The following is a 144,179-nucleotide window of genomic DNA, read 5'->3' as shown; positions in this document are numbered from 1 at the left end:
AGACATGGATTAAAAATATTGCAGAAACCATAGCCTACTACTATGTTTACTATTAATAGTAAGTATGGTATGGTTTCCCCTATATATATTTAAAAGGATGCCAATAAAGTGATGGCAATAACCAAACACCCTCAGATGACAAAAGAATACACACCATCATTTATGTAACTTACACATTGAACATTATACTAACCTACACACCAAACATTATACATGTCGCCAAGCAGATGAATCATTTTCTCACGTGCAGAAATAAATTTGTATCAAGCTTCACTGAGAAGCTTGCAATAAACGAGACATATTAAGCATGTGCTAAACTTGAAGTGAACAGCTTGAAATAAGCTTGAGGTGACTAGCCTGTAGCAAGCATTATGCACCAAGTTTGAAATAGACTTGAGATAACAAACCTGGAGCAAGCATTATGTACCAAGTTTCAAATAAATTTGAGGTAACAAGCCTGTAGCAAGCATTATGTCCCAAGTTTGAAATAGACTTGAGGTAACAAGCCTGGAGCAAGCATTACGTACCAAGTTTGAAATAAACTTGAGGTAACCAGCCTATAGCATGCTTTATATAACAAGTTTGCAATAAGCTTGAAGTGACAAGCTTGAAACAATCTTGCAGTATAAGCCTACAATATGCTTGTCGCCTGTCAACTTCGTCGCTTGAATCAGCCTTGATATACGCTTACAGACTTGTCGTAACAAGCTTGGGACAAGCTTATATCCTTGTCACGACAAGCTTATATCATGCTTGTGGCAAGCTGTTTCTGCTATCAGGGTTGGGTTCATAATCTTATTACATTTCTGTGATTGTTATTACTTCCATGTTATAATATAACAAGGAAGTAGCGGTACTGTATTACAGTCAAAATGTCTAATGTAAATCCAGATACTACCACATTTGGATGAAGACCTATTATTTCCGTATGGGTGTCTGTATGTATATACGTTCAGAGAATATTTCATCAACGATAAATTACGTAAATCTCATCAACGATAAATCACGGGGCCCAACAAAACTTTCTATTCGGTTCAATGTTCGTGAAGTGCCTGACATTTAACATGCAATCCCTTCCAAACGGTACAAGCTACGGTAAAACTCACTACACAAATGAATGTCCGTGAAAATTGTACATAAATTTGATGTATCACTTGCAACTATTCCCATTTGAAAAAAAAAAAAAAAAAAAAAAGAGTTGAATCCAATAAGATGGATCCAAAATGCTGGCCGGGTTGGGTAACATGTGTCAGAGAAGCAGTACTTGATTCAATTGGTTTTGCGTATGCCCACATTCATGTTCAATTGCATCTAAAGAAATTAAAAGCAATTTTGTGTCCGAGTGTTATAGTAACATATCATTGAATTTTGGATATACGAAGGTCCATAAACATGCAAATTACCGGTATGGGCCGCTAAATTAGAACAATACATATTAGGCCGCGGATAACTTTGCATTTGAATCAATTTTACACGAATCCCGAGGGAACACTTCGTGAATATACCCTGTGAAGGACATCGTTCACAAAGTTCCGGGTTTATGTTCCGGAGGAGGGTGATGGTGGGCATGGAGTCATACGTTGATAGAATCCACCAAATAAATTGCCCTAGGACATAAAATATATTCCCATGGGCGTGCACTCCTTGGCATCTCTTCACCTAGAAGCTAGTAGACCTCGGATCAGCTTAATTTCCTGCGTAATGATTGAAAACAGTATAATATGATACAATGACAATTCTAGCACCTTTTCTCTTTCTAACTATTCACTCTCACTTATCCTAATAGCTTAGATAGCAGAATACACTTAAAATAACAGAACGTTTTATTGTTTAAAGAGATCTAATGTCATGCGGATTGTTGTTCTTCATTCCCCTCCCCTCCTTCCACAATACGCACTGGCTGAAATTTTACCAACAAGCATTCAAAAGACTGATAGGTCTAGATCATGACAAATCTACACGTAGACAGATTTCTTAGCGTAAGACAGTTGGATGTTACCTTTTAATTTGAGAACTATAACACTGGTCTAAAAAAAAAATGTCACAAGAACAAGTGTTCCTAAGTCTAAATGTACTTGTCCTGTTAAATTGAAAAATGAATTCAGAATTTCCCCCATCAGGCACGGTTTTCTTGTGACAGTCATTTGTTTTTTCACGTTTGCAGTCGAAAGGGACCATATTTTCTTAAAACATCCTTGCGTTTGTAGTGGCATAGCTCAGCTGTTTATTAACATAAGCTTATAATGTTGATATCAGTGGAAAGACAAAGGTCATATATATAAAGTTTCTTGTTATCGAGGGTGTCATTAAATTTTATAAAATATGGAAATTGTATATTCCCATTGCTCATTTTAACAATAGATTGGCAAAGTAAAGGGAACATCTTATTTTGCCGTTTTCGTCCTTGTTGTACATTAAAGAAAACACAAATACGACTGCAGTATAAATATCACTTCTCCTTTCCTAAGAAGTTGTAGGCCTGAATGATGATTTTCGGCTGTATTTAGTTTCCGGGATGTCTCTCTTCAATGTCCAGCAGTAATCGGCTAGCATTCTGGGACTCGATTTGCCCTGATACTTCTCCATTGTAAAAATTTGCTGGTGGAATTGCTCGCCATGTTCATCACATACTGAACCAAGATTTTGTGGAAAAAAATCTAAATGAGAGTCTAAAAAGTGAATTTTTAAAGACATATTGCATCCCATAGCTTGGCACGAATTCATGAGACCATTCAATATTTCACGATAGTTTTCTGCTTTATGTTTTCCAAGGAAACACGAAAGGCTTTCCATACTTTGTTTTCTAGGAGATTCAACAGCTCTGAAAACTTTTCGTCATCCAGTAATGATGTGATTTGCGGCCCAACAAATATTCCTTCTTTCAGTTTTGCGTCGCTGACTGGGAAATTTAGATTACAAATACATGAATGCAGGAGAATTTTTGTAAGTGCTTTTACAAAATTCTTTTTAAGGCCCAATTTGATATGCAGCGGTGGTAAGTACACTCGTTCGGGATTCACCAATGGGGTGTAACACACATTTTTGCTCTCAGGAGTAAGACTTTCATGTTTAGGCCATTGCTTCTTAACGTAGTGCGACTTCCTATCTCTGCTGTCCCATTCACATAAGAAACAGCAAAATTTTGTGTATCCCGGTTGCAAGCCAAGAAGTAAAGCTATGACTTTAAATCATCTCCGAAGATATTGCAGGTATATTTTGTGTACTGGAGTTTATCTAACAACAATTTCATATTCTGATGTCTCTTTCATGTCAACTGTACTACAGGTATTGATGGTAATTCATTTCCATTATGCAAAAGCACCGCCTTCAAACTGATTTTCAAGGAGTCTATGAAGAATCGCCATTCATGTGGCTGGTGTTTATGTCCAAGAGCCTCCATAATTGCACTAACATTATTACAGAACACGATACCATCTTCTGTTTAAAAATATTCCTTGAAATTATTATCGCGACTACGATATACGCATATCCTTGTTTCTTTGTGTAATAGATTCCAACCTTTGAGAATCGAAGCTAGAAGCTCGGCTTGTTGTTTCGACAACTGTAAATCCCGAATGAGATAATTGAAGTCTGCTTGAGTTAGTAGGTGGGGTTCTGATGTAGAAGCCTTGAACGTAGGATCACTTCTATAATGAGTTTCTTCCTCAGTTTGCACAGCCTCGGAGTTAGAGTCTTCACTTACGGTCACAAAATCTGGACACTTCGGCACAGGATACTCGTCACTATGTAATATAGGCCTCATGGCAGATTGCAAATTTGGATATTTATTTTTTGTAATTCCTTTTATGTTTGTTAATCAAAAGTAGTAGTCACTGGAATGGTCTTTTTGTTCCCTCCAAATCATGAAAATTGCAAAAGGCATATGATGTGTGCTCTTTTTCCATCCTGTGAGAAGCCGCACACATGTCACACAACATATATTCGGAGCCCATGGTTTATCAAAATCACCCACTTTGCAACCAAAGTAAAGCTCGTAACACTTTTTTTACAAGTGGCGTAAAATTTCGCCTCTGAGATTTAAACGTTAGTTCGCCACAAATGTAGCAGAAATTGTCCGGATGATTCAAACATTTTCTTGGCATTATGCAAAAGTTCCTTTTAACAACATGGCTTTTTAACAACAACATGGCTATTGTCCTAAAAGATCAACAGCATCAAACTTAGCAACGTTTACGCACTTTGTATCTAATGCAATTAATAGCGGGAATTTAGTTGATGTAATTTCAACAGATTTCGCTAAAGTTTTAACAAACTTGATCACTCTGTCCTGATCAAAATTGGCTATGTATGGTTTTCCTGATAATTTGTTGAATTATCCTATGTATCATGATCATATCCTATGTATCAGGTCGAAAGCAGTATGTTTCCTATTGTCAGACAGATTCAATATGGTATGAAGTTTTATCAGGTATACAACGATACTTGTATTTCAACATCTTTATTATATGTTCCATTTGTATCTGCGGGCAAAATGTTCTTTTAAATTATGCACAAGCTGTTCAAGAAAGGAAGAAGAAGATTATGAAAAGACAAATAGATGTAATTTCTTTTCTGGTTGTTATGCGACTATATTTTGTTACGATAGTGATTCGACGATGTGAATTAGTTGTCATAGCAACGAGAAAATAAATAATGCGTAAGAAAGGATCCATCTCGTGAAATATATATGTACCATTTTTAAAGAGTGTACTTGTTTAACTTGTTACGTACTACAATAAAAGGTAATATCTTGATGTAGTGTGAAAGATGGATTTTGATATATCAGTAGCTTTATAGTTATATAAAAATATATATACGTTATAGGTGTTCCACAAGGTTCCAATTTAGGACCATTGTTTTATATGTTAATTACAATAAAAGGTAATATCTTGACGCAGTGTGAAAGATGGATTTTGATATATTAGTAGCCTTGTAGTTATATAAATATACAAAGTAAGAACCTTTGAGTTATATATAAATATATATGAACTGTGGTCGTTATATTTAAATTGGTGGTTTACTGCTTCAGGATTTAGGAGATTTTGTGTGAAGTTAAGTAAACAATCTCCTAGATAATAAACTCCAGGATTGCAGATTGATTTTAAGGTTACGTAGTGATTTTGTTAAAAATATCAAAACGGAGTATACTTTATTAAGGAGTGGCAGAAAAATTTTCAGAAATATCAAAATGAGTCTTACTGGTATTGAAAATACAACTAAATCAAATGGTAATAGAAGGATGAACTCCCCTGACCTAGCCGACCACATTAAACAGCAGATTGGACAACTTGGTGAGCGAATGAATCAACAAATGGAACAATTAAAGCAAGATTTTGGTGAAATGAATCAACAGATGGAAATAATGAAATGAAATCTGTGAGTTTTACGTCCCAAGGTAATGCCGGTTAGGCTAAAGGAGACGGGAATCAACAGATGGGAGTGACCTTAAAATGGAACAACTACTACGTAGATTCACTGAAGAAATGTCATCACAGGTTAACATGAATGTTTTTAACGAACCTGAACCTTCCATAGAAATAACAGAAAATGCAGATCCTGAGTTTGCATTGGTGAAAAATACTGAGCTATTGCAGAAGATAATGTCGTATTGGTTGGATCAGATTATCCCAACTTCTCTCTTCATTCTAATGTTTTTGATTGTCTTATTGATACTGCGTATAATGAAGATTTTAGTATGTATCAATGTGCGAAAAGTTACAGTTATCTTCGTCTGGTGAATGCTATTGACTGCTTGTATTCACGATATATTCAACATGCTATTAATCATGAAGAAGTAATGGTAATAGAACCGTTAATGATATGTACACGACATGTAGCAGGAAGAAAGTGATTCCAGTATTCGTGAAATTCAGAAAGAGAACGTGTGTTCTCACCAACGTTTGTAGTGACTGGTTGAGTGAGTTGGAGCTGTTGAATTGTTCATTCAACGAAAAGACCAAAATGATAATAATGAACAATACGATGATGTTTTACCGAGTGTGATGCAATGCGTTGATTTCAATCATCTAGATATGACATTGCAACATTTTGAAAATCTATCAATGGTGCAATACAGTTCTAACCTGAACCAAACTAACCTTAATCAAAAGCGTGGTAGGAAAAATTACCGTGAATATTGTGTAAGGAACAAGTACAGCTCTATTAGGAGACACATTTCTCCACCAGTAAAACGAATGAGAACTGAAACTAATTTTACCGGTAATGTAACCAAATCTAATCTCAGTAGTAACAGTAATAGTAATCGCGTAACCGAACCTAATCCTAGTGGCAATAGCAATAGCAATCGTACTACACTTAAGAAGCATGTAATCATTAAATCTAAGTTCCATCGAATTGAATTTCGTAACGGTTATATAGATGGCAAAAATTCTCAAAATAGGAAACAAAGAACTGTAGAGGTAAATAACACGCAATACTGTATTCCGGTTTGACTTTCAATGCCACTTGAATGAATTTGTTGGTCACGTAACTTAAGTTAAACTTACGGTGTCCTAGAAAACCGTATTCAATTGATTTTTGTTGTACTTCACTGTAAATACGATATGATTTTGTTTGTTGTTTGCATCTTATTTGAATTCTATGAAGATACTTCAATGAATCAACAAATGGAACAATTCGTACATTCATGATTTTGATAAGAACTTCTTTTCTTCAAACCGTAACACTAATTTTAGTTGTGAAGTTAATTATCGTGTTTTGTTCTGGTTATTGTCGACATTTCAATCTTAATTTGTATTTTGTTTGAATATATCACGTATTTGATCCTTTTTTGTTTAAAAGGACAATTATATAAATGTCATAATGATATCCTTTTTACAATCTTTCTAGTTTTGCCCGATATAATAATATAGATTTTGTTAACCTTCAACTTATAACACCTATCAATGGCAACAAAAGGACCTAAAATTAAAACAACTTCTATGCCGTTATTTGAATGTACCTTTTATCGACGTGGAAGTGCATAAATATTTGAAATGAGATTAATTGAGGATTAGGTTAAAATATGAAAATAATATTGATATAAAAGTGAAATATGATATATGATTGTATGAATTGTAACTTTTACGAGGGTCATTCAGAAGCTTAAGTAATTAGTATATAATAGTTAACGGTCCAGAACTTCCCTTTTTTTATTTTTAGAAAAAAAGGTCCTATTGTTCAGATACTTGTATTTCAATATCTTTATTTGTATCTGTGGGCAAAATGTTCTTTTAAATTATGCACAAGCTGTTCAAGAAAGGAAGAAGAAGAACATGAAAAGAGAAATAGATGTAATTTCTTTTCTGGTTGTTGTGCGATTATATTTTGTTACGATAGTGATTCCACGATGTGAATTAGTTGTCATAGCAACGAAAAAATAAATAATGCATAAGAAAGGATCCATTTTGTGAAATATATATGTACCATTTTTAAAGAGTGTACTTGTTTAACTTGTTACGTACTACAATAAAAGGTAATATCTTAATGCAGTGTGAAAGATGGATTTTGATATACCAGTAGCTTTGTAGTTATATATAAATATATACGTTATAGGTGTTCCACAAGGTTCCAATTTAGGACCATTGTTTTTTATGTTATTTATAAATGATTTGCCACAAAGAATTAAGTCATCTCATTATTTGATGTTTGCAGATGAACTTAAAATATATAGAGTAGTCTACAAAATGAACGATGCTTTAGATTTGCAGACTGACTTACGTATATGTGGAGCATAGAAAACGGACTGTTTTTCAATGTAAAGAAATGTCATGTCATTTCATTTTCTAGAAAGTTAGGTACTCCCATGCGCAAAAAATATTGCGCGTATACTGTAACTCACAATTTTTCGCAATTATTCCATTTTCCATATGTTTATTGGTAAAATTCAGTTATTAGTAGGTGGAGATAATAGAAAGCAATCCATCTAAGGAGATATTTCCAAAAAATATAATAAAATAATAAAAATATAAGCAAAAAACAAAATTATGTTCGGTTTTGTGTATACTGGCAATAATGTTTTCGAGGGAATTTTTGGAGTAGCACAGCACGATTGCAGAGGGAATAACAAGATTAGTAGGAGAACAGCTGAATCAAGGAACTAGATATTGGAGCAAAATATTGCATTTATTGGCTTAAATCTAGGGTGTAAATTGTCTGCCAAATATAAATTAGCTTCTGTAAGCAAGATGTTATACGGAAAATATAAACAAAGAGAAAAACTGTTGTCTTAAGTTTGGAAGTGACATGCTCTATAGCCATGAGCATTTATTTCTTAAGAAAAAGATAGGCACCACAAGAAAATCTGTGTGGCCAAGTGGGTAGAGTGACGGACTAGTAATTCTTATACTGTTTTGGCAGCAGATCGAATCCCATCCGGTCCGGTTCATTTTTTTTCTTTACAAAACATTGTAGAAAGTGTATAATTTTTATGTTAATAAGAAACGAAATAATATAATAATGAAATAACTTTTTGTTTTTCTGATGACGTATTAATTCAGAATTAGCTTACTATTTATTACTAATAGCGATTGTTTTTAGTTTATGGTATGGTATGCTTAACCGTTCCCTCTCCGTTTTTACACAGCTTCAACTCACTGCGAGTGTCTGTGAGTCAGGAACAGGAAAAAACAAAACAAGAGCAACCTGCAGCTTTACACACAGCGTGAGGAACACAGTCACAGCTATAGCTCGTTGTCATGAAGAAAAAAACTGTTCTAGTGTGTCTGTGTGTGTGTTTCTTTTTAAAGTATTGACTCTCTCTCTCTCTCCTTTTGTTTCATATCCACAAGTGCAACAAATGCAAGTCTCTGTGAGAAAAAAATCATGAGTGCATTCTTTAAACAAAACTAAATTTTACAGCTCTCTTTGTGAGGAACGCGAATGCTTCCAAAAGATCCCATGAATATTAACTATAATCGTACGGAATTATACAGTAGCGTGAAAAACTTATAATAAAATGATGTAACATGCATAAGCTTTTTTTTTAGAGTAACCACACATTAAACATAACAAATTAAATTTTTGGGATTACAAATTATCACATTACGTGTCGGTGTAGGCCTATTCGTTTTCACATTCGAGCGACGAAAAAAGAAAGTGTGGTGATAGTTATAAAAACCGAATACCAGATTTCAATAAATTCAAGTTACATGGCTCCTACATAGAGAAAAAAAAATGATTTTTCGATGTCTGTCCATCTATTTGTCTCTCGGTTCGTCACGCTTTTACACGCACTCAAATAGAGGCCATACTGTTCAACATATCTGCACCGAATTCTAGACATAACGTTTTAGTAACATAATATCTTTCGAATTTTATGTCCTTCGACACCTAAAAGCAAGGGTAATTTACTGAAGGATTAAAATTTAAAATAATTCAATTTTCTCAAATAAAAAAAAAAGCTGTGACGATTTTATTTACTTTTGATAAATATATATTTTATTAACAAATCTCCACCACATATGAATAATTTTTCTGAAAAAATATATATGGTGTAATTTACTGTATGGTATGCGTTGTTTTTGCACAATTTTCTCAACCACATTTCATAAATAAACGTATCATTAATTACCTAACAATATGTCAACTCGTTGGAAGGTGTAGCTTAATCTTAGGGTGAGCTTTCCCCCGATGGTTTTCCCATTAACGCCTCAGGCAATTTTGTTCATATTTCGTAAAGAAATTTTTTCATTAATAAACTAACATAGATCATAAATAGTTTATTCCGATAACATACAGAAGAAGTGGTTTTCTCAAGGGTTGATTTTTTTTGGACAATTGTCTCAGTTATTACTGAAATTTCTATTTTTACGGAAATTTGTTCTAATTTCAGTAAAAATATTTTCTGTAATAATCTTACAATATGGTATAACTCGCTTGTTCCGAAAAGAAAAATCCAAAAGAGATAGTTTACTTTGACAGTGAAATTTTTCCCGACGATTTGCTTAAAAATTACTCGATATACTGTCAAAATTACAGATAGAAGAGTTTACCTTTGGGGGTAAGCTTTTGCCGATGACCTTCCTAAAAACAACTCAGGAGATGTTTGTTGTTCATATTTTATAAATACGTATTACATAAATAACCTAGCTATATGGTATAATTCCCTCATCCGGAAAATCTAGAAATGGTATATTACTTTTGACAGTAAGTTTTACCCTGCGATTTTCTCAAGAACGACTCAGGCGATTGTGTTCGTATTTCATAAATAAATGTTTTATGAAAACACTAACAATATAGCATAGCTCGTTTATACTGAAAAGATCCACAAGGGATAATTTATTCTTGGGGGTGACTTTTTGCATAATTTTCTCAGAAATTATATCCTTTATAATTCTAATATATGGATAAAGTTATTTCTAACGGAAATATGACCAATGGGTACTTTACTTTTGGGCCTGAAGTTTCTTCTAGCAAAGTTTTCCAAAACATTATTTTATTCGCAATTTCCCAAATAAATGTATCAATAACAGTTGCAGCCTAACATAAGTCAGTGTAAAATATTCGAGCGAGAAAGTACAGTGCGTTTACTCCGTACCCTTTCTTAAATATATTTTTAAATGTTACACCTAATCACAATTTTCCGAACAAAATCGAAACTTCTTTTTAAATGTGCCTTGTTGTGGTCAAATGGTTCAAGTGCATTGGTTCTGGATTAGATTTCCAGTGAGAGCTAGTGTATCTTCATCCAAGAGATGTGACACGTCGGTGCAAAGAAGAAAGTGTTTAAATAAGCCTAACCAAGCTAATCAACAAAAGAAATAATTTAATGTTACGAAATTATCGTAGAAACGTTGTTAATATTAGGTAGGTTCGACTGGAATGTCCAAACAATTGTCAATTCCAAAGGTCTTTGTTTTCGTCCGGCGGGAGCTCATGTGGTTCGGATTTCACGTTAATCAGTAGGTCCACGTCTCATATAGCCTCGCTGCTGAAAGGGACGATAAACTCAAAATCACATCACACATCTTTGTTTTCGCCTTTGTTTTAGCTCATAAATGTCTCTGTTCATAAGCACCTTAGTGGTTAGCGTACGCGCCTTTGGCGTGGAAGACCCGGCTTCGATTCCCGGCGAGAGCTCACGTAGTTCGGAGTCCACGTTAATCAGTAGTCCGACGTCTCATATAGCTTCGTTGCTGAACGAGACGTTAAACTCAAACTCAATGTCTTTATTCATAAATGTCTTTGTGTATGGTTTTTCATATACGTGGCATGGACATTAAATTTTGATTTCTACGCCATATGTATCTAATTACATACACACCTATAGAACGAACACAACAAACTTGGAATATCTATCTTGGAATATCTGTTTGCGTATGGAAAATAATCACGCTCTACTGTACAGGACAGCCGTGTGTATGGAATTCTATACACATGGCAATCAACGTATTAAGAAATGTATAATAAGAAGAATTATTATTATTATTATTATTATTATTATTATTATTATTATTAATAATAATAATAATAATAATAATAATAAACAGAAAACGATACGATCACTTATATAATTTATAAATATAAGTTAACATTTAATAAGCATATAACTTCAATGGAATTAAGTTGTTTTTCTCTCTCCCTGAACGCTACAGCCCTTATTGTTAGGTCCGTTAACTTGGAGTTCGTCAGAAACCGATTCAAACAAAACTTATACCAAAATTTTGTGCACATTTTGTGCAGTTTTGTGCACCACATCTCGAGTTTTGTGCACCTTAAGAAACCTAAAATTTTTCATATTTAAATTTTTCAACGGTATGCCAGGCCTGAGTTCGTCCAACCGGAAAATCAGAAAAACATATATAAATTAATAGACCGAGTTTTGTGCAGTTTTGTGCACCACTTCCCGAGTTTTGTGCACCTCAAATAATAGAGATAGAGCTCCTTAAAAATAGTGCGTATGCCAGGCCTGGAGCTCGTCTAACACCGATTCCGGCAAAAGTTACATCAATCGTTAGCATTTATTTTGTGCAATTTTGTGCACCACTCCCCGAGTTTTGTGCACCTTACATAACCGAGATATACCCTCTTAAAAATAGTGCGTATGCCAGGTGTGGAGTTCGTCTAACACCGATTCCGGCAAAAGTTAAATCAATCGTTAGCACTTATTTTGTGCAATTTTGTGCACCACTTCCCGAGTTTTGTGCACTTTACATAAAGGAGATATAGCTCCTTAAAAATAGTGCGTATGCCAGGTGTGGAATTCGTCTAACACCGATTCCGGCAAAAGTTACATCAATCGTTAGCATTTATCTAGTAAAATTTTATGTACCACTTCCCGAGTTTTGTGCACCTCACATAACCAGGATATAGCCTCTTGAAAATAGTGCGTATGCCAGGTGTGGAGTTCGGATAACACCGATTCCGGCAAAAGATACATCATTCGTTAGCATTTATTTTGTGCAATTTTGTGCACCACTTCCCAAATTTTGTGCACTTTAAATAACAGGTATATAACCACTTGAAAATAGTGCGTATACCAATATTCCAAGTGTGTACAGTGCCAACCAAACCTTTCACTATGTCAAATGTTAGTACTTCTTTTGTAGAGTTTTGTGCACCATGTCCCGAGTTTTGTGCACCTCAGATACCCGAAATATAAACACTTGAAAGTAGTGCGTATACCAATATCTCAAGTGCGTATAACGCCGATCAAATATCTTACTATGTCATATTTTAGTACTTTTTCTGTAGAGTTTTGTGCACCATGTCCCGCGTTTTGTGCACCTCAGATACCCGACATATAGCCACTTGAAAATAGTGCGTATATCAATATCTCATGTGCGTATAACGTCGACCAAATCTCTTACTATGTCTCATTTTAGTACTCCTTGTGTAGAGTTTTGTGCACCATGTCCCGAGTTTTGTGAACTTAAGATCCCCGGAATATAACCACTTGAAAATAGTGCGTATACTAATATGTGAAGTGCGTATAACGCCGACAAAATCTCTTACTATGTCATATTTTAGTACTCCTTGTGTAGAGTTTTGTGCACCATGTTCCGAGTTTTGTGCAACTCAGATACCCGGAGTATAACCATTTGAAAATAGTGCGTATACCAATATCTCAAGTGCGTATAACGCCGACCAAATCTCTTTCTATGTCATATTTTAGTACTCCTTCTGTAGAGTTTTGTGTACCATGTCTCGAGTTTTGTTCACCTCAGATACCCGACATATAGCCACTTGAAAATAGTGCGTATACCAATATGTGAAGTGCGTATAACGCCGACCAATTCTTTTACTATGTTATATTTTAGTACTTCTTGTGCAGAGTTTTATGCACCATGTCCCGAGTTTTCTGCAACTCAGACAAAGAAATATAACCACTTGAAAATAGTGCGTATGCAAATAGAACAAGTGCGTACAGCGACGACCAAATCTATTTGTATGTCAAATGCTAGTACTCCTTGTGTAGAGTTTTATGCACCATGTCCCGAGTTTTGTGCAACTCAGATTCCCGGAATATAACCACTTGAAAATAGTGCGTATAGCAATATCTCAAGTGAGTATAACGCCGACCCAATCTTTTACTATGTCAAATGTAAGTACTCCTTCTGTAGAGTTTTTTGCACCATGTCCCAAGTTTTGTGCACCATGTCCCAAGTTTTGTGCACCTAAGATCCCCGGAACATAACCACTTGAAAATAGTGCGTATACCAATATCTCAAGTGCGTATAACGCCGACCAAATCTCTTACTATGTCATATTTTAGTACTCATTCTGTAGAGTTTTGTGCACCATGTTCCGAGTTTTGTGCAACTCAGATACACGAAATATAACCACTTGAAAATAGTGCGTATACCATTATCTCAAGTGCGTATAACGCCGACCAAATCTCTTACTATGTCATATATTATTACTCCTTCTGTAGAGTTTTATGCACCATGTCCCGAGTTTTGTGCAACTCAGATACCCGAAATATAACCACTTGAAAATAGTGCGTATACTAATAGCCCAAGTGCGTATCGCGCCAACCAAATCTTTTACTAGGTCAAATGTTAGTACTCCTTCTGTAGAGTTTTTTGCACCATGTCCCGAGTTTTGTGCACCTATGATCCCCGGAATATAATCACTTGAAAATAGTGCGTATACCAATATGTGAAGTGTGTATAACGCCGACCAAATCTCCTAATATGTCATATTTTAATACTCCTTCTGTAGAGTTTTGTGCACCATGTCCCGAGTTTTGTGCAACTCAGATACCCGGAGTATAACCATTTGAAAATAGTGCGTATACCAATATCTCAAGTGCGTATAACGCCGACCAAATCTCTTTCTATGTCATATTTTAGTACTCCTTCTGTAGAGTTTTGTGTACCATGTCTCGAGTTTTGTTCACCTCAGATACCCGACATATAGCCACTTGAAAATAGTGCGTATACCAATATGTGAAGTGCGTATAACGCCGACCAATTCTTTTACTATGTTATATTTTAGTACTTCTTGTGCAGAGTTTTATGCACCATGTCCCGAGTTTTCTGCAACTCAGACAAAGAAATATAACCACTTGAAAATAGTGCGTATGCAAATAGAACAAGTGCGTACAGCGACGACCAAATCTATTTGTATGTCAAATGCTAGTACTCCTTGTGTAGAGTTTTATGCACCATGTCCCGAGTTTTGTGCAACTCAGATTCCCGGAATATAACCACTTGAAAATAGTGCGTATAGCAATATCTCAAGTGAGTATAACGCCGACCCAATCTTTTACTATGTCAAATGTAAGTACTCCTTCTGTAGAGTTTTTTGCACCATGTCCCAAGTTTTGTGCACCATGTCCCAAGTTTTGTGCACCTAAGATCCCCGGAATATAACCACTTGAAAATAGTGCGTATACCAATATCTCAAGTGCGTATAACGCCGACCAAATCTCTTACTATGTCATATTTTAGTACTCATTCTGTAGAGTTTTGTGCACCATGTTCCGAGTTTTGTGCAACTGAGATACACGAAATATAACCACTTGAAAATAGTGCGTATACCAATATCTCAAGTGCGTATAACGCCGACCAAATCTCTTACTATGTCATATATTATTACTCATTCTGTAGAGTTTTATGCACCATGTCCCGAGTTTTGTGCACCTATGATCCCCGGAATATAATCACTTGAAAATAGTGCGTATACCAATATCTCAAGTGCGTATAACGCCGACCAAATCTCTTACTATGTCATATTTTAGTACTCATTCTGTAGAGTTTTATGCACCATGTCCCGAGTTTTGTGCAACTCAGATACCCGAAATATAACCACTTGAAAATAGTGCGTATACTAATAGCCCAAGTGCGTATCACGCCAACCAAATCTTTTACTAGGTCAAATGTTAGTACTCCTTCTGTAGAGTTTTTTGCACCATGTCCCGAGTTTTGTGCACCTATGATCCCCGGAATATAATCACTTGAAAATAGTGCGTATACCAATATGTGAAGTGCGTATAACGCCGACCAAATCTCCTAATATGTCATATTTTAATACTCCTTCTGTAGAGTTTTGTGCACCATGTCCCGAGTTTTGTGCAACTCAGATACCCGAAATATAAGGACTTGAAAATAGTTCATATACCAGTAGCCCAAGTGCGTACCGCGCCAACCAAATCTTTTACTAAGTCAAATGTTAGTACTTCTTCTGTAGACATTTTTGCACCACGTCACAAGTTTTGGGTACCTAAGATCCCAGGAATATAACCACTTGAAAATAGTGCGTATACCAATATCTGAAGTGCGTATAACGCCGACCAAATCTCTTACTATGTCATATTTTAGTACTCATTCTGTAGAGTTTTATGCACCACTCCAGAGTTTTGTGCAACTCCGATACCGAAATATAACGACTTGAAAATAGTGCGTATACCAATATCTCACGTGCGTACAGCGCCGACCAAATCTCTTAGTATGTCATATTTTAGTACTCCTCTGTAGAGTTATGTGCACCATGTCCCGAGTTTTATGCACCTCAGATACCCGAAATATAATCCCTTAAAAATAATGCGTATACCAATACATATGTGAAGTGCGTATAACGTCGATCAAATCTCTTACTATGTCATATTTTAGTACTCCTTGTGTAGAGTTTTATGCACCATGTCCCGAGTTTTGTGCAACTCAGATACCCGAAATATAACCACTTGAAAATAGTGCGTATGCGAATTGCTCCAGTGTGTTTAATGCCAACGACGGTAATTGTTTCAATGTTGCATTTTTGTGCACTATCTCCCGTTTATTGTGTAGCTCAGGTAAGAGAGATATGGACTTTTGAAATCTATTATCAAGTTGAGTTGAGTTGATTTTAAGTTTAACGTACCTTTCAACAGGAAGGCTATATGAGAGTGGACCTACTGATTAACGTGAAATCCGAACCACATGAGCTCCCGATGGGAATCGAACCCGGGTCTTCCGCTCCAAAGGCGCGTACGCTAACTGCTTAGCCACGAAGGAGCTCTGAATTCTATTACCAAGTTTTTGTTAAAATGACTAATTTGATTCTTATGCCAAACATCTTTTCTTACGATTTTGTGCAGTTATTCCAGTTTTGTAGTCCTCTTTTGAACTTTTTTTGAAGTTGTCCCACCTCCCGCATGCAAAACAAACGATTGACTTTGATTTCGAGTCGAAATTTATAAGTCAAGGGGGAGGGGCAACTTCAGACAGGTGCACAGTGAGTGTTACGTCAAATTTCAATATATTGTTTCTTCAGTGAAATATAACACAGTGAAAATTGTGTGTGTGAAATTACGAAGATTGGATATATAGCTTATCACTTCGCTTATTACCTTAAATATTTTAAGGAAACTATTATTGCTTATTTTTAAATACTTTTATCTAATATTTAAGCCTACTCGTTTGATATATACAGTGTGGTCCGGAAGTGGCGTACCCCTAATTGGTGTTTTCTGACGGTTTTAGGTTTTACCCACATTTGTTTAGTAACATTGCTTGGCATTGTCTTGTAACATTGCTTGGCACAGTAAGATGATACAGCAGGATGGAGCACCAGTGCACTTCGCGATTCATGTGCGCCATTACCTGAATCAGACGTTTCCTGACCACTGGACTGGAAGAGGTTGTGTATCTTTTCCAGCTCCCTTTGTCTGGCCTCCAATAAGTCCCAATCTGACTACTCCAGACAATGCTCTCTGGGGTTTCATAAAGCAACAAGTAAGAAACACTCGACATAACACAACGCAGAAATTACGAGCAACTGTGGAACACGCCTTCATCCTCTTGACTCCGGAGTATCTCCGCAAAACATCTGCTAGAACTTGGCGCAGAATTCAACCGTGTTACGACATGATTAGTAATCATACCGATGTTTATGACTCTTAAGGCTTCAAGGTAACTGTGTACAGACATTCTACCATAATTAACACTATACTGTTGAAACTAAAGGGGTTGTACGCCCACTTCCGGACCACCCTGTACATTTTTTTCTCTGTGCCGAGTACAAGTATGTTTGTTCCCTACTAATTATTTGATTTGTCAGTGTTATTTAATATTTAAGTACATTTTAACTAAATCTTTTCTTTATAGTATATTCGGTTTTGTGGTTTTCGTTTTGATATAGTGGTAAGTTTTATTCAACTTGAGTGGTTATTTCTTTCCAAAAGAATAACACCTGTATGTTGCGCTGACATTCCTATAACTAAATTATTCCAACAGATGCTTGAATCCCATAATCTTTATTATTATCCACTTAAAAATGGAGCTGCGATTCAGGCATTTGTTCAGGTTTTATTTTTGTCTCTGCTTTAGACTGGGTCCATTTAGTTGTAGTGCAACATCTTCAAATTCGAAATTTAACTACAATTTTATTCAATTTTTGTCGATTCAAGAAAAATTTTGTACCATTAAAATAAACGAGGAAGGGCAACTTTCAAATTTGTTCAATTTGATCACCTGTAGTGCGACATCTTCATATTCGAATTTGAACTAGCTCAGGATTTTGTCTAATTTTTGTCCATTTTTGTCCTTCCAAGAAAACATTTTGTACCATTAAAATAAACGAAGAAGGGTAACTTTCAAATTTGGCTACTTCGGTCATCTGTAGTGCGACATTTTCAAATTCGAATTTTAACTAGCTCAGAACATTGTACATTTGTAGTCAATTTTTGTCCAATCAAGAAAAAAATGTACCACTCAAATTAGAAAGGAGGGTCATTTCAAAAGTTTCCACTTTGGTCACCAGCAGTGTGACATCTTTAATTCGAATTTTAACTAGCTTAGCATTTCCCCATATTTTGCAGAGTTTTGTGCCACCAAGCCAGTTAAAATTCTAATTTGAAGATGTCTCACTACAGGTGATCGAAGTGCCAAATTTTGAAATAACGTCCCTGTTTATTTGAATGGTACAAAATTCTTACTTGGTAGTACAAAAATGTACAAAAATTGGACAAAAATTCTAAGCATGTAAAAATTAAAATTTGAAGATGCCGAACTGCAAGTGATTGATGTGGCCAAAATTTCAAATGGCCCTCCCTCGTTTATTTAGATAGTACAAAATTTTTCTTGGTGGTACAAAAATGTAAAAAATCGGACAAAATTATGAGGTAATTAAAATTCGAATTTGAAGATATCGCCCTATAGGCGATTGAAGTGGCCAAATTTTGAAACTGTCCTCTATTCAGAAACGGACAAAATTCTAAGCTAGTTAAAATTCCAATTTGAAGATGTCGCACTGCAGATGATCAAAGTGGTCAAATATTGAAATGACACTCGCTCGTTTATTTGCGTGGATCAATTGTTTTCTTGATTGGGCAAAATGGGACAAAAATTGTAAAAAATCTGAGCTAGTTAAAGTTCGAATTTGAAGATGTAGCACTACATGTGATCGAAGTTGTCAAATTTTGACATAAGCCTCCCTCGCTTATTCTAATGGTACAATTTCTTTGGTTGGACAGAAGTAGACAAAAGTTGGGAAAAATTCTGTGCTAGTTATATTTCGAATTTGGATGAAGCGGCAAAATTTTGAAATTGGTACAAATATTTTTCTTGCTTGGATAAAATTTTACAAAATTTTCAGCTAGTTAAATTTTGAATTTGAAGATGTCGTACGACAACTAAATGAATCGCTTGAAACTAGCTTCAAAACTCTTCATTGTTGTCGGGTTTATTTCTAACATTTGGCTCTGAAATGAGAATTTGAAGTATTGTTGCACTGAGTTTATTTAAGAAGAAAATATTAAACTTCAGTTAGTTCTCAATAGTTTTTAGGAATTAGAGAAAGAATCGTTATTTTATCAAGTGGATTGTATGGACAAACTTACACTGATATTAATTATTTTAATTAACTTCTGACTAAAGAAGAAATGAATGAACTTTATTTAAATGAATAAACACGAATTTTATTTAAATTTAAGGATTTATATTTCTGTTATCTAAGATCCACAAAACTCGCGATTTGATGCACAAAATTCCACAAATTCACTACTAACATTTAGCGTAAATATCGCTTTGCTCTGCATTGGATACACAGGTACATTTCACATACGAACTATTTTCCACTAAGTGAGGTGATCACATAAACTAAATAAAATTAGTATTAAGGTATTTAAGATAATTTTCTTGGTCGGAATTTTACGCACAGAGTAATACACATATCCCCTTTTTCCCTGTGGGTATATGTCTGTTATCTCAGATCCACTAAACTCGGGACATGATGCACAAAAATTCACAAAATGAGTATTAATATTTGACACATAAATCGTTTGGCCGGTGTTGTACAGCCACGGGTATTTCAAAGTAGTTATATCGCAGTTATCTGAGGTGCACAAAAATGGGGACATGGTACACAAAACAAGGCAAATTAAGTACTAATATTTGAGAAAAATTGCTTTGGCCGGTATTGTACTAACTTTTCTGGTGGGGATATACACTATTTTCTAGTGGAAATATTTCAGATATCAATCGTGCACAAACCTTGGGACATGGAGCAGAAAATTTTACAGGATGAACACTACAATTTGACGTACCTCTAGCTTTGGCCACCACTGTACGCACTTGGGCTATTGTTATACGCACTATTTTCAAGTGTTTATATTTCGTGCATCCGAGTTGCACAAAATTCGAGATATGGTGCACAAAACTCACCCTAAGCAGTACTATCATTGGATATACTAAAAGGTTTGGTTGGCGCTCTACGCACTTGCTCTATTTGTACACGCACTATTATTAGTCATATTTCCGGTATCTCAGATGCACAAAACTCGGGACATGGTGCACAAAACTCTACAGAAAAACAACTAACATTTGACATATTAAAACATTAGGTCCGCGTTGTACGCACTTGGGTTATTGGTATACGCACTATTTTCAAGAGGTTATCTCTCGGGTATTTGATTGCACAAAACTCGGGAAATGGTGCACGAAACTCTACAAAGGGAGTACTAACATTTGACATAGTAGAAAATTCGGTTGACGCTGTACGCACTTGAGGAATTGGTATACGCACTATTTTCAAGTGGTTATATTTCCGGTGTTTGAGTTCCACAAAACTCGGGACATTGTGCACAAAACTCTAGAGAAGGAGTACTAACATTTGACTTACTAAGAGATTTGGTCGGCGCTGTACGCACTTGTTCTATTTACATACGCACTATTTTCAAGTAGTTATATTTCCGGTATCTGAGGTGCAAAAAACTCGGGAAATGGTGCACAAAACTCTACAGAAGGAGTACTAACATTTGACTTACAAATAGATTTGGCCGGCGATGTACGCACTCCCGTTATTGGTATACGCACTATTTTCAAGTGGTTATATTTCGGGTATCTGAGGTGCACAAAACTCGAGACATTGTGCACAAAATTCTACAGAAGGAGAACTAGCATTTGCCTTACTAAGAGATTTGGTCGGCGCTGTACGCACTTCCGATATTAGTATACGCACTATTTTCAAGTGTTTATACTTCTGGTGTCTGAGGCGCACAAAACACGGAACATGGTGCACAAAACTCTAGAGAACGAGTACTAACATTTGACTTACTAAGAGGTTGGGTTGGCGCTGTACCCACTTGGGCTATTGGTATACGCACTATTTTCAGGTTGTTATATTTCCTGTATCTGAGTTGCACAAAATTCGTGACATGGTGCACAAAACTCTAGAGAAGGAGTAATAACATTTGACTTAATAAGAAATTTGGTCGGCACTGTACGGACTTCCCATATTGGTATACGCACTATTTTCCAGTGCTTATATTTCCGGTATTTGAGGTGCACACAACTCGGTACGTGGTGCACAAAATTCTAGAGAAGAAGTGCTAACATTTGACATAATAAAAGATTTTGTTGCCGCTGTACGCACTTGGTCTACTGGTATAGCACTATTTTCAAGTGGTAACATTTCTGGTACCTGAGGTGCACAAAACTCGGGACATGGTGCACAAAACTCTACGCAAGTAATAGTGACATTTGACACACTAAGAGATTTTGTTGGAGCTGTTTGCACTTGGGCTATTGGTATACGCACTATTTTCAAGTAGTTATATTTCTCTTATCTGAGGTTCACGAAACTCGGGACATGGTGCATAAAATTGCACAAAATAAATGCTAACGATTGATTTAACTTTTGCCGCAATCGGTGTTATCCGAACTCCACACCTGGCATACGCACTATTTTTAAGGAGCTATATCTCTGGTATTTGAGGTGCACAAAACTCGGGCAGTGGTGCACAAAATTGCACAAAATAAATGCTAACGATTTGTGTAACTTTTGCCGGAATCGCTGTTATCGGAACTCCACACCTGGCATACGCACTATTTTAAGGAGCTATATCTCATTTGTGTGAGGTGCACAAAACTCGGGAAGTGGTGCACAAAATAAATGTTAACGACTGATGTAACTTTTGCCGGAATCGGTGTTAGGCGAACTCCACACCTGGCATACGCACTATTTTCAAGAGGCTATATCTATGTTATGTGAGGTGCACAAAACTCGGGAAGTGGTGCACAAAATTGCACAAAATAAATGCTAACGATTTGTGTAACTTTTGCCGGAATCGGTGTTATCGGAACTCCACACCTGGCATACACACTTTTCTCAAGGAGCTACATCTCTGTTATTTGAGGTGCAAAAAACTCGGGATATGATGCACAAAATTGCACAAAATAAATGTTAACGACTGATGTAACTTTTGCCGGAATCGGTGTTATCGGAACTCCACACCTGGCATACGCACTATTTTAAGGAGCTATATCTCATTTGTGTGAGGTGCACAAAACTCGGGAAGTGGTGCACAAAATTGTACAAAATAAATGCTAACGATTGATGTAACTTTTGCCGGAATCGGTGTTACGCGAACTTCAGGCCTGGTATACGCACTATTTTAAAGAGGCTATATCTATGTTATGTGAGGTGCACAAAACTCGGGAAGGGGTGCACAAAATTGCACAAAATAAATACTACTGATTGATGTAACTTTTGCCGGAATCGGCGTTAGACGAACTCCACACCTGGCATACGCACTATTTTCAAGAGGCTATATCTTGGTTATGTGAGGTGCACAAAACTCGGGAAGTGGTACATAAAATTTTACTAGATAAATGCTAACGATTGATGTAACTCTTGCCGGAATCGGTGTTAGACGAATTCCACACCTAGCATACGCACTATTTTTAAGGAGATATATCTCCTTTATGTGAGGTGCACAAAACTCCGGGAGTGGTGCACAAAATTGCACAAAATAAATGTTAACGACTGATGTAACTTTTGCTGGAATCGGTGTTAGACGAACTCCACACCTGGCATACGCACTATTTTCAAGAGGCTATATCTATGTTATGTGAGGTGCACAAAACTCGGGAAGTGGTGTACAAAATTGCACAAAATAAATGCTAACGATTTGTGTAACTTTTGCCGGAATCGGTGTTATCGGAGCTCCACACCTGGCATACGCACCATTTTAAGGAGCTATATCTCATTTGTGTGAGGTGCACAAAACTCGGGATGTGGTGCACAAAATTGCACAAAATAAATACTACCGATTGATGTAACTTTTGCCGGAATCGGCGTTAGACGAACTCCACACCTGGCATACGCACTATTTTCAAGAGGCTATATCTTGGTTATGTGAGGTGCACAAAACTCGGGAAGTGGTACATAAAATTTTACTAGATAAACGCTAACGATTGATGTAACTCTTGCCGGAATCGGTGTTAGACGAATTCCACACCTGGCATACGCACTATTTTTAGGGAGCTATATCTCCTTTATGTGAGGTGCACAAAACTCCGGGATTGGTGCACAAAATTGCACAAAATAAATGCTAACGATTGATGTAACTTTTGCCGAAATCGGTGTTAGGCGAACTCCAGGCCTGTCATACGCACTATTTTTAAGAGGGTATATCTCGGTTATGTAAGGTGCACAGAATTCGGGGAGTGGTGCACAAAATTGCACAAAATAAATGCTAACGATTGATGTAACTCTTGCCGGAATCGGTGTTATCGGAACTTCACATCTGGTATACGCACTATTTTTAAGGAGCTATATCTCCTTTATGTGAGGTGCACAAAACTCGGGAAGGGGTGCACAAAATTGCACAAAATAAGTGCTAACGATTGATTTTACTTTTGCCGGAATCGGTGTTAGACGAACTCCACACCTGGCATACGCACTATTTTCAAGAGGCTATATCTTGGTTATGTGAGGTGCACAAAAGTCCGGAGATGGTGCACAAAATTGCACAAAATAAATGCTAACGACTGATGTCACTTTTGCCGGAATCGGTGTTAACCGAACTCCACCCCTGGCATACGCATTATTTTAGAGAAGCAATATCTATGTTAAGTGAGGTGCACACAACTCGGCATGTTGTGCACAAAATTGCACAAAATGAATGCTAACAATTGATGTAACTTTTGCCGGAATCGGTGTTATCCGAACTTCACACCTGGCATACGCACTCTTTTTAAGGAGTAATTTTTTATTTGAGGTGCACAAAACTCGGGAGGTGGTGCACAAAATTCCACAAAATAAATACTAACGATTGATGTAACTTTTGCCGGAATCGGTGTTATCCGAACTTTACACCTGGCATACGCACTTTTTTCAAGGAGCTACATCTCTGTTATTTGAGGTGCAAAAAAGTCGGGATATGGTGCACAAAATTGCACAAAATAAATGTTAACGACTGATGTAACTTTTGCTGGAATCGGTGTTAGACGAACTTCACATCTGACATACGCACTATTTTCAAGAGGCTATATCTTGGTTATGTGAGGTACACAAAACTCGGGAAGTGGTGCACAAAATTGCACAAAATAAATGCTAACGGTTTGTGTAACTTTTGCCGGAATCGGTGTTATCGGAACTCCACACCTGGCATACGCACTATTTTAAGGAGCTATATCTCATTTGTGTGAGGTGCACAAAACTCGGGAAGTGGTGCACAAAATTGTAGAAAATAAATGCTAACGATTGATGTAACTTTTGCCGGAATCGGTGTTAGGCGAACTCCAGGCCTGGCATACGCACTATTTTCAAGAGGCTATATCTATGCTATGTGAGGTGCACAAAACTCGGGAAGGGGTGCACAAAATTGCACAAAATAAATACTACCGATTGATGTAACTTTTGCCGGAATCGGTGTTAGACGAACTCCACACCTGGCATACGCACTATTTTCAAGAGGCTATATCTTGGTTATGTGAGGTGCTCAAAACTCGGGAAGTGGTACATAAAATTTTACTAGATAAATGCTAACGATTGATGTAACTCTTGCCGGAATCGGTGTTAGACGAATTCCACACCTGGCATACGCACTATTTTTAAGGAGCTATATCTCCTTTATGTGAGGTGCACAAAACTCCGGGAGTGGTGCACAAAATTGCACAAAATAAATGCTAACGATTGATGTAACTTTTGCCGAAATCGGTGTTAGGCGAACTCCAGTTCCTGGCATACTCAATATTTTCTAGGGGCTATATCTTTGTTATTTGAGGTGCACAAAACTCGGGAAGTGGTGCACAAAACTGCACAAAACTCGGTCTATTAATTTATATATGTTTTTCTGATTTTCCTGTTGGACGAACTCAGGCCTGGCATACCGTTGAAAAATTTAAATATGAAAAATTTTAGGTTTCTTAAGGTGCACAAAACTCGAGACGTGGTGCACAAAACTGCACAAAATTTTGGTATAAGTTTTGTTTGAATCGGTTTCTGACGAACTCCAAGTTAACGGACCTCTTATTGTTCTAACGCGTAGAAGAGAACTTGTGACACCCACGATTTGGGGCGGTGTGTGGTCACAACTTGGTATCCCTTTGTTGTTAGTCCTAGCTTTCTAGACGGATGCAGTTATTACCGGTAGAATATACAAACAAATTGACTTTTGTATTACTATTAAAGTAAATAATTACACTCATTCCTTCAATGTGATACTTGTGGTTGCTTAACCGTATACAGACAGTTGATCCATGGAAAAATCGTTAATAATAATAATAATAATAATAATAATAATAATAATAATAATAATAATAATAATAATAATAATAATAATAATAATAAATAACAGGAACTCGACAAATATTCTTGTAAATAATAGGAAAAAGTTTGCGACACACTGTTCACTTTGCTGGACACACCAGTGTGGCGCGTTATACCGATTGTGGCACACTGGAATATAGGGTATGTTTTTTTTTTTTTTTTTTCCAACTATTCCAACTGCTTCAATTGAAATGGATCTATAATAATAAGAGAATGAATTTAGTCTTCTTACCCTTCAATTTAGAAATAAGGTTCGCGAGAATTTCATAAAAGAATAATATACTCAGAATTGTATATAGTAGTTTGTTTTATTTGAAATTACATACTTCCTGCAACTGTTTTTTGATTGAAATGATTTGAAAAGAAATTTTTAAGTTTTATGTCCCACGATTATGCCGGATAGGCTAAAGGAGACAGTGATGATAAGAAATGAATGAAATGGTGGAATGAAAAAAGTGGGATAAAACGGGAGAACCTCGAGAAAACCCACACACACAGTGTTTGTCCAGCACAAGGTTCACTTGGCGCGAGCATAGATCGAACCAAGGACTCCATGCACCAAAGGTGAACGCTCTACCGCTGAAACACCGTGGTCTCTGAAATTACTTATGGAACTACCGAGAACTATGCTGTAATATTTGAATGTGCTTCAAGTTTACAATAATTAGTTTAGTTAAATTCATTATTAACAATTAAATAATTGCATTCATTATTAACAGATAAATGCTGCTGATGCAAAGACTTAAATCTAGCGATACCGCGAGCGTAAGTATTAAACAGAGGGATTTTAAAGGGCCCCCTGAACTGGGGGCCCTGGGCTCCATTGGCTCCGCCCTTAATCCGCTAATGCCTATAGATTATAAATTAAAGGGAACGGGCCGGGTCCGTTCTAAAAATTCCGGCCCGTGCAGACCTCTAGCTCCTGTGTATAAGCTATCTGAAAATACAGTAGAGTTTCGCTTATCCGACATAAAACAGGCAGGCAGAACGCCGGATAATATGGATGTGTTAAGGAAAGACCTATAAAAAGTCAAACTATGATATAACTTTACACATTACGCGTCTAATTATCATCTTTGAAAGAAACAAATATAATGCAGTGACTCAGTGACGTATCCAGCGTGAGGTCCTGGAAGCTGTCCCTTACCAAACCTCAAACACTTTTTAATAAACCTACTTTTTCCCTTTTGAGGTTTTTTATGTCAGATTACTTTGAGTCAGTGTCCAAACTGTGGACAATGCGTTGTTGTTATAATTCTAACAAGTAACACTTCCCAAGTGTAACACTCCGATTTTGATAAAATTTGGCAGGTAGATACTATACATAAAATAAACAAATAAGTGCTTTTTTATTTTGTTTGCTGAAAAACGGTTTTAGGGGGCAAAAGCCCTCACCCAAAATTTGAAAGTTGACGCTCGAAAGGCAAAAACAAGTGGACCAAAGTGAACGAAATTGTGAACAGATATTGCGGACATAAAATTAGGGAATACGTGTTTTGTATTTTCCTGGAAGAAAACGGTTAGGTGGGGCACAGATCCCTCCAAACCTTTGATCATGAAATATCAAAAGTGCTAATAACAGTATGTCAGAAGTGCCTAAATTTACATGAAGAATTGGAACAAAACTTTGTTAAGACAATAAGCAAAAAAATAAACAAATTCGGCTTTTTTATTTCCTGCGAAAAAACGGTTTTAGAGGACAAAAGGTCCCCCGCATGAATTTTGAAATTTGACGCAAGAAAGGCAAGAAAAAATGTACCGAACTGAATGAAATTGTTCACAAATGTTGTAGAGGTAAGATGAGGAAATACGTGCTTCGTATTTTCCTGAAAAGAGAAAAACATCTTTTGAGTGGACCGAGGCGTTGAGTGTCGGAAGGATTGGACCGAAGCGAATGAAATTGTCTGTAGATATTGGATATGAAAAATAAAGCCTCTCGTGTTTCACAAGTGTCTCCATCAGATTTCTTCAAATTTGGCAGATCAACATCAAGCACAAACAGTATGGCGTATTTTGTAGTATTTCACGAGGCAACTTTAACCCTTACAATGTTTTTCCGCATAAACAAAAACACGTGCCGATGAATTTCCTGTTTGCTGTTGATGTGCCAAAATTGATAGGGACATCTTTAAAACACGAAAGTCCTTATTTTACATACAGTCTATACAATATCTACACACAATTTCATTTGCTTCGGTCCACTCCTTCCTGCACTTTTACGGTAATATTAACTTTTTTTTGGAGGGGCTCTAGGCCCCAACACTGTTTTTTCATACAAATTAAAATGCATTTCATTTATTGTTTTGCAAATTGTCCCTATACGAAGTTTCGTTGCAATTCTCCATACTCTTTAGGAACTTCTGACGTATACATACTTATTTGCACTTTTGATATTTCCTAATCAACAGCTTAGAAGGTCCGTGCCCCACTCAATCGCTTTTCTTTCAGGAAAATAAAATACGAAACACAATTACCTCAATTTACGTCTAGAATATCTGTGCACGATTTCAAAATTTTGGGTGGGGAATTCTGCCCCCTAAAACCAATTTTTCGCAGAAAATAAACCCGTTTTTTTTTTTATTGCGTATTGTCCCTACACAATGTGTCGTTCCAATTCTTCATGTCCTTTAAGCACTTCTGACATACTGTTATTAGCACTTTTGATATTTCACGATCAAAGTTTTGGAGGAGTCTGTGTCCCACCGAAACGTTTTTTTTTTTTTTTTTTTTTTCCAGGAAAATACGGAACCCATATTCCCTCATTTTTCGTCTACAATATCTGTGCACAATTTCATTCATTTCGGTTCACTTCTTCTTGCCTTTCGGGCGTCAACTTTCATCATTTTGGATGGGGGATTTTGTCCCTTAAAACAGGCATTCGTTTAGTTTTTGCGTATTGTCCATACACAAAGTGTCATCGGAATTCTTCGTCCTTTACACACATCAGACATATTGTTACTAGCACTTTTGATATTTCATGATCAAAGGTTTGGAGTTGTCTGAGTCCCACCTAACCGTTTTTTCCAGGAAAATACAAAACAGGTATTCCTTCATTTTACGTCTGCCATATCTGTGCACAATTTCGTACACTTTGGTCCACTTGTTTTTGTCTTTCGGGCGTCAACTTTCAAAATTTTGGGTGAGTGCTTTTGCCCCCGTAAAACAGTTTTTCCGCAGAAAATAAAAAACATGTATTCGTTTATTTTATGTGTAGTATCTGCCTGTCAAATTTTATCAAAATCGGAGTGTTACACTTGGGAAGTGTTACTTGTAAGAATATACCGTAATGCCATTGATACCAGGTGGAATTAAAGAACACTTTTAAATGGGATTACAATTTCGTTTCCGGTCTGTTTATAACATTACTTTATTAGAACGATACACTCATTGCCATTTGCTATTTTTGTTATGTGATATACGTAGCAGACAGTTCCTTACATGTCTCTAGAAAATATTTTTTTGATTTCGTGTGAGTTAGAATTAAGTTTGACCGGTTCATAAATGACAAGTAAGAAACGTTTAAGAGAAATACAGAACTGTTGCATTATTATTATTATTATTATTATTATTATTATTATTATTATTGATATTTTTGAAACATTAGAATTACGTGCTTACGAGGATTCGTGTCGGGTCCCCTCCGAAAAGAAAAGCTGGATATGTGCCTGCACTGAATGATAGACGTATGAGTCAAGGTATAGACGAGCGTGCTAGGCGATCGAGTCCGGAGCATCAGAAACAGACTAAGAGCACAACTTGCAGTTCTTCTTGCCGATTGATGCTGCTTTTTATCTGCTATGATATGTCGGATAATAATGTGAAATAAACGAAGGTCAAGACCATGGCGTATTGGTGTTTCATGCACCTAAACCTGTAAAATATTTGTGCCGAAAACATCTTTCACTCACTAGCTAAATTTGAGGGTATGATCGCTCATCTTGCCTTATAAAGTATAGTCTTATAAAGAATGTATATAGCATAATAAAAAAATTAAGACCAAATTCAATGATTTTCTATAGTTTTATTTTTTAATAACGGGAAACTTGATTATTTCATCACGATAAATCATGTTTGATACTAAGATGTCTGTTTCTGACTATATATATTTTTCATACTTTATTGGAGACAATTTTTTTTTTCAAGAAAAGAGGATGATAAAGGAAGCTATACAACACCATAAACTGAAAGCAATCGGTATTACTAATAGTACACTAATTCTAAATAAATACGTCATCAGGGTAAACAAAAAGTTATTTCCTAATTGTATTGTTTCAGTTTTATTAACATAAAAATTATACACTTTCTACAATGTTTTGTAAAGAAAAAAAATGAACAGGACCGGATGGGATTCGATCTGGTGTCAAAACAGTACAAGAATTACTAGTCCGTCACTCTACCCACTTGCCCACACAGATTTTCTTGTAGTGCCTATCTTTTTCTTAAGAAATAAATGCTCATGGCTATAGAGCATGTCACTTCCAAACTTATAACAACAGTTTTTCTCTTTGTTTATATTTTCCGTATAACATCTTGCTTACAGAAGCTAATTTATATTTGGCAGACAATTTACACCCTAGATTTAAGCCAATAAATGCAATATTTTGCTCCAATTTCTAGTTCCTTGATTCAGCTGTTCTCCTACTAATCTTGTTATTCCCTCTGCAATCGTGCTGTGCTACTCCAAAAATTCCCTCGAAAACATTATTGCCAGTATACACAAAACCGAACATAATTTTGTTTTTTGCTTATATTTTTATTATTTTATTATATTTTTTGGAAATATCTCCTTAGATGGATTGCTTTCTATTATCTCCACCTACTAATAACTGAATTTTACCAATAAACATATGGAAAATGGAATAATTGCGAAAAATTGTGAGTTACAGTATACGCGCAATATTTTTTGCGCATGGGAGTACATATAAATACGAATACAAAATGAATGTCGAAATACTACGATATAAAGTACGAGGATAAAGTAAAAGATTTAGGTGTAACAATAAGTAGCCGTCTTACGTATGAATATTATATTGAATCAGTTATTAATGCTGCATTTAAAGCATTGGGATTTGTAAACAGAAATACGGTTGATTTCAGTAACTTAAATGCAATATGTAGTCTGTATAATAGCTTTGTAAGGAGTAAGTTAGAATATGGATGTATAGTGTGGGCACCTTGCTATCAATATTATATAAAAAGGATTGAATGGGTACAAAATAAATTTTTAAGATATCTGTTCTATAAAAAGTATAGATCATCATATCAAGAGAGAATATCTTATAAAACCCCTATTAACGGAATTTAATTTTGATAGCTCGTGTGATAGGAGGGAATTAATTGATCACATGTTCTTATACAAAATAGTTAATGCTTTGGTTGATAGCCAGGATTTCTTATATTCATTAAATTTTAATATTAGGAAGCATAGTCTAAGCGTACGTTTACCTTTCCAATGTTCTAAGTCGAACACTCTTGTACAACTGTGAGTAAAATAAATGTCGCGTCTCTTTATTTTGAACTTTTTGAAAATATCTCCGTTTTCTTGATATGTGCGAAATTTCGGAAGGTTTCCCCAGCAGGAAAGGTTAATAACAAATCCGTTCTTAATATTTGTGTTAGATATGAGCTTAAAATAAATAAATTAGAAGCAAAAATCATTAAATAGACTGAAATCACAAAAATTACCAACTCTGCTAAGGTGGAAAATTTTCAAGGCGGCGAGAGAATTCTGCAGTTCAACACGATGCAGTGACATCTATGTCAATGAGAGAAATGTGGATTAAATCTACAAACAAAACACTTCTAATATGTCTTATTACGTGCATTATCTGCAAACTCCAAATATAAGAATCTGTGCCAAGTATTAACGTATAGATAGAGCAAATAGTGGAAATTACCTATGGAAAAGGACGAGTTGGTAGCATGATAGTAATGAAAAATCGTCTTTACCGTAAAATAGGTTGTTTAAGTAAGAAAACAAATAGCTCACTTAGTTAAAGCAACGAGTCTGTATGCCGGAGGTAGTTGGTTCGAACCCCATAGAAGTGAAATTGAAATTTTTATTACTATGGTTATTTTATTTATTTTTATGTGGTAAAGAATCAAATTGTAACATATGTGTAAAACTCATGAAGATAAAAAAATGTCTTTGTCGCACTTGCATTAGTGTCCCTAATTTTGTTTGAAAACAGTTTTCATTTCCTCTATGTTACTAGTTAACATTTCCTCTATGTTCACTGCTCACTATATGCTCGCTGCTGCTTAACGAATGCAACGAATATTTTCCAGTAAATGTTAACTCTAATTTGGAGAATTTTCTACAGTTTCAATGTTTATCACTAGATAGTCTACTATCTACTTTTTTGGACACTTTGATAAAACATTTACCTACTAAATGTTTAATTTCCTCTCTCTTTCTCTCTCTCTCTCTCTCTCTCTCTCTCTCTCTCTCTCTATATATATATATATATATATATATATATATATATACACTACCCCCGAAAAGTTTCCGGACAAACACGAAATAAAGAAATTTTCAAAATGTAACATAAGAATGCATTATAATTTGCTCACAAATAAAAGGTGAAACATTTAAGAATCCGACGGGAGAAAAGGTCTTGGCCTGTCGTTGATGAATTAAGAAAAATAAACTTAAATATCGCGCCGCTCTGGTGGTGCATTACGTACGCGTGCGATACAAAACGGCCATTACACTGCAAATCGAAGGTCGAACACACAATAAATGCCTCATAGGTGTCTCTTAAGCTGCTCTGTATATTTCTCTCTCAGATCTCACTGTTGGGAGTTGTCTACTGCACGCTAGTTGTTGTGTGTGTGTGTGTTGAAGCGAGGTGTAAAGTGTTCCCTATTAGTCAGCATAATGCCCCGTACGAAAAGGGAATTGGGCATTGAAACGAGAGCAAAAATAGTTACTTTACGTGAAGAAGGCTATACAATACGGGAAATAGCCGCAAAAGTGAAAATACCCCATACTACAGTGCATGATATATTAAAACGATTTGCTGAAACAAGGGAAAATGGGGAAAATCGCTCTCGAGCAAGATTTGGAAGGCCTAGAGCTACTATTGCAAGGGAGCACAAGTACATTATAGTGACAAGCAAACGCGACAGGTTGAAAACAGTGCGCCAAATACAAGCTGAAGTGAACGAAATTCGCGAAAACCCGATCAGCTATGAAACTGTCCGGACGCGGTTAGTTAATGCGGGACTAAACGGTCGTGTGGCAACTAGGAAACCGCTCTTGAGCCCTCAAAATAAAAAGAAGAGATGGCTGTGGGCAAGGAAATTTGTAAGCTGGGGGCAGAGCAGTGGAACAAGTGCTTATTTACTGACGAATCAAAGTTTGAGCTCTTCAGTCATAGACGCAGGGTTTTCGTGCGTCGCTCCAAGGGCGAAAGGCTGCTTCCGTCGTGTATTTTGCCAACGGTAAAGCACGGGGTTGGTTCTGTGATGGTGTGGGGTTTCTTTGGTAACAATCAAGTGGGGGATTTAGTGCAAATACAGGGTACAATGCAGAAAGAACAGTACCATCAGATTTTGATCAGACACGCAGTGCCATCTGGGAAGAGCCTCATTGGTAATGGGTTCATCATACAGCAAGACAATGACCCAAAACACACATCCCGACTTTGTAGAGGGTATTTGTCAGCAAAAGAGCAACAGGGAGATCTCAAGAATATGGTGTGGCCTCCACAATCACCGGATTGTAATCCAATTGAGTTACTGTGGGATGAGCTTAATAGGGCAGTTCGAAAGATGCGCCCTCTAGCAAGAAACACTTATTTGAGTGTCTTCGGAAAGCCTGGATAGCAATCAAGCTTGAAACTCTACAGAAACTGATAGGGCGAATGCCCAAAGTCTGTAAAGCTGTTATCACAGCACATGGAGGCTACTTTGATGAATCAAAGATTTAAATTTTTGACAAAACAATGGTCCATTTCTGTTAAATTTCTGTATATTCCTCTCAAATACGTATTGTAGGTTCCAGATAAAATTAAATTCCATTGATATGTCTTTGTTGTTTCTCGAATACACGTAAAGTGTACATAAACCTACTTTGTACGGAAACTTTTCGGGGGTAGTATATATATATATATCCATAATTCATGTAATTTTCTACAGCATTGGGAGATGAAGTTTTCATGCTACTAATGTAAAACTTGGCACTCTTATTAAAAAATATCTGATTTTTTTTGAATTTCTACAGGAAATAAAAGAAAATTGCTGTTTAGCCTCCCTTTTACGGGTGTAAACACGAAAGTTCATTTTCCTTATGGGAGATTCAATGTTAATTTTTGGAAGCAGTTTTCTCCAATAATTATTTGTGAAGATTTTGGGGCAAATGAGTTGTATTTGTTACAAAATGCAAAAACACTCATTCACAAAGCTAGTAAAGCCGTCTCAAAAATTATTTTGGGAAGACCCCCATCTTGGGGGGCAAGGGGTTTAAAAAGGTGGTGGATGATGTGTTACCAAAATCCCAAAATCTATTTTCGGAATGCCGGTAAGTGTCAGATTAATCACAAATGTCACAGAATTAAAGCTCCAAAGCTCCTTACTTGTAAGAGTGACTGATAATGGGGCTGCAGCCCCCTTTCAAATATTAAAAAAATATAAATATTCTTAGTAGGGACATACGAGAAGAAAGTATTTTTTTTTTTTGTCAATTAATGTGAAATTTGGCGTCATTGCAGCAAAAACGTATGCGTTTTTCAAACCTGGAATGTTATTTTGATAACGCACCGCCTTAGGGGAGCACAGGAGGCGAAGCATTAGTTGATGGATCTTTATAAAAATTCAAAATGTTGTTCCGAAAATGCCAGTGAGCATCAGATTTTCACAACTGTCACAGAATTAATATTCTAATGCTCCTTGCATGGTCAATGACTTATATGGGACAACTACAATTCCCTTCCCAAAAAAAAAAAAAAAAAAAAAAAAAAAACGTTAATGTCTTTATTGGGACATACGAGAAGGTATTTTTTAATTAATGTGAAATTTGGCATCATTGTAGCAAAAGAGTATGGGTTTTTCAAATCTGGAATGTTATTTTGGTAACCATCGCCTTAAGGGGGCACAGGGGGCAAAGCCTAATTTGGTGGATCTTTATAAAACTTTCAAATTTTATTTTGGAAATTCTAGGGAGCGTTAGATTAATCGCAAATGATACAAAATTAATATTTGGATATTCCTTGCATGTGCCAGTGACTGATATTGGGCTATAGCCACCCTTCCAAAATTCATATAATTTACGATAAATATCCTTAGCAGGGGCGTACGGGAAGAAGGTAAATATGCTTTACATTTAATGTGGAATTTGTCATTATTGTAGAAGAATGTTTTGATTTTTTAGTGTAAATGAATATCGTCTGTCAGTGTATCAGATTAAGGATATACCTTCGTTGTTTTGGCATCACTGGAATATAATCAAAGAATTTTGCGTTTTTAAAAACCAAATTGGACTCTTCATATAGCATAAAATCACACATACAAGTCACCTGTATATTTTCTACACACTTAAGCAAACCAGCTCGAAATAGAACACAAAATGACAATAAAAAAAATCATGAACGAAAAATCGTGTTGAAAGTAATATTTTAAAAATTAGAAGTCTAATAGGTGACCTTTAAGTTTTAATATTGTTTTCTTTATTCATAAAAAAAGAAAGTAACTTTTCCCTAATTCTTACACAATAACTGTCTGATCCTACTTTCCACGCAGAAGCTTACTTGTATACTGCACATGTAAGCAAGTCAGGAAATCGTAATACTATGGAAAAATTGTTGTAGTGAAAACAAATGTTTGGCGAATAATAAGGATCAAGTTGAGTAAGGCTATACCATAAACCCAAGAAAATATATTATTCCTTCTTAAAAACATTTTTTTTTTTTTGGCTCAATTGTCATTAAATAAATTGTTTAAAGATTTCATTAATCTACGAGTAAGACAGATAAAATGACCTTACTTTTATTCAGCACGCCCTTGTGAACGAGCAAGAATGAATTAATGCGATTTACTAAAGCCATTGTGAACACCTTCTCCACATATCTGCAGTGATCATCTCTACGCTCTGGATAATTCTTTGTTTTATGTCATCTACATTGTTCCATGATTTTTGATAGAATTTTTTTATGGAATCTCCACAAGAAAAATATTGCATGGAGGAAGATCTGGATTACTTGGTGGCCATTCGACACTTCACCTCATAGAAATAAGTCATTCCCCAAACTTCTCTTTTAAAAGATTTATAGTCGTAGTCGTACAAGAAGATGGTATGGATATTTGTTGTTGTTTTCAAAGTGGTTTTGGGACCGGAAAGGGGAAGTTGTAGCTCCACAACGACCAACGGCACATGGAAGTAGCTTATGAGCGTAAATTCTGTGATATTAGTAATTATTTTTACGCTCACGCCAATAACGAAAAGTTTGAATTTTTCTTGCCGTTACTGTTGCCCAATTAGAAGGAATGGCCATAATAAAATTCCAGACGCATGCACCGTCATAGGTAGAAGCAAAAGAGTGTTATTGTATTTTCTAACTAAAATTGCAGATTTACCGCAAAATTCTTACAAATAATTAGAGAATACTGCTTTCAAAATTTCACATTGACACTCTCATTAGACAAAAGAAATTCTGAGTGTATGTCCCTAAAAGAAATCTACACATGGGTATTATCTTATATCACTTAAGAATTCTTTTTAAACAAACTTTTTTTTCTAAAATAATGCCAAATTTCACATTAATTGTAAAAAAAGAAAAATGCTTCTGCCAGTAATCTTTGGGTAAGAACAATCATATTGATTTTATGATGTTTTTCAAAGAGAGCTGTAGTCAAATATTAGTCACTGGTACATAAAAGTAGTATGGAGCATTAATTCTGTGCATCTTGCAACTAGTTTGACACTCATAAGCACTCTCAAAATAAAATGTGGAATTTCCATCAATCCTCCCCCTATGACCCCCCAAAGGTACCAAATTATCCACCGTGCCCTGTGTCTCCTGTTACCAAAATAATATTCCAGATTTTTACTATCATAATATCAAATTTCACATTACTTGAAAAAATATAGCTTTTTCCGTATGTCCCTGCTAAGGATATTTATCGTGAATTTTTAATGTGATTTTTGGAAGGGGGCTGCAGCTCAAGAACAGTCACTGGCATATGTAAGGAATATCCAAATACTAATTTTGTATTATTTGTGATCAATCTGACACTGGATATTCAAAACTAAAATTTAATTTTTTTATAAAGATACACCAACTTATGCTACACCCCCTGTGCCTCCTAAGGCGGTACATTACAAAAATAATATTCCAGATTTGATAAACGTGTAACTTTTTGTTAACCCGACGCCAAGTTTCATATTAACTGAGAAACAATTCATTCTTCTCGTATATCTATACTAAGGATATTTATGGTGATTTTTTTTTAATTTTTGAAAGGGGGCTATAGCCCCATATAAGTCACTGGCCATGCAAGGAGCATTGGAATATTAATTCTGTAACATTTGTGAATAATCTGACGCTCACTGGCATTTCCGGAAGAAAATTTTGAATTTTTATAAAGATCAATCATCTGATTCTTCCCCTTGTGCCCCTAAGGCCGTGGTTACCAAAATAACATTCCAGATTTGAAAAACGCATACTTTTTTCCTACAACGACGACAAATTTCACATTAATTAACAAAAAATACCTTTTGGTATATCCCTACCAAGAATATTTATATTTTTTTTAATTTTTGAAAGGGGGCTGTAGCCCCATTATCAGTCACTCTTACAAGTAAGGAGCTTTGGAGCACTAATTCTGTGACATTTGTGATTAATCTGACGCTTATCGGCATTCCGGTTTTGGTAACACATCACCCACCACCTTTCTACGCCCCTTGCCCCCCCAAGATGGGGGTCTTCCTAAAATAACTTTTCAGACGGCTTTACTACCTTTGTGAATGAGTGTTTTTGCATTTTGTAACAAATACAACTCATTTGCCCAAAATCTTAACAAATAATTATTGGAGAAAACTGCTTCCAAAATTTAACATTGAATCTCCCATAAGGAAAATGAACTTTCGTGATTACAAACCCAAAAAGGGGGGCTAAACAGCAGTTCTCTTTTATTTTCTGTACAAATTCAAAAAATTCAGATATTTCTCAATAAGAGTGCCAAGTTTTACATTAATAGCGTGAAAACTTCATCTTCTTCCAATGTTGTAGAAAATTACACGAATTATGGAACAGTCTGTATATATATATATATATATATATATATATATATATATATATATATATATAATTACGGAAAAGTTTTACAATATATTTGTCTTCAATTGAAATTGTTTTGAATTTACCACATGAGGTAATTTACCACGTCTGACCCTCGTATATATAAAATGTCCCTTTCCTCTTTAAAACAGGAATATTTAAAACCGCTGGACATATGTCCGCTTATTTCTAGTGAGGAATTTATATACCGAGTTCTATTTTCCTAACTTGACTAGCTTGTGAGATACTCTTTTCTAATATATATTTTGACTCCCATACGCCCCTTAGGATACGCATTTTAGCCAAAGTGGCATGATAAAAACTTAGTTTCAGGTATATGAGAATTATATATAAAAATAATTTTACATGACTTAGTTGATTTTCCACTTTGCGATCACAAACATTCCTTTTATGTATATAGATCCTGATTAATAGAGAAGAAAAAAGTCAACAGTTTCTCTTGGTTCTTAAACTTTCATTATTTTGACTGAATGAATCTTTTGTTCCTAATGCAGCCGAAAGATTTCAACTACTTTTAACTCTGATGAAGAGGACGTTAGGTCCTTGAAACTGTAACACATTGTAAGTATAGTTTTTAATATATTTCTATCTTCTCTGGTCAGAACTGTGTTTTATTTGTTACTTTTAATTACGGCGCTATTTAACAACGTTGATATTTCACCACTTGCTTTATTCTATCACAGACTATGCATCTTGCAAATAGTTTGTATAGAATGCGGATGTTATTAGGGTTCAACTCTAAAATTGAGTAACTATTCATACAATAGAAAGCCGAAAGGCAATTCATTTGCCATTAACAAGGCCAGACATTACGGCTGGGAAGATCTATTTATTCGTTTCTAGAATTGTACCAATCAGCTACTCTATCTGTTTCAGCATTATACATACAAATTTCGCCATTTACAAAGAAGAATGCAGCACGCCTTCGGAAAATGGCCTTTGGGTAGTACAGGAAGATGCTAACATTAAACAAGATTAGTTATATTGTAAACTACTGGTTCTGGAGAATATCGTGCAGTGCAGAAATTTTGATTCTGTAACGAAGAATGCTCATGATTCATTCACAACCTACACTGCGACAAAATAAAACAGCAACTTTTGAAACAGATTTTGTGGAGAAAACGAGTTAAAAAGTTTTTAATAAATATTCTGTTATTCTAAAAGTGCTTATTCTCGAAACATGGATCAAGAAAAGTATATTTAAAACACTTCTTCTTGTCGAATACTTTGCCAAGTTATATTTCATTTTTTGCTAACATAGTTGGAGATATTTGCAATACAGCTAGACAAGACAGTTACGACAACTTTAATTTGGCCAAACGATAAGATCATATACAGATTATGATGCAATTTGACGAGATATCCAAACTCGGGAGCTCGGTTCTCAGACTCAATCAATCTCTAGAATACCTCCGAGCGAAGAGAACCCCAACGTGTATAGTGAACGCAAATGTGATCCCCATTAGTAAAGAACCTAAGCCCTTGGCAAACGCGAACACTGTGGTAAATGGGCGAAACATCGGGCAATTGAGGATAGCGAATCCGAACTCTGGTGAGTATGAATATGAGCCTCTGAAAACGAGCTCCCTTAACGATAATAAGCCTGAACCAAAAGGCAATATAAAACATTCAAGAAATTAAGTACATATTTTGTGAGCGTACAGTCACTCAATCATGTCTTTGTGCTATCAGTTTCTCCCGAACACAAGTATACATTAAAACACTAACGATATTAAAACATATTATATTACTAAACTAGGTACCTTCCTTTCTAGTAATATTATTAATAAAATGTTGAAATGAAAGGACTAAGTAGTTACTTCCGGCTTTGCTATCTTCACAAGTCTCTATGGCTCAGCGGTAAAACATGGGCCAGCTGTTCTTGGGGTCCCAGGCTTCGCTAACTTTTATTTATTTATTTATTTCTGGTTTATTTTTGTTTCCATGTGTAATTACATTATGTAATCGTTAATTTGTGAAACAAAATTGGTCCTCCTCCCAAAACAAATTTCTATGCATGTCTGACCAGGCGTCCGAAAATATCTAAAAAGAGTGAATAAGTGTCACCTAAGATTGTTCAGAGCGTCGGTAATGTGTATAGTGTTCTATGTTCAAAAGTCGTATACTCATTGAACGCATCAGAAGTGCATTTTGAAGACCTAGAGCAGTTTCTATTAACGCTGTAAGAATGAAACTTTTTTTTTTTTCTCAGTGACTCAGGACTTTAGGCATTTTTTGCTATGTTAAACACTGCTCAAAAATACTTTCTAACGAGTGTCAAAACATCAATATTTTTGTAGTATAGTTATTTATTAAAGGCAAGTGAATGATACAATACTTGCTGAGGAATATAGCAATTGTAGACATGTTATCTATGATTCACAGAAAAGGCATGCAAGATGGAAAACGCATAATGAGATACATTCTAAAATAGTCATAGGCAGTAGCATATTTAAGATTTAATTTCCGAGGGGCTTCGCTAACTTTAGTCCTAGAAATGTGAAAATTCTGCAAGATATTCCATTTACTTTAATATAGTAAATAAAATTTGGGAGGCTTAAGCCCGAAAGCCCCCCTCAAATATGTCACTGGTCATAGGTATAAAGAGGATAAGTTAGAATATATGCGTTTTTAACTATATGCTGCATAGTCTTGACGTGTTCTATAATATTCGCAAATTAAAACACGCATGCACTTTATTTATTGTTTTGCTATTTCTTATGATTGTCCTCTACACGACAATTATATATTTGTTCAGCGGAAATGCGTAATACTTTTAGATGATCTACTCCTCGTACATACTGGGGCCGCGGTGGCTCAGTGGTAGAGCGTTCACTTCTGGTGCATGGGTTTTCTCGAGATTCTCCCGTATCCTCCCACTTCCTTTATTTCACTATTTCACTCATTTCTCATCATCATCGTCTCCTTTGACCTAACCGGCATAATCATGGGACGTAAAACTTAAAAAGAAGAAAGATGATGTATGTAAACTGTTGCAGTCTGTTTATTACGATTAGAAATTATTAACATCGAAAGTATCGAATAGGAGCATAACAGTTATTGTGTTTACCGTATCAGTATTACACACTGTATATTTAATACTAATAATAAAAAGCGTATATTGCATTAAGATGTGCATACCTTACAAAAGAAAGGGACAAGAATCGAATGTACTAAGTCTTACTTATATAATGGTCACACTGGAGCTACTGTTAAGGAAGAAAAGGGAAAAATTCATATTTCATTATTTTTCTGAGGCCCAAGCAAACTTTGATGGGCCCAGGCCCTATAGCACCAGAGGATCTATACCAATGTGCCACGTCGTTTCTTACCTTATTCCAAACGCTATAACGGAGAAGGAAAAAACATATCCTATACATTTTCTGTATATTTTCATAAACAGTAGTCAACTAGAAGAATATTGAGGCACGTAGATCTAGGTTACTGACGTTTTTTTAAAAAATTTCACTTACATCAATCGTATTTAACTCTTCCTTCCAGTTGCCAGGGTACTATTATTTAACCATATGTAAGTGTTGTTTTAACGATATGAAAACTTAGTATTATGCTTGAATTGAAAAAAATAAATACATAAAAATACATGGTTCTTCTCACAAAAGTAGGGCTGCTAGAAATTTGGCTTAAAATGGTTTGCTTAAACTATGACGTACACAAAGGGAAGTTTCTGAGTTTTAACCTCCCCCTTGAACAAGGATCATGAAAAAAATAATCATTTACCATATTAAGATATGTATTTAAAAATACATGAACTTGGGAGCTTGAAACCACCTTGATATTCTGTGTATTGAAATAGCAATTTAAATTACTCCTCGATCCTAATTTGAAAATCTGAGTAGTACACAAATCAAAAATAATAGATCCATCATTTGAAGATTTCTCCATATCGGTGCTTACATGCTTATTTCCAATATAAATTACAGATTTACTTGCAGCTTGACATCTCGAAAAATACTTGACTTCACTTACAACATTCCAATGTAACAGAAAATAACTTCTTAGACGCTTTTCTGAAAAAGAATTGTTTTAAGATCCCAGCTTTAAAAAAAAACACTGTATTCGCAGCAAAACGTATAAAACGCATATCGGAGTTTGAATTATTGTTTATCTTCTGCTCTATTAATTTTATAGTTTTGTGGGGACTCTCGAGTGGCATGAGATTGGATATTCGTCGAAGCTTATTTGTGGTTATGATGTTTCTTCCATGTCTTTTTTTAAATTGTCTTAGATTTAAAATATAAATCGGATGTCAAATTTGCGACTTCAAAATTAAAGTAATTTCCTGGACGATAAATATGTTTCGATCGTACATAGTATAAGTTCCGAAATTCAGTATGCATTCCAGAGTAATTACATTGATCAACAAGGTTTTTGTCACAAGAAATCTGAATAGTGTTTTAAACTAAGTTGAGGGTGCTAAATTCGATCAGTTTTTGTCTATCGGGCTCAGATTTTTTTGTGACATGCTACCTCCGCCTTATTAAAATCCTTGGAAATTGGTAAAAACGCTGCATGTGGTTTATTCTTCCACGGCTGAATTTAACTAACCTGCAGATTTAGTGATTGAAATAAAGTTGAGAGAAAGTGAGATAAAATCGAGAAAAATGCAAGGAATTCCGATGCATGCCCCTGAGGTTAAGGAACATACTCCAGGAAATGTGTGACGCTTGGCAACATTGCCGATAAGCCATGTTTAATCACATAGAATTGCGTTGTGATCCTTGCCATTGTGTCGGAGCATTGTGAGTTCTGATAGCGTGGGATGTGGTTGCATGTTATTCTAGATTAGTGAAATTTGAGTGTTGTGGTCATTCAGAAGAAGAAAATGCCTCGTACTTGGGTCAATGGAGCAAATTCTTTCTGTTATATTGTGGAGAGGAGACTCTCAAGTCGGAAAAAAAAAAAAGAGCACGCTCGTAAAGAAGTGCTACGAGCTTTATTTCGGGTGTAAGGTGGCGACCAAGGCAATAAATGAGCCCTCATATATCCTGATTGACGCGTGTTAGACTCCTGGCAAGCTGGAGAAAAGGTTCACGACATATGTCGTTCGCTGTTCCCATGATTTGGCGGAAACCAACAAAACACACAACGGACTGTTATTTTTGTCTAACAAAAATAGCTGGAATCACGCCGAAAACAAAGAAGAGTGTGCAATACCCGAATTTACCATCTGTTATGAGACCTGTATGCCACGGTGAGGAATTACCGGTACCAGCGCCTCCAAAAAATGTGATAGTGAGTGACGATGAATCTGGTAACGAGCATGAAGGTTCCGAAGATGGGGGATCCATTCATGCCGACCCAACATTGGAATTGTCATGTGAATCAAATATCCCACACATTTTGACACAAGGTGATCTCAACGATCTTGTTCACAATTTAAATTAGCCTAAGCAGCAATCTGAGTTTTTAGCTTCGCGATTGGAAGGATGGAATCTTCTTTCTCCGATGCAAAAGTGCGTGTTTTTCGTGACCGCCATGCTGTTCTTTTTCTGAATATTTCTCGAAAGAAGTTTTTTTTTTTTTTTTTTTTTTTTTAAATAAAATATCGAATTTGTTATGGAGACTCTTGGCCATGCATACCGTGTAAATGAGTGGTGTCTGTTCATAGATTCTAGTAAATTGAGTCTCAAAGCAGTTCTTATCCACAACGGGAACAAATTTCTTCCTGTTCCGCCTGCTCACGCACTTAACCTTAAGGAGACTAATGAGACTTTAAAATGCTTCTCACTCTTATCCAATACGACAAATACAAATGTAATATCTGTAGAGATGTAAAGGAAATTGCTACTCTGCTTGACATGCAGCCGGGGTACACAACGTTCTGCTGCTTTCTATGCTTGTTGGACAGCAGGGACAGAAAAAATCACTATTGTGGAAAAAATAAAATGCCTGCTCAGAATGAAATGCTGCCTGGACATAAAAGTGTGGCGAACACTCCTCTTGTGGACCCTAAAAATGTGTATTTACCTCCAGTGCACATTAAATTGGGACTTATCAAAAACTTTGTGAAAGGTATGGACCAAACATCACGTGCATTCATGCACTTGCGACAGAAGTTCCCAAAGATCAGTGATACTAAAAAAAAGGAAGGAATATTTGTAGTACCACAAATTAGGGAATTAATGAATGATGAGGACTTCGTTGACTTGTTGAGTGATGTTGAGAAAATGGTATGGCTGTCCTTTTGTAAGTGTGTGTAAGAACTTTTTAAGCAACCATAAGGCAGAGAATTATGGAGATATTTTACATGAACTAGTGAGATCATATCACCGTATGGTGTCACTTAAACACTTATAACATGTCACTTAAACTGCATTCCCTGAACGACCGTTTGGGCTTCTTCCCAGATATCCTTAGTGACAAATATGGTGAACGCATTCACCAGGATGTTTCTCAAATAGAAAAGCGTTTTCCAGGAAGTGAAGTGTAGTAATGTTGTCTGACTATTGCTGGATTTTACGATGGGACTTTCCTGAAGCATAGCTTCGCAGAAAATTGGGTAGAAAACATTTTAAGGTAAGTTTCTTAATTTTTACTTAATTCTATACTGCTTATTCCTTTGTGTACAAATACCGATTTTTAAAGGAATTATTGTTGCGACACCATATCTTTATGACAAATACATATAATACGTAAGCTGTCATAGGCATGCACAAAAACCACTTTCACATGAAAACTGAGGCCGATGGAGAAAATTTGCAATTTGGCCTGTATTCAGGGCCAAATTTTCTTCCAGAAACAGTTTGTTTTGTTCTTGTGACCGAAATTTATATATATATATATATATATATATATATATATATATATATATATATATATACACCAGTGCTATATCACACTTACAACCCTATTTGTGAAAATGCAAAGAAGATTAATCAAACCTAAGAGATTTTGTAAGGATCTAGTATCATCTTTTTGGAGTAAGTCTCTGGAAGGTAATATATTGGCTTTTGAGATCTAAAGTGTTGAATGGTACTAAAGCACCTGAATAGTAACGTGTTTCATCTGTGCCTTCATAGTTTACATCTAGAATTTAAACATCGATTAGATTCTCGATTGATGTGTGATTTTAACAGATTCTGTAGTCGCCAAAGACTGTAAGATTACTCTTTCTGCAAACATTTATTTAACGAATCAACGACTTCCTGTTATGTCATTACCAATTTAGACTACAGCTAGTCTTTACAAATGAAATCAAATGTGAATATATTTTTACAAAAAAAAAGAGAGAAAATAAAGAAGAAATGATTTATGTGTCTCGAACCAACATTTTAAAGTGACGTTACCCTTTCTTTGTTCTGTCAATATTTCTTTATTATTATTATTATTTGAAACAAAATATTTTTCGATACAAAATAATCAGTAATGAACGATTTAAATGTTTTGAAACTACATTTTACTTTGAGCGGAACAGTGTGAAGCTATAACATAGTGTCTACTAAACTCATATATTTATTTTCCCTGACTACATTACGATTTTCCATAATTCTGTTGCTAGAAAAATAACGTATATTTGAAAAGTACCGTAGGTTTTCACCGTTGTTAATATAATTTTGCACAATGCAAACTTATAAACTAATTTATTCACTCATCTTCATTTATGGCTACTTTAGTGCCTCCATTTACTCTTACAGCAGGAGTAAAAGTGAGGAAGAACACGAAGGGATGCCGTTCCTCCACGTCCAGAAAATATCTTTGACGTTCCTCAATTTTCTAAAAAAAATTACAATGGGCAAAGTTAGGCATGGGGGACGACGTGACGTCATGTGTACCCCTACCTTTTCTGATCCATTTAAACCCCTGCCTCACAGCCATCCTTTCCACCCCTATTTATTATTAATTCATTTTATATTTTATTTCTTTAAGTCACCACAACGTCAGACAATTTAATGAAAAGCCTAAAAAACATCGCGTACACTAAGAACTCAACTCACATTTTCACAGTTTTTTATACCAGTATTTGGATTTTTCCCACACAATGACAGTTTTAGTTAAACAAATGATTAGCTGAGACCATCATCGCGGACATTTATACAATTGATCACACAGATATACAACTTCTACTGAGTAATATTACACGTTCACTAACAAGCTCCATAATGTTTTCATATTGTCTTACGCAAATATTTAAAAATGGATTTCACTATACAGTATTATATTGTGACTTAGGTTACAAACATAACCTACCGAGAGCATTATCACAGACGTGCAAGAATATTCACAGAGATAATTTGTACAAAAATACAACACACCAGCCGACATATCAAAGACAATGTACGACTTAATAAACGACGTATTTGGGTGTCTTTCACAAAGTTGATCCGACTCTTTACAATTTCTGTAACATTTCTATCTGGTTGTCTACTTTGGCTATTTATTGGTCAGTGTTTTCGTGAAGTTTGACTTTCTTAGCTTCAAATTCTTTGACTTTTTGCTAATGCTTCCTTTCTATTTTTGTGATGCACTTCCCTCATAATGTATCATGGGCTTTGTAACTTCGATGTTCACAATAGTTCCAATTTTAGAACATTATCACACACTAGGCGCTGTGCACTGTGATATTTAGTGAGATTACGTAAATTGCGAACCCAGACTCAACGGAGAGTTCCCATGAGATATAATAAGACAATTTTTCACACAATGAAAAAAGAAAGTTGCCACTATACCTACTGGCAGGATATCAATACAGAAACAAGAATATTTTAAAATCTGGGAGGAAATTAATAGACGTGAATGATGATGGCACTGGAATTACTATTTTTTTAAGCTTTCGCTATAGGTCTTTTAGTAGTGTAATAATAATAATAATAATAATAATAATAATAATAATAATAATAATAATAATAATAATAATAATAATACCCAAAGCTGTGTGTGCATATACATCCAGTGACATTCTTACTTGCAACACAGATTTGATATTATGATGATAATACAAATTTAAACACAACATGTATTTCTGAAGTTAGTTTCTCTCTCTTGGTAACTGTGTCATGTTATTCAATGTAAAAACACTAGTACCAATATCACTCACGTCCACAGATATTTAGACAGTCAAACGTTGGCGTTCATTTCACTCATTCCGATATACATGGAGGAAATTTCCAATAGTTTTTTTTTTTTTTTTTTTTTTTTTTTTTTATGTTGTCAGCATGTACGGTCTTTAGCTAGGACTCTGTATTCCAACCTTACGAGCAGGAAAATTCCACCAACACAACAGTACAAAAATAAAAAAGAAACAACATTCAAATCACAATTTTAAGACACTTAAGTTAAGGCACTTAAATTAAGGATATCGGACGATAAGACCTGCTACAAAATCATTATTAATATTCACAATATAAAAGTTCTCGCTAAAGATTTTTTCCTGAAACATAATGAAATTCACTGACTATATAAATCATTTGACTTTCCCTGATCTCTCAAATTAATCCTGGTACAACCTTGGTACAACGTTGTAGACACCTTGGGTACAACGGTTTATGTTTGAAACCAGATTTTACATTGAGTATGACAGCGTGAAGTTGTATGATCAGTAACAAATGAGACTATCGATGAACAATGAAAAACAAAAGAATTATTTCTCTCTCGAACTCTTATCAGACAGAGTGAAGTTGTGCCTCTCTGTTTGATTTGTAAATACTTTTTGTTTTAGAAAACAAATTATTTTTATTTCGAGGTACACAAAAATTAACAATTTAAATCTCGAGTCCGTATTTTAACTTGCAAAAGAGTGGGAACATTTCTTCCCTATCCAAGTGAAGTTGCCCTTCCAGGTTTGTTTTTCTTTCTCGTTTTCTTTTCTGCTTTTTAATGCTTAAAACAATTTTAAAAAAGAATTTATTTGTGAAACTCTTTCCACTCCTTCGCCCCTCCCCCCGTTTGTTTTATATAAATTTCTATATGTGTTTCAAATTATTTTTAATACCTCAAAACAATCAACTTATTTATGTATCGAACTCTACTTTTACTTGAGGAAACCACTGTTAATTTAGCCTTCCCAGGTCTATTATCTAAATATTTTACAGGCTTCCTGAAACAATAGGTTTTTATTTCAAACCAATGTATAAAAAAAATAAGTAAATTAAAAAAAAAAAGCACTTTCGCTCGGAAAGAACTTCACGAAATCATAGATCATGAAGATAATAAAACATATCTTAGAAACTTTTCTCCCCTGCCTTCTTGGAAAAGACCAAACGCGAAAGCCAACTCCTACTTAAGAAAGGAAAATAAATAAATAAATAAATAAGCACTAACTTCGTATCCCAAAAGAATACTATGCTATATTAAGTGATTTCAACTCTGTCTGGGGTCTTCATCAGTAACTTTCCTCCCGCCGTTGTACTTATTCTTTATTATTAATTTACACGGGAATCATTCTCGAATCACTAAATTAAGACCGTGAAGAAAATACCATAAACTGTTATTTAGTTTGTAAACTCTTCACTTTTCGCCTTCCATTTTTGAAGAAAGAACTATAGGCATTTAAATGGTTTATACTAATGTTGAAAAACGTAGTTTCTACCAATGATACTAAAAAGTTCTCTTTACAGAAGTATTTTTGAAAGTGCAATCTGAATCGAAAATAGGATGAATTGTAGGTAAATACAGCAAATTATAAAAATTACAAGTCTAAAATATTAACAAAAATTTTACTTTTTATCTATAAGAATACAATACATTCATATCAAAAATGTTTTCTCTCTTTACATATATAAAGGGTGTCCCATAAAGTACGCAACTTTCGAAATGTCCGCTATTTCACTTTTAGTAAGTCGACAGCACTGAACGTTATACGATTTTCATCTGTTGTCTTTATCGTTAGTATTCACAGAGCATCGAATAACGCATGATCGTTAATCTGTTTTCCGTACGGGTAGGAATGGAGAGTGGTTCCCTGGTTGCTTGATTTCTAGCAACGGTGATGTGATTAGTCATCCAGATCTTATGATTTGGACACCATGTGATTTCTTTCTGTGGGGTAAACCACGGTCCCTTTCAGAGCTCAAGACCGAGAATCAGCGTGTAATTTTGGAATCAGAGGTTGAACTGTGCCGAAAAGTTATCGAAAGAATGATTTTACCTGCAGAATCGTGGAGAACATTTTACTGATATCATGTTTCATACATAATCAGAGTTAGCACACACTGCAAAAATATGTAAATTACTTAATTTCATCAATAAATTTGTCCCTGATTCTTCATTTTTCTGTTTTTTCTTTTTAACACAGACTACTGAAACAGCAGAACAGTTGATAATTCATAATTTTGCTAAAGAGCATGGAAACTTTTAATTTTCCATTAATTAACAAAGGATAGTATATACAAAATTTCACAGCGAAGTTCATAATTCTGCAAGAAGATTCTGAGAGTGGAAGATTGTATATGTAAACAGAACTAGTTTGGCGAAGTATCGTTGGAAGAACTTCTGTGTTTCAAAACTTACAAATGTTTTCTACCGTTATTAGTGACATACTTTGTAAATATTATTTATACGATTTAAATATTTATAGGTCTTTTTTTTTTAAAAAAAAAAAAGAAGGCAAGGTCAAAACCAATGATTTGTGAGGGTCTACAAACTAGACATATTTATGGCTTTTCCTTCACAGTCCTAATTTGGTGGTTCAATAATGTCCCATACCTAGATTAAATAATCAAGAATAAGTATAGCGGCGGGAGAAGGGTTCCTAAAGACACCACTTAGTAATATGTAGTAAAGGAAAAGAAAAAAAACACTTGTGCTGAAAATGGTTATATTTGTAATCGTTTTCATTGCTTCGTCCTTAAAGACATTTACAATTGTGAACTCTGAACGGTTATGTATTACTATTTGTTTTATACCTTCAGAAATATGAAAATTTAACTGAATCGTTGAAAGTATATTTTTTCATAATATTACATAGCAATTATGTAAACACAAAAGGATCTTTCTTAAAATAAACTCAAATAATAATTTGAATATTACCCACAATTTCTATGAACAATGATTTACATAAACAAAGTATCTTATATACAAAAGTATATTTTGATTTCCAAATTGATATTGCTCTTAATAATATAACAGATATAAATATTTAATTTTACTCCCATGATATTGAACACGATACTATCTATTATATTGAAACAAATTTAGTAGTGTTCAGAACTGGAAAAGCGTAAAACATAAACGAGGCCGACTTTCCTTGTTTTTGACAAAAATTAAATAAGAATAATTCAGTATTTCAAACAATAACATCAAAGTTATATAAATAAAACTATAATATTTCTTGGCAAAACTTTTTAAATATAGGCCAGGGTTCTTTAATATCAATATGATTTAAAAGAAAAAAAAATATGAATATATTCTTGTGAAAATTCTGGGGAAAGATTATTCAAGGGCATGTAAATTAACATATCAAAGTTGATATTCTTATACTGCGTGGTAGCAATTAACAAAAAATGAAACCGTATCACAGATGAGTAAACCATTAACTTATTTTCTTTCTGTTCTTTTCAATTTTTTCCTGTCCACCTTATTGAGAATGAATCGGATTATGTACTCACATGGCAAAACGTTTCCTCCTACCCATAATTAATTAATATTCTTAATTTACATCCTTGAAAATGCAACATCTTTGAAAATAATTTACAATGTATAATGGGAATTCCGAAGTGCTTCATAGCTTTCTATACATAGTTAACTCAACGAAGTTATTTCCTGATGTAAAAGAACAGGAATGTTTTGACAAAAGATAAAGAGAACAAAACGAAGAAGAACGAGAACATGAATTTAATAAATCATATGTTTAGGTAAGATAACTTTTTAACAAAAATATTATTATTATTTTTAACTAAGACACCACCGTATTGCATTAAAGAAGAAAAATGTATGCATTAACCATAATTACAGGTTATTAATGGATCTTCATTCTGCTACACGCTACTCTACTTCTTCTTACTCTTTCCAAAAACATTTCTTTGCCCTCCATATCATAAGGCAAATCTATTCACTTCCATATTGTATGGTACTCGTTTCCAATCTTCATAATTTCTGAATGAAGTCTTACCTGCATCATTTTCATTTTCTTCTTCCATGGTCCTTCGACCTTGAAAGGAGGATAAGTTGAAATGAGGCGAAGCCACTCGAAACAAATTTATTCTACTGCCTTAGAACTTACAATACCATTAATAATAGCAGAAAGTTCAGATTCGTCACAACTATCATCTTCAAAAGTAGTATCAAGGCCTAACTCATCAAACAGCCTACTTAAATCATCTATACTTCCTGCTGAAACTGGAGAAATTTTCTTAACTAAAAACTGGCATATATGATTCCCATGGCTCACCTGTGTTTGGCTTTCAGTTGAACAACTGCAGGTCTCACAAGTCTTTTTCAGTTTCCCCTTTTCCCTTTTTCCTGAAGGAAAAAAAAAAAAAAAAAAAAAAAGATAATTTGTATTGATTTCAATTTTGATGCAAACTGGTTATTACGAAATGCACATTTATGTTGTTATACAGAAAAATTGATTTCTTAAATTAATTCAGAAATTCTAGTTAGAAAACAGTTCACATTTATCTTTTCATGTTGTACTCCATGATATTGGTTGAGAGTAGGATGAATTTCTCTATACTTCCAAGTTTATATCAAATTAACGATCCTACTGTATATTTCTCGAGCATTGATTTTTTAATGTTTGTAGTAATATTGCAAACCACAACGCATTTCTATATGATACTTCCTTTAAACCTACGGTACCTTCTATACGAAATGCAGAACCCAAGAGTAATGAAGGGAGTACTGCGATGATATTAGAAGAAAGAAAAGCAAGTTGCTGCAGAAAATCCGAAGATTGCATAGACTAGTTAATACTCGCAATTTACAACATTTGTGCCAATGATTCAAGAAATAGGCACATGCCTTGAGACAAGGTCTACACAGGATGTTCACTTGTATTGACTAATAAAGCTAACGCATAAAAGAATATCCTAAGAAATCTATGTAATATTTGGTACAAAGATAAGATCTTCCAGGTCAACAGAATTCGAAATCTTCTGTAGTTTTGCTTTATGAATCCACAATTCACGAAAACTCATCTGTTCTCGCGTCAACACGCTTAATGTGGATGAACATTCATGGAAAGCTCTCTACATATGAAGTTTTGGCAATAAAATATCACCAGATATGAAAAGTTGATTCACTTTCGAGGCGGTAATACGAAGAAAATCAATGGCTGCAATTACACAATGACCTGTACTAATCATTTGAAAGTAACAGGAATGTTTTGACAAAAGATAAAGAGAACAAAACGAAGAAGAACGAGAACATGAATTTAATAAATCATATGTTTAGGTAAGATAACTTTTTAACAAAAATATTATTATTATTTTTAACTAAGACACCACCGTACTGTCAAAACTAAGACAGTAGAGTTCATATAGGAAAACCGCAAATGACCACCGTACCGGAATATCCTCTGAGTCTGTTACCAATGAAAACCTGTGAATTCAGCACATGAAATGTGTATGTATTTTGTGCAACAGGTGGTCTTGGCTTGCTACGAAGGGTGTTTTTTTTTTTTTTTCAATTAAACAATTCTCTATTAACAAATCTAGAAAAGTTAAGTACAAAATCTCTGAGCTGCTGCGATTAGAAACGGTTATTCTCCATAAACTATGACCTTATGTCCTTCGTCCAGTTGGCCTGTTCGCGTACTGCACAAATTACACAAAACAATCCTGTTGTATTTCGTGTTGAGAGATGCAGTAAGAGAATGCCTGAACTCTCACTCAGCAAAATACTTGATAATTTTATTTTTGACGCACACTATCTGCTCTTTGGGCTAAAGGAGATGATGAGAAATGAAAGAAGAATATACAACAGGAGAAAGGAGAATGGATTTCCAGAGCGAATTTCGAACCTACGAAAGACAGATACTGCTATCGTCAGCCTTGTCTTAACACCACTCAACCATGACAGTCAGTAAAATCAGAAGAATAGTACCGTACCGAATGCAGAATAGTACCGTACTTCTATCTACAGAAGTTGGTTGCCAGGTGGTGAGAAACCACAAATAAAAATTAATTCAACTTTGCAGACACAAATAAATCTATCACCATGTATTCTCTCATGTATGATCTCCATTGTTTCTTAGTCTTGTCTCATTACCTTCCCAGTAATTAAAATTTAGGCTTGGAATGGAATGAAAACAAATCACAAGAAAAAGTCTTAAAAATATTAATTTAAAATCCACAGTATTAAATCTACTGCTACTTAAACAACTATGTTTGCTTATTACTCATATTTTTGTTTGACACTTCATGACTCTTCCTATACAATAAAAGAGAAAATGAAATACAACTGACAATAGCGAAATAAATGGTGAAACAATAAATTTAGGGGGGGGGGGAGAGCATGGACAATAAATAATTACCATTGGACTTTCCACCCTAATTTTCACGATTAATGTTCTGCCGGGTCCACTATAGTGTGAACCACAGAAGAAATCAGACTAAAAGAATTCCCTTTAGACATGGATCAAATCCATTTTTAAAATCCATCCACACTTGGGTTTCACTTAGGTATACGATTAAATCGGATGTGTATTTGTGTATCACCATCGAAGCTAGAGAGATGAGACATATTGCTTGGAGTGAAATTGGAACAATTATTTTTCTTTCACCTAAGGCTTAGCACCATTAGCTGGGATCGAGTCCAGAACCACACGCATAAAAAACACGTATCAGTCACTTGATCATTAAAGGACACTAAGGAAAATTGGCTGATCTCTTTTCTTTTCACAATTATTTTGAACAAAACGAAGCGTTGATATTCGTTATTTTTTTGGGGGGGAGGGGGGTATTCATTTTTTATTCATATTGAATTTACGGACGACTTCAGAAAGCGAATTAAAGCTAGAACATATTCTAACTTCAATGAATATTTATTTTCTGCTTTCTGCTTCGTTATTAGAATTGTTTTGTGAACTTGTGCATCCGCTTTTCCATGAGCGTTCCTTTCTTCTTTAGTTAACATGCGTATGAAATATCGAAATATGTGGACTTCCCTCGGGGTTAAGCACTTAGTGTACGCACTTTTGGCGTGGGAAACCCAAGTTCGAATCTCGGTGGAAGCTAATGTGGTTCGAATCTCATGTTAAGCTATAGGCCCACGTCTTACATAGCTTCGCTGCTGAAAGGGACGTTAAACTCAAAATCAAATCAAATCAAATACAGTGTGGATTTGGTCAGTTGGAGCTGTTTTCGTGTATTATTCCCCTTTTGCTTGGTTGTGACGTCATACTGAGAATGCGCAAGAGACCAAAATCAATGCTCGTAACCATGCTACCAATGCTATTTTAGTATTCGAGAAGATATTTTGGGGTGAAATTATACACTAAATACTCCTCTGATTATGTACCTTTATTTATTTCTTTTTATTGTGATATGATAACTAATTACGATACAATAAAATAATGTAATAATCTTGGTAAGTGTAGATGTAATCACAATTAAGCCTAAATCTAATATAAATAAAATAAAGAGTTTGTGTGTGTGTTTATGTGTCTGTCTGTGTGCAGCCTGGGGACCAGAAGAGTGGACCAAGAGTTACCAAATTTGGGCCACGGGTATCTTGGTCCAGGCCCCAGAGCAAAACAAAGAGTTTGTTTTTCAAATTTCGAACCAGGGGGTCTCGGGGGGGGGGGGGGGCGTTTACCGGGACATGTAAAAGTAGTAGAAAATGACCGATATTAGTAACAAATTCATAGTTTTCGAGGTCACTGAGATCAATGGTAAAACTCCGATCGCATTAACTTCCAAATTCAGTCCTTCGATTGCGGGCCGAGGATCACCGGGGGTGGAGGATACCGAGAAACGTAAAAATAATCCAAAATGACCAATATTACCCTAGTCTCAAATCCATAGTTTTCGCGGTTGAGGAGATCAATGGTGACACTTCCATTAGCGATGACTCTCAAATTCAACTAACATTGTATGCCGGCCGGAGGTCACGGGGGAGGGGCATACCGAGACGTAAAAATAATCCAAAATAGCCGGTATTAGTGCTAAATCCATTGTTTTCGCAGTCGCTGTGATCAATGGTGACACTTCCATTAGCGATGACTTCCAAACGGAGCAATCACTGAATGTGGGTCGGGAGTCAACTGCGAGGGCGGGGTACCGAGACAGGTAAAAATCGAAAATTACCGATATTTGTGTGAAATCCATAGTTTTGTCTAGCGTCGTGTTTTTTTTTTTTTGTGTGTTTTTTTGTTTTTGTTTTTGTTTTTGTTTAGTAAGAGATGGTTTTATTGTGGTTAAAAACAGGTTACTTAATGGTTGTATTAAGTATAAATCGTGTTTACTATGAAAGTCATCCCAACAAAATACATCCCTTTTTAGAAATGTTTTTTTTTTTTTTCATTGTTCAGTTTGTTTACATAGATATTTTATCTGACCTATGCGAACAACGGGCGTAACAGCTAGTAAAATATATGTTAACGAATATTGGTAGATTTTGATTCTTGCTCGAGTTTCTGACATGTACATCAGTAAGAACAGGTCACAGTCACATGTTACTGGTTACTGGGAATTATTGAGTTGAAATTTGTGAGTATGTTTCTTTGAAGCAAACAGCCTCAGAACACCAGTGTACGGCTATTGTTCTCGAAACTGAAGCAGCCAAAGCCACAACTTTGCCTCGTCCAGGAAAGTTTTGTAGACTGTATTCTGGGACGTATCAGGTGTGCTACTGATCGATTATTCAGAACAGCGAAAAAACCGTGAAGGCTGGAAGATATTGCAAGATACTTCTGGAGCAGCGAGATGTCATCAGACGAACACGTCCTGATTTCCTATGCTGTGGTATAATTGTTCTGGAGGATAATGCGAGACCCAATTCAGCACCCAATATATATATATAATCAAATCATATCAAATAAATAAATTTCAAACGTTGCACGTATTCAGCGCTTATGCTGGGAACAACTAGAGCACCTCCCTAACGTTGTGACAAGTGCTTTAACAGAAAAGTGATCACATCGAGAACTAGTGTTGAGTGCCCTTTACCATCAGATGTGTTGATCTTCCTCCTATGTCTTACACATAAGCCATACTAAGCTTTGTAAGCTTTTTTTCCGATCATACCTCATACTAGTAATGCAGTGATTGTAGACCTGAACGACTTTTTCTTCTTTTCTAATTTGACATTTACAGCGCCTTACCGTTTACCAACAGTCACCCCCAGCGATACCAGTAATTCTTGACCTTAAAAGTAAACACATTCTCTGCTTCTCGGACCCCAGAAGTAGACTTCTTGATATTATAATATTATAATAATAATAATGTAAGTTACCCTGAAACATGAACTTAACGTCAATCATAATCAACATATCTCTTGGGAAGCTTGAAAGATCGTATAAAGAATTTTCACGAAAATCTAGTATTTTTAATGAAACAATATTATTGAAGCGCTTTCATAAAATGGAATAAATGCAATGTCTTCCCATGAGTAATTTCAAACTCAAACTATTGCAGAAAAGCTTTCAATCCCAAATAATTTTAAACAAAACAGATTACTGTCCATAAAATTCTGACCTTTTCGCAATTTTTTTGCGAACACGATTTCTAAATCCAGGGCAGGTTTAAATGCACTCTTATTATTGATCCTTTTCAACTGCATTTTAAGTAGTGGAGATGATGGCGAAATTAGACAAAAATACACCATAGTACATCAAAATTGATCTTTCTTTTACCAAACATATTGTGAAACATATTTTTATGGGTGTGAGGAGCAAGTTTGTCCCTCGTTTTTGATTAATTTAAATCCCAAGCAGTAAAAATTGTGGAAAAGACAAAAAACATATACCATTTAGTACAATCTAACAATTTTTACGATCCTTACAGTGAACTTAAATTTAAATTCGAAGGAGAGGAACTTCCCTCTCTCATACTTGACAAACACAAACAATGGTGGTGATTGTGAAGCCATAAAAATAGTATACAACATATTGCACAAAAATCTAATATATATATATATATATATATATATATATATGTGTGTGTGTGTGTGTGTGTAATTTTAAAAAAAATTACTATAGAACTTACCTTTAACATGGGGGAGGGGGATGCAGTAATTCAATCATAATTAGGGTTACTATTAAAGCAATGGTGCTAATTCTAGCAAGGGAAGGTCACGAAGTGTCTCCGCTGAGATCCGAACGAGACAATTGTGTTCGCATTTAATATGTTCCAACTAGACGAATCCCAAAGTTGTACGTGCCACCGGGCGGGATATCGTGAGTTACAACATATTTTGTAATGTAAAAGCTACAAAAATTACCAGGCAGAATCGTTTGAACAGGGTCATTTGTTCGAAAACAGTTGGGTAAATGGATAGGTTGGCGAACACATATCTATCATTTTCAAAGGCACACTTTTGGGGACACATTTCAAAGTTTGTCCCAGGTCCCCCGCATGGTCCCATCTGGGGTCCAACTGAAAAGATTCAAATGGCAAGGCGGGTTAAGTAGAACATCGTTTGAAAGCTGTTGTGAAATGAAAGAAGATGGAGCAAGTCTCGACTCTCTACGCTAATCCTGTGCAAAGCGGTGGCTTATCAAAGTGTAAACACAAACTTAATTGAAAAGTCTATGGCCGCCTTGAATCCAAGATGGCCGCTTAAAATCTATGTCATTTATAACAGTACAAATCTAAACCTGTATTATGTATTTAGACACAATAGGCAGACTAAAGAACAATTGAATTTCGATTTACTTCAACTATTAGTTCATTCCGTAACACACACATGATTTTTTTTTATATATATATAAAATGACACATATCAAGTTTGTCAGAAACGAAATTAACAAGAATATAGTGTTTTCTACGAGTAGATACACATTATGTGAGATATCTACACCTGTCAAGCTGCTGCATACACTTGGTTTATTAGAAGTAAATAGACGTCTTTGAAGAAACTATACTATAGGTTTTCTTATTTTTTATAAAACTTTGTTTTTCTAACATGTGTTGATTTACAAAAAAAAAAAAAGTTCCTAATGCACGTTCGTCACGGTTCTCTCGATATAATTTACGAGAGAGTCGAATAACCGTTTACGAATATAACGAATATCCGATGAACACAACACTTTGACTTCCTATTCATACTGCTAAACAAAAGCTAAATACCTTCGGGATTTTCTAATTTTATCATACATAGTTGATACATAAAGCACTTGCTGCACCAGTCAGGTTGGGGGCTCTAGTGTAACGTATTTGTCATGGTTAGTGATGGGTAAATTCCCGGGAAGATTCCCAAAATAGGAATTTATCCGGGAATTTATGTACAATCAGAAAGAAAATTGCATTCTATTACTATATTATGATTTCAAAGTTGAATTAATTTTTATATCACAGCATATTATTACTGTTGTCCACAGAGGATTCTTTAAAATCTATATATTCTGAACGGTACTATGTTACTTTATTAACACTTTATTATATTTAGAGAGTACGCATAAATGTATATTTATTTATAATATGTTCTATCAATTAAATATGTGTGAAAAATTATATAGTAATAGTTTAAATTTATATGTAAGTGGATTTGCTCAACTTGACTCTATTACTGATATTATAAACACATTAAATTTATAAATTTTATAAACCAATTAGATTGGGTAAATGCTAGACGATACATGTCTCACCAATTTATCAACATTTGCGCATACATGTGTATGTTCACAAAATTTGCAAGATACTTATTTATCTTTATATTTTAGCACGCAACATTGCCATACACGACCTTTCATTCTACCTACGTCTGGAAATTCGATACGTTAATTCACATGTAAAAGAAGTCCGAGTACCTCTTCAGAAATTCGAGTCAGACCGACGTCTATTACTACTGGTGGTTCTGGGTTTATTAATAGTACTTCATCTCTATTTCTACATAATTCTAAATTACTTTACAAAATGATTCTTTCCATCATTTGTAAATTAGTACTTTGCTAATTTTGGCTGTTCTTTAGCATTGGGGGCCAGCTTTTGCACCTACTTTTTTGCGATATTCTATTCCGATGCGGTTGTTTTATGGTTTCATACGTTCAATTACGTTACCAACAATAAATTCAGATAGCATTGCAGAGCGAGAGTTAGCGAATGAAGGCGGGTTAGAGCCCCGCATGGCACGTTGTTTCCTATCTTCGTTACCAACAATTCACTTTCTTTTTTTACATAAATCACTTCCACTTATCTTTTCGTTTTGTATAAATCCCCTACTGCCTTAAAAAAAAAAAAATGTTCGATACTTTCTTGACTATTTGAACATCACTATCAACTCATTTCTTCCGTAAATCATCCTACTTTTTGCTAGTTTTGGCCTCCAATACTAAACAATTACTCTACTTTTTAGTGCAAATGGAAATGGAACTTAAAAAATCATATTATTAGTTATATAAAGTACTGTCAAATAATTTTAAACTTTTTAACCTCCAAAATCTTTAAAACCTAGAAGTAAATCATAATATATTAAAAGAAAGTAATTAGTCATATGGTTCTTACAATTTGGAAAATAAAGTAAAGAAATGGAAATAAATTCCTTCCCGGGAATTTATAGGCCAGGGAATATTCCCATTTTTTAAATTCCTTCCCACCGGGAATATTCCCACTGCACATCACTAGTCAATGGTTACATTTATATGCCATTCGTTGGTTTGATCACAATATTTCAAGCAACACCAAATATACAAAAAACATTCATTTACAAGATTGAAGAGCACTTCTAAACTACGTGTAAATCATTGCAGTACATCGAGCTGCGCAAACTTGGTTGGTTTGACACAATACTCCAAGAAATAGCGTATTTATATACAAACTCATTTTTCAGGCTGGCAGCCATATTGGATTACAGATGATACATCTTTGATATTTTGTGGATATCTACTATTGACCATAAAAGCAAATACCACATTTTGCTTCTCCAATTCCAGTAGTTTGAACTGGACATGAATTCGATACATGTCCGGCATTCGATACATGTCCGTGCGGCATTTTGAACTCAAGATGTCGCGTTTTTGAACATTTCGTATCTTTTCGTTACCTACTAATCAAAATTAATGCCAAATTTGGTTTTCCTAGCTTCAGCAGTTTGGTATGCCTATCCTTTCGACATAGGTTTTAAACGACCATCTTCGATTCAAGGTGGCCATAGAATTCTCAATTGAGCTTTTGTTTACATTTCAACTCGCCGCCATTTTGCATAGGGTTGTCGTAGAGTCGAGACTTGCTTCATCCTCTTTCATTTACATCGGCTTTCGAACGATGTGCTACTCAGCCCCCTCCTCCCACCTTGCTATTTGAAACTTCTCAGATAGACTCCAGCTGGGACCCTGGAACAAGACGTTTTAACTTAAATCGTTGTACTTTGAAAATAATGCCACACGTCCTTTCCCGTTTTCACATTTGTGCCACCGTTTCCGATTTATAGGGGTGGCCAATGACTTTTCAATTAAGTTTTTGCTTACATTTTGACCCGCTGCCATTTTGCACAGGGCGTCAAGACTTGCTTAATTTTCTTTCATTTCATAATAGCTTTCAATGTGCCACTTTACCAAGCTTTCATTTTAAACTTTTGAATTGGACCCCAGCTGAGACCCTGGGACACTTTTCTACCCCATAGTGTGCATTTGAAAATAATGGATACGTGTTTGCCTAGTTTTTCATTTTCTCAACCGTTTCCGAACAAGTGACTCGGTTCAAACTATTCTGCCTGGTAATTGTTTGCAGCTTTTAGAAAATTTGTTGTAACGCACGATATCCCGCCCGGTGGCACCTATAACTTCGGGATTCGTGTAGTTATAACATATCAAATGCAAACAAAATTGTCTCGTTCGGATCTCAACGGAGCCACTTCGTGATCCTCAGTTGTAAGAGAACAAGAATGCCACTATTATAGTATATCTACAAATACATTATTTACTATTAACTTACTACTTTGCTTTGTTTCCTTCTTGCGCTTGCTTTGGAATTCGTTAACAACTTCTGGGTATACTTTCTCGAACAAACACTGGGGTTCAACACTCACAAATTTCTTTATTGCTACTGGAAAGTTTTCTGGTATACTCCATTCAACTTCATAACTTGCCACACCTTTCACTATTCTCGTTTTTATAATTAGCTGAGGTTCAAGTGATAGTATTCTAGATGAATTGTTAGTTCTAGAATCTTTCGTCACAATCTGCCATCTAGTGAGAAGGGGTAAAAACTTTTCCAAGCTGTTTTCTTCTGTCCAACTCAAATACTTTTCAGAGTATTTCTTAAATAAAAAGAAAAGAAATACAGAAAAAGATAAATAAATATATATTGCTTGAACAATATACTGAAGAGGAATTTAATTTCTGACGAAACTTCATAGCAACGTTAACATGGTGGACACAAAAATTACGAGAAAGAATTCCCTGACGTTTCGTAGTTTTCCAGAACATTTTCTTAAAATTTTCTCTGATATATAATTAGCCATACAAACTTTCCCATTCTGAAGGAAAAATAGGACCAATAAAACATACAATGATGGTACACAAGTAATATATTTTTCCCTAATCAACTAGGAAAATGAATGATATAAAAGCAAATAAAATGTAGTTTATTATAAAATTACAAAACATTTACATAATAAAAATTCCTGCAAAAAAATAAACATCTTCACTGAATTTTTTTACATGATGAAAGTTTCGTCACATATGAAATTAAAAGTTATAATGAATAACTCATTTCTATAATCCTGAATTTTTATAATTGCAAGCTTTCGACTCTCCCCTGGAGTCTTGGTCAGGGAGCTTAAAAATAGCAAGAAAAAGAATAGAAACATCAAGGAATAAAAAGGACCGGACTTGCCAATAGAAAAGCTGTGTTGTGTAAAAAAAAAAAAAAAAAAAAAAAAAAAAAAAAAAAAAAAAAAAAAAGTTGTCCAGTGTGTCAACGAAATTTCAGCCAAATGTCTTAGCATGGGCACGATATTGCAAAAGGTATCTTCAGATTTCTCGTCGAAACGCGGAAAGCAGCAGCTGTGAACACAGACGTGTATATTCTAAATTGCCTGCCAAAGCTACGCGTGTTTGTTAACGAACATAATCACTACAATAAAATCATATTTTGACCGGATCTTTCACCTTTCATTATGACAGAAAACTTGAATTTGTTAGTGGCTAACAATATACTGGTTGTGCTAAAGCATGTCAATCCAAACAATGTGTCGCAAGATCATCCAGTTGAGAGGAGACGGGCATATTATCGTGATTCAGTGTATCACAAAGTTAGGAAGCAACGTTAGCCGAAAAGTTATGACAGACGCTCTACTGTGAAGAAAGAAAGAAAGAAATAAAAAAAGCTTTCTCCAAAGCATAATGACCGGTATTCGTAAGAAGCTGCAGCAAATTGAGACAAAAGTTCATTTTCCAATGTAATTCTGTGCCATTTGCGCACTAAAGTATGTGCATAATGTAAGAACTAAGGCATGGCCCCTATCCTTACTCACAATAATGGAACGCTCTTTGTGCTACTATTTCTGATACTCACCTTATTATATACATCACATAAAGTTGAGTGACTTTTGGTTAAGTATTAGTCTTTAATATCCCTAAACCGCATTGTTTCAATACCTTAAATATTCGAAATCTACTTATTGATAGATTTCATAGCATTTTCTAAGTTCCACCTAACATGTTATTGAATTACGTTGAATAAATAAATAAATAAATACAGTGATAAGACTTTCTTGTGAATGTTCCATAACCTGGGCAAATAATTCACGAATTACTTATTCTAATTATTTCTTCTTATGTGCGTAATTAGTAAATGTGAGACCTTATTTATGATCAAAGTAATCTATAAGATCTATATATAAAGCTAATAAGATAGTTAGCTAATAATAATAATAATAAATACATCTTACGTAAACACATTCGAATTGCATTTTATCCGTGAAAGATTGGCTTTTGCACGTTGTTTCATTTCAGATATCCTGAACGCTATCCTGAAATCGTTTAATATGTTCGTGGATTCTATAACAAATAAATAACCATATTTTACAGCAGAATCAAAGCAACTTCACTTCAGTTTGTTGGTTCTGGAACTAGATCTCCGAACACGTCTTAACATAAAGGTAAAAGACCGCTTAATTTAGAACGATTTGTTTCTTTATTTATTGAGGTTCAGTGTTCCTCTTTAGCACCGAGCTACGAGACATGGACCTACAGTTTAAGGTAGAATCCCAACCAACGTAATGCGTTTGAATTTTAATGCTTCCCCACCAGAAATAGAACCTTTGACTACGTGGACGAAGGGGTGCACCAGCCACTAGATCAGCGAGCAGATCAGTTTAGCATAGTATATCCACGAGATAGCGTTAAAATCTTCACTGAAAACTTTCCCAATTCTCGAGGAAAATCTAGAATTGACATATTCGAGGAACTAGAAAGATTTTCCACATTGCATTTTCTTCATCTGTTCAAGGTTTACCAGTTAACACTCTAATCCTATGGATCATTACTTTAACTCTCGCAAGGCCAAGTGGGGTACCTAAGATCCTCCAGATTATTTTTTGAAATCACTTTGTGTCTTATTTTCTTAGAGCATTGTTTCTTTAGCTATGTGAATATTTTCGAAGTATGTGTATGTTCATGTGAAGGTCATTCCCAATAAGCTCTTGGTTTATTTGTTATAAGCGTTGGGAGACCTAAGGTCCCCCAACCACCACTATATACCTTCACGCCATCTAAAATGTTGTATTCACTTTTGGTTATAATGGGGGACCCAAGGTACCCCATGAATATTAATGATCCTTATGGAGACTTAAAAAAGCAAGCGGAACAAGCTCTTCTGATAGATACCACAAATGTCGGAGAAACTTTTTCATCACACACTTTGAAATTTCCTCATTCACACCTTCATATTCCTTTAAATTTTTTCAAAAGTTGCAAGTTATTTCTGGGGGCAGTGCAAGCAGATGGTGCTTGAAGCCAGCTGTTAACGTAAACATTCACAACAAATGAGCAAATATTACGAATTCCTGTTTCTTCTTATTTGGAAAGTTTTAACTGCTTTCTATATAAGTATATCTTTAGCGAGTAAACTGCCTTTGCTATCCAAATGGATCGATGCACTCTCCCTGGAGCTCTAAAAGTTCTTTTTTATCTTCTTGTGGTTGAAACTTTTTTTTAAGCCAACTCAATGATATTGGATGCACTGTTCATAACATTTTTATAAATTAAACTATCAGATGTGGCGGGTTTGAAATTACTGTGGCCAATCAAGTTCCACAAACCCTTAATTCACTTAAACAGAAAGACGCCAGGCCTCGAAACTCCAATTGACTTATTAACAACTTCCCCAAGCATAATTTCGAGGATATGATGTCGGAATGCCAAATAAAGCATTTTTTTTTTCATCTTTTGCCCTAGGACACATGCTCCACTACGTAACCCAGTATTTGCAGATGATGTATCAAACACATATATTTCACTTGGTCTGTAACTCTCCAGGATTACAATGTTTCATGAACAGCACAAGCTATTGTTTCCCTGTTCCTGATTGAAATTTTGGAACAGGTAGTAACTGCTCAGTGCCGTTTCCTGAAACAATAATTGCTAATCTATCAACCGTATCTTCTAAGAGTTTTCTGTCCCAGCGAACAATCAAACGCACACTAGCTGAAAATTCACTCTTTACATCTTGAGCTCTCTTTTCTCTGCTTTTGACTGTAAGACGGCGAATAGAAGATTTGTTCACATTATACTCGGAAGGGTCGTATCCCACACTGTTTAATGTACTAGTGAAAACAACAACTGCTTTTCTGTCACTTAACTTTGCTCATCAAGGCTTAAAGCTACGTTACGGTGTAAAACATTTTTTCTACCTCTTTTCTTTTGGAGGTGGATCACAAGATGAAAACACTTCTTTATGTATCGAACTACTTTCACTTTCAGTTGAACTGTTTTGTTCACATGCATCTGGAGGAATTGATGTTCGTTCAAACAGTAATCTTTTATTTTCTTCTTCACAATCTTTAATTTTCTCCAAACGTGCTTTTTTCCCCTCTTGAATTTGCTTCTTTCTTTACAAATTTCATATCAACATTTCCCATTTTACAGGGTCGTCGCCATTTTGTCTCTGAGCGATCAGAAAACCTTTCTTCTATTTTCATCATATTGAGAGTATTAGCGTGGGCAATATCAAAAAGATCTTTCAGAGTCGTCTTCCAATCATCATCATCAACTTCCTGAACGCTTGGCTTTGTTTTCTTTGTTCTTTTTAAGCTTTTGCCACTCTTTGAACAGATTTTCAATTTTATCAACCACATCCTTTTCTTTCTTTCTAAAAAAAAAAAAAAAAAAAAAAAAAAAAAAAAAAAAAAAAAAATTGAAGGAATATTAGCTTTTTTCCAAATCTGAATCACATCACTAGCAGCTCCCTTATATATAAGTTTAATTCCTTTTAGTAATGAAAGAAAACACTAAGAACTTCCTTTTTAGACGGTAACTTTGTAACATTATTGATGTGGAGATTTGACCAACAAGCCAAATATTTGTAGATGTTCTCGTTGCAATAGTCTTCTTACTACTACTTCCATTCTTAAATATCTCAAAGTCCAAACACCAAACAGCATGAAGTAATGCCAAACTCACTTACTTAACAAGAGAGTCAATGCACTTTTGTCCTCAAGCATACAACTCTCTTGGGCTGATAACTTATCTTTTGATAAACTTCCGTGCACTAAACTAGGCTAAAGTAATAAGATAAAGCAGACTTTAACAAGTTACTGTAAACTAGAATAATATGTTTCTGCAAACAATTTAATATATTGTCTGTAGGAATAACGTAGAAGAGAACATTATTCTTAAAAAACACACACATAACTGCACAAACACTCTTAATCAAAGTACAATAGCTAATAGGAAACTGAGCTCTGAAGTCGGGCCTCAGGGTTCCCATTCTCTTTCCAAAAAAAAAAAAAAAAAAAAAAAAAAAATCCAGGACGTTACAAGGACAAATCACCAATTTTCCAGGACTTCGACACAGGAAGGTATAACGTAATGTGTTCTTTTTTTCTTTCCTTCAATTCCCATTTTAGCCACCGATCGACCAACATACAGCACATGTATTTTCATTCTTTCTACATGACCTTTTAATTGTACACTGAACAAATTTACGAACAACAAAAATCTACTTTTGTACATGGCATCTTCATTGCGTGACAGTGACACAGATATAATTAAGGGAAAAAAGTATTACAAGTTTTATATTACAAAGTATATTACAAGTTTTTCAACTGAGTATGGAGTCGTGTGATTTCCTCATTATAGACATAATATTATATGAAATTTTACTGAAGAAATAAAATAAAATGAAATGAAATCTTAGGTCCCACGGATATGCCGGTTAGGCTAAAGGAGAGAGTGATGATAAGAGATGAGTGAAATGGTGGAATGAAGAAAATGAGAGGATACGGGAGAACCCCGAGGAAACCCACGAGCACGGTGTTTGTCCACCACGAAGTTCACATAGCGTGAGCTGGGATCGAACCAGGGACCCCAAGCACCGGATGTGAACGCTGTACTACTGAGCCATCGCACCCCCTAAAATTTTACTGAAGAGTGTGTACTGTTGTGAGCATACACTGATTAAGGAGGATTGATACTGGTACAAACCACAGTTTCTGGAGGATAATGCTAGTGAAGAAAGCATCCAAAAATGGGTTGACAGACTAGCGGATAAAAGAAGATAGTAGTTCCTCCCGACAACTACTCTGTTGAGAGAAAGAAAGCCCACCAACCATTCACACATGCAGAATCATGACAAATTCTTTTTCAGCACAAAATCAAAATAGCAAACAAAAACAGCAATCAATTAAAATCTTCATTATAATTATAAAAAACCTGACATTCAGTATTTCTGTAAATTTCAAGGACAGAAACGCATTTTCAAAAAGATTTCCAGGATGTTTCCAGGACAAAATCAATTCAAGGACATTTCCAGGATGAGTGGGAACCCTGCCAGCCTGTATAGTACTGCGAAGCGGGGCAAGTCTGGGCATGAAACACTTCTGTCTCAACATGAACGCTGGTGTGACTATCCAATCATTCCCAACGTTAATAATAACTTCTTTGTAGAGTGGTGAGTTTATTGTTATTAACCTTTGTTGACAATACTGAAAATTTGCCATTGTTTAAAACAAGAACGCCAACGTTAAACTTTTGAAGGAAAATTTTCCTTGTGTCACAAGGAGCACAATACTGCGTATACATTTTCATTCGTCTGTGCCTTACTACCTCAGTGTTCTTGTATGGCTTTAATTTAAGCAGAATTACAGAGCAAAAGTATACTGAAACAGAATTAAAGGTTACGTTCGAATTATTGCAAGCTGTAAAGTATTACAAAACTAACGTGTCTACATGCATTTTGCACCCGTGCGTACTTACGTTTTTGCGTCCTGGACTTATGTAAATAACAAAATATTCGTTAATAACGTTAGTAAGTGCTATTTTGATGTTTACGTCATTACTTTGCACCCCACCCCCGTATGCATGCGACCTGTATGGTCCATGGGTGACTGCTGATTGGTTAAGATGAAAGTAGAGGGCAATGTACTGTCCTATTTTAGTAATTTTATTGATAATCAATGTCATTTTCGTGTTTACCAGTATGATTAATTTTAACAAAAATTTCATTATTTTAAAAAAAAAGAAAAAAAACTCGATTATGCTGAAATTTTAAAACATGGCAGTGATCCTTAAAACATTTTTTTAAAAATCTGAAAATTTTATGGAAGTCTTTTCCTAAATAGTAGATCAAAATAAGAGGGTGCGCCAGGTAAATTTTAAAAGTTAGTTTTTAAGGACCACTCATATATATATATATGTAGGGTGCGTCAAAAAATGTATACATACTTTGAACAGTCATAAAAATCGTATTTCCAAGGTTGAATTTCTGGGAGAAAGTAATGTTACCTTTCTTCAATAGGTGGCAGCAGAAATGTTGCTCTAGCTACTCAACCCAGTTAGTGGCAAGGAAGTAACTGCAAGATGGCGGACGTACGTTTGAACTTTGAAAGCGCAGAAGCAGGTAATTAAGTGGTACTGAAAGTTTGAGAATGTTGCTGCGATTCAAAAATGAAGGATAAGGGGAAAAAACAAGGATTGTCCATGTATGTGCTTTTTCGGGTGCTTTGTCCTATCTGTTGGTGACTCTTGGTACTATTTGACTATATATGCCATGCATACGTAGATGTAAAAATGTCCATGTAAAAAGGGGCAAAAGATGTAACTAATCCTATTCTTCTTGCGCGGTTTTCAATATTAAATCACAGTTTTCTCGACAATGCAGTTTTGTGACATTCCTTCTTTTTTCCGCTTACCCTTCAAATGAGGTGTACAAACGTAAACCACGTGACTTAGACACACTTTGGAAAGAGATTCAAGTGGTTGCGCAGAAATCCCACTGGACACGTTGGTACGATGTACGGAATCAGTGGTGAATCGTACTCAGAAAGGTATTGATGCTGAAGGCCGCCATTTTGAACAGTAATCACATTTGCGTGAGAAAGTGCATTTGTGCTTTAAATTGGACTTTAAGCTTTCTATTTCCAGCAATTGAACCTTGTAGAACGGAAATTAAATTTTCTATGACGGTTCAAAGTGTGTATACACATCTAGATATAGATGTATGTATATAAGGTAGGTAGGTACATATATACCCGAGAACACAACAGACTTGTAATGTCTTGTTAGAAAAATAAAAACATTCAGATAGAACGAAGAAAGTATTGCGTTCCGCACTAAACGTTTTCCTCTCCAATGCAAGTTTTAACTCCTCTTCCTCCGTCCCTCCAACACCACATTTACAAAAGTGTCTAGAAACATTTAAAACCATGTTAGAAATGTACATAAACATTGTTTCAAACAATCTCAAAACTAAATTAATGTGCTTGTTTTAAACAACGCTACCTTGATAGACGGGCTAGAAAACATTGTTTTCAACAAATTTGTTTAAAGGTACTTAAGTATGTTACATATTCACACACATATATAAAGTTAGGCGTAAATATCTCTTCTCTTTCAAAAAGAGCCAATAAAATTACATAATTCTACCACTCTTTTACATCTGTTTATGAACATAAGCTTCCTTCAAAGACTTTTCTGGATACAGATGCATCACTTTTCCCTTGTTAAATAGGGTTTAGAAACAAGTTTTACAATAAATTGAACTAATGAGGTACTTACAAGAAACGAGGCTAAATTTGGCTGTTTCCAAGAAAAATCCAATCCTTTAACTTCCTCTTCATGACTGAAATATTCGTTCTGAATATCTTTCGGCGAAAATTCTGCATCTTCAAGGGCCTTTTTTCTCATATTCAGCTCAGTAACAATATTTTTTACTTCCTCACTATTTGGCAAACGAACAAAATATATTACAAATATATAAACTGACAACTACAAAAAAGATAATAATAATAATAATAATAATAATAATTTATTTTGTTTTACAAGGATAATTTTCTTGATGTAACAACATTCTTTTGATGGTATTACTAGTAATTGACTTCATTTTCGACTTATGAGGATTACTTGTCGGATTTTTATTTCTGTTTTGGAGAGTAAACTATTAAAGGTAGTATTTCCCTAATATTCACAATAGTCACACTTCTACGATTTGTGATTGACACGACCGACGCTATCAGGAGACTGTATTTCGGTAATTTCCTTTTCCTGCATGGATAAATTCAAAACATACTTTATTAAAGTTCACATTCTGTTGTTCTAAAATTTTTCAGAAAATTTAACAGAATACAAAATGAAATTTTATAGGTATAAGAAATCAGTGGGGTTATCAAGTTCATTCTTCCTGTATGGAAGCATATATAAGAGAGAAAAAAACAGAATTAAGGAATATGTAAGAGATATAAAAAGAGCTCCTTCGTAGCTAAGGGGTTAGCGCACGTGTCTTTGGCGTAGAAGATCCGGGTTCGATTCCCGGCAGGAGCTCATGTGGTCCGGATTCCAAGTTTATCAGTAGGTTCAGGTCTCATATAGCCTCGCTTGTCAAAGGAATTTTAAACTAATGTCAACTCAAGAGATGTAAAAAGAACAATCAAATTTCTGAGCTACTAATACATTTAAAATATAGTAACTTATATAACATTAACGAAACAATATACAGTGTGCTTCAAATGAAACTAAATTTACAACTTTGTAAATTTATATAAATTTATTGAGATTACTTACAAAGCTAATTTTGGTTCATTCTCTAGTACAATATACCAATGTTTGACTCACCTAGTGTATAGTACATAATAATATCACCACAAGCGGTAGCAACAGTTAAAAAAGATGGTTGTCTTCAATGGTCCCGCTCGTTGTGTGTTCTGGTGAATGTAGTCTGCGACAACGCGACGTTGTACAACGGAATTTTCGTAATGAGTATGGCAAAGATCCTGTAGACCTATCATTTCCAAATCGCATAAATGTTTGTTTAAATTGGGTGTTCATTTAGGCATAATAAATCCTCAGAACGTGTATGATGATGTAGAACAAGGAGATAAAACTCTGTTATCAGTTCTATAAGATCAACTCGTAGTGCTTCTAGTGAGATAAAAAAAAAAATGTTAAAACAAAGTTTTGCTAGCGAACGACACCAAACCAGCACGATAAGTAGTCTGTGGAAGTGACTATGAATTTACAAAGTTGTGAAGTCCTTTATGAAGAACATATAAGGTATCCCAAAGTAATGGCGAAAACAGAAACCGCGGATTCTTAGCACCAAACAAGAAAAAATATTTATATGACATATAGTTCGGAAATGGACAGGGGCGGAATTAGACAGCTTCGAATGTGAAGGGAAAGAAACTGCACACCTGCCAGCGGAATAATGATAGAAGCTGGCAAGGGGGTTCAGAAAGGCATAAAAATCATATCGGCTTGACATGTTAAATACATGTTACATAACAACGCCAGAGATTCTCCATGGGGAAAATTTCACGTTATTTAAGGATTCACCGAATGTCTGTATCATGGCAGAGGTAACGAAATGGTACAGTAAAGATGGAAACCATACAGAAAAAGTTGTTATCCATGGTAAGATTGCACGCACATGTACAGCGGGGGACACTTCTAAATGGTACAGCCATATGGAGATTTACGGCTAAGGTGTACCATTTAGAAGTGTCCCCCGCTGTACAATGGGAGTAAAAGCAAATATTACTTTGCATGGTTGCATAATCTCAGGGATAATGGAAAGTGGTATGCCAGATAAAACTTGCAGATAGAGGGTAGAAATAAGAACAAGTGTAACTAGTTGTGCCATGTAATGAAATAACAAGCAGAATCCACAATGACGCACTGTATTTGTAATGTAGTATCTGACAGAGATACTAGGTCATACGTGCTAACAATAAACGTACCTACAGAAGATGTTCAAATTGCTGTCCTCCCACACTTATTCATCATGTTAATTGTGACTTTCGAATGTATTCCATCACTCCGGTGAGTTGCGTAACTGTTCACACACATCTTCAATGCGATTTTATAAATCGGCAGTTCCTTTTCCTAAGTGTGAGGTTCTTTTTTCCCCACATTCGAAGCTGTGTAGCTCCGCCCCTGTCCACTTGCGGACTATATGTCATATAAACTTTTTTTTCTTGTTTTGATGCCAAAAATTTGTGGTTTCATTTTTCGGCATTACTTTTGGGACACCTAGCATATATATAGTGAAACCTGTCTATGTTGGCCACCATCGGTTCCATCGAAAAGTGGCCAACTTAGACAGGTGGCCAACTTACAGAAAATAAGTATGATTTGTGTATTTTTAGAATAGGATTTCTAGTATTACTTGATTGTAAAATTTTAATAAGCAGTGGCACGACAGCTACTTATAAATAATAAATATAGAGTAATCATAAAAATATACAGTACTAGAAAATATTACTAGAGTATATTTATTATATGTGCATACCTTTTACTTCCTGAAAACTAGTATGGTACATTGGATTATTCGGATTGAAAACACAATAACACAAACAACCATGAAATTGAAGCGTATGTAGGGGAGACCGGGTATGGTTGTAACACGTTTTGGTTGTAACAAAGCAAGTAATTTCTACGCTAATCACTAGATGTGGTTCATGTTCCAGTCAAAACACAAGCCCTTCATGCACGTTCAGTCACTGTTTTTGTGTGAGGTAACGCGTGTTTGTTTTGAAGTAGTCGCGGTTTTGGTATTTTCTGGGCAGGTAAGTAAATTCTCTATATCCGTGAAAATATGTATTACCAAATGTGTGCGAAACATTTAGATAATTTGAGTAAAATATTAAAAAGGATACTAATGAGTATGTCTTTACGTACGGAAACCAAACACAGAATCAACACAATTTTGCAAGTACTCTGGCAAAGATGGCTACCGTAGTATGAGGTTGGTTGTAACAAAAAAAAATGGGTCTGGTTGTAACGCTGTTACAACCAGCCCCCACACAGTAAAACAATGCATATGTAATTAAGTTTGTATTATTTACTTGAAAATTGTTTACCTAAATAGTGATTCTGTTACATAAACATTGTTTTCCCTCTCTTTCTCTCTCTTTCGTTCTTTGAAAGTATTTCAATTCTCTTATAAAAATTATGTAGCTACTTAACGACACACAACAACCTAATGTTTGCTAGTTATCCGCTGCTATAAACGATACTGGTTTTACCTTTCTATTGAAGCAGATGTAATTTTAATCTGTAATAGTGAAATATATGCTTCATATTGTCATCTGACGAAGACAGTGATAACGCTATTTGCCTAGTTTGTTGTGAATTACTTTCCAAAAGGGCGCCAAGAGATAAGTGGATTCAATGTAATTTTTGTCATGGAGGGGCTCATGTTGTCTGCACCACGGTGGCGGTGAATACAAATGTCACAACTGTGATTCAAATGATTCAATGTAGGTAAAAGTAAAAGTAGACTAGGTAACTGAAAGTGTAAAGTTGAGTGTCGAAGTGCATAGGGTACTAGAGTAGATGTAGATGTCGAAATGTAGATGTGCATAGGGTCTAGTACTATGTTTTATATTATGGTTACTATAACAAACGATCTGTTGACATTTTTAAGTTAAAAGAAATATGTCAAGGCTAATTAGGGTTACATTTCTTTAGGTAAACCTGGTATGTAAAAGGCAAAGTAAACCTAAATATATTATACAATTCTGTTCATTCATCAAACTATTAGTTATTTTATTGTATGTATAATGTAAACTGTAAACCTAGCTATCCATTTGCTGCTAAGATATATTTCCAATGTGAAGAGAGAGTTGTATATATACATGTAAAAAAGCACAGTACTTTCATTAGTCATACAGTTCTCTAACGTATTCTATGTCACTCTCTGAACCTGTAACAGAGCAACATATTAAATATCGATCTTATAATCTAATTTTGTGTTAATATTGTAATATATGTAATAGTAATTGTATTCACTTACCAAAGATACAGCGCGTTACAACGAACCCCAATCACTGTTACAACCAACCTCAACGTCGGGGTTGGTTGTAACGTTTGGATAGGCTTTGTTTTTCCACTATATCTCAGCAAATACTTTACATTATCTGATATTTGCTAGGTATTTTGAGAGAAGGATGTCCAAACTTTCGATCACGTGCAAAATTTCGTATTTTTCTTCAATTGGAGTCTAGTTATGGATGAAAATGTAAAAAGTGTTACAACCATACCCGGTCTCCCCCGCAGTTTATTGAAACTGATATTATAGCACACTGAGTTATTCAGATTGAAAACAAGAAAAGCTAAGTTATAAATTGAGAAATTCATATGCAATTTATATGACTTCTTTTCAGTTGTTACTGAATGGTGGTTCGTTCTAAATGTATTTGTTTTATTCTTTTTGGCAGATATGCACATTCTAATATTGTAGTTAACTACCTCTTGTTAATGAGCTAAAAGTGTTTCCCTCGGAGCAAAAGATGTTTTGAGAAAATCTTGAAGGAATTGATATCTCAAACACTACGCTATCTTTTGACAAGCCGACAGGTGCCAATAGTTGACAATTGAGATGGTTAGTTTTAACCTTGAGAATTTTCCGGACTTACTAAAGCTCCCCACTGATGAGAGGAGTTGATATAGCTAATGGTTTTACTAAAACAGACAGGGTAAACAAATACGTACAACCATTTCCTGAATTCCTGTATGTGCTTTTTCTTATTCACACCTTCTTTCACCACCCCTTTATGAGGGCAGTGTTCTGGCCATTGACCTCCAAGAACAAATCGTGCGAATCTATGCTTCTTTTTGTCCAGTCACAAATACAGAACATCTGCTTCTCATATGGGAATAAGAAAAAGTTAAGAAAAATAACAAAACATACTTCCAAGATACGCAGGTAAATTTATCATTATCATCATAGGATAAACATTGCTTCAGTCTGGCCAACTTCCAAGATAGACAGGTGATCAACTTATAGAGTAGTAAGTAACGAATGTCTTATGGGAAAATGCAGGTTCAAGACGAATTAGGCCAAGATAAGCAGGTGGCCAAGTTGACAGGTTTCACTGTATATAATATAGGATGCAGGTATGTTAGTTGTAGAGTAAGATTTTACTCATGTCAAATACCTTGGATTTCATTTTGCTACATACTAACTGGATTAGGGTTGAGCTATAATTCTTGATGTGATTTCAGAATGTGAGAGGTGTGCCATATAACATGCAACTAAAAATGATTAATTATTACTAAATTCTGTTGAAGTATGCGAACTAAAAATGACCACATTCATATTTATAATCAAAGTATAATCATATATATATATATATATATATATATATATATATATATATATATATATATATATATATGAGATTAGTCCTCAAATATATCCTATTTATATTATAATAATGTAATACTAGTATGCACTAACGTTATTTTTAGTATTAGTATTATTTTTTCATAATAATGTGTATTTAAATTGTCAACATGTCTGAGAGTGAAAACCTCAATTTACAAACATTGCTTCAGGCAATTAAAGAATTGTCAGTGAATGTAGATCAAAAATTTGAAAAATCAAACGCAGATTTGACAGAAAAATTTGAAAGATCTAATGCGGAATTACACGATAGGTTAGAAAGAATTACAGAAGAAAATAAAGTCGGTTTCATTTCTGTTAATAAGAAAGTTACGGAAGAGATAGAGAATTTACGTTCCGACTTTGAGGAAAAGTTGCAAACTGAAGTAGGTAAGGTAGAACGTTCATGCGAAGAAAGTTTCAAAAAATCTTGTTCAAAATTGAATAAAAATTTAAATGCCACTAATACAATTTCAAAAGTAACTAAAAGTTCTGTTGTGTTACCTGTAAATGATGTAGCTGTTAGAAGCGCTTGTATAAGTAAGCAAAAGAGTAGCCAGTACATATCAGTTGTTCATGAAAATGTTAATTGCTTAGCCATTACGCCAAATATAACTAATATGTCCTGCGTTCATAAGCAAATAAACGTTGTAAAAGTTAGGTGCTTGTTGCACAATGGGTTGAAATGCATTAACAAGTCCTGTATGTGCAGATTGACAAAAAAGTACAGTAATATAATTGTGTATTGTAATGAAAGTAAAGGCCAAAGTGAGCCGACATGCACTAGTAGGGTACTATTTTCGTTGGAAGAAGAATACTTCCCAAGCACGTCATCGGTCAATGAGTTAAACTGTATCCCCGTTAGCAATACTTGCATGTGCTTCGTGAACGTAGCAATAGTTCAGGTTAGCAATAGGCAATGTAATGGTATCAGCTGTGAGCTTACTGTAAAACAAGTACAGATTCACAGGTAAACCGTATAACGTTTTGCACCTTTGTTTGCATGAAAGTCATAAATTCAGAAAAAAGTAAAACTAGTTCAAAACCAGATAGGTCTGGCGAAAGTAATGGTAATCAAGTTACATGGCAGAAACAAACAAAAATTTGTCAACAAAGTTACAGTCAACTAAAAAGTACTTTTAATATAGTTGTTAAAAAATACGTCCATTTGCGAGCTTGTAATAAGAAAAGTCACCGAAATAAGCAAAAATTATACAAGTTGAAGTTAAACGTAAAAACGATGTACCGGACAATGTATTCATTTTGTAAGATTCTAAAAGCTATCCGTAAAATGTCATCAAAAAATACAAATCACAACAAACGCAATGTAAATGTAAGTACTTGTAAGCAAAACATTGTTTCAGCATGCTCGAAAAAAACTTCAGTAAGAGTTTCTCAACAGAAAAGTAGTAATTCGAAATTAAAAAGAAGAGGTGTCATTTACACATCAAACGTAAATAATAAAAGTCGTCATACAAAAAATCGTAAAATCTTCAATCGCCAAGTGGGTAAACCACAATGTAGGTTAACCAAACCAACCAGTGCTAAATGGTCAGTTAATCACAGTGCAATTAAAAAAGTCAAAACATACAAAACAAGGGAAAAACCAATTTTACCTAAAATGTACAAACAGTGCGCGATGTAATCTTCGAAAGAAAATTCTATGTTGTAAAAGTTCACAAAAAAGGAAACAAAGTGGTGAAGATTGTGGCATAAATCAAAAAATAGTGATACAATTTTCCAAGGCAAAATTCATTGTCAGTGTATCAAAAGTGAATAATTTTAAATCAAAATTCAAAAAGTTAAATAATTTTGTGCGCAATATTCCAATCAGTGATATCAGAAAACCAAGAATAGGCGGTCAAAGATTGTTTTTCAAAGAAAATGCAATGTGCAAAAATCATTTCAACACTTGTAGTGTTTCACTTGCCGGGTTTTGGTTAATGAAACCATTTAAAGTTGTTTTTGTGCTGAAAAAATTAAAAGTAGGGTAAAGTGCTGGATAAAAATCTAATTCTGTTAAGCCGGATTGTCAGCATTCAAAAAACTCAGACACCTGCAATTAGTTTGGTACTTTTTTTTTTTTTTTTTTTTGTTTTTTAAGTTAATTCTATAACGCAAATCTACTTTGTCAGTGTTAGATGTTTTTACTAAACTATTCTGTGTGTAGCAGTTAAGGAGTAAGTCCAGCAAGTCTTCATCTCAATGTAAAACCGCAATATTCTGTGTTTCGGCATTTTGGAATAGTTATAAATGATGAATATGATGAAAATGAACCTCTAAATTGGGAAAATAGACTTATAATGGCTGATTTTCTTAGAAAAGAAAACATTAGGAAAAGAAATGAAAAATATAATAAAACACATGAAGGTAAATATGTTGTAAAAGAAAACGTTTTGGTTTTTCTGCTTCAAAGTCATCTTAATTCAGCTGTAGATAAGAAAATTAGCAAGTTATTTCATCTGTACAAGGGACCTTTACTTTATAAACAAAAGGTTACAGATAAGGTGTTTGAACTGATGGACCCACTTACTGGTGAATCCTTAGGAACTCATTCAATAGATCGTATGAAAGTTTGGAAACCCACTTCAAAAACTAAACAACTTTGGTTAGAAGTTGCCAAAAAACATGTACATGAAAAAGAATTAAAGTCCATAACTCCAAATTGTCTAAATGTAGATTCGTGTGAACCTGAAAGAACAATTCTTGTAAATTTTAATGATGTTGTGAAAATAGATTTATCTGTATTTAGCCGTAGCAAGAGTCGGAACGAAAACATCGAAAAGTTAGTGAAAAGATTGATAGAATGTGATAAATATTTGAAATATTTAACAGATGAACTTAATTGTTCCAGTTATGCTTTGTCGTTTACACTAAACCATCTTGTAAATCCTAAACTTAGTAAGTTGGAATAATAATAATAATAAAAAAAAAATTATATACACTTCGATATGTTTATATATCGTTATGGCGTTAGTAGGCGTCCGTGACCTACTATTTGACTTCCGGACGGCCCAAAACCTTTTATTAGATAAGGAATAATATGCCAAGTGGCTTTCCAAGGCATGAGATGAGGTTCCCTCCCACTCTTGGGTAATATTATATTTATGTAACGCCCGGAGTAGGCAATTTTCGTATTATACCCTTCTATATTCTTTTTAATATTAACCTTTTATTCTATCTTTTAAACCTCATCTCGGGGAGGGCATACAGATAACAATAACAATAATGTGGGTGGTATCTTCCAAATTTAGGAGGGCAGGCACTGTAAAAGTGTAATGGTCTGACAAACCATCCACTGCTCGGTCCATTCCTGGTTAACGTCTATCCGGAATGCAATAAATGTAGAGTATTATAATTATTAGTGTTGTTGTAGTTGTAAGTGTGATGATGCATTTAATATTTTGAAAATGTTTACTTGTCTTTTTATTGCAATTTGATTTATATGTGATATTTTTGTGTTGTATTAGTACCATGCTATTGATTCTTAGTTGATCAAAGGTAATCGTGAATATCTCGAAATATGATATTGTTTTATTGATAAAAGGTTCATTCAGTTACGAATTAGTAAAATATATACATGTAGTTATGCAAATTTTATTGTTTCAAATGGTGTATTGAAATAATTTCGTTTTATGAATATCATAGAAAAGCATTATTCATTGTGGAAAAAAAAAAAAAACCTAATTACAATTGAGTTAGATGTTATATAAGTAATTGTGTTAAGTATTTTGTAATGCATTAATAATTATTTTTAGTGTTTGGGTTAGTGCATACTAAATAGTAATACATCATGTTAAATAATACTAAATATAATTGAATAGAATTAAACAAAGGTAATAGTACGTTAAATTTGTGATTTTATGCTGTGTAGGAAATAATGTGAATGAAAATTATTAGTGAATATTGATGTGTTTACTATTATACTCGTTTGAAGAAAGAAAAAAAAAGAAAGAAAAGACATTGAGACTTTTTATGGCCCTCGTAAGTTCCGAAAACCGTTTTAAAATGGCCCTTGCGTTTTTAATCGTATTTCCGAGTGAACTTTAAAAACTTGTATACGTAACCCGAAGTTAAAGACTCGGGATTAACCCTTTTAAAACCAAGGAATAAATGATTTTTAAGAATTGTTTAACTATCTCGTACACTAGTGCAGTGAAGTGATAAGTGTTGCAGGGTTCTGTTTATTTTTCAGTTCCTTCAAAATAAACGTCTTGTCGAGCGCCTATATAACATTTAAGGGTAACTCATTTATTATTAGTTTCTTTCTTTTTTTTTTTTTTTTTTTTTAAACCTTCTACGTACACCTCGTATAAAGGCAGTTCTGAGAAATTTCTCTTCGCAAACAGACAAAGGTGTATATCTATGTGTGCGTCTTTGCGACGCAGAAACTCCTTTCGCTTCTACAAATATGGTTATAAAATTTACTCCCTCTGCATTCCTAACCACAGTGCTTCATGGTTATTTTTAACTATTACTTTATGCATTGTGTGGCGTTGGTGGTTGGAGCACGCTTGTGAGGAGGGACTGGCAACAGTGCTTTCATTCGACAACAGGATGCAGAAGGAACGCTGAGGAAAACAATCCGTACCCTGAATTGTGAAATATATATGTTAATTACTACAAATATCTTTAAATAATGGAATCCGAAGTGAAAACTTAAAGAAGATAAAGTGCCTGGAACAATGTGATTTTGGTGATAAGAAGATAAAAGGAACTTTCATGTACAGATAAGTTTGAAACTAAAGGGATTTTCCCTTTTAGAAGATGTTTGTTTGAACGCGAACCGCGGTAATTAACACAAGTGCCCACAGCAAAAATTTAATCGTACGATTAGAACATTAATAATTATATAAATGTTAACAATGTTCAGTTGAATTATATACATAAATTTTCAGATATGCATGAAATCTTGCATTTTCTTTGATCACCCGTATGCATGAGAATGAAGCGTTCTAAGTAAACTAGTGACTCTATGTTTTGTACATAAGTGTATTTAAAGACTTAGTGTAAACGTGGTAAATACAGCTAAATATAGTGCCCTTACACTGATTTATACGAGAACGTTTCAGTCTCCGAATTCTGGGAAAGTGGGTTGGAAGTGATGGGTGTGACAGATTAACTTTGTGGGTGCCACTAGGTGTATCTGCGCACGGGTCCGGTATGCAATAAAAACGGCAATATTGCATAGTGGATCCGGGCGGGGTGTAGCTGTGGGGACTCGCAAGGTGAACAACAGTGCAAGGCTATTAAAACAGCAAAGTCCTAACCACTGAAACAAAAGCATTGTAGTATCACTTGCCCACCCACTTATATTTTAACTATAAAGTAGCGGAACGCATCAGCGTGTTATAAACGAAATACCGCCACAAAATGTTTTTTCCGAATATGGATGAGCAAGCATTAAACCCAGTACCGCTACACTGTACGTAATTTGTATATTAATTACATTAATTTAATGTATTTTTCTACTCAATGCGTTATTGTTCTTTTCGTCTAATCAAGTTCTAGATTCAACTCCATAATCATCTTTGCCCTATTTCACGACATGAATCAAGTAATTTATTTCGATCCAATGATTAATGAAGAAAGTAAGTCTTAAATTAGTTTACCTAATTTATCAAATTATTGATAATCATTGCTGTTATTAATCAGCTTCATTTAGATATTACTTTGTTGTTAAATTTTTGCATTAATTTTCTACATTACTTACAAAAGTTAAAATACTTTAATTATGCCTGCACATCAGTTACTTTATAAATTCAAATATAGCTAATCTATTCAATTAACTCATTCTTTTCTTTTTCTCATAAATCGACGAGCTTCCTACGATATATATATTTTATCAGGGGAAACTGATCTCTGTGTTCTAAACTACCATTTTGAATTTATCGGTAATTTTATAAACACTTCTGCACTTACGTTGAAGCTATTAATTCCAAAGCCACGTAATGTGACACCACTGTAGAAAAAAGATGAAGACGAAGTCTCTGTGGGAATTTACAAGGCGCATACAAAACAAGAAAAATAAAGTTTTTATTTTAACGTGAAACTCGCATGATTGACGAAGCTACGCGCGCAGGGAAGCATGCTGTAGTATTCTATGTCCGCAACAGAGGTATAATTATCAGTGTGGGACTGTATACCTCAAGTAGTTGAAACGACTGCCACTGTAAAAAAATCCTGTCAAATGAGAGGTTTTGTATGTGTATGATTTCTCAACGGAAGAAGACAACAGAATCACAGCAGATGTGGATCACCAAACACTGTCTTATCTACAATGGCTGTACAAGTGAAAGTGAATAACATAATGTTACTTTTAATGAAGAAGCGGAGCCTAATTAAAAGTTGATGTTCGGGAAATATATGTATAAGAAGTGACCAACTCCCAAGTAGCTACAAGGAGTGGAAGTCTAATGAAAACACAGTTATTGTGTTGAAACTGTTACGTGACTGTGTTTTATATATATATATATATATAATCACATAGCCTTGTTAACTGTGTTGCTTGTGTTTAGTTTGATTATCGCCATTTACATAAATAAGGTGTCTAACTATAAAAGAATTTCTAAAATTAGTTCAATAGTTTCTCCGATTGCTTGCATAAATAAGAAAACAAAACATGGGCCCCAAGTTCTCACTGCCCTGTACACGTGGGTAAAATACAACTTATCACCATTTACATTAAATACGCTTTCCAGTGCTGAGTTTTTTTTTTTATTTTTTTTTATTTTTTTTTTTTTTATCGGTTTATCAGTTTCTAAGAATACCTAATACAACTTGATACGAATACGAGAACTTTCGAGGTTTCCTGGTTTCAAAGAAGTTACCATAACATTTGTACCGATTCCTATTTGTTTCCAGAAACTTACTCGTCTTCTTTCAGCCAAGAGCTGTCCAAGTTGTCCGAATTTTTTATGCAACCTTCTTTCAAATTACACGTTTTACAACCGTGTTTATCATGCCTCCATTTCGTTCCTTTATGTCCGCAAAATGGACAATGACTACCATTTAACACTCCTCTTTCGTCCTCCATTTTTTCAAACTTCGGATTTTCCTTCCAGGATTGTATTCTGAAAAGGTACAAACTTATTGAAATTAATCCAGTTTTATGTTGAAATTATAATTTCCTATCATTACAATCTATGAAAAATGTTTCTTCAAGCATTTCTTATTCTCTCTCCTGTATTCATACCGAGTAACATGTCCAAACTGATCCGTAAAGTTTACATTACTCAACTAAACTCTTTCACTTCCATCCAAATTTTCCTAAATTTTAAAGTGATAAATTTAACAAAATATTATAAAAAATGTCAATTTTTGTCGCTAAACATGTGGACGCTAACAGCTACCTTTTGGTCCTCGAATTTTTCTCTCTACTGCTCCCTTTCTATCTGATGGGGCGTTTGCCGTAAGCGCTTATAGTACAGAATTTTTAGTCAGGGGTCATTATCTTTTCACTATTCTTTAGTAAAGCAATTTGTTTCATACTATATATGAATAAGAAGCCATGACAAACTAATACTTAACTGAGAAGAAAATAACAATATAAAATATTTTCTTATTCCGATATGCTTATTTAGATATATTCACAGTCGCGTATTCAGGATTTGATCATGGCAGGAAGCTATATAACTACCATTTTGTCCGTTGTAACCCGATCAAATGTCTTACAAGCGAATTATTAGTGGAAATTTGGAATTTAATAAAGTAGAGGAAGAGTTAAACGTTCTATAACCCGTCCTTTGATTGGTTGGTTAGTTTAACATCCCTTCCAGCAGCTAAGTTATATAAGACGTGGATTACAATTTAACGTGGGACCCGCACTACATGAGCTCTTACTGAAATTGAGTCTCCTGGCCAAAGACGTGTACGCTAATTATATAGCTCACCCTACATCGCATATACGATATGCGCTTGTGTATATATATCGAGGCAGAGAAAGCGAATATTATAAAGCCTGGAACTAATGCAAAACTGATAGAATGGGGACTCAGTAGTAAAGCGCTCTCTTTGATGTGTGGGATTCCTGTTTCGTTTCCAGACAATGTAAGTTTCTGGTGCATATAACACCGTGTCCGTGAGTTTTCTCAGAGTTCTCCCATTTTTTCTCACATTCTCATCTCTCTAATTTTTCATAAACATTCACTTTCTTCAATCATTCTTAGCCTACAGGATATATCAATAGGACGTTAAATTAATGTATTATTTCTTTTCTCTTTATTATTATTATTATTATTATTATTATTATTATTATTATTATTATTATTATTTGCATTCAATAATAGCAACTAATGAATAGTGTATTACATCCATACAAAACGTACGGTCATCCCGAATGCTTTCTCACATGCTCAATCTTTTTTCCTTTTAACTCTGTCCATGTTGACTCTGGAATTATTACTTAAATAATTAATGTCTTTCTGACCAGAGTATGTAATTCTTTATTAAAATTAAATTAAATTAATTCGTAACAGTTTTCATAATAATAACGTCTGAAGAAGATAACGTTACGTTATGAAAACTGTTGCGAATTAATATAATTTTAATAAAGAAGTACATACTCTGGTCAAAAGAGACATTAATTTTTTTTCTTTATTCTCTTGTTTTTTTTAATTCTCTCCAACACTTAAAGGATCAAGAGCAGCCGTTGCAATTCCTAGCCTTTCCATTATGGAGAATATCTAGGTACTAAACTTTCACAGGATACATATTACATTTCACAAGTGATCTCACAAGAAAGTTAGTTGAGATAAGTGTGGTGTCCATTTCGCAGTCCCGATCTTGAATTCGGAACTAGTAAAAATGATATCTAATTACACATATATGCTTCCTGTATAACGAAGTGGTATCTAAAATCGTTTACCTAGTGGATAACAAATATTTACGTTAATGAATAATTTCTATAACAAATGTCGAAAAAAATCAAACGAGGAACAGCTAAAATTGTAATTATGAATTAGATATATGTAAATAAATAATCAATATAATAAAAATAATAATGTTCATAGATACTTATAATTATGTGTGTGTGTGTTGGGTGAAGTTCGATTTCATAAATTTCTTGTATAAGTTTCTTCTTATAACAATTAAACGTTTATCACTTTAAATTAAGAGACTTGATCAGAAACAGAAATTTATAGCCCTGTCTTTTTCATGTAGTTTCACTGATTTGGCTTTGTAAAAGGAAAGAAAAGTTAATTTACGCAACTGATTTTCTACTGTTCTCTCTGTATATTCAGTTTTATGAAGAATAAGAATATAAACGATATTGAGATATGTTAGTTTGTACAATGGACTAATTTTTTGTTTCCCTAGTTTCAAGAGAATGCAGAGGCTGATTCGCTTCCTTTCGAATAACACTCAGACAGCAGCGCCTATCAAACTTTAAGACACCCTCGTGGCTATTTGGTTAGCGTATGCGCCTTCGATGCAGGAGAAGCAGGTTCATTTTCGTTGGACCCTCACGTGGTTCGGATCTCACATTTAGTTGTATGTTTATGTCTCATATAGTATCGATGCTGAACGGACGCTAAACTATAAACCCAACCTACCAACTTGTCAAACTGGGTTTCACAGAGCAACAAAACTTTGCACATACGTGTATCCGTAAAGTAAAGTTAAAAAAAAAAAAAAATGCTTATAACCAAGGACATATACCATCTCTACTTGACAAAGAAATACCAGCACTGTATGTCGACGACACCTATCGTGAGGAATTGCACCAGAACAAAGCTTCACGTCAGACGGCCGAAACATTACTGGCTTTCTATTCACACATGGCAGCTGCAACTGGAAGTAGCCAGGGTTGAAAACAAATCATGATTAAAACAAAATAATTTTTCTTTATTTTTTGGATTTAATTCGATTTTTTCCTTGTTTAAACCAATTGTACTCAATTTTTTAAAAGGAATAAAATTTAAACGATATTCTTTTTTCATTGGTACACTATAAGGAATTCATGTTTCTTTATTATCATAGAATAAAAGAAAAATCAGGAATTTCCCGATATTTAAATTGTTTCCAGCAAGATAATATTCACGCGTGATAGTCATTAAATAGCAGTACTATAATGCTCACCAACACCTATGGGCGAGCGCGGGCGCCGTGATCTTGCGAATTCAATTCACAATGATTGGAAGACAGAAACATAAAGTATGGTAATCTTAAGTCTTCTTTTAAAGGATCTTAATCAGTAAACAAAAACAAAATATGCAGTGTAGAATATGTTACCATTTTGCAAACTGCAAAAGTCTTGCGCCGCGCTACAGCGAGTATATAGCCGTTTTGAAATGTTTTAGTTTAAAAATTGAATACAATATTTCAAACTTCTTTCTTTATAACTTTCGAGTCATGAATGGAATATCAGTATATTTTGCTTTAAAACAGTAAAGTTACTCAAGATAAACTTGTATATCAGCATGCATTCTACATAAATATAAATATTTCATTTCAAGTTATCTGCCGTCAGTATGAAAAAGGTAACGACACAATAGAAGGTATTTTAATAGTGAGGTGTTTCTAATCAACAATGTTTATTAAATATTTTTTTCATTTTAATTTCTATCTTTTTAACAACTAACTGAGATGTCCGTTTTTAGCACGGGAAAAGTAGGTTTACGGCAAATATTTTAAATGAATCCCATTTTCTATCCCCTTGGGACGCATATTGAATCGAAATGAAATAATAAAAATACAGTTTGACCCAAACTTCTAATGTTGCAGCCATTATCGTTTTCGAAAAATTTAGCACATCTGTTTTATCCTTAGGAAACGCATTTCAATCAAAGTACAGGACTAATAATAAACACCCAGGTCATTTCGAGTGCCAACTAAGTTTTTAAAAAGTTCACTTTAACGGTTGATTTTTTAATGGTTGCTTTTGATGTACGTAATAACTTATGTTCGATGAAGACGTTATATGCCGAGTTCCATCTTCGTAGCATGACACGATCGTGAAATACTGTACCTGTTTAATTCTCTTTCAACCCTTAGGATACGCATTTCACTGAAAATGACATAATAAAAACCCAGCTCGGGTCAGATACTATGTTCAAATATTAATTTCAAACAATTTAGCTGCTTTCCCGTGATGATGAGAAGGAACGGCGACGTTATTTTAATATATTAACAAAAATATTATAGAAATTGCCTTCCCCAATCACCTACGAAAGTAGAATTTTTTCAAAACGTAGGGTACATGTCTACTTATTTCTCATGAAGAGTATATAAGCGAAAATTCAGCTTCCGAACATGAGGAACTTGTGATACTCTATTTTTGGAACACATTTTACACATCGTTCCCTTGTTAAGATATACATTTATAAAAAAGACATGACAAAATCCCAGCCCGAACCAAATGTGTTGAGAAATTGATTTCAAATCGTTCAGCTCGAGATATATATATATATATATATATATATATATATATATATATATATATATATATATATATATATATATATATATATATATTAGGGTGGTCCTTAATTTTTGATTTCCTAATTTCTTTGGACTCACCCCCTAAAATGGTTCCATATGGGACTAAATTAAGGAAGGAGAAAAATTAACTCCATTTAATAATATTAAATGGTGCCCCAAGCGACCTAAAATTTTGAATCCGATTACAAAACATAATATATGGGAAAAATCTGGAATAAAATCTTGTAATTTAGAAACGGCTTAAGGGAACGCAAAAATACCTCTAATGGAACTAGAGGGAGAAACACACCTAATGTTGTATAGTATTGTCACAGCGGCCATCTTGAAGTCCGCCATATTGGATTTAGATCAAAATTTTCAAATAGGAAGAGGGTCATGTGACATATCGTTTTGAGGGGCCTTTTTACCAGAAACACAAATCTGGCACTATTTTAAAGATAGCTTTAGTCGTCTAAGAATTATTACTTATGAAAATATTTCTCTTTTTCACAAGTAATAACTCTTACACAACTAAATGTAAAGACATGAGTTCGGCTCGAAAAGAACAAGAGGGATATGCGCGGCTTCATTAGAAAGAAGAACGCAAAAGAAAAATGCACTTCTGAAAATGATTTGTATGAATTTTACACCAAAATACACGGAGGTAAGCATTTCAAGAAATGAAGAGGAAAACCCAGTTGAGTATGTAAGATAAAATGTAAATATGTGCCTGTGTGCGCCCGGACCCTGTAAGAGATGTAAAAGGGGAAAAACTAATTTTAAAACTCCAAGACAGGTTGCTGCTCTTGATCAATACAAGTCCACTGATAGAACGAGGATACATATTCTGACAGCGACGGCAGAAACATTAGGCCATAATGTAAAGGAACTAGTAATAAATATGCATCGATGCTGAGAGAAAATCCGTAGCGAAGTTGCATAAGACCACAAAAACAATTTCGGAGTGCATCAAGTGCGTTAGTTGTGCAATGAGACGGAAAACTACTGCCGAATCTGACTGGTAGAGAGACTATCGACGGGTTATCAACATTTATTACAGGAGATGCTCATGAGAGGCTAATTGGTGTTCTCAGTTTGTCATCATGAACAGGAGAACGAACATATTATTTCTACTACAGTTCATTAGCTTGAAGAATGGAACTTGGTAAAGTTCGTGCAGGCAGTTTTTTGTCACACTATTCCCTGCAATATGTATCATGTGAACGGTGCTTTCATTCTGCTAGAGCAGATGCTCCAAAATGATCTTCTATACCTTCTTTGTAGACACTACATTTATGAATTGGTTTTAAAATGTGTATTTGACAAGTGTTGTGTTTCGTTTGCATCTGGACCGGACGTTCCCCTATTTAAGCATTTTCAGAACGATTGGTCTAAAATAGATTGTACTAACTTTATTCCAGAATTGATGATGATAATGACGTAAGGGACAACATTTCAGATGTAAGAAATGAAGTATTGAATTTTGCTATCAAACTTGTAGAAGCAGGACACCGCAGAGAAGGTTACAGTAAATTTTTAGAACTGACATTCTTGGATGGCATACCTCCTCGAAGAGTTTTTTTTTTTTTTTTCGTTTGCCTGGAGCACATCACCATGCAAGGTAGATGGGAAAAGCAATATACTGTTTAAAAATATTTCTCTTTCGCCAACATTTTCGTTAAACGAAGCAAATTGAAACGGGTCTTCGGAATGCATGAATTTTTCTGATACGACTGTATGTCCAAGTTTGATTTAAATGTGATGAAGTATCCCATTCACCATTACAAGACCTGCAATTTTTGAAAGCTTTGTACAGTTATAGGCAAATAGATAATGAATTATCTGAAGTGGCTCTTTCTAAATTTTCTCGGCATCTCTGGTACTTGAAGAGAGACTGTGAAGCAGCAAAGATGCTTGACGCAAGGATAATATCATAAAAATTCTTGCGAAAAGAGAAATCAGTGATTTTGATACAACAAACAATTTTTTCTCATGAGATTTAAAATACCCAAAGGGTTTCTTGAGTGTGATCCGATTTCATGGTCAGATAACAATGACTATCTTCAAGGAAAGACAATGGTTAAATTCATCTCCGTAATAAACGATGCAGCAGAAAGGGGAGTGAAACTAACAGAAGATTACAACATCGTTTTTACGAAAAATGAGTATCTGAAAAAGTTTATTTTGCACATAATGAATTCTCATAGATAATCTTTTCCTAGATGTGACAAAAGTGAACTGTGTAGTATATAAGATTCAAACCTATTGAAAACTTACCTCAAAGCTACATTACTACATAAATAAGGGATATTTCAATTTCTTCCATGTTATATTTTTTCTTTTTCCTCATAATGGTCTATGAATCATCTTGATGGAAAAACTTATTGGTAGTTCATGGGGAAACAAAGATTTAACTTTCTCTAGCAGTTTGTTTCCAGTTTATGTAAAATACTTCCAAAATTCTTATAAATCTGTGGTCCATAACTACAATAAAATAGCACTACATCGAAGCATTTCGTTTTTCAGACGTAATAGCTCTTACAAGATTATTGGTAGCTTGAAAATAATACGAAATTTGTGCTTCTGGGAAAACGCCACCTCAAAATGATATGTAACATGACCCTCTTCCTATTTGAAAATTTTGACCTGAATTCAAGATGGCGGACTTCAAGATGGCCGCCATAATAACACTATACAAAATTAGGTTGGCCATTTCCTCTAGTTCCATTATCCAAGATATCTTTCCATTCCCTTAAGCCGTTTGTAAATTACAAGACTTTATTCCAGCTTTTCCCCATATACCGTCGACAGCGTCACAAAGTGTCGTATCTCAAAAAAATCGAAAATTGAGATATTTTACTATGTGGTTGTATACACTGACTTCTACAATTTCCCAAAACGACACATCTGTAATGTGCGTTGTTTTGACGGTGGTGATGACGTCACTGTGTCGTATCTTAAGACGAAGCATATAAACCATTTTCACAAACAGTCGTATCTTGAGTTACGACAGTTTGTGAGCAACAAATCTTTTCCAACTGGACAGATACGTCTATATTCAAATTAATTTGTTTATATATACAAAGTGGCCCAAAAGTGGATATACAGTTCCGTACTAATAAATTCATTGCTTTCTATATCATTTCTTATTGTTATCCATCAGGTAGACTTAGTTTCTTTATTATTTGTTCTTAATGTCTTTTTACTTATATTTTAAGCTCGGAACAGCCGAAGCAAATAAACTTATAAGCTAGAATGTTATACTTGATCAATGCGGGGCTGTATACATATATATTTGCACGGCATAGGGCGTACTCAGGTTGCGGATCGAGGAGAAGGCCTTTAGATATAGAGGTTAGCTGCGAAGATAGTGAATAAGCAGTCGCGGGCAGACAAGGAGTGGCCCTCCAACTTGGGGGTTTGGGTGAGGCTAACAACATTCACATTCAGAAACATTCACAGAACCCTGGGACCAGGACTGATAACTTGGCACGACCTCAGCAAAACAAAATGGACATGAGATTTGGAACATGGAATATTAGAAGTCTTTATAGGGCAGGCGCCTTAAAATCCGTAACGAATGAGTTAGAGAAATACAGAATGGATCTAGTATGAGTTCAGGTTGGTTGCTATGATGGAGTATGCGGTGCAAACACGTAAGAACATCAGAGAAATTTCTCTCCGATTCTTTGAATCTCGGCATGGACAAAATGAGGGAGATTCAGTCCACAGTGCTATAAGCACATCTATTAAGCACTGTGGCAGTAATTTTGTACCCTCGCAACTTGAACGATTGTTAAACTGGCAAGGAAAAAGAACCCATATACCGTTCATTGTGTTGACAGAAGCGATGTACGAGACTAGATCTCTGTCCCAATGTCTTTGTATTCTGTCAGTTAGACGTGATGAAAATGGAGATCCAATCAATTGGACGGAAATGCGCGAAGTGAAAGTGAACAAAGACTATCCAAACTGCATTCAGTTTAAGACAAGTCATTTTGAGGACACTTACAGAACTATTTCCCTGAAAAGAACGCAGATTGAATCCACCAGATAGAAGTTCCTACTTTGCAGACTTGTCAAAAATTATCTCCAGAGAAGTACGAGGACTCGTTATCATTGTGTCCGGGCCCAACTCCAATCATTCGAAACCCTGAACATGTTCAATTTTACAGAAACTTACCACATTAGCCATCCTTGCAAGTGCAATATCAAAGCATGCAATTTGCAAATTACTTTGCAAGATTTTTACCAGGGAAGCAAGAAAGTTTGTGCGCTTTTGAACCACTCCCGCGTCCATTTGGCTGCTGCGGCGACATCTGTCACCGTAGCATGAAAGTTTTGGCTGTTTGGGAAAGCTTATTCATTGACGCATCAGCCACGGTGAATATAACAACGCATTTGTTATTGTGGTGTGTAAAAAGTGCTCGTGATCATGTCAGTGTCAAATGAAGTTTTTAGAGCTTGTTTGCTTTACTAGTTTAAATTGGGGACAAATGGTGCAGAAGCAGCTAGAAAAATATGTGTTGCGCTCGGAGAGGGTGTAATAAGTAAACGTACAGCACAGAAATGGTTCCAGACCTTTTCAACTGGTGACGAGACCTTGCAAGATAAGCCTCGCTCTGGGAAGCCTAAATCAGTGGATCAGTGGATGGACCACCTGAAGGCCACTATTGAAGATGATTGCAGTCAAATACGTGAGGAACTTGCTCACCGATTCGAGGTAAGCAGGGAAACCATTCGGGTAAGTCTGCATCAGTTGGGGAAGACCTGGAAACTGGGTCAGTTGGTCCCTCATCAGCTGACCGCTACGAGCCAAGTTCTAAGACTGAATATCTGTTCATCTTTGTTGACGAGATACAAAATCTGTCCAATTTTGGACCGTATATTAACTTGTGACGAGAAGTGGGTCATGTATGACAATAAAAAACTGACATACCATTGGCTATCACCGAATAATCCGAAGCCTTTGACTGCAAAACCGAACATCCATCAACGCAAGGTTTTGCTCTGTGTTTGGTGGACTACAAACGGTATCGTGCACTACGAATTCTTGGAACGTGGTAAGACAATTATCAAAGATGTGTACTCATCACAAATGAGAACGGTAGCCACCAAACTGACCCAGAAACAGCCAGCAATAGTGAACAGAAGAGGTGTGCTCTATCACCAGGACAACGCGCGCCCTCACACCGCAAAACAGACTCTGGAGGTAATCTCAGAACTTGGTTGGGAGCTTCTACCTCATCCTTCCTACTCCCCAGATGTCGCCCCTTCGGATTACCATTTATTCTTGGCCATGGACTACTTTATGCGTGGCAGGCGGTTCAAGACTGAACAAGACGTCAAAAATGTAATTGCTGAGTTTTTCGAGTCTCGGGAACAAATATTCTACAAACCTGACATTTATAAGCTTGTTGAGCGCTGGGAGAAGATTGTAAAAGCAAATGAAGGCTATTTTGCCGAATAAATAAACCGCTAAAACCCTGTAATTGATAGTTTTCTTTCATAGTATAAAAGCGCACGAACTTTCTTGCTTCCCTGGTATATTCTGGCAATGACAACTTGATAGCATTATATTATGTTATGGTTAGTACGCTCTTAATGTTGTGTTTCTTGTGTGTTCTCAGGAATTTCGTTTCACCCTCAAGAATCTCAGGAAGCATTTTTTAAATTATTTTGTGTAATAAGCACGAAGTTTTTTCAATAAAACTGTAATATATTCCGATTGTTCATCTATTAATGTAGTTCTCAGTATAAAAAATATGCGTCGTATCTTTCATACAAGAGAGGATTACCATCGTCACAAACTGTCGTATCTTTTTCCCGCCAAATTTTCCACAAGGTTTTACAGGCAAATTTCATAAAACTTTCTACACTGATTTCTTATGATTTAAGTTATAACTTGGTAAATTTTCACTTCTTTCGGTAAAATAGATTTTGAGTTATGGCTGTTCAAAGTTGTGTGAAAACCTAAAAATCGCTCTCCTGAAAAGTTTAGAAAACTGAGATACGACAGTTTGTGACGCTGTCGACGAACTATGTATTGTAAACGCATTCAAAATTTTAGGTCGTTTGGGGCACCATTTAAAATTATTCAATGGATCTAATTTTTCTCCTGGCTTAATTTTGTCCCATATGGAACCATTTTAGGGGGTGAGTCCAAGGAAATTCGTAAATTTATTTTTGCCCATATAAATAAGGACCACCCTAATATATATATATATATATGTGTGTGTGTGTGTGTGTATTTCAATTACGGTACAAAGATTGTTATGTATTACCACGATATGTAAATTTCTCAACTAAATATTGTGAGTATTGAATGTTAAATGGATTCAAGCTTTCTCCTCCTTATAACATGAAATGATAAATGAAGTACCTATATTGTCAAAAATTCATGGGCCACAACTTTCACTCTAAAAAGTTAGATAATTTGTTTCAACTTGCATTATTAAGATCCTACCATCATACAATACGGATTAAGATGTTAGTTTCAGACATTTTTGACTAGTATTCAAAAATGGCACGAAATAATGTATACTCCTTTTAAGCATGATAAATTTGATTTGAATCACTGAATTTTTATTTTTTTTAAATTAACCGATAAATCAATCGACCCTGGTAGTATCATGTAGTTTGTCCATGCTACTACGTTTGAAAGCTCCCTCGTGGCTCTATGGTTAATGCACGCGCACGCTCATGCAGGGTTCCCACCTATTTGGCAAGCACACATTCCTTGACTTTTCCAGGAATGTCAGGTCTACATATAATGTAAAAAACAACTATAGTTTCTGCCACCAGGATATATGTATATTATGTGTGTGCATATAGAGAGAGTTGAAAAACAACTAATTAATTTTATACAATATTCCTACCAAAAGCCTGGTAAGGCAAAAAGAAAGTGAGTTAAAGGAATTAAAAATTCGTATTTAAAATTATCGTGACTTTTCCAGGCTTTTTCAACTTTTCGTGAAATTTCCTGACTTTTCCACGGCTTTTTACGAGTAAACTGATTTTTTTTTTTTTTTTTTCAGGTTCTCCAAGTCGATGGTTTGGATCCCACGTTAAGCTGTAGGTAAAAGTCTCATATACCCTCAGTGCTGAAAGGAACGCTCAACTTCAATCCAACCTAGCAAAGAAGCAGTCTCATTCTAGAATATTCCGCTTTAGTCCAGACGTTAGTCTCATGGATTTCTGTGCTTTTGGAACTTCTCAAACGATGTCTTTTATTACACTCACCTTGCAGGGTAAATAAAAGGTAGAAAGTATAGAAGCAGGAGTGGAAAAATATAACCTTGGTACAGCTATAAAGAAGTCTGCTGAAGTTGAACTGAAAAGTAGTGCAATGATTCATACCGGTAACCACCATACTGGACATGATCGATGAGTGCGGAGTGGAAGAGCTTAAGTAAACAACAATTTCCAATTTATTAAAATGGAAACGGATTAGTTTCTATATATTCTGCTTATAATTTTCTTGCACGAGAGCAGCATCATACCTGGAACCTATAATCTTAGATAATGAATTATCGTTTTGTTATCACAATGATGTATCATCGTCTTTCCTCAGTGTCACAGTCGATATGTAAGTCAATACAATACCACCGTTCATTCGAGACTTAAAGAAATAAGAGCAAACAAATAGAACGAATAATTTGAACGAAACTTACCTGTTGAGAACTTCACCTTCCGAAAACCTCGAAACAAACTGAAGAGCTGAAACTTTTCCAACCCCAGGAACACCTTTGTAATAATCACAGCCGAGCAATATAGCCAAACAGACCAATTTATCGCGAGTTAAATTGAGTTTCTTCTTTATTTCACACAATTTGTATTCATCCATACTAAAACTCTTGGAATCAATGGAAAAATTGCGATAAACAACTTGAGCACCATAGAGAAAACAGTCACCATCTTGCGTTATACAACCATCAACCAGCTAAAAAAGAAAAACATAACAATGATCAATACTATTAAGCAAGTGAGTTTCGTTTTGCATTTGTGAAACTACAGTAGACTTCCAAACTATGACAATTCAATATTAAAACCCGAAGTAGTAGATTTACAACTACCGGACGCAATACAGCGATAATGCGAGACAACGAACTCTTATCTGACACTAAATCTAAATCAAATACAGTTTCTCCATCTCTCTCTTACTATAAGAATATGTATTAAATCCGGAAATTTTACTCGATCTTACTATTGTCAATTTCGGTAGAAGAATAAAAGTGAGATGAAATCTTTTCTTCGGATATCCATGTAAAGTAATAATAATAATAATAATAATAATAATAATAATAATAATAATAATAATAATAATAATAATAAAAAGATCACCACCAATTACTGTTTCCACTTTATTGAAATGAATATCAGAATCGGAACTAACAATAGATTTCTACTACTTCCGATTGCAATAGAGGAGCAAAGTCAGAGATGAACTTATTCTTGTGATGCTGAATCCAAATCAGAAACCTGCTTCTCGCTTTCTACCTCCGTTTCTCACTATGGTGATCAGTAAACGATGGGCTACTTAACTTCCCCCCTTAAATTTGAAACTTTTGAGTTGGACCCTGTCTGGAAGCCTGGGACAAACTTTCTTTACCCCAAAAAGTGTGCCCTTGAAAATGATGGGATACGTGTTCGTCGATTTCTTCAACTATCCAGCCGTTTCCGCACAAATGACTCGGTTCAAAATATTGTGCCAGCTAATAGCTTTTACATTACAAAATATATTCTAACTCACAATATCCTGACCGGTGGCACGTATAACTTTGGGATTCGTCTAGTTATAACATATCAAATGCAAACACAATTGTTCCATTCGGATCTCAGCGGAGCCAGTTCGTGGCCTTCCCTTCTGAGATGATATTTGAACAAGGAATCGGAACGGAGAACTTTACGGTGGAGAGTTCAATTATTTTCGGGTAAAGTTGGGAATAGTTGCAGAATGATAATATGGTGAAACACACATAAATTTCCCGAATGGCCAAGACATAGGGTAGGAAACTTTGATATAGTAAAAATGATTTTTTTTTCTACCTATTAGCTCACGAAAAGACAATTAATTTGGCAGTTATGTGTATTAATACTTATGTTAAACAACACAAAATTGCTCATGACCAATTTGTGAATATCAAAAATTACCGAAATCGTAAGAAATTCTAAAAGACCTCTTTTGGGAATAGGTAAGTGGATTATATTACAGTAAGAGAGCCGTAAGATACAACTTCCAAACTGCCCTAGCATAAACTAAACACAATCCTTGCTAATGTAGATTCAGTAATATAGTTTTCTTAATGTACATGGATGCATTACAGTTGAATAAGGAACATCTTATTATAAAGAAGTTTTTACTACCATACAAAAAAGTACCTAACCAACTAACAATTACATTTCATTATTTGCTTAAACTTCTACTGAACAAAGAGTCGAAGTATCTTTCTTCAAGTGATTACAGACGGACACCTATTATACACTTTTTTTTGGTTAGCACTCTGCATTTTATCACTCCCTGATTGAGATTAAACTGATTATCAGTATCCAAAGAAGAATCTTTAAATAATGAGCGAGACACGTTACTTCATACTATTATTGTTAACAAATTGTGATACTGTAGTCAATCTGAAAGGTATCTGGCCAATCACATGTTACAAGATCCATTGGATGGAGATTCGACAGCTTTCATTATTACGTCTGGTTTCTGTGATCCGGTAGTTCTCCACTTTTCCATTCATGTTACTTTCGGATTAACGTCCCCATAAAATGCACAGTAAAGAGGAGTGTATGAACTATAAGCCAAAGTTTCTTAACAAGTTAAACTCCACTTACTTTCCAGTTCTTTATTTTGTGACCATATATTGTAAAAAAGACAGTAGATACGATATTCACACACATTAATATAATTTGTATTATTGCATTTCAATCTTCTACTTACGCCTTCTTCGTTCAGCTTAGCACACAATGCTTCAGCCTCCCCTGCACTATGCACACAAGTAACACCAAGGCAATCAAGCAGTTCCTCACACTGAAACACAAGAATTTAAAAGTTCATAACGATATACTCTGAGCATACAGTAAATATAAAGAATGTAGAGAAAACGTAAGGGAGACATATATATATATATATATATATACATCATTCATGAGCTCAGGACCTGAACATGTTAAGACAATATCATTGAATTCCGAAAATATATCATTTAAAATCGTAATAGACAATTTCAATTAATAATAGACGTATTAAAACATGACTGAATGCATACACGGGAAATCACACTTGCAAAATTTTCATGTGGTTCGGATTCCACGTTAATCAGTAGGTCCACGTCTCATATAGCCTCGCTGCTGAACGGGACGTTAAACTCAAAATCAACTCAACTCAACACTTGCAAAATTCGATCCAGCCAAACTTTTCGTGGAAAAAGGTTGATCAGTAATATGAAAATGTTAATAGTTCTTCCTTTTTAGTAATAACAATTTAAGCATGTAGAATTTGGAATCAATTCTGCAAGTCAGTTAGGAAAATAATGGGATGCAAGTTAATTTCATGAATGTGATTATCTTTTGTAGCATATAGACGAACTCAACTATAGACGATATTAGTCATGATATTTCTTCTCTCTCCTACTTCTATATTCATTCGTTTAAAGAAATCAAGTTTACGAAACTTTTGATAGCAGAATTTCGCATGCTTTATAATCTATACCAGATCTTTGTAAACCTATTTGAACTATCATTTTAATGACTCATTTCTTATTTGGTTTGATTGCTTATTGAAGTTTAGCCATCATGCCTTTTCAGCACCAAGGCTATATGAGATATGGAACTAGCCTGAATTTAAACGCACTCTTTCCCCTCGCACATTTCTCGGTCACCCTGTACGGTGGTAATTTATTATGGCCGTTTAAAATTTTCTCTGAATGAGCACAGACGACAGTACTACTTCAACCAGAGTTTGTACGGTATTGTTATGTTCTATTTTCCGTTATGACTACTTGTATTATTGTCCGGATCTATCAACAAGAGCTGAAATTATCGTTAACTGTTGTTGGGCAGTTACGCATATTTAGTTTGCAAAATGATAAATTTTGAACACCGAGCAGTCACTAAATATTTGAGAAGAAGGGCATGAAAACAACAGAAATACATATGAAAAATGCTCTAAGGTTCTCGTTTACCAGTTTTAATTAATTAAATGTGGTCGCGAAATCCTGGAAAATAACCCCCGAACTGGAAACAAAAATCTATCACTACACAAGACATTAAATGAGGTATGATATTGCAACATGACCCTCCGTAGCTCATAAATTTTGATATATAATTTCTCATTATGGAACTATAGGTTACGCACACTTAGATTTATAAGATTTATCAAAATCAATACCATAGAATATGTATGTTGAGCTCCAAATATAGGCAAATAAAATAAAGAATTAGATTTATCTAATATTCTAACCTGCTGTTGAAATTTCGTAATACTCTAAAATAGTACATACCCAGGCTACAGATATGTTGTTATGATGTGTAGGTGGCAATCGAAATTATGAGTTAGATTTATAAAACTCGAAAAAAAAAAATGAAATTTGAGTTTTGCGTCCCATGGTTATGCCGGCTAGGCTAAAGGAGACGGTGATGATGAGAAATGAATGAAATGGTGGAATGAAGAAAGTAGGAGGAAACGGGAGAATCCCAAAGAAACCCACGCACACGGTGTTCCTCCACCACAAAGTTCATTTGGCGGGAGCAGGGTTTGAATTCGCGACCCCATGCATCAGAGGTGAACGCTCTACCACCGAGCCACCGCGGCCCCTTATAAAACTCTAGTGCATCGTTGCTAACCAATGGGAAAATTTTACTCACAACTGTCATAAGATAAATCTATTGGCGATAGTAATGACGTTTCTTCTATCATGATTTAAACAAGACTTTCTCAATTTTCACACTTGCCGGCCCACGAATCCTCTCTTTCTGTATCAATTGCCCAATGTTAATCTTCCAGTTAATTGCACAACTGTTTCCTAGTTTTGTTATTTACAAATAGACCATTTCATTCTCCAACTCAGTAAAGTCTTATGTATGGACTTATTTCCATACTAAAGAAAAAAATGTTATGTGAATAAAGAACTTGTGTGTATGTGTTTGAGCTTCCATGGTTTTAAGAAGCTATACGACTGACCTAAAGCACCAGTGAATGATCGCAATTAATTTTCAAAACTAAAAGAAGAGTATCAAATGAATCGTTATTTTCCCCTGACTAAATTTCTATCATGGTACAGTACATTTCCCTCTGGGCGGATGTCAGCATTTCCTATCGCCGAAACTAAAAGTAACAAGGGAGAGGAAAAAGACGAAACTGAGTGAAAGTTACGAAGCACCTGAAACCAAACACAAGCAGTTACAACATACTTTCTGGAATATAATAGAGAGTTTGACACCATATTGCATGTATGTTTATGGGAGAGAGAAAAAAGGAAATATTCATATAGATCGGAAATAATATTATGTAAATGGAATTTGTTGCAAACAAACACATTGTCTTAATTTAAGTCAGCCTTAAGAACTTTTACAAGCAAACTAGCGAATTTGATATCGCACGTTGCTTGCGAAGTCGTATAAGTGTCCACGAATACAAACCAATCACCACACCAATAATGTAAAAGTAGGTTAGTACACAGAGGTTTCTATGCGCGATTTTTTTCTGTCATTTGCACTGTATTGAGTGTAATAAGAATATAAAAAACAGAATATAAAACAGACACAAACACTACAGTTAAGAACCAGATCACTGAAAACAGATTCATTAAGAACAAGATTCACAACACACATATGAGTGGTCAGCCATGAACTTTCCGAGTTAATTTATTTTGGAAAACACTATTCTTTCCACATTTTTACTCATATTTGGGGAGAGGGGGTCAAACACTGTTGAATTCATCTGGTGACTAGTTCCAGTTCCCTGACCTCTGGATACGGCGGGTGTTTCCTCCTTTAGTAATAGGTGGTGTTCAGCCCTCAAACTAACGCCTAATTGAGTCCTCTAATTAACTCTTAACAGGATTTCCAAATAATTTACTCGTTTGTCGTTCTGTTGTATGTACGTAGATATGTATCTGAGATATATACATACATAACATAGTCTTCAGTTAAGTAACTTTGCTGAAAGTTCATGGCTGATATTTTATATTTAAAAGTCATGGAGCATGTTTTCGAGTCCAATAGTAACCAACTGACTAGACACAACGCAATTGTTTCGACTCATATGGAACTTTACAGAAACATTACTGGAAATATGCAATAATGTAACTCAGCCTATGTACACGTAAAGAAATATCAAGAAAATAATTTGGTATAGTTTCATATTATTCATTTTCAATGTAGATATTATCGTAAATTGGCCTGAGTTGAGGTGTAGATGTGGTTTCAATAGAATAGATTGACTGCTGAGGTTGACAAATGTTATTTTAAGATGTATGATTGCATTGTACGTATATTAGATGGAACACACAGCATAAACAGAACTACTGTAGAATAAAAATTACAACAAAAATGGTTATGGAGGGAAAGGTATACGTGGATTGTCTTTCTACAAACGAAAATAGAACAGAATATTATAGAATTCACATATGATTTTTAATATAAATGTAGTAGATATATCATTAAGCAAAATGAACGATAGAAAATATACATATTTATCTGAGATGCGCGTGAGCATACACATTCCTAAATAGTCGCTTTACAATTTTATTTATTTATTTATTTATTTATTTTGATATTTATTTTCGCTCAGGAAGAAGCTTTTATCTATTCAAAACTGGCTTAATTCCTATGATGGACGTTAATAATATCCCTTCTTTAAGATTCGCTTTGCAAATCACTTTTAGAAGATCATTATTTTTGAATCGGAATTTATTACATGTACCTATCAGAGTTGCTCATAACAATATTCTCCCTGAGGAAAATCTATTTATATATTAACATTTCTTTGCTGCAACTTGTGTTTCCTCATCATTTGGTGATAATTCATTTGATATATTTCTTAATTCCCTGTACATTTATATATAAAAAAAATCGGTAAAAATATAACAGCAACAACAACAAGAAACAGTAGAGTCTACACAACAGATATGATTACTCGTAATGACTCAGATCATTTGGAATCTGTAGAGATGAAGTATATGGATTTATTGTTATGTTTTCAATTTGTTCAGCTAGGTTTTGCAGTATGTTAGAACAAGTGTCTAAATAAAGAGAAGATGATGGATAAGTCATGTTAAGCACAAGAACTTCGCAAGTTAAATTAGAAGCTCGTCATGTGTCAAGTATTTGGTTGACTATTGCTATAGATTCAAAGTCTTTCTATACGAAAAATGAAGCATTTTCAATATCGATTTGATACTGCTATAAATTGTTTACATGAAAAACCAATATCTTAGTCAAAAATGGTCATATATACAAGAAGAGATAGTTGTTTTTCATTACAACTGCCTAGTCTACCCAAAGATAGAAAAGTATAGACAACACAAAATTACACGATCTTATTCAATGCTCGAAAAATGAAATTTCAACTGCATTTCTGTAATTCAATCTTCACGTATCAAGCGCACCTATACTGAATAACTGTTCAGTGCAAACAGACAACCACCACATATATCCTAATAATATATTACCGAGGAGGTGAGATGTGTCTTATTGATTCTTCTTTCTATATTTTTGTAAAAATAGTACATTTTTCTTGTTCTTAAAATACCCTAAAATCCATTATATGGCGATTCTGCCGACTTATTTTATCTTTATAAATATATTTAAGCGTTCCTTGGCTAAGAAACACGTTATTACTAGTTCCTTAACGCCGTATCATAATGATGTCGATTCAAGAACTTGTCTTGAATAAAACATGTTTTGAGTAAAACTTAATCTTAGATAAAATTTCCGTCTTGAGACCCTTTTATTCATAAAGATGTTTTGAGAATTTCTTAGCGAAAACGCATCGAAAAACAGTGTACGAGTGGGTACATAAATTCAAACGGGGTGTAACAAGTGTTGAAGATTCGCCACGCCCAGGACGCTCTGTCCGTGCAATTACCGAGAAAAATATTCCGAGAGTAGGCACAAAAAAAAAAAAAAAAAAAAAAAAAAAAAAAAAAAAAAAAAAAAAAAAAGCGTATTACGCTTGTATTCGACTCAAATGACTTTCACAATACTGCACTGCCATCCGACGGTGAATTTCGATTGGCTTCAACCTTTCAGCTAACACAAATTTCAGACTAGAGACACGAATTTTTGGTGTCACGTGAAAACGTGAAATGTTATCAGTTTTGTATAAAAATGTTGGGTACGTAAAATATATATTTTTTCACTATTTGTTAAGCCATATAACGCTAACGATTAAACGCGAAATTCTGTCGAATTAGCGAAATTTGCAACAAGTCTCGATATTCCACGAAATTTACGCAAAAGTGACAATTTTTCGACGTTTTTACGATATTCATTACCATTATTTCTCCCTTCTGCATACTTGACTGTCAATAAACGCTACTAGTTGGTCATTTGTCGATCAGTATGAAATATGGAATTGCCGGATGCATGGCGCCAGCCCTCTCCCAGTTTGTCTGTTTTCTTGGCTGCAACGAGTGTGGTCCGAGAATTGCCTCGTGTACTTCTGAACGGCAAAGCAACCGGTACAATGTCGAAAATCACATGTTTCGATAGAGTACAAGAATTTAAAGATCGTAGTTACTACGTTTTTGATGCACGTCAAAAATTAGTTATGTGTACATTTTGTAATATTTACACTATTGGACTAGAATATTGCGATTCGTGTGTGAAGCACAATAAAAGCGAAAATAACAAAGTTCTTGTTTTGTGTTACCGACAAAAGAATAAATTTAACACCAGAAAACATTGAAACAATGCTTATGTGTTGTTTGCATAAGTAAACTATGAACACTAAAGTTATTTTTTCTTTTAATGTTCTCTGTGTTCATGTTTTTTCTTTGATTTTGTTTAAATAATACTTTTATTCAATGACGATGCCTAGTGTTATTTTTTAAAAAAATCAAATATTGTTTAATATAGTCATGCATGAGCTCATGTCATGATGATTGATGAGTGGAAATTACGGTGAAATAAAAGGAAGGTAATTGTAATTGCCAAGGAAAATAGTGTTCTCACATTGAATTTTTATTCACCGATTTTATCCCGCTTTACGTATATTTTTATAACGAAATTACGAGTTCTTATTTACCACAAAATTATGTCTCTATGACACTCCGCTGTTCCACGTTGATGCAAATCAACAAGAGTGCTGGCATCTTGTTTCACTGATTCCCAGTATCCCGTTCGCGGGGCAGAGGTGTCAGGCCCATCTGATAATAGTTCTAGGTCACCACGAAAAAATAACAAAAAGAAGCACAAACTTCGTATCTTTATATAACTATTCCGGTTGTTTATTGAATAACTTTGTAAAGCGCAGATTTGCGTCTGGAATAAGGAAAGTACGCGCTCTCTCATTTTCAAGAAATCAAATTGTGGGTATGAAGTTAATTCGACCAAGTGTATCCAAAGACTTCTAGTTTCTTAAGTACACCGAGAGTAATAGTGTAATGTGATGATGGTATACAGAATGACGGAGATAATGTTCCACAATTGACTGCAGATTTTAACCAACATTCGAAACTATGTGTTTCTACAATAATAGTCCGACGACAGGTGAATAACCTTAACATCCATAGTTAAATTGCGATTTCGAAACCTGATAGATGCCAGTGGCTGTAAGAGAGTAATATGACCCAAAGAAACCAAGGTTTCGACTGCCGATTTAACAGCAGTTCTGTGTTGTGAGCTAGAATTTTGTGGTATTGTATTATTATGAAATAATGCGAGTAATTCAGATATTGTCAAGAACGCAGTTTTCAAAATGAAAATGCGCCAATATACTCGGTGAGATCTGTTTAAACGTGGTTTGAGATACATTAGAATAAACTTCAACAACTTCTCTGACTCATTTACACTTCCAACTTGAACATTGAGTTTTAGAACACCGAGTCAGGTGCAGATTTTCTCCTCCATCATGACTAACCCAACTGATAATTGTACTGCATGAAAAATAGTCCAGTGTTTCTCTAAAAACTATATATATATATATATATATATATATATATATAATGCTTCCTTTCGGAGTTATAGACTGCCGAAAACATGAAAGAATTAACTTTACGTCCATGGGAACTACCGTAGTCAGGTCTAAATTTCACTTAGGAACTAGGTATGTGCCCTATCCAAACATCCATGTTTCACAGTCTTGCGGTATTTCCGCAACAACTTCTATATAGAGGTAATTGATGAGTATCTTTAATTGTCTGTCCGTAGTCAAACTCCCTTTATAAAAATTGTTGCATGAGTATCTTAGGATTCAGAAACATGTATTTTTGGATAGTGCATATATTAGTTCCTAAGTGAAGTCTTGACCCGACTACGGTAGGTACCATAGTTTGAAGCTATGAACCTTTCAAGTTCGTTTTCGGCAGCTTATAACTTCGAAAGGGAGCATTTGTGCACCCAGGTTGCTCTATACTTTTTGTCTTATGTTGGTGTCAGGAATCACCTCCCAAACGTTGTCAGTGTTGTTTTGAAACACACTGTATATACATACGATGAATGGAAGCTTGCAAGTTCTAATATAGAATGGTTGGCTTTTACGTAAAAACCCAAGAGGAAATGTATTTTCAAAATTGATTACAACACGCGAATAACATTTCTAAATCCTTTGTGCAAGAAATAAACCCTGTTAAAGACAGTAAGGAGGATCAAACGAAACATACATTTATCAATGAGTAGGATATAGACCGCCACAGTTAAAATCATCATCATCGGTGAAATTGTTAAAGGACTGACTCCATTAACGAGCTAGGCCGAGATAATCGTTCTTGCGAACAACTCTAAAAGCAGCACAAAAATTCGCTTCGTTCAAGGGCTGTCAAATGGAGTAACGTACGTACTAACATTACATGCGCCTACTAGCGTAATCTTAATAATCAATTATGACTAATTTATCTTCACATGCATATACATAAACAATATTTTCTTTGTGTGCTTAACAATCACAGGAAATTCAAATGAAAAATACGAAACAGAAGATATACCTATTGTACATGTATTTTTTAACCACATTATAGATTTCCTTTTTCCATAAATAAAATAGACAAATTTCTACATGACAAAAAGATGCCTTCCGCACAGCTGCGCAACTATTCAACAGGAGGTGGTACCTATTACTGATCATGGCATCACGTATTGATGGATGAAAACGAGTTCCACGTTGTTATTTCTTTCCTACAAGAAATGAGAGGTATTGATTCATTACTTTATCACCTTAACTATCGTTATAGCTTTATTCTTAATCTTAACCATCAAACTTAAGCTCCCGAAAAATCAGTACCCAATAAAAATAGTTCAATATAATCTCATTATTATCGCACCTATGACTTGAAATCAGAAGACTTAGATGTTATTCTCAGGTAGATGCGTTATATAGTATACTGCCATTCCTGTGTTACTACAATAATAAGCCGTTAATGCTAACACGAGATACTTAAAATCCTTGTTCCTTATCTAAGTAAATCCACTGGAATATGTAAATATTCAAAAGGTAGTAAATGTCAGGATCGTCTTGATTTATTTGTTTTTAAAGGATATCAGAAATAGTGACTTTAAGTCGTTATATGTGGATTCATTCACGAGTGCAAAATATGTAAAAGGTGTTCTTGGAGAAGACAAGCGTTAATATGAAAATGGATGGTGAAGGACCATTGTCTGATACTTATGTCTTTTAGATAGTCCTTAGATCAGACCTGATGTTGAAATTGAGTCAGTTTAGAATCTCTAGGTATTTACTAGGACTATCTGTGTTAATCTGGTACATAGTCATTCTGCTAATCTTGATTGTAGTTCCAACAGATAGACAGAATTTTGATGCATTACAGTTGCTCAGTATCGCCATGAAAATGCCTTTGGAGTTGCGATAATGGATTTCTACAAAATTAAAAACAAGATGTATGAGGACTGGAATTAGAGACTCAAGTCGAACACCTACAAGCTGGAGGCAGGATGAGTAGAGAATGAGAAATGAATCATAAAGAACAACAACAATGTCTATATTGGATGATCTTTGTGATAAAACTTGGTTACCAAGAGACAACAAAGCTCCTTAACATTTCCAGGGATGAGTAGCATCTTTACCGCTGTTTGGTATACAAGATTTCGTACACATGTGTTTACATATATTGCCAGTGGATTCAACAACCGATCATAGTGAAATAATTCGTTGTGCAAGGGCATTCCTACACTTGAATGTATATACTTCTAGGAAATGAGTTATATAGGAGATTGAATGTTAACTGGTACTTTCAGTTTCTAATGCTGATTTCGAAAAATACAGTTTTAAGATATAATCACATGTGTGCATTTACTCAGAAGATTGGTCTCGATTACAGCATCAAGAGTGAGCATACCTTGGACAAAAGTGTATCCGTCATAGTTAAATCGATAAAGAAAACTTAGAAGGGAAAATGTTCATTTAATGATGGAGACAGTTTCAGAAAATCCACTGTACAATAGTTGCTTCAAAAGCAAAAATATCATAAAGTAGGCATGAGTAAATAAGAACGTAACTGGAGTAAGTAGTTGGACAGAATTGGTAAATAAATTACGCGATTGGAAAAAAGGATGACATTCTTGTGATGCTAAGGGAATGTCATGCTGCAGTAAGAGAGGAAGTAAGCGCTTGGAGAAGAGGGAGATATTAAGCTTTTGATGCAAATTGGAAAGCATCTTAAGAAAATGGGTGTTTTGTGCATTGTCATTGTCTTTTGCTTCAACAATAAATGGTAAATTGCAATTCCAGTGATTAAAGATGAGATGTTTGTGAACATCGATATTGTCTAGAACTGGAGTCACTTCTTTTTGTATTAGTACATCAGATCAAGGGGCTCGAAGTAGTTACAAGTGAATAAATCGTAAACGAATGCGTAATAGAGATTTGTGGTAAATAAGAACTCGTAATTTCGTTACAAAAATATACCATACGTAAAACGGAATAAAATCGGTGAATAAAAATTCAATGTAAGAACATATTTTCCTTGGCAATTACAATTACCTTCCCTTTACTTCACCTTAATTTCCACTCATCAATCATCATGACATGAGCTCATGCATGACTATATTAAATAATAATTGCTTTTTAAAAAAATCACACTAAGTATCCTCATTGAATAAAAGTATCATTAAAACAAAAAGAAAAAGAAAGAAAGAAAGAACACGAAATAGAGAACATTAAAAGAAAAAAATAACTTTAGTGTTTATAGTTTGCTTATGCAAATAACACATAAGCATTGTTTCAATGTTTTCTGGTGTTAAATTTATTCTTTTATCTGTAACACAAAACAAGAACTGTGATTTTCGCTTTTATTGTGCTTCACACACGAATCGCAATATTCTAGTCCAATAGTCTAAACATTATCAAATTTATACATAACTACTTTTTGACGTGCATCAAAAACGTAATAACTACGATCTTTAAATTCTTGTGCTCTATCGAAACATGTGATTTTCGGCATTGTACCGGTTGCTTTGCCGTTCAGAAGTACACGAGGCAATTCGGTGACCACATTCGTTGCAGTCAAGAAAACAGACAAACTGAGGGAGGGCTGGCGCCAGGCATCCGGCAGTTCCATGGGTGATATCAATAAAACGGAGAAGTTATTCATTATTCCCAATTTTGAAGTAGTTACTCGCATTGGTATCAATAAAATGAGAACTGAGCACTGCTCGTCTCGGCTGACCTCGAAGAAGCCGCGCCCCTTTGGAGAAACCACGCCTCTATTCTCGAGCCGAGTAACTACTCCGCGATTCATATCAATAAAAATCAGAGACTCCTCTGTGCTGCAAGTAACTTCTCCAAATTTGTGGAGCAAGCTCAGTGGGTGACTCCGTGCGAAATATGACTGAGTATATTATTGTTTCGCAGCGTAGAAAAACTTATAAACTGCATAGAAATGTTGCGAATGGTGATTACAAAAAATATTATAGGTTCATGAAAGAAAATGCGTTACGTGAGTGATCCGAGATTGCAGGTCGGAGTGTCAGAAGATTCTGGTGTGACTCAAAGTACTGTGTCTATGACTACTACAAGTGTAATGGATGCGATTATTGCGAAATCTGAAAACTGGATTGTTTACGGCAAATGTGCGTAATATGCAAGCAGCAAAGACAGAGTGGCAAGAACGATATACTGTACATTTCCGAATGCTATAAGAGCACTGACTATATACACACATGGCGATAAAGAAACCTAGTATTTTGGAGACGAATACGTTAATAGAGCTCCGTCGTGGTTAAGCGGTTAGCGTACCTGCCTTTGGCGTGGGAGACCTGCGCTCGATTCCCGGCGGGAGCTCATGTGTTCGGATGCCACGTTAATCAGTAGGTCCTCTCATATAGCCTAGCTACTGAAAGGGACGTTAAACTCAAAATCAACTCAACGTTGATAGGAAAGGGAGTATACATGTGAATGCATTTTGTTTATGTCAAGGTGACAGGGGACACGTATGATGTGGAAAACGCAATCAAATGGACGTGCTTTATGACGTGACTGACTGGACTTTTTAAAGAGAAAACAAAGGGACCAAGTGTCTGATTTTGTAGCCAAACAATCTGCAAAAGACCTTGGACAACACGTGATATGCGCTTGTCGTGTTAATCTTGATATTGCTGGATTCGAATCAACATCCATCAGCTCCAATAGGTTCGTTCTCATGGTTTCAATATTACTTTCTTGTTTCCCTTTTTCCGATTAGTTTTTTTTTTTTTTTTTTTTTTTTTCTCGCTCGAATATTAAAGATTTTCTTTTAGATTTGTATCTCAGTCATTAGTGCATTTGATATTTCGTTGCTTTTCACTGTAATTGCTTTCAAAGCTTCAGCTTTTTTTCGTTTACTTTCTTATAGCTGTGACTTCGAAAGTACCCCTGGAAACTCTTTTATAATATTCACAAATGCACTTTGACTGAAACTGTCGTTGCTACTTGTCCCTTCCATGGTGTTTAGGATACTACGCCATAGGTTAATCACAACAAAATGACCGCCCGACAGATGAGAGAAATGAGTAAACACTCTTTTTATTGATATGACTCACTAGCTACGCGCAGAGGAAACGCGAGTGAACGTTCACAAATCTGGAGCAGTCTAGACCTGAATAGTGGGTCGTTTTATTGATACGAAATTGAGGGAGGAGATTACTCCAGGTGTATTTACTTCGATTCTCGAGTAGGACTTCTCAGGAGTAGTTACTTATTTTTATTGGTATCACCCCATATTCCATGCTGATCGACAAATGACCAACTAGTAGCGTTTATTGACGGTTAAATATGCAGAAGGGAGAAATAATGGTAATGAATATCGTAAAAACGTCGAAATATTGTCACTTTTGCGTAAATTTCGTGGAATATCGAGACTTGTTGCAAATTTTGCTAATTCGACAGAATTTGGCGTTTAAATCGCGATCGTTATATGGCCTAACAAATAGTGAACAAAATATATACTTTACGTACTCAACATTTTCATACAAAACTGATACATTTCGCGTTTTCGCGTGTCACCAAAAAATCGTGTCTCTAGTAATAGTGTATGTTAAGATGTTCATGATTCAATACCACAATAATGAAAATATATGAAGAAGTATCATTGTCTTATAGCTGTCTTTATTACTTATGCCTTTGTAGTTACTCTTCTAGCATTAGATTTGATATTAGATGTCCAGTATAAGTGTCCGTAAAGCTAGTTAGTTTAGATTCTCGAATTATGTTAATCGGTCTGTTTACATTAGTCTGGTTCATAACCAAACTGCTATTCTCGATTTCAATTCGAAGAACTACTTGAAATTGTCGTTTAGAGACAATGAATACAACAAATATCAAGTTAGTAGGAAAACCAACGTGCGCCAATGCTATATATTGTATGAATGTGTTGGTAATATTTTTTTATTTATTTACTTATTTATTTACTATTATTTGTTATTTCTCGCGGATCTAAATTTTATACAGAAAGCATAATAACATAGTTAACCTTTTTAAATTAAGTTTCGTTTGTTAAGTGTATGATGTAACGTAAAACAATTATTTGTAATGACTCTGAAACGTTCATTTAGAAAGGCCTGAATTTGTTACTTAATTTGTCCGTGATTTCCCAACTATTAAGCTAGGAATTCGAGCAATTCATGTTCTGCATGTCTGATAATTTATTTCCGAGGCGTGGAAATTTTATAGAACTTATTTGGACAGTTGTAATTTTGAAATGTTTCATAATGCTGTAAGTTAGGAGTAGAATTTCCTAACTCTTCATTGCTTATTTAAGATGACTAGCTGTTTCAATTTGAAAATAATATTTATCCTTATAATTACATGGGCGCATGGGGGGATATTCAATGGTAAGTAGCCAATTTTTTTGTTTATATTTATCCTTATTTACTTTTTTGTATACTTGTGACCATTACCACATTATTCCAATGCTCTTAACCCTTACCTGCTTGAGTAATACCAGAAATCGTGACCTAGAACCATCAGAAGCTTGTTTCGCCTGGTTTCCTGTCGTTTGTGACGCCACTAATTGGTAAGCTTTCTTTCTACGTTTCATGAGGTCGTTTCTTCTTTCCATAGTGTCCAATTTTAAGCTAGGTGCTTTGCCATCTATGACAAAGACAAGTTTGACTCCCAAAAGAAGCAGACACGATGTACGAAAAAACAAATTCCTACAACAAAAATATTACTTGTTTAACAAATTAACTTCACTAAACAAAAAACAAATTGACTAATATTCCAATGTTTCTGTCTAGCAAACAAAACTAAGCTAGAACTATACACCAAACAATAATAATTTAATGATGTTAATGTAAAAATGATGACATTTAAAATAATGAATTGCAACAAAATCAATTGCTGGTAACGATCACATTTTTGGATAGAAAATAATATATGCTTGTAATGAATTTTCAGATTGAAAGTTTTATTTTATTTTTTCGTTTCCTCTACCAACAGACATTTCCTTTCTGATCCCAAACTGTAAATTAATGATACAATCGTATAAAACTAGTCTTAAACTATAGCACATACCAAAAATCTCAGACAAATATTTCATAGTTGCGGAGATGCAAAGCTTCAAACAATGCAAAAACTAACTGCTTACGTCACTGCAACAGAAACAAGCTGTGTTGGCGTGATGTCAATATCGGTTCCCTCTTTCTGAGCCGTACTTACAGCTTTCGGGAATATTTTCACTGCAGTTTCTTACTGTGAACTGCAAATAATTTTAGTGGAATGGTGAAAGGAAAAGGAAAAAATAAATAAATAAATAAAACTAACTGTTAATGAGATCTATTCTTTTAGTTCAAAATACACCAAAAATGATCTGTAATGTTGTATCATTACAAACATTTTAGATTTTTTTTTTTTTTTTTTTTTTTTTTTTTAACTTGAGACTAAAGTACTTGGAATAATACGCATCAGAAGAAAAAAAATGTTCGGAGTGAAATTTTAATATTTTGGACGGAGAAATTCACCCTTGATAAAATAATCGTTCGCTCCCCGTGGGAAGCATTTTGAAAATTTAACAGTAGAGTTAATTCGTCTGGTAGATTTTCATGCATAGAGCTAGAACGGGTAAAAACACGTGGCAGGGAAAAAACACATAACACACGGTAGAATCAGGCTTTAAATTACCTTTCAATATGCCGCACTTACGTACTTTGAACGAATAACGGAAGATCCAGACAGATTTTTCATGCTATTTGATCTAGTAATTTTACAGGGGTGGACCTAAAAATGAAAGAAATAAAAGATCTATTCATATACCTTTAAGACGTCGCTTTAGATGTGGTCTCTCAATTGCAAAGACAATATCAACTGAATGCGCTAACATAGGAACAGGTAAAAAGGAAATTAATTTCTTTAAGTCGTTAGGGATTAGAAATAGAAATTAGATTTCTGGGCTTTCGGTGTCTATGGCCAGGTTAGCTAGTCACGTATGAGGAATGACGTCTCTCGGCAATCACACTATCCAAGGAAAGGGAAGGAATAAAGAGAGTGGCCTGGGACCTATAAGTTAGGTACCATCCCGGCATTTGTCTAGTGTGAACAGGGAAAACTCAGTAAAACCTTACTGATGATGAATGGCTTGAAAAATATTTTACACTTTTTCACCCGAGTGTCCCCACTGGAAGTTGACTTCTCTAAATCATCTGAAATTACCAGATAAAAGGCTGAACTCTAAATTTTTCAGGTCCGGGAAGGGAAAAGTAAACTAATTGTTTGAGGAAATTGAGGGCAATTTGTCAACTGATGCTTCAGGCTACGGAAAAGCAGAAAAAAAAATACATTTTGTCTCTCGGATTCGAGCTAACTTCTTACAGAAGATAGCACTCTTAACATTCCAAAGGTTGTAAGCTCTTCAGACTCATCTCCGCTCTCTCGAACCAGCCCAGGATCTGATAAGGAAGTGGGATTACATCGAACTCTCGCAAGCGATCTATTACTTTTATGGTCAGCCACCACGAACCTCATCACCATCTTTGAATGAATTTAACAATCCTAATATTTATAATTCTAGTACTCTTCTGCAAAATGGAACAAAGAATTTCTAAAATTCAAACTTCTCAAGCCATTTCAAATTATTATCAACCTCAATATTTGCAAACTTTGCCCTCTTCGACGTTACAAAACGTTCCTCCTAAATCTCAAATATTACAACCTTCACCACGAATTTCCACCCAAAATCCATACTCTCGAGAAGTTAATAATCCTAACAATATATTCAAAATAGCGAATCAGATGGATGAATTTCTATAATGGTCGCACAAAACAAAATGCAGAGTTCACAAAATAGACGCAACATGACCGGATGTAACACCAACCAAAGAAGAAATAGACACAATTCTGGCAATAATAATAACAACAAACGAAAAAAATAGTACGAATAGTAATAATACTTTTTAACAGAATGACAAGATTTCTGTATGCGCTAATTTTTGCAAGCAAGGGCCCAGAGCTTCCACATACGGTCAAACTCAGGGAAACGTGGAAGCTCGCCTTAAGGGCCGAAGAAACTCTCGTGGGCCATCCATGAAGAGCAGAGTAAACAAGGACACAATAGGCGACCTTCAAAAACCATTTATTACCGTAAAGAATTCTCTTTAAGTTTTCTTAGTCAAACGACGCAGTGCGATCGGACAGAAAATACTAGTTTGAGCACCACAGACATCAGATTATTAATTAACATCAGAGTCAATGCAAATACCCTGAATATGACAACTGACACTGGATAATTCTATTTATCTTTGTGACCGAAACAAAAACTTGTTAGTTAACTTCAAATTGCAAGTTAATTCCATTGAAAACAAACATTAGAGGTATTTCAAATGAGATTATTAAACTGAAGCAGATTGCCTACATTAAATTCCGGATTGGTGACTGTCTTTTCTCATTATTTTTGAATCTAGCAACAGGAAAATTACAACCCTATTGTTGGCCATCTCTTGAAAAGACTACACGCAAAAATCGACATGAAAAAACAACACTATCATTCTACCGAATTCCAAGAAAACCCACATTTCCGAAAGAAGAGAAGAATGCAATATAACAAAAGGTCATTCATTCAATGCGTCAACAGGCTAAGGCAGATATGTGTACAATACTGAAGACCGTCATTCAGTTTGTAATGAAAAAGAATCAAAAACTCGATGCAGTATTTTACATCGTCTCTACTCTACGAACCCTGCAAAACCATTTTCGTTTACAGGCACTAACTGTCCCAAGGAACCTTACGTTGATTTAAAATCCAATGAATATTCCCGTTATCCTGGAGAAGAACACGTCAATGGTGCTTGTGGAAACAAATTTGGAAGAAGTTGCTCTTCAAATAAACGGAGATAAAGCTAAGGAAGAAAATTAAAACTCCTTTAGAACGGGAAAAGAAATTCAAGGAAGACAGAAACGAACAGCAAAATCTTTCAAGAGTAATCGCTCCGACAGCAATCCAAATTTAACTGACTCTCAAAAGAATGCAGTATATAATTTATTTTGCAAATACAAAGAGGTCTTCGCTTATTTACTAGAAGAAATGGAATGAATATTTTAAACGATACACATAAAATTCGAACAGATAAAACAGGCATTCGATGACAGATCATCATCAATTCCACCGGCCGTCCAACCACAAATAGATAGGCAGATTCAGCAGCTTTTAGACTAAAACTGCTGAAGAGTACTATGGTTAATTTTTATCTCTTCTGCTAATAGTAAAGAAACGCTATTCGTCAGATTTCTGCATTGTTTTAAATCTTCAAAAGTATAATTTTTATACGAAATACTTTCGTATACTTTTTCAATCAATTGAAGATGTACACATGCTGAAAGGAAAAGCCTTAGGATCCACAATTGTCATCTCTAGAAACTACTTCAAAATTTTATTACATCCAAAGAGTACCAATACAATGACTTTTGAGCTCAATCATACAATAGAATCATATCGCTTCTTACGATGTGTAATGGACACTACATCTGCATAGGTCTTATTTATACAGCGAGAATGGTTTCAGAGGATAACTTCCATTCAGGCAACCTAGTAATTGGCTCTTTCAATTGGCACCAGTCACTTTCAGAATTGGAATCCATTTCAGCGTTTCAGAAAAAATTATTTACGCACCAGAACTAAGAAAACACATTTACTCTATAATGAACTGGATCATTTAGGATTTCGTGTGTCTGGCGAACTCCTTTGCATTTCACTAAAAACTGCAAATAAAATTCAAACCATGAGATTACTTGGAAGCAGAAGTATAACAATCTCAGATACGTTATAAACAGTAGCTCAAAACGGATTACACTCTGTTAAGTAACAACAATAAGGTGTATATATAACAACAACAAACATTTTATTGTTTATTTTAGCCCACAGTCCAGATAATATATCAACACGGACTAATTTCATAAATGTATACATATCATTTTATGAATGTTACCTTTTATTATTTTCTCTTCTTACAACTTCGTTACAGATAAAAATTCTTTTTCTTATATTGTCCTCTCATCTATCTATTCAGCAACATATAATTGCATTTTATCTTATTCTTCTATCAAACAGTTTGTATGCATTTAAGCCGATATCGTTGTATCAATGACTACCAACGGACTTCTTTAATTGGCTACAATTCAAGAAAGAATCTTGGACCGATACATATTTATACATACATGCATACATTACTTTTTGAATAGTCCTCGTATATATACTTTACAGTACATATATGTTAATTTCATTTCATTTCATTCTTACATTTATTTAATAATCATTTCCACTCTAATTATATGAAATTATCGATGAAGAGGACTAAATTTTTTTTTTAAATATGATCAATTTATCAATTATTTAGGTCCTAACAAACATTCTTCAAATCAATATTATGGGAGTTCATTGATAAATCCACTCAGTATATGTTGACATACTATATAACTTATTTCTTCCATTTGGGCATAAGTACAATACTGATAAACAATATTTGTATCAATACATAGATGTAAATAGCATAGAATTCAGAAGTACGAATTACAAAGAAATTATAACAATATTCAAAGTGAAATAAAACAAAACTTGAACAATATCATTATCAGGAACAATACAAATAAAGAAATTATTATATTAAGAATCGGCAAAGTTTATGTAGGTTAGAATACCGTATAACATGTTTTATTTATTCAAGCATATCTATCGTAACTTTTAGTAAACGGTATTCGTATTCATATCACAACATGCTGAAATCTAGTATCCATCATTTTTATTATTTGCATAGGATTCAAACCAAGTACGAATGACAAATGAAATTATAATTGTATTCAAAGTGAAAATAAACAAAAGCAAATTGAATACGTTTTGTCGGACGCCATAACATTAGCTTAAGTTATATTGCCAAAGAGTTCGATTAAGTTGCATTGTATGCCACAATCTTGTATACAATTCTGTATATTATTTGCTTCAACAATATTCCGATTTCTATTTTGATAATTTCTGTCACCTATGAATCTATTGTGAAATCCATTTCGGGTAAAATTAGATCTGTCATTCGCTTGGTTCCGAAAAGCATTACAGTTGTTGTTCCATTTCCTTCTAAAATTATATTCGGTTCTACTACCAGTAAAATTAGGTTCAACTCTATTTTCATTACCATTGAATCTACTTTTATTTCTCACATTACGAACACTTCTTCTCTCACATTAATGTTCCGAACTGATACATAATTAACTTGATTACGATTATGATTTGCTTGATTTCGATTATTATTAGCCTGTAACGTAAATTTACTCTCAAAATTCTGAACTATCATAATAAGATGACTAAAATTAACACATTGCGCAGAAATCAGCATTTGTTGTAACTTGAAAGGTAACAAGATTCGTATCGAGGCTATTACTCTTGATTCCGGTTGATATGGATAAATTAATTTTAATTCGTTGTACACAGATATGACAAAATCAGTGAGATTTCGGTCCACTTTCGGATTAAAATGCCGATTCCGAACTAGGCGTCCCTATTGGCCAACATGAAGTCATTCTCAAAGTTAGTAAGCAAGGCATTCTTAAAATCCAAATAATTACGTAAATTATTCTTGATTGCCTTGAACCACACAGAACATGGGGATAATAGAACATGAGGTAATATTTTCAAAAATTTAGATTGGTCAATTCCCATTAAATAACATTCATCTTCAAATTTTTCCAAGAAAGTACTGGCCAGAATGTCGTCTGTTTTCCACTAAATGTCGTCGAGGACCTAATCTCACCAAATCTAAAATGATTAATCTTACGAATGTGCTTACAACGATTGGAGTTTACATGAATATTTCTATTACAGTGATGCGACTGATTTCTTCTTCCATCTATCAAAATGCTAGCTTTGCTGTCATCCTTCATTGAATATCCTTTGGAAGAACCCCCCACGTCTACTTCTACTTCAGGTTGATATGTTATTTGTTCAGTATTGACAACTGGAGCCGGATCACGGTTTAAAATATTAAACTTTTCTTTAACAGTGTTTATCTCTTCTTGCAATTCCTTAATTTGACTACTGTGTTCATTCACTATGGTTTAGACAACTTCTACAGAATTTTGAACATCCGTAAATCGGTGCAGAATTTGCTCCATTTTAATATCGGTTTGTTCCAACTTATGATTTAGTTGTTGATCTATTTGCTTAAACTTGGCATCCATATTTAGTTGTATTTGTTCAATTTGATGAGACATTTGCTCTAACTGAGTATCCATTTTATGCTGTTGCTGTGATATTTACTGGGTAAGTTGTTCAAATTTGCTGTCCATTTGGTGAGTCGGTTGTTGACGCTGTTTTATATCAGTTACGTTCGCTGATGAATTCATACCTGGTAACTCTATATTACCACCTTCTGCATTTGTATTTTCAATTCCAGGAATACTCATTTTTGTTTCTATAGATTCGTTTTCCACTTAGTACAATAAATTCTGTTGAAAGTTATATCGAAACAGCTTTAGTTAACTTCAAACTAATCTCAAATTTCCTGTTTTCGGCACCATTTAAAATATAACAACAACAAACATTTTATGGTTTATTTTAGCCCACAGTCCAGATAATATATCAACACGGACTAATTTCATAAATGTATACGTATCATTTTATGAATCTTACCTTTTATTTTCTCTTCTTACAACTTCGTTCCAGATAAAAATTCTTTTTCTTACATTGTCTTCTCATCTATTTATTCAACAACAAATAATTTCCTTTTTTCTTCTTCTTCTACCAAGCAGTTTGTGTACATTTAAGCACCGTTATCCCAAAAATCAAAATATAAAAGTAGAAGTAATCTAATCAATGATACACGATGATACACGATTTCCTTGTATATAGAAATACCAAAATGAATGTTCAAGAAACTGTAGACAGCACTAATGTTAGAAGAGAAGATAACAATGCAACAGCATCGGATCCAACATATCAAGTGCAGTTGATATCATATTACGACTTGAACAGCAATTAAATTCTAAAATCTAACAAACAGATGTTAAAATGAAACAAATGACACTACAGCTAAATACTAAAATGGAACATAATATGGAACAGATGACACAACAGTTAAATATCAACATGGAACAAATCTTTCACAGCTTTGAGGTTGTAAGAAGATGAGTTAAAGCGGCACAAAAAAGTCAGTGTTTACTAAAATCCGATTAAGAAACTCCAGGAAGAAGCACAAACCTTGAGGGAGAAATTCGAAACAGTAGATGGCAACCTAATCTTCTTGTAAACGTACCTAACGCCGAATTTAATACAGTTGAAACCCGACTTTGTGAAGAGTCTAGGCATTCACAGGAGTATTATCCTGAAATAGAAGACATGGGTTCCACTTCCAAAACTAAGAATGAAGAGCGAAGATCGCCATGGAATACTGATGCTCATGTACAGCGGGATACTATGCTTACGTAAAACCTAGCAAATTAAGAAAGTCTAAAACCCATTTTATGTTTAGTGAAATAAGAACAATGACTAAATTTAGTGGACACTCTGATGATTTTCCGGCAAGTACATTTCTCGAAAAATTGGAAACAGGATGTGATTTGATAGGGGTAAATACGTCTAATATTTTTAAAATCTTACCCCATATTTTGTCGCCGCCTTGTACCTTATGGTTTTAAGCTATTCAAAGTAATTTGCGAAGTTACGCTAATTTTAAAAGGGCATTAACTGCAAATTTTGAGAACGATTTTATACTACCCAATCGAGATGCACAGATAAGGAATTGGTGTTTTGATTCCAAGGTAGATGAAAGTCTTACAGACTTTGTGACCACAGCCTATAACCATTTGAAACTATTAAATCCATACCAACCGGAATTTCGTATCATCGCTTCAGTACGTATGCTTTTATTTTTCTGATTACAGCAAATTCTTATATCTTCGTAAAGTATTAATTTTAATCATCTTCTTATGATAGTTTAAAATTTTGAAAATCAAATTATGATAACACAATAATGCCAGAAACCAGTCTAACCACCTACCTGTACGAAACATTGATGTCAAAACAGATTCTAGTCGTAATGCGAAAGGCAACAGGTTTCCTTATAATAACAATAATAATACAACCGATTCTAGATTTAATAGAAATGGTAATGCCCTAAATTTTAGATTCCATAACATTTTTAGAGGTGGCACAAATATCCAAGAAAATATACAGAGAAATAACGCATTGCACATTAGGCAAGACTGTGCTGTTGAATGTATAATTGAAACCTTGAGTAACAATTCTTTAAACTAGACGCGACTGGCGTGGAACGGGTTAAAACTACGTCAGCACCTCATTCTAATGGCTTTTAAAATAATAATATAAGGTATAGTGATAATATTCTAAATTATTTAATTAACTTTTCTGAAAATAAAAAACATTTTGCACGGCTAAAACACATATTAAAGTTAACGGTGTTTCAATTCATGCTTTGATTGATACTTGCACGTCACTTGTTGAAATGTCTTGTTCCTGTTGGCAAAAACTTACTAAAGATCAGAGTTGACAAAAACCATGGTATTTACTGAAAAAAAAAAAAAAAAAAAAAAACGTTTCTTTTGTTTAAACCCTTTTTTTATTTTAGTTTAAACCAGGTCTTTTTTGCTTTAAATAATTTGCTCCATGTATTTATATCGCATATGGACAGAAATAAGTTTGTTCCGCCTTGGTATTATTACGCAACAACCGGGTCATACTGGAAGGGGTCACACAAGCTTAAAGCAGAATATAAACCGCTTCTCGGATTACATCCTATAGAAATTGTCACCCATTTGAACTCGAAATCGGAACTAATTTTCCATAAATGCGATACGTCTGCCGACTCACTCACGAAGGACTCCTGATAAAAATACGTTGTACTAATCTTTATACACTTGTTAATATAATTGTCAAGAGTCATTTCAGAAAGACAAAGAGATAAACAGTTGCACAAGTGAAACCATTATACAGAATTGCATATGACAATTTCAAAATACTGCAGACTACAGAAGAACTAATTTAGTCGAAGTTAGTTCACTACGACTTATATTAGTCCAAGTTAAAGAAATACGACGACTTAATTTGCATATCGGTAAGAAAAGTGAAAAAGATACGAATTATTTTAATTCAGTTCAGTTCTGACCCATTTATACATAAATAGATACCAAAGACACTTCTGATTTTTTTTTAAAAAAAAAGCCTCTCGTGGGGTTTGTATGACCCCTCCCCCCAAAAAAGTATGCCATTTCAATGTATTTTATCAATAGTAAACATTATTAAAATTAAACAATAATTAGAATTTTACTTTGATTGCAACTGCATAACAATAATAACAAACTATAAAAAAATCACAAAAGAAACATTAATAAACTTATAAAAAACACGAGCTGCTTTTGTAGTATAATCTCTTTTGAGTAATGAAAGGGGGAATTTAGGTCTGCATATAATAGAAATAATATACAGGAGTGAAACGTGATAACCCACAAATGTGTGTTCATGAAGATTTTACGAACAATTCCACTTTTACGAACATTTCTCGTTTTTTTGGTTTAAACCAGTTTCTTTCTTTCTTTTTTTTTTCTGGAAAATAGCTGGTCTAAACCAGCCAATCCTGCTAAAGATATATCGAATACCACATTACAAGAAGGTCGGTAATTTAATCTTAGTTGATTACACTGCTTAGCACAAAAAGAGAGTAATAAATAAAAGTTGAGTTGTTATCACCTTACAAGATCATTATATTTCTATGCCCATACTAGTCGTAAAGGATTTAAATGAAAATCTGTTAATAGGTTTGGATTTCCTTACACAATTACGTGTCATTTTAGATTTTGAGAGTAAGATCTTTTCCATTAATACTCTTAATGATAAAATTATTTTAGATTTGTTACCGGCGTCCGATAATTTTACATGTCAATGTAAGCTTCTTACGAATAATGTTAGCTCTGAAATAGATAATTGCCAGTCAATAAATAATAGTGAATTGGTAATAAAGAAAAATAAAACTTTCGATGATAATGTAGATGACATCGTGGATTCTATAAGTACCGAACACGAAAAGTTCATTTCAGATTTTAGAGGAATTCTTAATAAACACAAACAAGTTTTGTCAAAAGTTCCGGGATGTTGAAAAATTTTATTTTTTTTCCATATTCCGTTCAAGTTGATACTGAACAACCTATTATAACTAAGTTTTACATTATGTCTTATAAATTTAGAGAGGAAGTAAGGAAACAAATTAATGAACTGTTAGAAAATGAAATTATTCGTCCTTCTCAAAGCATACACTTGAACCCTATACATGTGGTTCTGAAAAAGGATGGCAAACGTCCGAGAATTGTTCTCGATTTAAGAAAATTGAATACGATTTTATACGAAAATTAAATTCTCGATTTAAGAAAAAATTGCAGCAAGTGAGATACCCACATGTTGACGAAATCCTTAGTACCTTACAAGGGAACAGAGTATTTGGAAATCTTTATTTGGTCTCGGCTTATAATCAAAGTTTATTGAATGAAAGCTCTAAACCTTATACTGCCTTTTCATTTGAAGATCAGTTATATAAATATAATTGTATGGTATTTGGTTTGATAAATAGAAGTGCTGCTTTGGCAGCATGTCTGAATCAAGTATTGGGACACGACCTTCGAGCTAATGTAGCTTCCTCTGCGAATGACATTCTAATAATGGGTAAGACGCCGGAGGATTATTTGAAGAGTCTTGATATTGTTCTAAAACGTTTACAAGATGCCGGTCTTGCAGCTAACTTAGAGAAATCCAAATTCTTCAAGGACTCTATTCAATTCTTGGGTTATAACATTACCTCACAAGGCATGTGATTTAGTGAAAGCAAAATCCAGGCTGTGAAAGATTTACCATCTCCTATTAACTTGAAAGAGACACGTTAAATTTTGGGGTTATTTAATTGGTTCAGGAGATCGTTGAGTTGATTTTGAGTTTAACGTCCCGTTCAGCAGCGAGGCTATATGAGACGTGGACCTACTGATTAACGTGGAGTCCAAACCACATGAGCTCCCGCCGGGAATGGAACCCGGGTCTCCCACGCCAATGGTTCAGGAGATCGATAACTCGTTTCGCCGAAATAGCCGAAAAGAAAAAAATAAATAAAACTAAAGAAGAACGTTGTTTCTAATTAGGAACAAAGGAATTCCTTGGTTTTAGCGAAGTACAGGAGCGAAGTTTCCAGAAATTAAAGACATCAGTTATAAATAATATTTATTTGAATCATGCAGATTTTAGAAGACCATTTTTTGCACAGTGCGACGGGTCATAGTAGATGAGGCCCGAGGAAACAAAACTCAGGTGGCCTTCCATACAAACAATGAATCTTAGTACTTTTACTTTTAGTATATATTTATATGCTTTGAAGATATTTCTTTTAGTTAGTGTCTGATGAAGATAACGTTAAGTTGTCGAAACCGTTACACTATATTTATAGTATTAATAAATAATTGTATATACTCTGGTCAGAAGTGTTAATTATTCTTTATTGAGTTCCAGAGTCGTGATGGATAGAGTTATATGTGGTAAATTCCATAATCATAAATTATGTTCTTTACGTCTCTTATTCACAGTTTTACAGAAATCAATAAATCACTAAATATTACACAAAATTATTTGAAACATTAGACTACAGCGTGTCATTAAGACAACAAAAGGAATGAAACAACACATCTTATCTGTATAAAGATTTAATACTCATTCACTAACCTTAAATATGGGCGAGCTGTTGGATTGGAAAATGCCATTTGGCTTTCACATACCCAACAGCTAAGGTCGACAGCTACAGTTTTTCCTTGTAGATCCCATAATGATTTCCTTTCTCCTGCTGGTGCCAGGATACTCCACAACTCCTTGACGCCCATGACTTTCCATTAGTGCTACTGAAAGGTTATAATAAATATTTAGAGAGGAGAAATCAAAAAAATACATCATGACAAAAGAAATACGCAGCCTGTAAAATAAACAAAATAAAATAAAAATCAACACTGCATCCTCAGAAGGTCCGTCATCTTGTCATGCTGGCATATATCTGGAGATCCACATCTTTGGATATAGTCAATTTCTGAGATCCTACCTTCTCTTCATTTTCTTCTTTCTTTGCATATACTTCGTTAAAATTGTGACGCGTCTTTTTTATTAGTATGTAAATAAAGAGGTGCCATTATTTACCTAATCAAATATCACTAACACCACATTTATCTGTATTGTTGAATTAACAGCTTGAAACTGAGAAACTAATTAGAATTAGTCAAAGTACGAAGACAACCTAAGGTGATCGACGTATGTAATACGTATTAAATTTCCTCACTAATGTAACTTGACCTGTTTGAATTTAGATTTTAACTGAATCAGATTAGAAAATTACTTGACAATTATTAGCGAACTATTTCATTTACATTACGAAAATCAATGATATGACAATGTAAATAAAATTTAATCCACACATAATCATAGATAGGAACACACTTCATGTGACAGAGAAAGCTCAACAGGCTGTACAAAGGTATTCAACGTTTTATTGACTGTTTGAGAAGTAACGAAATGATATTGCAGACACATGCGCATATCATCAGTGGCACTTGGTGCGAGAATGAGCGTAAGTATGCAGAAATGTGTTCACTCATTGCGTGCGAAAACATAAGAGGAAGTCTGTGGGAGCTAGTTACGTGGCACTCTTAACATGTATATACAATGATGCATCGGAAATATCTATATGGCTTGGAAGCAAAACAGTAATCACAGGAAAAATGTGCAGAGACAAGAAGATGGTTGCAGGCAATCCTGCAGGCATCTAGCATTTAACGTAGTACATCTACCTGAAACACCATTTACCTCCACAGAAAAGACACACAGCAAGTATCCTACAAAGTGTGCTGGACGACTGGATGGAAGAAAAAGCTACGTTTCAGACTGTACAAGTTTCAACATTCCCGCTCCCAAATGACGATGAAGGAAGAGAACTACACGACCTATGTTATTTATCAGAGAAAGGCGTGGAAGAGTGTACTGGCCTTGGCACTGGATCTACTGGTGATTTCACCCTCGAGTATAAACGGAACGCCGTCACCTATTGGAAAAGTGGTCTATCTGTGAGAGCTGTCCAATCCACATACAGAAAAGTCATATCAAGAGAACAACTAGTACGATGGGACAAACAGGTTGCTGCTGGAGGAAAATAGAAGGACAAGGTACTGAAAGTGTCACAGTTCGTTCTACGTACGTTTAAAGATGCTCTCCACTCACACTTTCCCATATACGATGTGGATCTTAGGAGATGGGCTATGCAATCTAGTACCAGACTGGCATACAATCATTTTCGGTATCACATACCTGGATGTGGCAGTTTAAAAGAAGACATAACATTGTGTTGCGTAAAGTGACAAAATTTATTATACTGCATACGCATATGGGATTAGGACTCCGTGGGAACCAATAATATGTAAAATTCGAACAAAAGCTAGTTTCAATTTGAAGTACATGGTGGTCGTACCTTGGCATGAAAAAAGTTGAGACTGTTGTACAATCCCTTAGTGCTAAAGTAAATAGTTATACATCCAACCTACAATATCCACGGATATGGAAGCCTGTTGCCACTGTTATTTGTTGTGTTGAAGGAGTCAAAAGGTGATTTCGGTTAAAGAGTACAGGACACTTTGTTTCGCCATCGTAACATTTACCTAGTTGCCTCGAAGTTCGGCAAACTTACAAAGGAATATGTTCAATATGGTTGGCTCAAGTGTATTTTCCAACAACGCAACGGAACACTGTCCTGCTATTAGATGCGTAAAGTGGTCATTATGCAAACACATTATGCGAAGATGACCAGAACGAAAAGGATACTGCCCAGCTCACAATACCAAAGGGACTAACCGTGAAACTTTAATCACTAGAAGCACATTTTTCTACTTGTGGAAAACCTTTGTGCGACGCATTCCAAACACTGTGATTTTACAACGGTTCGACATTAATTTGCATTTACGGATAATGTCGTAAAATTACCATCAATCACGTATAATCAATTCTCCTCGCCACAATATCGAGATGTCCTAAAATACGCTTGCTATGAGATCGGTTACACAACAGTCAGCCAGGAAAGTTTCAGACGCCTGTGGAGTATTCGACTAGTGTGCCAACGTGCGATACTTGTGGACAGGTTGTTGTGATTAAGTTGGTGTAAGAAATCACTGTGCTTGGAAGATTTTTTTCTTTTTTTTTCGCAGAACATCATTACTGTCAAACTTTTGTTGCGTAAGTGCATTACAAACAAATATTACTCAATGCACACTTCCCATGCTTAGCTCTATATACAGTTGCTAAGGCGTTTGCAACACGTGACTGCGCATGCAATCAGTGAAAACCTTAAGAATTGATTTTCGGAATCCTTAAAGAAATATTTTGGTATCTGGACTTTAGACGTCATAGTTTGTTAAACGAAATTACCTTTTACATTTCAACGTCACCCTAACATGAGTCCACTTCATCCTCAACCTCTAGTTTATGGTATATTACAATTCAGAATGCATGCTTGAACTACCACAGATCATACCTGGCGGTGTAAGGTACCTTGATAGATGTGTCCACACACATATATACAGAGTATTATATATATATATATATATATATATATATATATATATATACAGCGAAGCTATGCCACGCCAAGCGGTCCTCCACCTAACCGAAAGAATTTTAAATTAATTTTCATTCTAGGATATAGGAATGAAAGTAGTAGAATACGTATCAAGAGTGGAGAATGAATAATGACAGGTAAATCTATCACAGACTAGATTAATTAAAACGCTTTGATCCTAAGTGTATGAAGTACTACAAATCATGTCTTTGTGCTTTACCCATACACTTCTCTATACGAATCGCATTCGTTTTCTTCCTTTTAAGCTATACCTGTTATATTTCTCCGGGAAAGGCTCGTGGCACTAACAGCCGTTTTTCCACAGAAAATAAAATTAGTTCTTCTTTTATTCCATGCATAGACTCTACTGTTTCTGACGACAGTTTCGTTAGAACGTTGCATGTTCTTTAGGTCTCTTGAAAAACTTCCATTAGTAATTTTCACATTTCGTGGTAATAAGTTTGGAGGGATCTGTGCTCCAACCAAATGTTTTTCCATGAAAAATAAGAAACACGCATTCCTTTGTCGTTCGCTTCGGATTATTTGTTTATACGCGCTTGGCGTAACTTTTCAAATCTTGCGCGTTGGCTTTTACCGCCAAGACCCAGTTTTTCGCATTAAAAGAAAAAAAAAAAATCGCTTATTTCATGTACGCCAAGACTTCTGAACTACCTTCATTACTAATTTTGATATTTGGCGGTAATAAGTGTGGATTATTTCCAGGGTTGGCAAAAACCATGGTTTTTATTAAAAATGCGATACGTCTGCCGACTAACTCACGAAGGAATCCTGATTTAAAAAAAACAAAAAACGTTGTACTGATCTTTACATGCTTCTTAATATAACTGTCAAGAGTCATTTCAGAAGGACAAAAAGATAAACAGTTGCACAAGTGAAACTATTACACAGAATTACATATGAACAATTTCAAAGTACTACGGGTACTGAAGAACTAATTTAGTTCAAGTTAGTTAACAACGACTTTTATTGGTCCAAATTAAAGAAATACACCGACTTAATCTGCATATCAATAAGAAAAGTGAATAAAGATACGAATTATTTGAGTCCACTTTGACTCAAACTCATTTATATAGATACTTATTTCACTAAATGCCTCTCGTGGGGTCTGTATGACCCCCCTCCCCCCCACACACAAAGTACGGCATTTTCGATGTATTTTATCAATAGTAAACATTGAAACGAAACAATATTTAGAATTTTTCTTCGGTTGCAATTACATAACAATAATAACAACTACAAAAAATCACAAAATAAACATTTATAAACTTGTAAAAAAAAGTTGCTTTTGTAGTATAATCTTTTTGAATAATGAATGGGGAATTTAGGTCTAAATATAATATGAATAATATACGGAAGTGAAACGTGATAACCCACAAATGTGTGTTCATCAAGATTTTACAAACACTTACACTTTTACGAACTTTTTTTGTTTTTTGGTTTAAACCAGTTGGTTTTTTTGAAAAAACCAGCTGGTTTAAACCACCTTGGTTTAAACCAGCCAACCCTGATTATTTCTTTACTCGTACTTGGTGTCGATTTTCAAAATTTTCGGTGGGAGCTTTTAAATCTAAGAATTACATTTTCGCATAAAATAGAAGCACATCACTTGAACTATCACGCAATAAAGTATATACTTTCTATTTTGTATTTTTGACTTATTATATACGTGAGAGGAAAGAACCAGATATATTTCAAGCACTTTTACATTAGTCTTCTTAAATAACGTAACAGTTTTTTCCGTAAATTTTTCAAATCTATGTTTAACTAAATTGAGAATGTACCGACCAGACTGGGTAAAATAGTATATCAGATGTGTACAACGCATATCGTAAGAAAATTACCTAGTATGTTACCAGCATTAAGAATTAAATTTAAATATTTGAACTAATGGCTAATTTTCCGTAGTTGGCGGCACCGAGTTAGACCCACATAAAGTTATTTTCAATGTAATATTAATCATTCTTTGTTATTTTAATAAAACTTGCCTATAATTACTTCTCTTAATTTCTGACGTTCATTCTTAACTGTTAATCACAATCATTTCCTATATACGTTTTCTGTGCTCTTCACTAGATATGTATTCATCTGTATTGTACTATTGCGAGAAATTCGCAGGCCTACCTTCAAAAGACTTGGGTGTTGCGAACTACGAACTATTTATAAATACCGAAAACAATGAATCTTTTCCTTCTCATCTTCCCAACCAGCACTATAACTACATCCTACTTCAGTATTATCTGAGCACCCTCGTGGCTAAGCGGTTAGCGTACGCGCCTTTGGCGTGGGAGACCCGGGTTCGATTCCCGGCGGGAGCTCATGTGGTTCGGATTCCACGTTAATCAGTAGGTCCACGTCTCATATAGCCTCGCTGATGAACGGGACGCTAAACAAAAATCAACTCAACACCAGTATTATCTAAATAAACTTTTAGAACGGGGGGGGGGAGGGGTAGAGGATGGAATTCCCTGTCAAATAATGTCTCTGGGACATCAAAAATTACACGCCTGTAATACAGATGAGCTCTCTGCCTTAGAATGTAATCCTTACAAGAGGAGATGCTCAGTGGGTGCAGACTGACCTTAGAAGGGTTGAACATAACTTCACCGTGTACACATACAGCATGAAAACTGTATAATACATGAAACACGAAATAACTTATAAAACAAATGAACTTGTACTAGGTGGCCACAAAAAGCACAAATTCTACTCAACCGACTCAGGGCAAGAGCGCAGCGGCGGATTCCCGAGCGGCAATGACAGAGTACATGCGTAGGGACCAAGCCCGTCAGAGACGGTGCGTACATGCATGCATGGGGATAGTTGAAAAATACCTTATATGGTAGAAACCTTATATCCTGTGTGTGGCACAGACTTGTGACAATTCTATGATCACTTTGAACACCGTTTCCACGTAGCGTTTCACTTCATCATGTCTTTCTTACAGAGTATTATGAGGTAAGGAGCACACTTTCCATTTTCTAGTACAGTAACATATTTATTCCGTAGATTTTACACATTCATAGCTACAATGGGACAGCAATCAAAATTTTTCGTTATTCCACCACATCTGCTACAGATACAACACCCCGCTTATTAGTTTTCGCTCTACATTTCTGTATTTCACCCTATAACATCACCATACAAGTCCTACGTTAGTTAATAAGTCAGTAATTTTAAATGGATACTGCCATACTTCATTGTCTCTTTACCTAAAATCGAATATATATATATATATTTGGGGTTAAGTTTAGACTTACCCCTCCGCTTTTTATAAAAATCAGGAAAATTTATAGGAGAAATGAGGTAAGAAATGGTAATTTGAAGTTTTTATTTGATGTTTAGGAATTTAAGTTCGGCATGAGAATTATGTTTAATACGAGAAAAAATATGTGGAAGTTAGTACTATTTGCCGCATGCGGAAGCATTCGCGGAAGGTTTCAGCAGCATGGTAGTTGTAAAATATAGCGAACAGATGTAATGGATGCACAAAAATAATGAAGAAAAACTTTTAAATTTTTGTAAAGCCAACGGAGTACTAAAGTTAAGTGAAATGTAATAATTTTTAATACTTTAAGCACTGTTTTTTGTATGTTGCAAAGTCCAAGGGCACCTCAGACAGGAGGGGCAACTCTAAACTTAAGCCTATTTTTGTTGATATTTCGTCTGATTCTGTCATATCTTCTTAATTCTTGTACTTCGGGACCGCGACCTGCAGCAGTTAACACTAACATATCACATTTTCGTGCTGAATTACTTTTGGCAAACCACTCGAAATAATTATTGAAAAATTATAATTCTCCCAGTAATATTCTTCTTATTGTCTCCTAAAAGACTTGGAGATAAAAATATCTTACTTGGGCGAGATAAAAATATCTTACTTGGCATAAATAAAATCCAAGAGGTCAGGAGAAGTAATCGTTGAAAAATTGCAATTTTTAACGATATGTATATATATACAGCGCCTAGATGTACAACAAAAATCACAATGAAAAAACAAAAATCAATCTGTGCTAAGTGGCCACTAAAAAGCACGAATGCTGTCTAACCGAGTCAGGAAGGGCGAAGCTGAAGGTCCCGTGCGAGAACCCGGGGCATACTCGAAGGGAGCAGGTGCGTCGGCGGCGGTGAGTATACGAGTAAGCGAATGTAGTGAAAAGAAGTGGGTTTTATTAATGTCACGGTTTTATACTAGTAACACTATTTGTAAACGCAAAATAAAGCTTCTAGACATTGCTCAGAAATACAACGCCGGTGGAAAATAGTATCTACTAGAGGCTTTTATAATCACTCATTTATTTTGTCTGTCAGAAAACACTTACATTTGTAAACCAACTGTATTATTTTGTATTTAATTCTGTCGCCGGAAGATATTTGTTATTTATGAGTATATCGTTTCATGACAAACGTGGTGTGTCAAAACTACTACAGCACTTTTTTTTCCTGGGGATTATTCAGGCCCCAATTGAGTTTAACTATTATTATGATTATTTGACTGCAGCAATTTGTTATTAATCCAGTGTCACTTCTCGGATCTGCGTAAAGATACCAATTGCAGAAGACATTGTGAATCTGACCCACAACTTTTTCCAAAAGAAATAATTCATAAGGTACTAGGAGTGCATTACCTGATAAAAGTAGATATTACATGATCACGTGCATCAGTCTCTAAACTAAGATAGCCGATAAGCTTATGACAAAATAGTGGTTGATTACTTTCGGCGCACCTCATTTTGGAAGATTTACAGGTAAAATTCGATACTTTGCATTAAAACAACATTTATAAAGAACAAATTTCTGCAACCGATAGAATTAAATACAAAGTAATACACCTGTATATTAGGTTTACAAGTGTAGTGTTACTAGTGTAGAATCATTACAATTGCTTAGGGACGGATAAAATAAGTTAGTGTATATGAAAGTGTACAGAAGCTGTATTTTATAATTACAAATAGGGCACTACTACCTTAACACCATGACAACTGCTACTGAAACCCGTATCATTGTCAAATCCCACGTGTTTTTACTACCCTCGCTTATGCGTATATCTAGATTCGCTGACGCGTCTGCTTCCTTCGGACGCACTCCCTCGCTCGGTCCCCTTAGCTTAGCTCTGCCCTGATTCGATTAGATAGCATTCGTGCTTTTTAGTGGCCACTTAGAACATGTTGTTGTCTTCTTGAACTTTAGTTTTTATGCATACATCCGGACGCTGTATTTATACTCAAATCGTAAAAAGAATTGTAGTTTTTCTACAATCGCTTATGATGGCCCCGTTGAATTTTAACTATACCATGTGAGATATTTTCATGTCACTCAGCGCAAATCGTTTAGGTAAGAATAAGGAATTTATTAAATTTTTCTGATTTTTCAACAATTATTTGGAGTGGTGCGCCAAAAATAAACCTGCACGGGGAAACTTTTAGTTCGGGGCTTGCTTTGAGTTTTGACAAAACGGCCTTTATAGTTTATGCCCCCCTAAATTCAATCTTCACTGAGAAAAGCAATATCGTATCTGAAATACTGTTCTTGAGGATACTATCGTAATTTGTCAGAAAAGAGGCTTAAAGTTTATATGTACTTAAACCGAAAGAAATTGCCAGAGTATGGATTAAGCGAAATACTGCTTAACATAAGTGTATTGAAGATTCAGTAATCCTGGGTATGAATACAGAAATTAAAGGAGAGAACGTATTTACTTTATGATGATAGTTTTAATATGTACAAAGGAAAATTTATGTAAAAGCCTAGTTTATATTTAAAGAAAAATGTAAATAACACAGTGCGTAATGAACAGAACAGCTAATTAAATCCAGTCCTCTTTATGTTAGCACATGGAAAATAAATCTACTTACAAGTATATTACTCTTCTATTACAATTTTTTTACTTTTAAATAAGACCGCCCTACGTCTACATTGTGGGCTCTCTCCATTCCATTCCATTCGGCATCTGTAAAATGCCGTGTAGTTTGGCCCAAACATAGATTCAAATGGCCTGTTCCCTGTAATTGTCCAAAATAATATTGTATTAAGAGTACTGTATCATATTTGAATGCTGGAGGAAAAACTGGGAGGTTTAAACGTTTTTTTTTTTTTTTTTTTTTTGTGAAATGTGCAAGTTAGTTCTTCAATTTCTCATGATCATGCTGTTACAAATGAATTATAGTGGCAATAGTTATTTCCCAGACTTTCCAAGTATTTGAAGTGATTTAGATATATCTATGTAACACCTTATACGTTATTTCATTTTATTTATTTATTTATATTTATAGATTTAAGTTATTATCCTGTATAAACTGTAAGAGTCTTTTTATAAGTAGAGGAAAGTACCTAAATATGGAATACCGTTCCATTTTTTGGCAACTGTAGCTCACCTTACACGATTCTACATATGAAAAAATGTGTGTGCATTCTGTACACATATGGTAATAACTTCCGCCATTTAAAGTCAGTCAATAACAAAAAAGAGACCCCGAAAACAAATGAAAATCAAAACAGTACAAAATCGTTACTCGAGAAAAAGTGCTCTAAATATGGAATACCATAAACAATTCTCATGAAATATACCAGAATGTGTTTACATGCTTCTAATATAGGTATGCTAAGTGAAACAAAGGAAGTTGCCAATACAAATATTTTAATTACATGATGTAAAGATACAAATATTCCAAAGATTATTTGAAAAATGTAATAAAAAATGTAGTAAATGAGCTGTAAAGTTACAAAAAGAAACATAGAAGCAAAGAAGCAAAATTTGCAAGGAGACATTTATATCTTAGAGTGGTAAACTTAGGTAAAAGAAAAATTATTAGATGTGCTGCCTAGTGTTAGATATGTTGCAAATTGTCCCGTGAGAAATCTATGTCTATTTACATAAGTCACAGATATAAACACCTTTGTCATATCCAGCACATTCATTGTGAACCCAGGATTGGCACATCATACACATCACCCACTTTTCACCGCCTTTATCTTCAGAAAATTTTGATGAGCAGAAGAGGCACTCAGCGTCTTCTCCTGTCTCTGGTTGTTCATTATCGGGAATGCTACTAAACGTTGATGATTGATCATCATATGCGCTGATGGACATGGATGTTTCGGAATCTGAAGTTTCACTTTGGGGACGACTGTCATCACATTTGTTTCGTAACGTACTTTTCGTGGATTTCTTAGTTAATTTTACCTTTTCTTCCGTTGCATTCTTCTGTTCCTTACCCTTGCTTTTTGCACTGTTCTTCATTTTTAATTGTTTTCCACTATCGACAGCTTTCACAGACTCCTCTAACTGATTTTAGTAAAGTGATGAAGTAATTATGACTGCAGAGCCAGCCTTTCTTCCTCGACTGCCTTCCCTCTTCTTCGCTGCGGGAACTGATATTTGCCATGGAGTTATACTGCTGCCAGATGATTCACTTGCTGAAGCTTCAATGGTGATTGGACAAGCAGAGATAGGGGAAAGGTTATCTGAAGTATATGGGAGAGAAGTGTTTGATATGATTGATGTAGAAGGAGGAGGGAGTCCAGGTGAAGGTTCAGAGCCTAGTAGTGGTGTAGGAGGCGAAGAGAGATCTCGTGAAGGTTCAAAGCCAGATACTGATCTATATTGTTGTGCGTACTTTGCTTCAAGAAAGTCACTATCATCGAAAATGTGGGGATTGAGGGACCAAATTCCCGTCACTCTAAAACCATTAATGGCGTTTGAAGTAGTTTGTGCTTTCACGTACGCTTTTCCAAAGAGTTCTGCTACCTCAAATGTAGAGAAAGGCCGCACACAACCGTCTTCTGTCCTAGCAGTTGTCATCCAAATACTGATCCCTTCACTGTAGTACGTTTTTAACGGGTCAAGAGGCTGCAGTTTGTGCGACGAATGTGGAGGAATACAAAGTATGGAGACATTATTGCTTCTCGCCAAATATAAAACTTCTGAATTCCTTGAGTGGGCATAATGGCCATCAAGAATGAGCAACAATGGAGATTCTGCAGATGGTCTTGTGTGTTTAGTAAAATGTCTGAATCATTCAGTGAAGAGATTACTCTGTATCCAATCAGAAGGATGACACGCTCCAACAGATCCTTCAGGAGCACCGCACATGAGGTGATTTGACCACTTTTTCCTTGGAAATATTAGCATGGGAGGAACATAAATACCCATGGCGCTCATACACGTTATTGCTGTCACTAAAGTACCTCGTTCTGCAGAGCTAATTGCGCCTATTTGACGTTTTCCTTTGTGTTCAAGAACTTGAGGAACTTTTTATTGAACGACAGTTACGCATGTCTCATCAACGTTAAATATGCGATCAGCAGAAATGTTCTTATTATCAATCTCGGATTGCAAAAGGTCAAAGAAGTGGGTCACTTTTTCCTTTACAAAAGCCAACGGTTCGATTGTATGACGTTTGTGTCGGTTTTCTGAAAGAAAGTTTTCCCTTGTGTCTTTTCATAAACAATTTCAGAAATGTATTTCCTGAAAACTCGTGGCACTTTGAAAACGAATGTGCAAGTACATTTTGTTTGGCTAATTGATATGCCATCATTCGCACATCCCTCCGAGTAAGACCAAAAAATCTGTCTTCCACAACTAACAGGTACTGGACCAGTTCCTCCTCCATTTCCGGTGTTAGAATTGGTTTTCTTCCTAGCTTCTTCAGGACTCAATTTAGATGACGCCAAGCGAAAAAGTGTTGTCCGAGGTACATGATATATTTTGGCCGCCTTGAAAAATCCCATTTTCTTCTTCATCACATCGTGAATTGCACTCCTCATTACGTTGAGGTCTTAAGTCTTCCGCTATTTATTCATCTGGGAAACGAAACAAAAATATTGCATAAGACTCTAAATATGGGATACTATTCCATATTTAAAACCTTATGGTATTCCATATTACAAGCCTCGCTATATTTGTTTTCATAACCACAAAAATGGTACTTAGCCTAGGTACAAAATAATCTAACTTGCATAGCCTATAGCTAGAAAACACCAACTTTCCGCGTAATTCACTGTCAATAATTTCAAATTAAAATGTGGCTAAGAAAATTACTTCTGAAACACTCACCTATGATAATCAACAATTGCGAACATCCACTCCTTGAAGTATTACTTACAACAAACTACTTACATCACCACAAACTGACCAGAAACGCATGACAGGGTACATAGTCAAACGTCTCCGGGCACCTTCACAAGTGTGCACTACCTACCAGGGTAGATACGGTGGTATTCCATATTCTCAACCCTATTCCATATTTAGGTACTTTCCTCTATCCAATTTCTTGAGGTGATTATCATTTCAACTGTAATTGGGAACGTGTAGAAGCTATTCAATACATGTATTATAAACTCTTTTCTTTTGTTCTGTAATAGTTCACAGTAGAATATTAGATGATTTAGATTGCCAATTTCTTTTCCGCACCAACAAATATTTGTATCTTTTTTCCTTATACAGAACAGTTTTTTTGGAGTTAAAGCTGTGTTGAATATTATTCGGTAAAATAGCACAATTTTCGATCTGGACCACATACTTAATACTTTCCAATTGTTAAATTCCAAATTATCCGCTAATCTCCAGTAGTACTTGCCAGGACCTTCTCTATTTTTCTTTTTCCATTGGGTAATTAATGTTTCTATTTTGTTTGTGATAATATTTTTGAAATTATAGTGAGGAATTTCTATGTTAGTTTTGATGCCTGAATTAGCTGCAGCTTTACTTAACTGGTCCACTGATTCATTAAATTCTATGTTTACATGAGCTTCTGTGTACAATAAAATAGTATTGAAGTCATTGGACTGTAATGATTGAAATAATTTTTTAATTAATAAAATATTCCAAGAAGTTTGAATATTCCATCTTGTATTATTCAGTGCTGTAATAACACTCAAAGCATCCGTACATATATTTGGTCTAGGAATTAATTCGTGCGGGTGGACAAGAGATGGCGCAACGAACGGAGCGTCCCACAGTTCCGTGTATCCACACATGTGTTGCAAACCCCTGTCATCGCGTATCGTTCGTAGTATAGGGCAGTGGATTAAAGCGTCAACAACACCAGTTTGTAGTTAAGTGAACATGGCACAATTTGTGCCTGATAAAGTGTTTTTGCGGGGTGTCCTGCTGCATTACTTTAACATGCAGAAAAGTGCGACTGAAAGTCATCATATTTTGGTGGAAGTGTATGGTGATCATGCTCTAGCTGAGCGAACGTGTCAGAAGTGGTTTGCACGGTTAGAAGTGGTGATTTCGGCTTGGCAGACCAAGAGCGAGCTGGACAGCCAAAAAAATTTCAAGACGAAGAATTGACAGCATTGCTCGAGCAGGATTCGTGTCAAACGCAGGAACAACTTGCAGCAGCATTAGGCGTTGATCAAACAACAGTCTCCAAACGCTTGAAAGCCATGGGAATGATTCAAAAGATGTCACATTGGGTTCCACATGAATTGAAAGACAGAGACGTTGAAAGACGAAAAACCATTTGCGAATTGCTGCTTCAACGACAGAGCAGAAAGGGGTTTCTACATCGAATTATTACGGGTGATGAGAAGTGGATCCATTACGAGAACCCTAAACGAAAAAAGGCCTGGGTGAAACCAGGTGAACCAGGTCCATCACAACCAAAACGAGATATTCACTGAGCAAAGGTTATGCTGTGCATATGGTGGGATATGAAAGGTGTGGTGTACTATGAGCTGCTGCAACCGGGTGAAACTATGAATGGAGAACGTTATTGACGACAATTAATGCGTTTGAAGCAAGCTCTGGCCAGAACACGACCAGAATGGGAGAACAGACATGATAAACTTGTTGTTCAACATGATAACGTTCGCCCACATGTCGCAAAACCGGTCAAAACCTATTTAGAAAATGTCGGATGGGAAGTTTTACCCCACCCGCCGTATTCACCAGACGTTGCTCCTTCGGACTACTACTTGTTCGATTGCATGAACAACGATTTGATTGGACAGCGGTTTAGTTCTTCAGAAGATATCGAAACATGGGTCTCTGACTGGATCGCTCCCAAGGATGAGGACTTCTTTCGCCACGGAATCCGTACATTGCCTGACAGATGGGCGAAAGTGGTGACTAGCGATGGACAATATTTTTCTTAAGGTATTTATGTATTTTGTGTTTGTACTACAGCTTCAATGTGTGCGTACCAACCGCACGAATTAATTCCTAGACCAAATACATGCATGTTTAAGATTGAGTTTTTTGATAAGTAAAAATGCTTGTCTTATGGCGAAGGCTTCACCTTCAAATACAGACATGTTACCAGGTAGTTTGTATTGTTTCTGTATACAAGTAGTAGGCCCCCCGTTATGGCTCGCCGAGTCAGCAAAAATTTTTGTGACGTCATAGGTCAAAGGTCAATGACCTTGCCCCGGGGTCAATGACCTAGGGGTACCTAGGACCACCCCCTCTAAATTTTGGCAGGGGTACCTTGGCCCACCCCCTAAATTTCGGCAGGGGTACATACGACCACCCCCCTTAAATTTTGGAAATTTCCAAATCTAAAAATTTGGTGTGGTAGCCTAGGACCACAGTATGTACCTCTATCAGTATTGGGTGTCTATATCGTTCCCTTTCATGGGTAAAAAATTGCCAAAAATTCAAATTTCGGGGGGGTTTTGACCTAATTTATTCCCTTTGATGAGGTGTTATTACCCTATATGGTTATATGCACGTATACAGGGGTCCATTACCTTTCGTAAGACATGGGTATATTAATGCACCCCTTGAAAAATTTGGGAGGGGTACCTTGGCCCACCACTTAAATTTTGGAAATTGACCAATTTAAACATCGGGTATTATAGTACAGGACCCTAATATCTATTATGATAAATTTGGGTGGTCCACCTCATTTCCTTCTAGGGGTACAAAATTGCCAAAAATATAAACGTAAGCAATACGTTATACCACGTGTTTGGTTTTTGGCTCAATTTATCCCCTTTGATGAGGTGTTATTACCTTATATGGTTATATGGTCATGTATAGGGGTCCATTCCCTTTCATAAGATATGGGTATATTTGTGCACCCCTTGAAAAATTTGGGAGGGGCACCTTGGCCCACCCCTTAAATTTTGGAAATTGACCAATTTAAACATTTGGTATTATAGTACTGCACCCTAACATGTATTATGATAAATTTGGGTGGTCCACCTTGTTCCCTTCTAGGGGTACAAATTTGCCAAAAATATAAACGTAAGCAATACGTTGTACCACGTGTTTGGTATTTTGCCCAATTTATTTCCTTGGATGAAGTCCTATTACCTTATATGGTTATGTATAGGGGTCTATTCCCTATCATAAGACATAGGTACATTTGTGCAACCCTTTAAAAATTTGGGAGGGGTACCTTGGCCCACCCCTTAAATTTTGGAAATTGATCATTTTATATATTTGGTATTATAGTACTGGACCCTAACATGTATTATGATAAATTTGGGTGGTCCACCTCGTTTCCTTCTAGGGGTACAAAATTGCCAAAATATAAACGTAAGCAATACGTTATACCATGTGTTTGGTTTTTGGTCGATTTTATCCCTTTGATGAGGTGTTATTATCGTATTTAGTTATATGGTCATGTATAGGGGTCCATTACCTTTCATAAGATATGGGTATATTTGTGCACTCCTTTAAAAATTTGGGAGGGGTACTTTGGCCCACCCCTTAAATTTTGGAAATTGCCCAATTTAAACATTGGGTATTATAATACAAGACCCTAATATGTATTATGATAAATTTGGGTGGTCCACCTCGTTCCCTTTTAGGGGTACAAAATTGACAAAATATAAACGTAAGCATTACGTTGTACCACGTGTTTGGTTTTTGACCTAATTTATTCCTTTCGATGAGGTCCTATTACCTTATATGGTAATGTATAGGTGTTCATTCCCTATCATAAGACATAGGTACATTGATGCACCCCGGGAGGGGATTCGATATCATAGTACATGACTCAACATGTATCATGATAAATTTGTGTTGTCCACATCGTTCTCTTTTAGGGGTACAAAATTGCTAAAATATAAACATAAGCAATATGTTGTACCACGTGTTTGGTTTTTGGCCCAATTTCTCCCCTTTGATGAGGTTTTATTACCTTATATGGTCATGTATATAGGTTCATTTCCTATCATAAGATATGGGTACATTGATGCATCCTTTAAAAATTTGGCAGGGGTATCTTGGCTCATCCACTCGGTTTTAGAAATTGTTTAATATAAGCATTTGGTATCATAGTACAGGTCTCCAATATGTACCACTATAAATTTGGATGGTCCACATCGTTCCCTTTTCATAGGTAAAGAACTACCAAAAATCAAATTTCGGAGGTTATTGACCCCTATTTAGCATGTTATATGGATATGTACAGAGGTTTATTACCTTTATATGTTTATGTTTCCTTTTAAATTTGGGAATTATCAAATAACAAAATTCGGTAAACGTTTTCTAGAACCCATTGTAGATGTTGATGTTCCTCTTATGGCCAAATATTCAAAATTTAAATGTTATTGACCGGCTTTATTATTGAATAAGTACAGGATTTATTACTTTTTTCATAAGACACAGGTGTATTTGTGTACCAATCTTAAATTTTGGAAGGGGTACATTTCTTATTGTCATATCAATAATTGGTAATTGTTCTTAAAATTGGATAGTATCTCATTCATTGGGTAAATCATTATGATCACGTGATCGGTTATTGACCTATGATGGGATTAGGAGTCCAGGACATTGGTACATTGAAACTTTGTAGGATAACTTGATAATGCGTCATTGGTTTTGATTATTCCCGCCAAATATAAACGTAAGCAAGACGTTGTACCACGTGATTGTCCTTGATGAGGTAGTGTACAGGGATTCATTTCCTTTGTTGTGGTACTTCTTAAGTTTGAGTACACACACACACTTCTAGAAAACAGTTGGTTCTACTCAGGTAAACAATTGACGGACATTATTGACCTTATTGAACATATAATGATATGATTAACTCTAAGACTTAGGTATATCAAGAGAAGTATTCTTTAAATTTGGGAATGGTGATAAACAGAATTTTAACATAAGGTGCGAAATTTGAAACAATACATTGAACTTTAGTCACAGCTCATAGTCTAAGATCATTGGTGGTGATTGATTTGAAATCTGATAGCTAACCTTATTGAATCTTATGACTCATAGACGAAAGGCAATACATGCTACAACAGTTTAAAATTTAACCATAAGGTGATGTAATCTGACACTAGCAAAGTTATTGTTAATGCAATTTGATTGGATGATCACTATCTTTCCTGCAATCTGATTGGTTGATCACTATCTTTCGTGCAATCTGATAGGTTGATGAGTTTTAAATCTTTTTCTGCATTCTGTTTTGTTTAACATTTAAAAATCTTGGTTTCGTTCAACATTTTGCACTCACTGATAAATATGATCAAAACCGTTTATTTGTTAATCGAATAGTTAAAAACCGGATAAAGTTTGACGGTTAACCGTGAAACGTAAAATTTTTAGTTTGAATTTTTTTGTTTGAAACTTTGTTTGAAAATTCTTGCTTTCAAATTTTTGTTTGAATTTTTTGTTTCAAAATTTTGTTTGACATTTTTTTGACAACTTTTGTTTCAAAATTTTTTTGTTTAAAAATTTTTCGTTTGAAATTTTTTTCGTTTCAAAATTTTGTTTAAAATTTTTGTTTGAAATTTTTCGTTTCCAAATTTTTTGTTTGAAATTTTTTGTTTCAAAATTTTGTTTGAAATTTTTTTCGCTTCAAAATTTTGTTTGAATTTTTTTCGTTTGAAATTTTTTGTTTGAATTTTTTTTCGTTTCAAAATTTTGTTTCGACATTGGCCTCTGGCAACATTGTGGTGCAATAGTACACGTCAGAACATGATAATGCAACGTCATCAGTTTTGCATCATCGTTCGAGTTAGTATTCATGATAACATCATCATGGCTACTTGTCTGCAGTTTCTAAACACACGTGACGTGATGAAATCATTTACCAAGATTACTTATTTACAACAGAATGTACCTTATAGAATCTTAGCTAGCCAAATGATCACTACAAAGTTTGGATTAAGAATCGTAGTGAAGCTTGAAAATGATAAGAATATAATTTTACCAGCAAGATATTTACCCATGGAAGCATCAAAACAAGAAGAACTGCTGCGTTTCTTAAATACTGGATCTGTATCTTTATGTTACAGAGGATTCTTGGGTCGAAGTCATCAACTTGAATTTAGTACACAGCCAGATTCGTCAGCAATTGTGATGAAATCATGAATTCAAACGTCAGCACATCAGACATAGTTGTATGAATTTGGTTGGTCGGCATGACGTCAGCAACTGTGATGAAACCATGAATTCAAACGTCAGCACATTCCTTTCCAATGACGTCAGCCGTAGTTCTATAAATCAACCAATACCGTGAAATCATTTGAGCAAGTGCTTTTCAGGAGGAAAGATGTGTACTTCTAACGATAAAGAGTTCACCTTCGCAAGCTATTATCCAATAAATATATTTCAAACAAAACATGTGATGATTGGTATCAGTGCTAGAACATTTGAACCTGTGATTCGATTGGGCAAAGCAGAACAATTTGGTGTACAACTGACCTGTGAAGAATGGCACGAATCGATCAAATAAATGACTATTTTCATGATGAGCTAAATGTGACCATAGTCAAATCATTAGGCTCAAATCATGAAGTGGTGCTGCGTACAGTCCTCGAAGAGAAGATGGTGCTGTTACGTAAAAAGAGTACATTCCATGTCCCTCGCAACATGATGTATCTAACACAAACGGAATGGAACAAATTTATTAACGTATTCCAGTGTGTGAAACATGCAGTGGAAGTGTGCAACAAAACAAGTATATTCCTGAAAAAGTACTATTTTGAAAAATGTGTTATGCATATTGTACAACATGTATCTAGATATTGTGATGGTTGTCAACATCGTTCGTGGGTGCATACATGTATTGATAAACAGTTTATTTGTGATCAGATGGACATTGAGTTTCCACCAATTGATATCGCAATAGACCTTAAAAGACTTCAACTGGAATTAAAATTATATGCTAAAGACAAACTAGTGCAAGAAGTTCAAAATACATTGTATCGACAATATCCAGAACCACTATCTGCTATGGATGTATGTGGAGTGTAATAAAATGATCCATTTCAATGAATTGTGTTTTTTCATTTCAAGTACAACCCCAGGTTCTGACGTGTACTATTGCACCACAATGTTGTCAAAGGTTTTTGTTCTAAACAGTTCCAGTTCTTTACTAATAAGTGCACAAACTTTTAAAAATGTCAAACCAAACTTTGAAACAAAAATTTAGAACAAAAATCTTTGAAACAAAATTTTGAAACGAAAAAATTCAAACAAAAAATTTCAAACGAAAAAAATTCAAACAAAATTTTGAAGCGAAAAAAATTTCAAACAAAATTTTGAAACAAAAAAATTTCAAACAAAAAATTTGGAAACGAAAAATTTCAAACAAAAAATTTTAAACAAAATTTTCAAACAAAAAATTTCAAACGAAAAAATTTTCAAACAAAAATTTCAAACGAAAAATCTCAAACCAAATTTTGAAAATTTTCAAACAAAAAATTTTAAACAAAAAATTTGGCAACGAAAAATGTCAAACCAAAGTTTCAAACAAAAAAAATTCAAAAACTTTTTAAATGTTAAAACAAAACAGAATGCAGAAAAAGATTTAAAACTCATCAACCTATCAGATTGCACGAAAGATAGTGATCAACCAATCAGATTGCAGGAAAGATAGTGATCATCCAATCAAATTGCATTAACAATAACTTTGCTAGTGTCAGATTACATCACCTTATGGTTAAATTTTAAACTGTTGTAGCATGTATTGCCTTTCGTCTATGAGTCATAAGATTCAATAAGGTTAGCTATCAGATTTCAAATCAATCACCACCAATGATCTTAGACTATGAGCTGTGACTAAAGTTCAATGTATTGTTTCAAATTTCGCACCTTATGTTAAAATTCTGTTTATCACCATTCCCAAATTTAAAGAATACTTCTCTTGATATACCTAAGTCTTAGAGTTAATCATATCATTATATGTTCAATAAGGTCAATAATGTCCGTCAATTGTTTACCTGAGTAGAACCAACTGTTTTCTAGAAGTGTGTGTGTGTACTCAAACTTAAGAAGTACCACAACAAAGGAAATGAATCCCTGTACACTACCTCATCAAGGACAATCACGTGGTACAACGTCTTGCTTACGTTTATATTTGGCGGGAATAATCAAAACCAATGACGCATTATCAAGTTATCCTACAAAGTTTCAATGTACCAATGTCCTGGACTCCTAATCCCATCATAGGTCAATAACCGATCACGTGATCATAATGATTTACCCAATGAATGAGATACTATCCAATTTTAAGAACAATTACCAATTATTGATATGACAATAAGAAATGTACCCCTTCCAAAATTTAAGATTGGTACACAAATACACCTGTGTCTTATGAAAAAAGTAATAAATCCTGTACTTATTCAATAATAAAGCCGGTCAATAACATTTAAATTTTGAATATTTGGCCATAAGAGGAACATCAACATCTACAATGGGTTCTAGAAAACGTTTACCGAATTTTGTTATTTGATAATTCCCAAATTTAAAAGGAAACATAAACATATAAAGGTAATAAACCTCTGTACATATCCATATAACATGCTAAATAGGGGTCAATAACCTCCGAAATTTGATTTTTGGTAGTTCTTTACCTATGAAAAGGGAACGATGTGGACCATCCAAATTTATAGTGGTACATATTGGAGACCTGTACTATGATACCAAATGCTTATATTAAACAATTTCTAAAACCGAGTGGATGAGCCAAGATACCCCTGCCAAATTTTTAAAGGATGCATCAATGTACCCATATCTTATGATAGGAAATGAACCTATATACATGACCATATAAGGTAATAAAACCTCATCAAAGGGGAGAAATTGGGCCAAAAACCAAACACGTGGTACAACATATTGCTTATGTTTATATTTTAGCAATTTTGTACCCCTAAAAGAGAACGATGTGGACAACACAAATTTATCATGATACATGTTGAGTCATGTACTATGATATCGAATCCCCTCCCGGGGTGCATCAATGTACCTATGTCTTATGATAGGGAATGAACACCTATACATTACCATATAAGGTAATAGGACCTCATCGAAAGGAATAAATTAGGTCAAAAACCAAACACGTGGTACAACGTAATGCTTACGTTTATATTTTGTCAATTTTGTACCCCTAAAAGGGAACGAGGTGGACCACCCAAATTTATCATAATACATATTAGGGTCTTGTATTATAATACCCAATGTTTAAATTGGGCAATTTCCAAAATTTAAGGGGTGGGCCAAAGTACCCCTCCCAAATTTTTAAAGGAGTGCACAAATATACCCATATCTTATGAAAGGTAATGGACCCCTATACATGACCATATAACTAAATACGATAATAACACCTCATCAAAGGGATAAAATCGACCAAAAACCAAACACATGGTATAACGTATTGCTTACGTTTATATTTTGGCAATTTTGTACCCCTAGAAGGAAACGAGGTGGACCACCCAAATTTATCATAATACATGTTAGGGTCCAGTACTATAATACCAAATATATAAAATGATCAATTTCCAAAATTTAAGGGGTGGGCCAAGGTACCCCTCCCAAATTTTTAAAGGGTTGCACAAATGTACCTATGTCTTATGATAGGGAATAGACCCCTATACATAACCATATAAGGTAATAGGACTTCATCCAAGGAAATAAATTGGGCAAAATACCAAACACGTGGTACAACGTATTGCTTACGTTTATATTTTTGGCAAATTTGTACCCCTAGAAGGGAACAAGGTGGACCACCCAAATTTATCATAATACATGTTAGGGTGCAGTACTATAATACCAAATGTTTAAATTGGTCAATTTCCAAAATTTAAGGGGTGGGCCAAGGTGCCCCTCCCAAATTTTTCAAGGGGTGCACAAATATACCCATATCTTATGAAAGGGAATGGACCCCTATACATGACCATATAACCATATAAGGTAATAACACCTCATCAAAGGGGATAAATTGAGCCAAAAACCAAACACGTGGTATAACGTATTGCTTACGTTTATATTTTTGGCAATTTTGTACCCCTAGAAGGAAATGAGGTGGACCACCCAAATTTATCATAATAGATATTAGGGTCCTGTACTATAATACCCGATGTTTAAATTGGTCAATTTCCAAAATTTAAGTGGTGGGCCAAGGTACCCCTCCCAAAT

At 34.9% G+C, this 144,179-nt stretch overlaps 1 protein-coding gene across 6 annotated transcripts; it reads right to left on the bottom strand.

Moving 5' to 3' along the window:
• Positions 1-49,502: 49,502 nt before the first annotated feature.
• Positions 49,503-131,339, bottom strand: LOC145693431 (flap endonuclease GEN-like). Of its 6 annotated transcripts, XM_081769424.1 has the most exons (10): positions 130,711-130,852; positions 121,915-122,087; positions 109,657-109,882; positions 96,018-96,107; positions 93,748-94,016; positions 81,526-81,726; positions 69,049-69,211; positions 60,764-61,088; positions 51,121-51,191; positions 49,503-50,880 (listed from the first exon to the last, which is right to left on the bottom strand). In XM_081769424.1, the coding sequence occupies exons 2-10, from the start codon at positions 122,067-122,069 to the stop codon at positions 50,782-50,784; spliced, it is 1,599 nt and encodes a 532-aa protein (XP_081625550.1). In that variant the 5' UTR covers positions 122,070-122,087; positions 130,711-130,852; the 3' UTR covers positions 49,503-50,781. The 6 variants fall into 6 exon arrangements, with proteins under 6 accessions (XP_081625550.1, XP_081625547.1, XP_081625546.1 ...); XM_081769421.1 differs by lacking the exon at positions 130,711-130,852 and adding an exon at positions 131,230-131,339 and having other exon boundaries at positions 49,503-51,191; XM_081769420.1 differs by lacking the exon at positions 130,711-130,852 and adding an exon at positions 131,186-131,304 and having other exon boundaries at positions 49,503-51,191.
• Positions 131,340-144,179: the final 12,840 nt, after the last annotated feature.

This window comes from Thermobia domestica, chromosome 8 (assembly GCF_964235325.1).
Source record: "Thermobia domestica chromosome 8, izTheDome1.hap1.1, whole genome shotgun sequence".
NCBI lineage: Eukaryota > Metazoa > Arthropoda > Insecta > Zygentoma > Lepismatidae > Thermobia > Thermobia domestica.
The sequence above is the reverse complement of the archived record's forward strand: the minus strand, read 5'-3'. Positions and strand labels throughout refer to the sequence as shown.

What these genes read in the sequence shown, in the direction of transcription:
- LOC145693431 (XM_081769421.1), bottom strand. Translation starts at nt 122,069, where the DNA reads ATGGGCGTCAAGGAGTTGTGGAGTATCCTGGCACCAGCAGGAGAAAGG. An exon ending in TTCTGGTATTACTCAAGCAG is followed by an intron (nt 96,108 to 109,656) that starts GTAAGGGTTAAG and finishes CTTGTGTTTCAG; the next exon opens with TGTGAGGAACTGCTTGATTG. An exon ending in TCTTGGCTGAAAGAAGACGA is followed by an intron (nt 69,212 to 81,525) that starts GTAAGTTTCTGG and finishes TTTGCCAAATAG; the next exon opens with TGAGGAAGTAAAAAATATTG.